Source organism: Aulonocara sp. 'chitande type north' Nkhata Bay, linkage group LG22, assembly GCF_057382095.1.
Source record: "Aulonocara sp. 'chitande type north' Nkhata Bay isolate Kocher_YH1m ecotype deep benthic linkage group LG22, A_spYH_male_GT1.1, whole genome shotgun sequence".
Taxonomy (NCBI): domain Eukaryota; kingdom Metazoa; phylum Chordata; class Actinopteri; order Cichliformes; family Cichlidae; genus Aulonocara; species Aulonocara sp. 'chitande type north' Nkhata Bay.
In genome coordinates, this window is record NC_141364.1 from 1805136 (window position 1) to 1931156 (window position 126021).

Below are 126021 nucleotides of genomic sequence, written 5' to 3' on the forward strand. Positions count from 1 at the left end.
TATGTTAGGCACAAATCCTATAAAAAGCAGAAATACTATAATTTAGCAGAAATACTATATTAGGCATAAATCCTATGAAAAGCAGAAATAGTATGATTTAGCAGAAATACTGTATTTAGCACAAGTACCGAAAAGTACCAGAAATACTATGATTTAGCAGAATAGTAATAACTTATTGAAACACAAATGCACAGAGGGACACACAAACACAGGCTCTAATCCAGTCAACCAGTCTAACTATATTCAATTTAAATCCTACAATGACATGCTGCCAAATAAGGGCAGGGTCCTCTCTCTCCCACTAAACACACACACACACACACACACACACACACACACACACACACACACACACACACAGAGGGAGAGAGCTGCCGAATTTAAATCCACCAATCAGAGTGGCTGTTTACGTTTTCCCGCCAAAACAGGTGCATCTTTTTACACACGCAGCAGCACAGAGAGGCACAGGATTATTGCAGCCTATTTCTCATAGTGAGGACTCCCCTCAAACAAATGACCATAATTTCCTAACCGTAGGGGCTAGAGCGGTCATTCTTACACTGTTTTGTTCAGAAGAGATGGGGGAATCTTCCAGTGTTAACAATTTATCATTAAAATGTGAATTTTTAGAGATATATGACATGGATGACTTGTTGACTTAGAAGCCACGAATTCCCCAATATGCAAATATGAATGCCTGAGACCACATATATGATTGGCTGGCTGGGAAGCCGTGCAGGCCCTGATTTGTGGATTTGAATTCCTCAGCCCTCAGATATGATTGGCTGGCTTAGAAGCCATGAAGGCCCCAATATGCAAATTTGAATGCCTCAGGACACATATATGATTGGCTGGGAAGCCGTGCAGGCCCTGATTTGAAAATTTGAATTTCTCAGTCCTCACAGAGGATTGGCTGCCTGGGGACCTGGCAGAAATATATAGAAATACTATGATTAAGCATAAATACTACATTTAGTAGAAATACTATGTTTTAGCACAAATACTATAAAAAGCAGAAATACTATAATTTAGCAGAAATACTATATTAAGCACAAATCCTATAAAAAGCAGAAATAGGATGATTAAGCATAAACACTACATTTAGTAGAAATACTATGTTTGAGCAAAAATCCTATAAAAAGCAGAAATACTATATTAGGCACAAATCCCATAAAAAGCAGAAATAGTATGATTAAGCATAAATACTACATTTAGTAGAAATACTATGTTTTAGCACAAATAGTATAAAAAGCAGAAATATTGTAATTTAGCAGAAATACTATATTAGGCACAAATCTTATAAAATAGCAGAAATAGTATTATTTAGCACAATAGTAATAAGTTAAACAGAAAAATTGGAAAAGCAAAATGGACAGCTGAAAAAATGCTGAACATGCTGAGGGTCCCTCAAATATACTTGTTAAATGAAAAAATCAGCAAAAAAATGCACAGGGAGAGAGAAGTAAGTTTCTAGGTCAGCCTGGGAGCTGCTGAATTTGAATCCACCAATCAGAGAGCCTGTGTACTTTTTCCCGCCAAAACATGTGCCTCTTTTTACACACGCAGCACAGAGAGGCACAGGATTATTGCAGCCTATTTCTCATAGTGAGGACTCCCCTCAAACAAATGACCATAATTTCCAAACCGTAGGGGCTAGAGCGGTCATTATTACACCGTTTTGTTCAGAAGAGATGGGGGAATCTTCCAGTGTTTACAATTTATCATTAAAATATGAATTATTAAAGATATTTGACTTGTAATGCAGCATAACTGAGTAGAGCGAAGCAAAAACTGCCTTGACTTGCCCTCAAACAACGCTTTCTAACTCGAAATCTATTTGGAGTATCGATATCATTCTTTCACCGTAAGAGACAGCAGGCTTTGGTGAACAATCATGGAAATTTTCAGGTCTCTGTGGAAATCCAAAAAAAAATTATGACGAGAGAAAAAAGTTGTTCATTTCCACAGTTTGAAATCTGAAGAAATCTGAGCGAAGGACGAATTTCCTACCCTCAAACAAGTCCAACTCATTTCAGAACGGTAATAGGTGAGAAAGAAATTCTTGAATTGTGAGCGTCAGGGGTGTCTGAAGATATTCGGGGACAAGCCTCATGTCTTAACTTTGCTTCGTTAAGGAGATATGACGATTCGAATATGCCTCTCATTACAGAAATCCAGCGGTGATTTTGAACAAACTCTCCATTCACTTTATATGGAGAGTTTTCTGACCTTGTGTTAGTCTGAGGAGATTTGCAAAAATTCTATAAATCCCACAACAATGATGGTGACATTTTCTGAAAGCCAGCAAAAATACCTACGTTTTGATGTATAATTTGTGGAAGTTGAGTGAAAATTGAGCAAGTAGCAGGAAGTTGTTCGGACATGAAGTGAAAATTGCAAAACCTTCAGTGGCACACTGGAAGCCAAGAGCATAGCAACCATAACAACACATGTATTTTGTGAAAAATCACAATTTTGCAACTCAAAACTTTAAGAGGCATAAAAGTAAACCAGTAAAAGATTTGAAAAAGCTGAATCATACCTGAATAGCCCAATAATTTGTGAACATTTTAAAGTTTGAATGGTTGTTCTAGGTGAAAATATGAGGAAGTAGTTAAGTTTCAAAAACAAGCAAATTTTAGCAGAATTGCTGAAGTTTCCCATTCATTTCAATGGGACAAATTAAAGGAAAAAAGTGGAATATTTTAAAAAGTATAATAGTTAAAAATAGCAAAAATCATAGCAGGAATTAGAAAAAATAGCTGAATAGTTTAAAATTTGAACGGTGAAAATCGGCTGAAAATTGTGGAAGTAGTTTAACGGCGAAAAGTGTACGGAAACACCCGGAATAATAATAATAAAGAATAAAGAGAAACAGGAACTCAATAGTGTGGATGCTTAAAGCATCCACACAATAATAAAGAATAAAGAGAAACAGGAACTCAATAGTGTGGATGCTTAAAGCATCCACACAATAAAGAGAAACAGGAACTCAATAGTGTGGATGCTTAAAGCATCCACACAATAAAGAGAAACAGGAACTCAATAGTGTGGATGCTTAAAGCATCCACACAATTACTGGTGGATTTGGATCAATCTTGGTTTTAAGAATATTAGACAGACAGGTGAAAATGTCACACCAAAAACCCTGAAGTGCATTTCCATAATGTGTCATACGTTTTTCACAGAGGGGGGAGCAGTCTGGGTACATTTTGTGAAGTCTTTCCCTTGAGTAATGTAACCTGTGTACAATGTTATACTGAATTAGGCAGTGACGGGAATTAATAAAAAGCCAAAAATCTTCCGATAGGGAAATCCCAAATTCCTTTTGGATGAATGAGTTGAAGGTGCACTCATCTCCTGTAGTGCGCCATAGAATAATGAGATTCTCTGTTCGGACCCCGGCTATCACTAAGGCTTCTATCCAAGGTGTCGGACGACGTGTGCAGATATTATTCCGTAGTTGAAGATATCTTAAAAGATGGCTGCGCTGTAGTCCAAATCTATCTATTAACTGTTGAAATGACATGAAGGCATCGTTTGAATACAAGCCTTTTAATTTACGAATTCCCAGTTCCTGCCACACGTTGAAAGCTCCGTCTGCACATGATGGAAGGAAAGAGTGGTTAGCTGTAACATACTCATCGATAGTGGTGGTATGGATCTCTGGTTATAGTTATAGTGTGCACTTGTCAAGGGAGTAGAAGTAATATTCCACCAACACAGTAAGGAAGGCAGTCCTGCAGACCGTGGGGGAGTAACGCTGTATCATCAAGTAAGAGGGAACTTATTCTTAAATTTGATGCCCAGTAATAATGCAGGCAGTGCAAGTCCTCCAAGGCCTTTACAAAGATGTTCTTTCTTTATTCTATGCGTTTTCCAGTTCCATATAAACGACATAATAATGGCATCCAACTTTTTGAAGAAAGATTTGGGCAAAAAAATCGGGATATTTCGGACCAAGTACAGATATTGCGGGAGAAAGACCTTACTGAGTTCACTCTTCCTATAAATGAGATAGGGAGCGTCCTCCAAAACTGGATGTTGTTTTCTAGCTTCTCCAGTAGAGGGAGACAGTTTTCTTTCACTAGTGAACTACATTTTCTTGTTATTGAGATGCCCAGATATGTAATTTTTTCACAAGTTATTTTAAATGGTAGAGATGTAAGCCACTCACTACTTTCAGATTTGATGGGCAATACTTCACTTTTTCCCCAGTTGATCCTGTAACCGGCGAAGGGGCCAAATCTTGTCCCAATTGAAATTTCTCTAAGACAGCAAAGAGATAGGGCCACTCCACATGATCAAATGCCTTTTCAGCATCTAAGCTGAGTATAAGTAGATCCTGTTGCACCTTAGAGGAGTAAATTATATTAAATAGATGCCTTAGATTATTAAGGGAACTCCTATCTGCTATAAAGCCTGTTTGATCTGAATGTACCAGTTTATCTATCACCATACTGAGTCTACTCGCTAGTGTTGTAGCCAGGACTTTCTGATCCAAATTTAATAAAGAGATAGGTTTGTATGATCCCACTTCCTCCAAGACTTTACCTTTTTTGGGGAGTACAGTAATAACTGCTTCATTCAATGTTGGTGGTAAGGTGCCCACATTGTATGCATGGTTGTACAGTTTAAACAGATATGGAGCAAGTTTGATCTTAAACTGTTTGTAAACCCATCTGGGTCTGGACTCTTACCATTTTTAATACACCGATAGATTTAGTAATTTCTTTTGTTGTAATCTCGGCATGTAATCTTTATGTAATCATGTAATCTTTAGTTGTAATGCCGAGATTTTTGTTTTTAATTCATGTCCTTATTTGCATACCATAGGTCAGAGAGGACACTGTGTGCTGTTGTGACAGCCTGTGGGCTGTAGCCTCGTTTTCTTATTGTTTCTGTGGCTGCTGTGGTCAATACAAATATGAAAGCATTAATTTATTTGATTATTGAATTTGTTTGTCTAGTTTCATGCCCCCTGTCAGCAGAATGAACTTAAAAAGTAAAGTAAGTTGACTCAAACAACATCTACACAAATAACTCAAATCAAAAATGGACTCACTCTATTTGCAAAACAGTGAATGTAACACATGTAAAATTAACTGAGCTTCTAACATGTTTTTAACGCCTGTTGACTAAATGCAGCACAGCTCCAGAAACAGCAAAGACAAAGAAATGAGACGTGACGGGACAGGAACTGTTGAGCTGCAGGACGTTGAGAGGGCAGAGCAGCAAATACTTTACATATAGGTCTGGATCACATGCTGAAGAATCTGTCGTCCCTCTGATGTTCAGACTGGCTGTTTGCTGTGTGACTGGATGACGATGAACTGATCCCAGTTCAGTCTGTACGGCTCTTGTTTCTGTGTGATGGAGGATCACAGGCCGCTTTCTGCTCCTCTGTCTCTCCTCTGTTTCTCTACCCGTCGAGCTGCAAGAGACAGAAATGAATATAAGATGTTGGATGATCACAAAGCAGAAAACCATCAAACATCTGCACTAAAGCTGAGTCATGTTAAACCTCAGTGAGTCTGAAAACAGTCATGATGAGAGCACAGAGGCTCTTTGAGCTCGTCCACCTTTCCTCCAGGTAACAGCAGTGATGCTGCTCATGATGATGAAGCAGAGCAGTCCAATCAGTGTGCGGACAGTCATGTGACACAGGTGATCAGCAGCTGGAAGACAAAGAAACATCTGGAATCAGAGCCTCATCCACCACACCAGGACTTATCTGCTGGAGCTGTCAGTGGTTTAATTCTTGTCATACCTGCGTTTTCCTCTGCTGGTGGTGGCAGTTCTGTTGTTGTTACCATTGTTACCACTGTTGCTGTCCATTCAGTTGGTAAGAGTGGTGGAGCTGGAGGTGGAGGTGGTGGAGATGGGCGTGGTGGAGGAGGGGCTGGTGGGGGTGGGGGCGGTTGGGGTGGTGGAGGTGCCTTTTTCCTTCCAGCTCCACAGTTTGTCAGGGGGCAGAAACAGCAGTTTGAGGTATCAAAGTGTTTTTGAATGGCCGTGGAACCAGGAGATAACAGCAGTCACAACATGAATTGTGTGATGTGCAACAAAAACATCTGGTATCACAACTGAATAGTAAAGTACACCCTCCCCCACTCGCCCCCAGCCATTCTTTGCACGTGTTCGTTTCTTTGTTTCCACGTCCTGTTTTATTTCGCTCGCTGCGCTTCTCTGCCACCTTGTGTATTTCCCTTTTTTGCCTCATGCTGAAGGATGTCTTATTTCCTAAAATGAATGAGGAGGAGCTACATCCAAGGATACATAGGTCTATCCTGTCAGAGATAAAGGAGGCATAACGCACAGCTGGAATATACAAACCACAACAAGGACTCTTTCCCCCTTCTCATTTTATAATTACACGTCCTCATTAAAAGAGCTTGATGTTACCTGATGGGATCACGGTCAGCTGTCCCCGAGTCTGAGACGGCAGCTCTCTGAATGTACAGGGACCCGCCTTCCAGCACTCTCTCTGCTCCACGTCACTTTGCCCCTTACAGAGCGACGGCAGCTCAGAATGACCTGCTGATTCTCCTGAACGGCTTCATGGATGAAACCTGCAAACACAGAATTCGTAACAAGACTCTGATCATTTACCTGCCCGATGCAGCGAGAGGACATAGAGTCCGCCAGTACAAACCAAGAGCTCACAGTTTAACACAGACCGTCATGAAAACAGTGAAACAAGGAGCAGATTAAACTGTTTGGTTTCAGTAAATGTGCAAAGTTCTTACCTTTAGTGACATTAGAGCCAAGAATGAAGACAAAAAGACTGCAGATGATGTTCACCTTCATGTCAGGATGGACATTATGATTCACCAAAGGCCGACAACAGGAACTCTGTGGTCACGTATGTAGGTCTCTGGTGTGAGCTCTTTTTATACATAGCATCTAAACCACAAGAAAACACAGTGTGCAGTGTTGGTGTGACACTAAAGGTGGACACACATATGTACGATTGTTTCTGTTGGTGTCACAGATCTCGGGGTTGGACACTGTCCTGATTCTTTGACTGAGTCTGGTTTTCCAGCAATTAACTGAAGAAACGCAAAGATTTCTACTCAACAAAGTGAAACAGAAAACCAAGTCACGTGACTCTGCATCCAGGTGCTTATTATGAATCATAACCTTACCAACTTTAATCTCAGTGATCAACAGGACATACTCGTATAAGCTGCATGTGTAGAATCATTTTAGTCCAAGTAGAGTTTTGAAACCTTGTTCCACTATGGAAGCATCTACCACCATGTTTTCAGACTCTTAAATTTAGGATTCTTTGATTATAATAATAGTTACATCGTTTCTGCTGCACCAGATTTCATTCATCAACAAAATTACAGTGATGTGACTGTCAGTCATTTGCACGTTTAAAGGTTTCAATAGTCAGAGCTGTGAAATAGAGCGTACACGTTCATTTGCTCTCAGAAAACCACATGAGCTCACTCACCACAGACCTTCAGTGCACAGCACAGGTTAGACCACTGGGTTAGTTTAGTGCGACAACAAAACCAGGTGCATGTGTTTGGTCTGTGCTGTCACACTGACCTTGGTCCTGTGAAAGTCTCTGTGTTTTAGTCCCATTTTCACCTTGAAACAGTCCCTTACAGGAAAATCCAGGAACAGAAAAACATGTTTTTGAAATTCCTGTTTGTCTGCAGCAGATCACAGCACACCTGTGATCACCTGACATGTCTGCTCACACACCATTTTATTTTACAGCTGGAAACTTTTATTTATTTTTATTAACGCTCCGAGTGCGTCACTAGGAGGCGCTGTGCTCCACCTTCCACATAAAAGCCACAGCAGTACACCGGAAAGCAGCTGCAGCTCTCCGAGTTCCTCATTAAAACTTCCCCCTGCAGCGCGCAGCACCTGCGCCATCCTCAGGTGTGCTCCCAGTGATTAATAAAAACAAAACCCTCGTGAGGGGCTGCAAGCTGCCGCTTTCGCTTTGTCCCCACTCACGCTGCACTGTTATGTAACGACTCCCACGCTTCATCCCCAAAACTAAAAATGAGAGCCCCATGCCAGCCCCGCTAGCATCGTTTACTACCACGCGGATTGTTTTGTTTATGTGTGCACACCGGCTTCTTCTTAAATTCGTCCACAAACTGGACATAACGCAGAAATCATATCTCTCTGCCTGGATCCACGTGAGTTCACCAAAACTGTTTTTCTACTTCTAACCCGTGATTGGCTCCCCTTGCCTGTCAAACCCTGACATTCCTAGCGTTCACTGGCTTGCTACACATGTCAATCAAAATACGACCATTCGATTGGACCGAATCACCTTTAAAGCCCTTCCTCACTTGTTCTTCTCAACGATAGGCTCCCTGGCAACCCAATAGTAGTCTCTGAATTCTCCTATTGGCCCAATATTTAGTCAATCACACATCCCTGTGCTGTGATTGGCTTCTCTAGCAGACGTGGGCGGTAGCTCTGCCCAAAAGAAGCGTTTCCTTGTGCTGTCATATGCGACGTAAAAGGCAAGGACCTACAGTTCAAGAGGATACAGAAAGTTGACATAAATAAGGGAATTTAGAGCAAATATATATTTGATTAGTTTGAATTATAAATGATATCTTTACATCACACCGCCCAGCTATCTTGATGCGGACGCTGGAGGCGGTAATCTGTCTGTTTGTTTAGCTAGCTGCTATCGAGCCTCCTGCTCTTCAAACACACCGCCTGCGGGGCGATGGGTACGGATCTGTTGTCGGACTTGGACAGCCGCTTCTTCGCGGATAACCTGCTGACGAGCGAAGACTGGGGTGAGGCAGCATTTTGAAGCATTAAGGGTGAGGCTGAAGCATTCAGAGGAGGCTGACGTGATAGCGGGGGTGTGGATGCATCGAGAAGGCGAGGCGATGCAAACGGGGTCGTCGGAGCGTCTTCGGCGCTCATTGTTCTCACCGTGACATCTGTGTTCACGACAGAACTGGTCAAATATATTCGTATATGATGATTTTTGGGTTGTGTTAGAGCGCACGCGACTGCAGGGCTGTCCTGTGCACGCACTTCCTCCTTCAGCCTGCTCGCCCGGACGCGCCGGTGTGTTCAACACGTTGGCTGGAAACGTGAGCTGCTTTAATTTAACCGCACACGTCGCCCTCTGCGTGTTGTTCCCCCATTTCCGCTAAAAACCCGCATTAAACCGCGTACTGTTGACATGTTTCAGGGCAAAGCTCGAGCCGCGGTCAGGGGGAGGAAGAGGGCTGTCACGACTGTCGTGATCAGCGCACGCTGTTATCGCGATATCTGCTGGAAACTGGTTAAAAAACCTCATCAGCCTTCTCTTATCTCCAGCTTCACAATAACCCCGAGAAAGGTGGTGTAGGCAGGTGGATGCAGGTGGAGGGTGTGCTGTTCCCTTTGTTAGAATAACATGTCATGGATAACCAGTCAGATAGAACAGCCGTGCTGTAGATGTAGCTCTCTCTGTTATGTTAACATTTTTAAATAAAAAAACACGTTTCCAGGATTTACCTGCCTGTTAAACAGTGAAGTAGGTTTACAACCCGTTTTATTGTAGTTGTTAGACCAGAGAATTTATAGCGCCCTGCCGCTGCGGTAAATACAGTTTCATCTAATCTCACCTGAGATTAGATGGAACTTTAATGATCCCCCTGAGAGAAGTGGGTCAGAGCAGCAGCAGGAAGAGTGAATACACCTGAGAACAAGAGACGCTTATAAAGGACAATAACGTGTAAAACACAGCTATTTCTGACCAAAGTGCATGCATGCTGTATGTATGCACACAGCAGCACAGGAGGCGGAGTCATCACATATAAACTTCTGTGTGTAAAAAGTTTAGGTTTTTTATTTTGTTGGTAAGAGAAACTCTGCTATTATTATCCACAGATCAGTGTGTATTTATCAGCTTCTAGAAAATAAAATGGTATCAGCATCTATAAACATGACAAAACAGTAAGAGGAGACATGAGAAACACCATTCAGCCCTGCTGTGTGTTAATGGTGCATAGTTTGTCCACAAGGGGGCACTCTGCAGCTTCCTCGTTGATAACAGCTATCGGCACATTTAATCTTTCTTAATCACAAAAATATCCTGTATTAGTCAGTAAATCATTTTAAAATCTGTGATCGTAGCGTCTCTGAGCTCGAGTTCTGGGATACTCGAATACTTTACGCCGTCTCCGGCTGAGCTGATGGACTCATTTCTAGTCCTGTCCATCTGCTCACACTTCAGCTCCGCCTCCCATCTCCAAACCATCACAGCAGGTCTCACCTCCATCTTTAAACCTGCTGCTGTCCTTCTGTCACAAATCCTGTGCAGAGATCTGGAGGATTCATAAAAAGTAAAGGTCACATGCAGATTTTTTGAGTGCTGCTCTGACAGCATGTGGCTTCAAACTCCAGAGGTGTGAGGAAAGCATGACGGGAGAAGCAGAGTTGACACCATCGCGGTGTGTGCGTGGTTGAAGCTGGTTTTGTTTTCTCTCATGTATGTGGACTCGTGTCCCCTGCAGATGCCTGCCTGTTCCAGTGTGAGAGCATGGAGGAGGGCGAGGACGGGGACTTCGGCCGAGGCTTGAAATACGACGCATCGGTACGTTCGACACACAAAGCTCACGCTCTGCTTTCTGTGCACGCCTCACATTGAACCCGACACCCTGCGACCAGCACTTTCACACGGTGATGAAATCCAGTGTGTAGCTCTGCTGCTACACTTACAGCTAATCCTAGATCATCAGCACCGTCAGATGATGTAAAACCAAAGTGTTCAGCCGCAACATTAAAACCACCTGCCTGATACTGAGCAGTGAAGACGGCTGTGAGCCTGCAGGGCTGTGTGGGCTCTGCCTCTGGGACCTGGCCTGCTGTGACTCGCTGGGCACATTTGCGTAGCCTCACAGAGCTGTGAGCTCATTATTTGACTGTCTGATATTTATGAAAATGACGACGCTGAGCCCAGCGATCGCTGCCTGATTGGGTCTTTCGAGTCGCTGCACTGCTTCCCTGATTCGTCACTCCACTATCACATGACCCACAAACACATCCTGGATAGCAGGAGATCAACATGTACAAGAATAAACGGACAAATAATTTCTGAAGTAGGGATCATTTGAGTTTTAACAGATAAATTGATTTTGCTCAACTACAGCAGCTTTGCATGAGTGATGGTTTAAAATAAGCCTTCTTATACTTCCACTGGACCTCACTGCAGCTGCTCAGTTCATAATCTGTCTGAAATGAACAGTTTGAGTTTGCCCCACAAACAGGTTTGAAGAGCAGGGGCGTGGTTTCTGTGGCCGAGACCTCCATATAAGGAATATTTCCCCTTTGTGGCTTCAGCTGCATCGAGAGTGGGAAACAGCTGAGACTTCTAGACATGTTTAATATCTACATCAGCCATCGTAGCTGCACAGTCAGGAAGACAAAGAAAAGCAGAAGAAGCTTTTTTAGCACCAGAATCTTTGTTTGCTTTGTTTGTTTGTTTGTTTGTTTTTTAAATAGAAAAACAAAACTTTCAAAGTAAAAGTTTGTTTTTCTGGATTTTGGTTCTTCAGATTAAAAGTCTCTGAAACAGACTGACACATGACTGTTTTGGTTAGCAAGCTGCTGTGAATGCAGTGTTTGCTAGTTTAGCTGTGAGCTTAAAGTGCTGCAGATGGTGATTAATAATTGTTATGACTTTAACGATCAGCGGTGACGTGGCGTGTGTTGCGGAGCTGCTTCCTGGTTGAAGCTGCAGGTTCAGCAGGATGTTTCCTGGTGTTTTGTTATCTGTGATCTGCAGGACGTGACCGACAAGTTTACTGAATTGCAAACAGTTTCTGCAAACGTCCCACCTTAAAATAACGATGGAAATATTTGGCGTGCTGCTTTGGCCCTCAATGAGGAGAAATGTTTGCTTCATGTTTATCACCTGCTTCCTGTGACCTTTGACCTGAATTGAGTTTCCACATCACAGCTCCTGATGCTTCATGCTTCAGCAGATTTACGTCCTCACAGAAACTCAAGTTTTTGTCTGAGTTGTTGTAGCTGCAGATCACAGCTCCGCCCACTTTGCTGCTTTGGTGACAGCGGTGTGATAATGAGACACACACACACTCTCGTTTTGGTATCTTAGTGAGGACATCTAATTGACATAGGCGTTCCCTATCTGCTAACCGTTAACTATGAATGCCTAACCCAACTGTGACCCTGACACTAACCCCACACTTTAAGTCTCAAACATGCAAACTCGTGAAGACGGGCACGTTTGGGCTGTTGGTCCCCACAAAGATATCTAAACAGGCGCATGCAGACACACACAGTTGCTGGGTCTGATTGTTTACTTTCTTTGCTCTCTCTCTCTCTCTCTCTCTCTCTCTCTCTCTCTCTCTCTCTCTCTCTCTCTCTCTCTCTCTCTCTCTCTCGTTCTGCCAGTTCGACAATGACCTCGTGCTCACCCTCGATCCTGACAACCCTACGTCGCCCTGGCGACACCTTGACGACAACCTTCTCACAGGTACATGGCGGTCAGCGGACCGTGGCGACCTTAAACCACCACCGTTTAGTGTGAGTTTGATGTAAATGAGCTGTTTCCTGTGTGTGTTTTCTTTGAAGCTGACGCTCCGGCCATTAAAAACGAAATGACAATAACGCAGCCGCTGCCGGTGGAGATGTGTAAGTCCCTGTCGGGTTTCTTTTCATCGGGTTTTGGATCGTTTGTACGTTTCCTGTGGTTTCACTGTTTGTCGTGTGCAGTGTTTCAGGTGAAAGCAGAGCCTCCCTCGCCCCCGTCCTCGCTCGAGTCCGAGTGCTCGGCCTCTCCACCTGACCCACAGGTGTGTCTCAGTCAGTGGGTATATTATAGAAAGCTAATGAACACAGACGGGTTTGTTATGGCGTTTAAAAAGATGTCCTCGTTTCTCTCTCCTGCTCAGATCACCGTTAAAGGCGAAAATCCTCCGACTCCTCCCTACATGTACGGAGACGTGCTGTCGCCTCCTCTAGGGTCCATGGAGGTTACCGTAGCAACAACAGCACCCCCAACACAAACCCAGATTGCTGCGGTGACACAGACGCAGCTCCAGACGCCGCTGACGACGCCGATCCCGGCGGTCATCGGCGGGCTACAGACGCAGGCTACAGGTACGACCGCTCGCCCGCTTATCCACTGAAAGCAGCCAATGGGAAAGCTGGGTGTGGTTTGGTTGCTTTGGTGATTGGTGCACGAGCGCAAGTTTTCCAGGTGTGGCTACAGAGGACCAGTGTTAGCTTAATGAGCAGCTTCCCTGGCTGGGAGTCATTCTCCACGTCAGGAAGCATCAGAAACATCAGGCCTGCTTCTCCAGCTTCGTGTAATCAAATGTAACCTTTGTCCAAGAATCACACAAAACAAGAAGAACGTCTCCGAGGCGCCTGGTTAGCTGCTGTGACACCGAGGTCAGACTTTAGCCTTTTGACACAGTGATGGACAATCTGAAGCTCAAAGTCAGATTCAGGGTTCTCAGTTTAATGAGCTGTGATCAGCTGATGGCCATGGAGTGATGTAACAGCCACGCGTTCAGAGTTCATCAACCTGCAGACTGATGACGAGCTGCTGATTCAAGCCTGATGTTCAGTAATGACAAATAACCAGCAGGCAGAAAGCGTCGCTGCAGGGAGGCTGTTAGAGGTGCGTGCGTGTGTGCGTGCGTGCGTGCGTGTGCGCGTGTGCGTGCGTGCGTGCGTGCGTGCGTGTGCGCGTGTGTGTGTGTGCATGTGTGTGTGTGTGTGTGCGTGCGTGCGTGCGTGCGTGTGTGCACTGATACACGTTTATAGGGGAGGTCGGGTCTCTCGGGGAAATGTAAGTTTGTTTTGCATAACTGCACTTTAAACATAAAAGTTGTTTTTAGGCAGGCGACGTCATACGAGCTGCAAAAATGAGCGAATGTCTGTGTGCAGATTGTATTCTGCTTGGTGTTGTTTGTTCGTGGCCGCTGCACACGTCGCTGCACACGTCGGTCTAAAAACAGGATGTTCCCGTGCTGGTTAACTTTGGCTCTGAGCTGCACTTCAGTGTGAAGCAGCTGTGGACGAGTCGGCGAGCACAGCACCGGCCCTTTGTGTGAGAGGTGAAAGAGTTCAGGTGTGTGAGCTCTGCCTCAGTGGCTCTCTGCTGTTTCCAGGTGTAAGCCTGCTCAGAGAGCCGGTGTGAATAAGGCAGCAGCTCAAAGCAGCTTTTATCTGAACTGTGGGGAAAACGGAGCGTCGGCGGGTCGCTCGAGCTTTCATGTTTGGGCTCTGCCTGAAGGGAAAGCTCTCAGTTTACTGGGCGACTGTGGAGGTGGAGCCTGAACATAATAGGTCAGTCCCAACAGACATGAATGTCTCATCTGCTGCAACCTGATCCTGGTTAAAGGCAGAGAAAAGGCGAGTGTATCATCATCATCATCATCACCACAGCGACTCACTCTGAGGCTCGCCGCTCACCTTAAAGTGTCTCTAATGAACATCAGAGGGTTTGGATTATAAATCCTGGCAGTGATGGCCGTATGAAAGCACACGCTGGTGTCACGTTAGCTTACAACAACAACAACAACAACAATCTTTATTTATAGAGCACATTAAAAGCCCGGGGCATGCCAAAGTGCTTTACATGAAACAATAAAACAATAAAACAATAAAACAATAAAGCTTACCTCTGTATGCGTGTGTGCGCTCTGCCAGCAGGATGTGGAGGAGTTTAAATCCTGCTCAGGGTCAGACGCGTCGGGTAACCATGACAGCGAGAGGACATCACTGAGTGAAATATGTTTCCAGAAGTTTCTGAGTGATTGAACTCAAACTGCTGTGTTTATCTTCTAAAATCAAGTTTGTCATTAAAAGTTTGGAGCATTTCCTGCTCTGTTGTGGACAGCACGCCTGCAGCGCTGCAGAGCTGCAGCGCCTCCACACCGGTTGTTCTGTGCGAGCATGCAAACGACGCACGCTAACAAACCTGTTTGTGTACTTTGGATTAACTACAGCGTGCGCGCTCCGTCCTGTTTGCATGCTGAGCCTTAGCGTCGGGTTTCACTTACGCTGTCGTTTAACCAAAGAGCCGCGAGGTTCCAGTCTGACCTGTGAGCGCCGCTGCAGCGTCTGTTAAACGGCACCGTTTTAACCTCTGACGCCGCCTCTTTGTCTCTTTCAGTCTCTCTCAGTCCGAGCTCGGCCACGTTAAAGGCCAACACCATCCTGAGCACCAAACCCCCCATCCAGCCCCGACCCGTGTGCGTCGCCACCCTCCCCGTCTCCCAGACCGCCACGCCGGCCAAGGCGCTCATACTGCAGGGCCTCCCCTCCATGGACCAGACCAGACCTGGTAACAACATCCTGTTTCTTCCTTTACTAATCCTTCTGTTTATTTCCTTTCCCATCACCGTTTCTTTTATACATATCTACTTTTATGTTTCACATCTAAATAATTTAATTTATTATTATAAGTTAATATATTAATTTATTTCTGCCTTTGCTTTTCGTGGCGTTTCACTTTGTGCAGCTGATTTAATAACGTAGTCGGGGAATGAGTGATGACGGAGGGATGCTGGAGTCCGACCTTTAACCTTCCTAAACAGTCATGTGTTCAGTTCTCGTGTGTCGAGGATGCTCTGAGCAGATTCGTCTTCATCTTCTCCTCTTCCTCCTCCAGTCGTCATCTCTCCGTCCGTCTGCCTCGGCTCCACGCCGGCCATCGTCAAAATGGAGCCCGTCTCTCCCAGCATCCCCCAGCACTGCTCCAGCCCCACGGCCCCGCCCACCAGCAAACCCATCGTCCCGGCGACCACGACTTTGCCCGGCAACAGCTCGAACGGCATCGATGTGAGTACAGCACTGACGTTACAGCCAGTACCCACAATTCCTCACTCTGAGCCTGTGAACGGATTACATCACACAACTTTCACACAGCTCCTCCTCTTCTTCCTGTCCTCTCTTTTTAACTTCCTCCTTCCTGTTTCCCTCACTGACCACCTCCTCCTCCTCAGATGAAAGTGCTGAAGCGGCAGCAGAGGATGATAAAGAACCGCGAGTCGGCCTGCCAGTCGAGGAAGAAGAAGAAGGAGTACCTGCAGAACCTGGAGGCTCAGCTGAGGGAGGCCCAGCAGGAGAACGAACGGCTCCGCAAGGAGAACCAGGCACTGAGGGAGAGACTGGCAGGGAAGGAGGTGAGACTCCAAGAAACATCACAACACACGAGTGAAAGGTTTGATGGAAACCGCGCGTGAACCGTTCTGCCTGCTGTTAAACTGTAAACGCCGGGAGCAGCAGGACAGCAGCGGACACACCGGTTGGTGGAGTCCTGCGAGCTGGACGTTCTGGTTGTTCGTGTTTTCCCTCTCAGCTCTTCAGCTTCACGCCATTCCTCAGCCTTGTGATAAGGATCTGATGCGTGACAGCAGCATCAGAGCGCCAAGCGTGGCGTTCAGCGTAATGTCGCTTAACCTGCTGCTGAGTGAGGAACGTTCTGTGAGACGCAGCGTCTCTGCGTAACGACACTGAATGATCTGCTGAGGGAGCCAAAACCACCAACAGGAAGTAACTGAGACAAAAGGGGAGGAGTCAGACGAATAAGAACAGAGTCAGATGGACCTGCTGCGTCAGCGTTCAGGGTCATTCTCTCATCGTGTTCGTGTCATTTCAGGGCGCCGAATCAGCGAGTAACAAGAGAGCCGTGTGCGTCATGGTCGTCCTCCTCTTCATGACCTTCAGCTTCGGACCCGTCAGGTATCGTTTGCGACTCGTCGTGAAAATATTTGCCGCCGCAGATGTCGGCGCCGCTTTTGATCAGCACGTTCTGTTCTGCATCACAGCATCACAGACAGGAAGCTGGCGACGGGTCTGCACGAAGACGTGGTGTCGTTTACAGGACGGCGGCTGCTGGAGATCGAACAGCACCAGCAGGCGCCGCCGCCGCTTACCAACAAGGTGGAGGACAAGACGGAGACGGAGGAGGACGGAGGAGACGAGCGATGGAAGAGAGCGGAGGCGAAATACGCCGCAGAGCCGTATCAGTTCAGGTGAGAGGAAGCTGATGTCGGCGTTTTGTGACATCACTGCGACTGTCGGCTTTGAGTGTTTGTGCTGCCATCACACCACAGGAGCAGCTCTGAATACAGAGCGCTTCGGCAGAGGCGGAGCTTTATCACACAGAGAGGTCAGGGGTCAAACACCCAGCCACAGCAGCACCAACACACACACACACACCCACTGATACACCAGTGGGTGTGTGTGAAAGTGTCCACGCTGTCACAGTTATCAGCTGACAGACACGTTTAACAGAAGCCCGCCTGCATCAGACCGTTTCTCCACACTGAAACAAACGTGTGTGCGTGCGTGTGCGTGCGTGTGCGTGCGTGTGTGCAGAAACCTGAGCGACGTGTTCAGTGATGTGAAGGACCTGGTTCTGCAGGACATCGACCGTTACTTCACCTCCTCTGACTGCCGGCAGTTCAACCGCTCCGAGTCTCTCAGGTGAGTCTGACTGTGTTAGGATCTCCACGCTGGCGCTGTGGCTCGCGCTGATGTGAGGAGCTGCAGCTGTATTTAAACCTTCCTGCTTCTGTTTCTTTGCTTCCTCTGAATCTTGCAGGCTGGCGGACGAGCTGAGAGGATGGGTCCATCGACACCAGATCGATCGCAAGAAGTCCGGAAAGCCGAAGATGGCCAAGAAGGCCAAAGTCGCCCAGGTGAGGAGTCGTCTTCATCTCCCAGAGTTTTAATCCTTTAATGGAGAACAGTAGTTGGTCTTCAGCTCACTGGGATCTGTGTTTTGTGTCACTTGTGTCTCGTTCTGCAGCAGAAAGCTCAGCAGAGGAAAACCAACTTCTCCAGATATCTGCCGATCCAGACTCACCGCTCCATAGAAAGGTACGACGCGCTCTTCATCGCCGAGCGCAGACCTGCTGATGGTGCAGCAGTCAGCCTCAGCAAGTCAGACAGGAAGTGACATACATGACCATCGTTTAAAGAGTCTTTAAAAACATCCAAAGCTTAAATCGCTGAATGTTTCTGTGCTGCTGAAACTCAGTTATAAAATATTTGTGCTGATTGTTTAAAAAAAAACAACTTTTATTATAACGTGAGCTCATGTTAGCTGAGAAACACTTTTGCTGTGTTGTTGCATTAATGTTGGTTACTGTCCAGCCTGATGAGTCTCTCCCTGCTGCAGTCAGCTGCAGGTGCTTCCTGGTCCTGAGGTCACCTACAGCGACTTCCTGGACGCCATCGACCGCAGAGAGGACACGTTCTACGTGGTCTCGTTCAGACGGGTATGACGCACACACACACGCACACACACGCACACACACACACACGCACACACACACACACAGCAGGCTCTCACAGCTGTGCGTGTTAAACGGCGTGTCTTCCTGCAGGATCACCTCCTGCTTCCAGCCATCAGCCACAACAAAACCAGCCGGCCCAAGATGTCCCTGGTGATGCCGGCCATGTCTGTAAACGGTGAGTGTGCACGCTGTGGCGCGACAGGCTGCAGTGCAGCTGTGAATCACTCGGCGAGCGCCGCCGTGCACAGCTGACTCGGTCACGGCGGCCCAGCGAGCGCCGCGCCCTCATGGTGAAGATAAAAGGCTGTCATTGGCTCAGCTGCTGTTCTTCTCCTTATTGATACAGCTGTCCTGATGATGATGATGATGGTGGTTACTGTTATTATCATTAACCAGCCGCTCTTCCTCCATCTCCCTCCTCTTCCTCAGAGAGCCTCTATAACTCATCTCAAGGCTACGAGATGATGATGCAGGTCGACTGCGAGGTCATGGACACTCGGATCGTCCCCATCAAGTCGTCCGCCGTCCCCCCCTCGCTTCGAGACCCACCCCCGCCTCCCCCCTCCTCCCACGGCAGCTCCAACCATCACCACAGCAACCACACCTCACTCCGAGGACGCCACCAGCACCACCCCTCCTCTTCCTCTCCGTCTCAGAGGCAGCCTTTACCCGCCCGCCGACGGACAGCTGAATACTTAATCAGCCAATCAGAAGGAGTCTGAAGGTCGGAGGTTAAAGGTTGGAGAAAGACTTGAAGTATAACCTCACTGTCCCTGCACCAGGTAACGGTTCCTCCTCCAGCAAACAGGAAGCTCCTCTCCGCACACAAGTCGAGTTTCCTGCCGTTTCCCAAAAGGTGAAAATTCAAGAAAACAAATTGAACTTGAGGACGTCCCACAAACGCCAGCATGTTTGTAAGAACGACAGCGGCGTGCATGCTGCGTTTTAATGTTTAACAGCGAGAACGCAGCGTGGAGAAGCTGCTCCATGAAGCGCCCACAGCCACACATCTGTCACCTAAGCTCCGCCTTCTGTACCTCATAATTCAGACAGAGGACGAGCTGAGCTTCTTCTTTCACGTACAAACAGGAAGTCTGTTCTAATGCTCTGAAAGATCCGAGTAAACGTCAGAAATAAACTTTACAGAATAAATTCAGCTCATTTACAGGATCAAGTGTAACGTTCATCCTTCAGAGACACCGAGCACAGCGCTGAGACGTTAACCGGCGCCAGCGTGTTTTTCACGTTTTAGTGAGTCGTAATTATGAGATACAGAAGCCCAGAGGAGCTGCAGCGCCTCTCAGCTGTCAGTCCGGCAGCTGCTGCATGAAGCAGGAGCCGCAAAGATGTGACGCCGTCCGTACGGCGCGAGGTGTGGCATCTAAAATATCGCCAGCAAAAAGCCAAACCAATGAAATTCCACTGAGAGTGAAACAAAAGCAGCTCGTTTGGTACTTCTCTGGATTTTCTGTGGTACAGCAGTGAAATCGTTTCTGCGTCGTGCGTCAGCCGTCGCCTTTATCAATGTTTTGTTTTTTATGCTTGTTTTGGAGCAGTTATTTAATAGTTGTAAATATGAGTGTAGATATTTTGTCACCTTTTTACTTTTTCTAATTTTTGTTTTTTCACAACAAAAAGTAAAAAAACAAAGAAAAATATTTTGTATTTGTCGGACGGTCCGGCGTGACTCTGTGCTGGTCGTTTGAACTCGGGATTATCTCCTGATCTAAAATATTTATGGATATATGCAGATTTTTGATCTTTATTATTGTACAGAATTAACGTGTAGAAAACTTCATACAGTTTGTTTTATTGTGAAAAATCTTGGCCTGTTCTGCTCACTTCCTGTCTTTTTTTTTTTTTTTTAAGTTTAGACTCTAACAGAGCAGCTTTGCATGATCCACAGTTCATAATAATCCTTCTTTATCTGATACGGGGCCAGTTTATCCTCTGTGTGGAAAAATAAAAAGCTGCTTTGGCCACTCCCCTTTAACCTTTCTTTTGAATTTTGGGTGGGGCTTCTGTGGCTGAGATGACCATATTAGGGATGCTTTCTTTGTGACATCATCCAGAGCCACAAGGAGAAAAAAACTGCTGAAATTTTCCATTTGAGCTCCTGGATCATAGGACGATTGTCCATTAGTGCACATATGCTTGTGTTTACCACGAGCACGGAGGGCGGGGCAAGAGACCTGGCGGATGAAAGCAACCCCCAAATGTACAGAATAGCTCCGGCCCGCTGAGCTGACGCTGTGACTTGTTTTTGAGTATGTACGAAATTTTCAATCGTTTAAAAAGTTTAAAGCGCCCAAGTTTCACCCATCAGGGTCACGTTTGCTCAGCATTATGGGAAATGTAGGATCTGCAGCCTTTCTTACAGTGAACATGTGGGAAAACCTCCTCCTGTGTTAATGTCGTTTCACTTCATGGTGTTTTCCTTTCATACTGATGTTACTCTTCATGTGTGCAGAGAGGAACGTGGAGGATATGAAGGTAAACTTTTCCTTTTAATGGTGGTTTGAGTTTTAAAACACAGATGGAGCAGAAAAACGAGATTTGTCAGCTGCTCGTTGGTTCTTTCACACACAGTCGGCTCATGTTTCACTTCCTGGTTTCTGTAATCTGAAAACGCACTGAAAGCTGTTACTGAACCTTTGGGGTGCTTGTTGATCAGCTGACATTATGACATCACGCATTTAGATAAATCCTCAGGAAATGTTCTGGTTTGTGTCTGTTCATCACAAGAATGATGTTTGCATTCTAAATGTGGTTCAGACGTAGTTTTATTCAAAACTCCGACCTTTGACCCGCTTTAAGAGCCACCGTCTGCTCTGCAGCCTGTTCTTGTACAAACCAGATTGTGAGCTCGCTGAAGCTGCACATATGAAAATGTAAACTGTCCTTTTTTATGTAAAGGGAATAAAATCATGAATGTGTAAATATTTCACAGGCTCCTGCTGATTGGTCGCTGCCTTCATGTTAGCAGGAAATGAATCGGAATCAGACGGCTGAAGGTTCAGAGCCGCGAGCTCCGAGGAAGCCGGAAGACTCACTGACCCCTCACTGACCCCTCACTCACTGACCTTTCACATCACAGACTCAAAGGGGACTTTTATTTTTCTCACTGCTCACACTGGATTTTTTTAAAAAAATTAATTGTTCACATTTAATTTCATAAGTCAGGGAGAAAAGAAAGCAGGTTGAGGAACAGACAGGAGAAAAGTCTGTCCATCCAGCAGAGGGCGCCAGAGTGCTGCAGACTGACACTTCATGAAAGAAGAACACTGACGGAGGCTTTACCTGTGCAGGTGAGGAAGCTCAACCTGAAGAGACGACCTGCCTGTAGCAGACTGAGTCACAGCGCAGACACGGAGCAGTGAGGTGGCGCTCCCTCAGGCATGAATACACGTGTAGTGAAAGGCGGGGCCGCCTCACCTGCTTAGATTACAAAAACAATCAAACACTTAAAGTCACCTGTCATAGGAGACAAAGACTGCAGCAGCATGGGGTCATCACTCAGTCACATGACCTGCTGTGATGTTTAGTTTCGCCTCAGTTTCAGAGATCAAAACTCAAAATGTGTCAGTTTGATGGTCCGTTAATGTGAAAAACTACAGATGGAAGAATCTGAAGACATAAAGATGAAATATTTTTAAGCTTCCCTCTAAATTCAGATCTAATACCTGGGTCGTGTTTGTGGTTTCCTCATGACGGCCGTTTCGTGCAGACTGAATAGATGCTGAGCACTTCAGCGTGCTGATGCTTCAGGCTTATCTGGCACGCAGTCCCAGCGTGGATGTTTATTTGCTCGTTCAGTGAGACGCTGTGTTTATAATGGAAAATCGTCCACATGCAGTGTTCGCATATACGGCTCCCTGTTACAGGATAATCAGGACAAACTAATTCTTTATTCTTTAAGACGTTTCCTGACTGGCTGTAAACAGATAATACTCGTAATTACCAGCCTGTTAAAAAAACAAACAGCAATTAAAGGAGTAAAAGGAGAATTTACTGGCTCGGGGTGACGTCAGCAGCCGGCCGCCTGTTTGTTAGCAGTGTTTGTGTGGGAGACAGTTGTGTGACGCGGTAGTCGTACACAGCTGAAGGAGAATCTGTTTTGGTGGAACTCTGCTGTGTGAGGTCGACTTTGGGCCAGAAGTCTTCACAAAACATCATCCAATCCTGAGCCACGCTCGGTCAGTGGACGTGACCGAGCGTAAAAGCAAAGAATCGAGCTCCCGATCAGCACGTGGAAGCATCCAGCCATGAACCAAACACCAGTCATGTTTATAACCACATTTTAAAGACGTTTCTGCAGGACTGAGGCTCAGTGAAAGCTGCTGGTGATGTCGCAGAGCTCTGTGTGCGCGCTGCTGTTAAACAGCTGTTTAGTTTTGTTTCTGACATTTGGGGCAGAGCTCTGTGAAGAGCCGAAGCTTTAGCACCACGTCCACAACGCAAATAAACAACTATCAGAGCCGCGGGCACAAAGTACGACTCTTTATACCAGCACAGCTGCTTTCTTCTCCAAACGTCTGAGAGGGAAGCGCCTGCATACGCATCAGGTAGGCTGTGAACACACCTGCGGCCACACCTGTCAGGCAGCAGTTTACACCTCCAGCAGAGCGTCCCGGGCTGCCAGCTCTGGACTCGACCCTCAAACAGAAGCTTTTGTCTGTAACTGAGACGTGCTGGCGTGAACGTAGACCGGGAGGAGCAGCAGTCCTGACATGAAACAGGCTGCAAAAATCATTAAGGCCAAAAACACATTGAGACTGTGAAGGTTTGAAGATGAGCCCCGACCTTCCCCCTCATTCAAAGTGCTGTTTGTAAAACTCTGTGCACCAGATTTCATTCAGTCTGATCCTTGTCTGCGCTCTGAGATCACGGGTCTACATCCCATCATAGCTGCCGGCCTCAGACGGAGCAGCTTAACAGTCGCTCGTATAAACCGCAAAGCACAGTTTGTCTCGTCCTGAGTGAAAGTCTTTTATAGACGGAGCGAGGCCGGAGACGCCAGGACAGACGTGTTTTAGTGTCGGCGCGAGTGACGTCTTCGTCCATCTCCGAGGCTTCAGATGAAAAACTCATCAGGCTACCAGACGCAAGACGACAGTTCGGTGTCCCGAGTTTCCGAGTCCATCGCGAGTGTTTCCAGCGAGCAATATTATGAAGGTCAGCGAGAGGAACGAAGCGAGGAGGGAATGAAAACACACGGCAGTTTGTTTTATGAGGGACTCCTGCAAACCTCAAGGACGTGCACACGGCGTCACGAGATGACATCGACCCCGTGGTGCTGACGGCCCGAGGCCCGGCGTTCTGCCCGTCGCAGCAGGTGTCTCACCTGCCAGAGACGCCAAAGACGAGCCGAGCTCACGGTCTCTGGCTGCGATTTAAAGGAGGGGAGGAAAGAGAGGTGCAGTGGAAACAAGGCAGCGAGTGTCTGGCAGCTGACGCGTGTAAATCGGTGCTAATCTGGTCCTGCGGCTTTAAAGAGGAAAGTCGTATTTTCTCTTTGCCTGCCTCGCAGAACAAAATCATCCGTCTGCAGGAGGCTGAACGTAACTGCACAGTAATCCAGACCAAACCTGGAAAAGTGTGCAGAAGCATCAGCATCGACCAAACACCAACCAGTCCACATAAAACACCATCAGATTAAAATAATAATGGTTTAGGGTACGTGGGGAGTCTTTTGATGCTTCCTGCATCGTGTCATGGTTCAGTCATCATGTTTCTCTGAACCTCACAAAGTGTTTTGTTGCCTAAACCTTTATAGAACCACTAGGATCTCTGAGTGTTTCCCGGGTGGGCGTGGCTCTCCTCCCGTCGGGGGGCCGGGCACACCTGTGCTCCATCAGCTCACAATCAGAGCCAGTATTTAAGGAGCAGCTGCAGCAGCCTCTCCTCACCAGACTGCCTGCTGCTTTCTGATGGTAGCGTTTGTGCGCCGTGTCGTTATCGCGATGTCTTGCCTCTCCTGTGCTGACCTTGTTGTCTGCAGGTTACCTTGGCCTGGGCTCAGAATCCACTATGTTACCTGTTTCGCTCACCTGGTCCCTCGTTGTCTTTTTCGTCCCTCGTCGTGGCTCGTGTCTGAACCTGACCTTCAGTTCTGCACGAGCCTGCCCTCCTGGACTCCCTGGACTCTCAGACCCTGGACGGATTCACGCCGAGCATCCTTCCCCTTGACAGGATCAGTGCTCCCCGTTCCCCAGTAAGTTATCACGTGTCACTCCCACTAATACACCTGCTCAATTATCAGCTGACCCCGGTGGATCCACAGAGGTGCCTGTTCTCTCTCTGCGATCACCTGATGCTCCAAACATTTGTGTTGTAAAGCTTTGAGTCCAGGTTTTACTACGGCCGGCGTGGACCTCGATGTTTGTAGCTGATGGTCACGCCGGCACGTGCGTGCATCCATGTGGGCAAACGCCATCGATGATTTCACAGCTTCTGTTTCCTGCCAGCAGTGACGACACTATGAAATCATCCAGCTGTTGTTGTTTTCTGGGTAATCTGAAGCCTGGGCCGGCGCTGGAAACTGTCGTTGTTTTGATCGCTCGGTTTAATCAGTGTGGACGTAACTCGATCTAATTTTCACCCACAGTGGATGTAAATCCAGATGTGGTTTGGTTTTCTGATGATGATGAAGTAGGAGGAAGGAGCAGCTCATCCTCTGGAAACGTCCTCCCAATTCTGGTGGCGATGCGTGAGGCGCTGCTGCTGATTGGAGCGTTTAATACGAGCAGATGAAAAGAGCGGAATCGTAGCGGGATGGGTCGAGTTTAGCCCGGAGCCGGGCCCACGGGATGGAGACGTTTATTCCAGCCTGAAATACGGCGTCATGATGGAAACGAGCAGCTGCTACACGATGACTCAGAGTGAAAGTCACAGTGAATCAGGGGTTCTGGGAGAAGCTGGCAAGCATTTGTCCTAAAGTAGAGACAGATGAGACAAACTGGGAATACTGGGAATATGAATCTGTGACATCAGCTTCCTCTGTGGGTTTTACTGTTGGAGCCAACCTGCACATTAAACACGTCAACAACAGTGAATGATAAATCTGTTAACTTTAATTTCAATACTAAACAGAACTGACGAGATGAACCGTGTGCTTCAACTTCCCAGTCTGAGTGTTTTCCTCCTCATATTCCAGCCGTACGCACACAGCACAGCTCTGCTACGGACACAGAGTCCCTGTCACAGCACGCCTCCACTCCTGTGGATATATTCACAGCACATCTGTATATAATCTGCTCTCTGCACTTCTGATTGGATGCAAACTGAAGCTAAAACTAAACCCTGTCTCAGACCTGGTGACTTGCTGGTCAGTGACAAAGCTCACGGGAACCTTTAGCTGAATAACTTTTACCTGGTGCATGTTGGGAGCAAAGCAATCCCAGCAGTCCCAGTGCTTCTTCCACTCAGGACGGCCTCACTGCACCGATCTCTGCACCTACGACTGCATGAGTTTGTGCTGGTGACAGATCCACTGTGTGCAGGTATGCACATCCCCACATTCGTAGTTGATATGAATGAGACTGGGACTTAGTCGTGTGTCAGGACTGCAGTAGATGCAGCAGCATGAATGTCAGAGTCCTTTCAGTCAAACTGATGCTGTGATGAGGCTGGTGGAGTCTGCGCCCATGTGGGACTAGTTTGTGTTTGTGGACCGACTGGTTCTTCGGGGTAAACTAACTGTGGCAGGATTAAGTGTTAACATGTACGTGCTGTGTGTGCGGGCTCTTTAATGACTCGCACGTTTCCCTGCTGCACTTTAAATAACCGAGGCCTGTGCGGCCATCGCTGGATTCCCGCCGCTCAGCTTTGATCAGCGTCGATGGGAATCTCTCATCTGGCCTCAAATGTGCTCGCCAGCATCGTTTTAAACATGTAGGGTTTGAAACAGAAGTAGTAAATGTATTTTTCCACCTGTTTCTGCTTTACCTGCTCCTCCACAGTCTCAGCTGTGCTGTGGTTTCCAGGCAGCAGTGGGCTCTGATGGGCTCAGAGGAGCCGTTAACAGCCGTGTTTCCTGTGGAGGTGCAGGGAGCTTTAGCTCAGCCAGATGTTTAGGTTGCACCGATGGCTTTTACAGCTGTGAGGGAAATATGCTAATGTGACCCAGCGTCCTGCTGACTTCTGTGTGTTTCTCTTTAGTTTAACATAACTCTGCTTTTTTCTCCCGGCACACACAACAGCTCAGCTCTTTCTGTTTCATGCTCTGCAGCTTCAAGTGAATCTGTCTGAGTTTCTGAGTCTGTGAAAATCAAACTGGCCTCTCCAGCTGGAGGCTCGTTGCTTTATTTTTATTATAAATATACAAGAAAGCTGAAGACGTGGAAGTTTGCGTTTCTTCATCACAGGCATGGATTTCTCTGTAATTCCTGGTTCCCTCTGCTGCACCTGTGATTCCCCGGCTGGGTCCACTCCCACTAACCAGCCCTGTGTGTATTTGTAGTGATGTCTTCACTGAGGTCACTGTCAGAGCATCTGTTTAGACCCACTGTGGACTGGGATGTGGTGACTGTGGAGTCTGATTACAGTGATGGCTGTGGTGTTTAAACAATGCTCAGTCGGTGCTGATGATGCAGAGTGGGTCTCCACACCATCAGCCTGACACACAGCAGGGCTGCTTCAAACGGACTCATCAGCTCAGGCAACATTTTCTCCAAACTCGACCAGTTTCCAGATGTTAGCTGCCAGGAGCAGCAGCTGGTGTGGTTTTGTCCCACCTGCTCCACAGTCTGACACGCTGCATGGTCAGACGTGTCCGTCTGCATGCCTCGGCTGTAACGCTGATTATCTGAGTTACTTTTACCTTCGCAGCCTGAATTTTTCCCCGTCAGCATATTTGGCAGCATCATAATACACTGTTTCTATAACATGATTGAAAACCATTAAATGTTCTTCCTGCTGGATGTAAATATTTGATCTTAGCACAGAGCACAAGGTGCCGTCTCAGAGCCTTACCTGGGGACTCCCGGTCAGCCGGAGCAAACAGAGCGCCGTGCTGAGCAGAAGAATTTATCACATCATAAATCCATGTTTATGAAACTGTCCAGGCAGGACGGAGAGCCAGTTGGCCGCCAGTCACCGTGCCTCGGAGCAGGAAGCAGATTCAGGAGTTGCAGCTGCAAAGCTGGAGCTTAGATTTAGTTCCACTGGGTCGACCCTCCAAACCAAACAACGGGGGAACCGAGTAAATACACACAAACAAACCGCCTTGTGTTAATCTGTCCACAGAACACGGGTCCAAAACAGCTGATTCACGTCCCACCTACAGGTTTTTACTTGTAAACTTTTATATTTTGATTTAAGTTAAGTGCAACACTGCTGTCATGATGCCATCTGAGATTTTACAGGAAATTACTGAGAGACAAAGTCAAGTATTAACTGGACCCTTCGTGTTTGTCAGCTGTCACAATGAATGAGGCCGACGAACGCAGCTCCCAGCACCGCCGACTGTTTGATATACTGATGACTCTGGATGTTAAAGGAATGATACGTCTGCAAATAAGGTGGGAATACCTGCTGTGACTCCACCCGCTGTGACTCCACCCGCTGTGATTCTGGACTCTGCATCTGTCTCAACGTCTTTATTTGAAGCCAGGTGTGACGATACGAGGACAACAGAGTGGGTTTATATGCTAATGTTAGCATGCTGCACCAATAACCTGTATGGATGAACCCACAGACACACACATGTGCTAAAGTATGCTAACGCTCACTACATTGTTATAATGTTATTATTACCTCACGTGACTCTGTGGGGCTCTGGATCAGGGCACAGCAGCTTCACACGACCTCGTTTCACACAACACGCATAAATGGGGAAAAACTCCAGGCTGAAAAGAATCAAATATTCTTGAAACAACAACAACAAAGCTCTTTTTGAGCCCAAAGATCTTTTTAGCTTTGACTGCATGGAGCTGTTTCCTCCTCACAGGCTGTTTAATGTTGTCTGCAGGGCTTCACCATTCGTGCAACAGATGAAGTAAATATTAGTCATCAGGCTGTTTCCTTTTCAACATTTACTCAGCCTCAGTTCATCCCCTTCAGTCAGCAGAGGTCCTGTTTGCTGCACCTTTGGATCAGGCTGCAGGCACGGCGGCACAGAGACTCGCTGTGATGAAGGAATGAAGCCGAGTTTGTCTACCTGAGACCGGCTCCTGAAACCACATCCCACAGACGCCGTGTTAGCGTGTGAAAGTAAGATGTTCACAGCCCGGAGCAGAAACAGGCCCCTCTGTGCGTGCAGATGCAGACTGATGAGGTTATGGAAGCAGCGTTCTACCTGAGACCCGGTTACCCGGCCGCTCAGCGCGCCGTCATCTGACTCCAGCACATCAACATGGGAGCAAACAGTGAAACGCTGAGGGTTCAGAAACAGCTGTTTCATGGTTCTGACTCAATGACGTTAAATACTTTTAAAGACGAGAATCAGAGGGAAGGAAGGGGCGTGACTTCCAGAGACATGATTACCCTCAAAGATGGGAGCTGTTATCAGCTGGTTGGTGATGGGTCAGCGCCTCAGGCGTGTGGTCGCGTGTATATTTTAAAGAAAACAAATCTTTTGTGTCATCTTTGACAAATCTGAGGAAAGTTTACACAAACAGAAACGTGACAGAGCTCCAGACGCTGTAACTGAATTATTCCCATAACAAACATTAACATGAAACATCCTGTTTGGATTCAAACGAGTGGCTTCACTGTGAATGTGAAGTACGGGGTGGGACTGTGGAGCGAGATGTTTACCTAGCCCGACAGAAAAGACTGACCTCAGAAAGAACGTGAGCTCCTCCACATTTTAGAAAGCTGCAGGCTGGAGCTCATATGAAGCCATATTTGTGCTCTGAGATTAAGTCGAACCACATGGACCTGCCGGGACTGACACACGAAGCCAGAGGCGTCCGAGTCAGACGCTCAGTGTCGGGTTAATGATGTTTGCTTAGCTCGTGGCTGCTGTTTGTTCTGGGCTCTCCGCGATGTGTTCGTGCGCAGTGAGACGATCCGTAAAACACATCCTCAAACACGCCGAGCATCATCCGACAGGCTGGGGGTCAAATCTGATTCGGCACATAACGTTGGTCTGTAACACAAACAGGAAGTCCTTACATCAGACAGCATTACTGTGAGCGCTCAGGCTTTATCCGTCTGTCCTGGGTTATGTTACAAATGAGACGCTAATCACTAAACGACTCTAACTGATCGTCTTTGACACAAGGTGAGGACATTCATAATAAAACTGGATATCAGAGCAGGAGTCGTTACACTCGTCACAGGATGAAGCTCTGCTGTAGTTTCTATGTATTCATGTAAGTCCATCAGATTTCCCTCCATCACCACACACAGCTGATCACATCCCGGAGAAAGAAAAAGCTCGGCTCCAGATGGGATTTCATTTGCAGGTGTAATTATTACTGTGGACATAAGGCTGAGAACGTGCCTGGGACTGGTACAGTCACAGGGCAGATGGAGTTCAAACCCCTCTGCTGTTCTTACACGAATGCTGCTAAACAGGCCGAGAGGAGAGAAACCAGGAAATTCTTTTGCCAAAATGCAATCTTGAAACCATCGGCTGACATCTGCTGACGATTTAGCTCTTTGTGACCTTTTCTCATCTGCATCAGCAAACAGTAACCAGCAAACATTAAAGGATTAAAGTCGGCCGGGCGTCTCCTGACTCTGGCTGAAACCTGCTCGCTGTCCTCAGAGGCTAACGCCATGTGGACAGGCTAACGTAGAAGATGGTCCAGCTTCAGGTGGACCACAACTGTCAGCCTCCCAGTGAAGCTCCAGAACATTGGAGAGAGTCCCGGATGGTCTGTGAGTTTGGACCGTCTGCAGGTGCTCTGTGAACTGAAAAAGGCGTAAGACTGCAGGCGTCCCCAACTGTAGGGTAGATGATGGGGGGCGAGACCTCAGTCCGTGCTGCAGACGATACATTAGAATAGCCGTTGGTGGACTCTGATCTCTGCCCAACATCATCGGCTCCTCATAATTTATATAGAAGGAATTTTGAGATTTTCTCTTCCTCTTTCGTTCCTCAAACCGTGACAGGAAGCAGCTAAAATGAGATTTAACACCTGGAGGCCTGAACTCAGCTGGAACAGGGTGGAGTCTGACGGGCGAGTCGGTGCAGCATCTGTGACGATGCTGAATCTGTTTCCTGCCTTCACCTCTGCTCATCAGCTGTGAGCAGTGAGTGAATAAGATCACCGGTAAACCAAATGATGTCCGAGCTCTTCATTAAGCTACATGTACTCTGCCAGCTGTGCAGCTGTGTGTCTGCTAAAGGTGATGAAGACGGATGCACGTACAAACTTTGTCAGCTTTTTAAAAATGGTGTTTGTTACAGGTCGCTGCTTTCTTGAGAAATGAAGACGAAGAAACGATGACATGATGAGAAGCAGTTTCTACACGTTAATGATGTTTGAACCAGGACAAACATCTGCAGCAGACTGAACCTATCAATGCATTTGTGTTTGTGGAGCAGTAAAGTGTTTATAGTGAACGATAAAATGACGTTTTACTTTTCCACACACAGAGCTGTTTAATGCAGAGTACGGTGCTACTTACTGCACACTCCTCTATTAAGCTGCTGCCTGAGTTGAAGCCTGTGGCCGCGGTTCAGCGACGTCTGCGTGTAACATCAGGAAGAGCTGCTGCAGAGGGACTTCAATGTGTGTCAGCACCGTTTCAGGTGCACCGGCGGCTGCAGCACATCTGCATACTCCTGATGTTTCACCTCAAACAGGACCAGAGCAAACATAAAGTGTCCCTGCAGGCTTCTGCACGGCATCGTGCAGAGAGGAGCCGAGTCCTGGGTGATGGCGAGGATGATGACGGTGCTGCTGGACCTGCATGACATCACTTCTCTCTACAGCGTGCCTCCAGTTAAAGATTCAGTTACCGAATCCCCCGATGATAAACGAAACCAGCATCACAGATGTGAGCTGAGGAGCTGCTGGCTGCAGCAAACAGAAGCACCGTTGTGTTTTTAACGAGCGCTCGTCACACGACGGCTGCGTTTCACGTTTGGATCGCACACTGGAAGCATTTGGGACGTCCGGCATCACTCTCACATGTTTTTATCCTTTTCCTTGCTGAGTCCGTGTCATAGTCAGAACGATAGATCAAGGATCACCACAGCAACGTTTTTCCATATCAGCGTGGAAAACGTTGATGTTCCTCACATGAATTTACCAAAGTGTGAAAGACTGAAGGGCATCTGTTTTGGTTTGTCGTGAAAACGACGGCAGGCTTTTGTTGTTTGCATGATGAGACTCATTTTTATTTTCTTAGCACGATATTGAGTTTAGTTATTATTTCTATTACGTCGATATTTGATTGTTCAGGTTAAATGTTTGGTTTTAAATATCAAATGTAAAAACGTCTCGATCACAGACAGTCAGGAAAACTGCACGTGTTCAAACATCCTGTTATTATAATAAATCTTTCTCTACAACAGAAACTTTATGATAAGTGTTATTCTCACTGTGACTGTAGCAGAGGTCAGAGGTCAAACATGCATAGGCTTTTATCAGTTTTGGACCGTTGACCTTGGCGAGCTCGGTGGATGCGAGCCAAATATTATTGGATGGTTGCCATGACTCCTCGCTGCACCGCTGCCAGACACGTAGAGTTATTACAGATGATAAGAAGCTGTTATTACTTTGTTATTGCTTTTCTCTCTGTCGCTCCTCGCTGCTCGGATGTTTGCGACTCTGCATAATTCAGATTCTCTTTCTCATTTACGTCGGAATACTTGGGATTTCACGGAGGACTTTCCTCCTCCACGCGGGCACAATGGCTGCTTTCAGCTTCCGTGGGAACACGTCTCCCAGACGTGACTTTTCATTTTTCCTGACAGTGACATGAATTTTCTTTGCTTGTCATATTTACATCTGCAAACACTTTAAACACCAGATGAAGCGTGTTTGGCTTCGTGTGTTTCTGTGGTTAATATCCATCGTTGTCTCGCTCGGAGGTCTTTGAGTTTCGTGTGGATTTGACTCCCTGTGGGTTATCTTCAGCCTCAGTGGGGTTACAGAGTGACATGTATCATGTCATGGTTTGCCTCGCTGTAGTTATTTTGTGTCTGTTCGATAGAGTTTTTAGAGCGACGTGTTCAGACCCTTTATAATGGAGGCTGGGGCCCTGGGCCCCCGGGGGCCTATAGAGCTGTAGTCGCCTGGATCGCGGTGTGAGGAGAATCGAACACTGCGTCACCGGCTTCGGACCGTACGGGGCGAATGGTCTGGAGGCTGCAGACGGCTGACAGCGCTCTGTGTGTCTGTGACATATGAGCAAGCTCGCAGGCATCTGTGTCGGCCTACAGCGAGGCTTTTCCCACGGCGTGACTCGGCCCAAACAAAGGCTGCCGCCGACGCTGGAGCGCGTCCAGCTCCACCATCTAACCTCATATTTCTGGGACACATTCAACCTTTCACAATGAAATATTTCCTCCACAGCAGCACGAGAGGCGGGTGAAGGCAGACGGAAAACCCCGAGCCTTTGAGTCACCCGCCTGTCCGTCTGCTTTTCAGTTATTTTAAGATAAAAGCAAAGATTTTTCATAAAGACATGAATGAAACTGTGGTTTTAAAGCTCCATCTGTCTGTCAGAGGTGGAGGCTTCCTCCACGTCTCTGTCCTTCAGCCTTTTTTTGAGATGAGATGATCGGGAGCTGCACATGCTGAAGGAACGATGGAGGGGAAATGAGACAGAGGGAGGCAGAAGCTCTTATAAAATCTGCCCCCACGCTCCCTCTCCGCCTCTCAGCGGGGCGATCGCTGCGACGTGTCTTGATGTTCTTCCAGCATCGCTCTGAGATGGAGAAACCAGAGGTCGGTGGCAAACGCACAGAAACACAAAGAAAACACATCAACAAGCAGGAGAAAAGCCGATTTTTCCCATGAAAGCTGATATTAGCGAAACCTCGGCGTGACCTGTGCTGCTGATTGTGTCGCACACGTGTGTGCGCACGTGCACGCGTGTAGATCAGTCTAAAGAACGTGCGTATTACGATGGCTTCATGACAACCTGACCTGTCGTCGCTCACTGCCAAACTGAACAAAGCTCACCTCAGACCTGCTTTGCTCGCATCATTCACTGTTCATGCTAAGCTGCTCAGCACAAACCAAACGCAGCACAGAAGCTGTTCACGGCTGCAAATGAAGGATTTCAGTTCATGTCAGTGTTTCAGAAGTGCTTTGGAAATATTTTGGATCACATGTGCAGATTTAATAAACCTCATTGGTTACAGGCTTAGCCAATAAGACTTACTGGATCCTTCAGAAACACGTAGCAGGAAGCATCAGAACCGAAGAAAAAAACTTTGAAGGTGGTTTCTCTTTGAGTTTGTAATCCGGTCATGCAACACAGTTTTTCTACCCTCGGATCTTTGTGATGTCATAAAGATGGGCTAACCCTAATATGGTCGTTTTTACGAAGTTGTCTTCAGCAGTTTGGATGAAGTGAGCGGGGTCTGTGAATAAGCAGCAGAGGTGCACTTTACCTCCGAGTCATCACAGCAGGTTGTTGTTGTTTGTTCTGGAGATTTCTGATCGATGTTTGGTGTGTGTGCACATTTTAGTGCACCAGTACTGTAACTAGTCTTGTATATTTTTGCATTGATTCTTTATTATTGGCCATCGCGGCACATATTTATAAACTAGAGCTCCACATCTGCCCGGCTGACAGGCAGCTGATTGGTGGAGACGCTGCTCTGGGTTTGTGTAGTAGGTGTGTGTGACTCGCGCTGAGGTGCTGAAGCTGCTTCGACTGGAAAATGTGAGTCAGCGCTCGCAGCGGCACATGCGCCCATCTTTTACCCGGCGTGCGTTGGCCTCCGTCACAGTCATGCACTGCAGAGGCTGCGTTTCTGCTATGCTCATCTGCTGCGACGGGAGCTTGAAACCTGCAGCCTATGAGGACCCGGGTCAAATACACAGGACTGTCACATAAATCAAGCTGTTCTATAAAAACCTCTCTCACCCTTTTTCAAATCCAGTGTGTATTTGAGGATTAAGCACATTATGTGAGGTTTGGGAGGCTTTAAGACTTATTTCAGGTTTAGCCCAACACCAATGACTGAGGGGAAGATTATTGAGCCTAATTATTTGGCAGGCAGCACTTTGTTCCACATCACCCACCACGGGGCAGCTCTGGGTTCTGCGTCTTTGACCTCTGCACGCCTCCGGCTTGTGGGCAACATGTGTGAGGCGGAGCTGCTGGTTTAAAGACTTCATTCATGTTAAAGCGGCCGTGTTTATTTTGTGCAGATGTTTAAATGCATGACCCTTAAATGTGACACGAGTCTGCTCCCTCTGGTTGTCAAACTGACGGTTTTACAGCGAGGCGACGGTTAATGACCCGTTAGCGCAGGGATCGCTTCCTTCCCGCGCTGCAGACCGCAGGTCAGCAGGTCAGATGCAGAGGACGTGTTTGGGCTTCAGACTCAACCGCCGCCCGTCCCAACACGCCGATTTTTTTCAGCTCAACTTTGTGCTTCTTGTCCGTGTTTGCTTTGCAGAGCAGAATCAGAGTTGGCAGGTTTTACTTTCAGTTTCTCACAACTGCTGCTTTGTTTGGCAGATGTGCAGCTGTGTTGTAGTTCAGGACGTTTGTGCTTCAAAAATCATAAAACTGTGGTCAGGTACCAGTGGCTACCATGAACATCCCTGATGACGGCGTGGTCTCTAACGAGTCAGGAAGGAGGATGAACCCGGTACGAACAAAGATGCGTCAAAAACAAGCCGACTTCCTGGTCAGCTGACGATCTGTGTCCAAATGTATGTAAGACTGATTATAACTCATCTGTGTGTGTGAGAGTGTGTCACTGATTTAGCTCTGTGACGATCAAAGCTACAAAACCATCATGCAGCTGAGCCTCGGGCAAACCCAGCGCTTTACAGCAAACTTCCAGAGAAACTCTTCAACAAAGCAAAGTCGAGTCCAGGATGCTGCCGAGAATAGAAACAAATAAACGAAACGAGTCCTCAGAGTCGCACGCAGACGTACCTTCATACCTGCTGCTGTGAAACACCAGTAAAACCAGAGGCTCTGTGGGTGACGTGGGCTCAGTGCCTGCTGGTGGCTGCAGCATGACATCAGCGCGGGTCAGATTTTCATTGGCGTGCACGGCTCGCGTTCAAACAGGCCCATCAGGACCCGTCCGTCTGTCTGGCTGCACGCCTGCTTCCTGCACGCGTGCAGAGGGAAAACCTGCACAATGAAATGCTCATAACTCATCTGTTTAACTCACCAAGCGTCTCTTACCTAACGGAGCGCTGCTCTACGCTGCGAGGGTCCCGCTCCGACGTTACAGGACACCAGGGGAAAATCGCACAGCTAACCAGGCGAAACATGCACTTTGGTCTTTGTTCGACTAATTCAACCCAGGCGGACGATTTATGACATAAACTATGTTACAACTTTCAACAGACTGTTTATGGACGAAGGATTTCCCAGAGTGCCGTTTGGATGTGGCAGCATCATCATTCTTCTTGCTGCCCGCTGAGGCCGGATGATGGAAACACCCACGGCTCCTGTGAACGATGTCTGCACGTCGGAGCAGGAAACACTGACGTCTGTTAGCTGCTCACAGTGCTGAAGCTCCTCAGCTCACCTGTACTGGGTTCTCACCAGTTTAGCACCAGTTTGAGAACTACAGGATAATCTCCCCTGTGGGTTTGTTGGTAGAGACTCATGCAGAACATGTGCAGACCTGGGCGTCCTTGTTGCACCGCTGTGCCATGTTCGACACGTCGCCAAAATCATCTCCAGAGACGATTATTAGGCAAGCGAGCCTCTTCATCATACCATCAGTCATCTGCATATGTCCCAACTCCAAGCTGTAAACACTTCAGTGCTTATTCAAGTGTTTACTCTGATTTTGTGGCAACTCAGCTTTTCTCTGAAACACAAAGAAACTGAGTTTTGTAACAAAGTCACATCTGCCCGTCGCAGCTGCTCGCGTGTGGTTTCGTGGTGGAGGTGAGAGCAGGAAGTCATCAGAGCACAAACGGTTAGCACGGTGGAAGCTCCGAGTGAGGCGGCACACAGGGAGCCAGTCATAAGGTCGACCGCAGAGCGGTTTTTCACTTCCACATGAATCAGGTTCAAACCGCCGTCGCGTTCTGTCTGACTCGGCTCGATCTCATCGTCACATATCCAACAACAGAACGTCAGCCTGATGCTGAGCTGCAGACGTCTGTTAGGACGGCCTCTTTCAGACCTGTCACATGATTATTATCCGGTCTTTAAGTGATGACGTGACGAATCCTACTTCCGGGTCTAAAGTAGTCTGCGTTTAATATGGCTTTTGTGTTGTTAACATGTTTAATGTTTTGTATTTTCTTCTATTTGATCTCAAAAAGCTCCTAAAACAGTCAGTGATCACTGTTGACCTCCCTCGGCTTTTATTACCGCTAATCATTTATTTAAGCTCAGTTTTTAAAACCTTAGGATGTAACTACAGCCCAGCCCATGCAGCAGTATATGAATGACTAACCTCGTATTGTGGATGGATTATCTCAGTTGTTCTCCTGGCTGAAGTTTGGTCCTTTTACAGCATCCTGCCATGCGATTACATTTGTTCCTGACCACCGAGAACACTCACGCTAACTTTTATCGAGTGGAAAAAAAGTTAGCTTGTTTATATTATGCTAACATAGCTGTGTCGCTAGCATCATTATATACCAGCTAGCCCAACTTCAGTAACCCTACAAACGTCACTGCTGTTTAGTTTTCTGTCTTCATTTATGCTGGAAGTGATAGCAGAGCTGTACGTTTTAATTTGTTTCCAAAACCCCGCAGTCAGGACATGCTATATTGTATTTAGGTAGAAGCTAGCGAGCTAACTCCCTGCTAACTTCTAACTCCGTTAAATGTCATAAATTCCGTTTTCATGGATGCCTGGATGTTAAACTCAATTGTTACACCTGGTAGAGCAGAACGCTGATCATTTTATTAAAGATGAAAGACTTTAGACAGTTTTTAACTCTCAGTGATCCTGCCGGGATCGTTTGATTTATGGACCTGCAGCGGAGTTTGAGCCCAGACACGACTGGTGACGTCAGACTGAACGACCAGATTGTGATTCTCAGAGTTAAGAGGAAGTTCTGGATGTTGTGCACGATTAATGGACCGTAAAATGTTTCGTTTCTCTTTCATCTTCTTGATTTATTTATTTTTAATGTTTGAAACATTCAGAGTGATTCACTGTTAAGTTATTTCAAACAAGCGTCCTCTCGTCTCCACGCCGACCTGCTGAGCGTGGGCGAGCGCAGTTTCTGAAGGCCGTCCAGGTTCAGACGCCGTACACGGGCCTCCTTCAGTACTGATGGAATATTGATTATTTATTTAGTCCTTTTAACTGGAGATATGAAATGAGTTCCAAACTTGCACCAGTGCAGACGAAGAAAAGCTCGTTCCTCCTCGTTGTCGTCTCGAAACTTTGGAGGAAACTGTATTTCCGGGCTGCTCCTGGTTTCCTGTATGAGCGTCTTCTTCCTGCTCCTCTTCCTTACTTTGGGTTTCTTGCTTGTTTCGTTCGTCGCCTCTGTTTCAGCCTGTGATGTCCTGGCTGTCAGACAGACTCTTCACCCTGCTAATGAGCCGTTCCCTCTGCTGTCATTATGACTTCACCTCCTCTCAGACTTAAATGGCTTCTTTCCTCATTTCTTCCTCCAACTTTCCCCTGAGGGAGTGACCTGCTCTGTTTCCACTAAACTTAAACTAAGTTAAACATCAGGAGCATCGAATCCGTCAATCAAACAACAGGATATGAAACATGTGCAGCAGCGGGAAAACCTCAGCGTCCGCCTGTTTCCTCGCGTTAGGACTAAAGTGTGACAGCAGCAGCTCCCTCTGAGGAGGTCCGCTCGCCACAGCGCTAAACTCTGTCTCCGCCCACTTTAACCACAGACTGCTTCATCAGCATGAAGAGCCTCAGCTTCTGAGCAGCTGATCAACAGTTTTTAACTTTATTTGTCATAATTAATAACCTTCAGTTACTGTGGTTTGGACTCATTAAGGTCAGACTGCTCTAAGTACAGTTTCATATGTATGATGTCACTGAATGGGTGTGGCATACGGGCATCTCCACCCCCACCTGCTGCTTGTAGGTGAAAGCCAGTCAGAAAAGGGTGACATTAGAATATGTGGAGCAGGTCAGGCGGTTCACTGTGTTCAGCATCTTCAGGTCAGATAAAACTCATTTCTCCACATTGTCACGATTTCTCTTTGATGAGTGCTTGTTGGAAGTTTGCTCCGACAGGAAACAGGCCTGAGCTTTACACTGCTGCTCGCAGAGCCCAGCTTTGCACAGCAGGTCACAGAAATGAAGACGTGCACGAGCAGCGGCGACGCCGTCATTCACGAGTACGACAAACCGTCAGCAACGCCGGCTGCATCGTGCACGACGGCATGACTGCGATGAGCAGGGTCAGGGGGTTGCAGGGGAAGCTTGAGTGGATTTAACCCCAGCAACACACGGTGAGTGATGCTTTAATGGGAATCGGGGCTCTGTGAACGCCCTGTTGTGTGAATGTTGCACATGTCTGGATCCCTGCAGCCAAGAGATTCTAACTCACGAGGTGTTCACGCATCACATCCTGTTTGGCAGCACATCTGGACAAAGAGCTGCAGTTTTTAGACTGAGCTGTGGTGGGACAGCAGCACTCAGAGCTCCACAGTCTCTGCAGGACTTTCCACTTTTCTTACTTTCATGTGTATAAAATTCACCAATTACGTTCTAACAAATATGGATCAGGTGGACAGAAACTCTGGACTCTATAACAGCGAACTCGATGCTCAGGCTGAGCTTTGACACAAACCAGAGTAGTTTGGGTCATTAGTGGGTCAGAAAGTGCCAGAAACCTCCATGGAAACCAAATAAATCAGTGACCTGCACCGGCTGTTTCCTCAGACTCGATCTGTCACAGTTATTGACGGGACAATCAAGACGTGGGCGTCAGCTTCAATCGCTCTTTTCCCACTTTTACAAGCTCCAGCTCTGGTTGCTGGCTTGGCTCGGCCCGCCGCACATGTGGTACAATTAGCCTTCGCTTCATCGCGCATGTGTTCCTGGTTTCTGTGGTATTTCAGTCATTTCTGAGCTCCCACAGGAACCGCAAAAGCACCGCCGACCAGCCGCGGGGGCAAACCGAAGACTTCTGAGGTCTGCAGTTAAAGGTGGCAGTAAAGACGGTGAGCTCTGTGAAGCACACGAGGGAGCACACAACACTGCATGCATGTGTACGAGCATTACAGATGCTTTAGCTACACAGAACAATCAAATATTAATACTCAGGTAAATGAACCGTTTTAGTTTGTTTGCAATTTAGAATTAGGATCATTCATTTGTAATAATTGTAATTATACAATAATGAGTTTGGTATTATGTTTCAAACTCTCAAATTTACATCATCTCAGTGTGAAGCTGCATCAGCTGACTGATCTTCTTCTTCTGTAGCTTAAAATCAAGTTTGACTCGTTCCTGTTTGAGGATGTATGAAGGTAAATATCTGTGTGGTTTCATTAGAAGCCTGGAAGTATTGTCCCCAGCATCAAATCTTATTTTGAAGGAATCACTGGGAAGTTGCTGACCTCTGCTAAACTTGTGTCGGTAGAACTGTGAGGTTTTCAGACTCTTTATGATCTGAGCAGGATTTAAAATTCAGACGAGGTCGCAGCCTGAGCGCACCACGCTGTGAGACTGCACTGCTGCTCTCTTCATGCACAAAGTGCAAATATTGCTGCAAAATCCTCAAACAAAAGCACGCCAGAAAGTCACGGAGCACCATGGTAATACAAAACAGGGCTCGTGGTGAGAGGGTGGAGGTCAGTGGGAGGTCATCGGGTCATGAAGCTGGTGATAAATTTGGACCATAAAGCCCTGAGTGTGCCTTCAGGTGTCGTCTCACACCACACGTCTAAACTAAAGGCAGCTTCAAAACTGAGTCACTCCCCAAAGACACTCACATCGCTAAGGTCTGCAGTTAGGGGCGTGGGCAGGTGGCTGCAGGTGTGCAGTCCGGCTCAGGTTGGACGTGACCTACCAACAAGGCTTGCAAACATCATCCAAACACATTCTTGCAGCAATAAAACAGCACGAGGGACTAAAAATGTCTCCCAGTCCCAGGAGTCCTTCCTCCATCTTTACTTACAGTCTATGCTTTGAATCAGCACACTGTAACTTTGTCCAAACCTGCAGTCACACATGAATGAAAACTCTGTCACGCACCTATTTTACATCCTCTCTGAGCAACACGAGCGCCCGCAGCCACACGCCTGTGTGGAGTCAGCTGGGTCCTTCAGCGCCCGCTAACCAGCAGAGCGTCCTGCAGCGGGGGACGCAGACCCCTCTGAAACACATGAGCCCCTGAAAACATCTAAAAATCAGATGTTTTCCATCTCCAGCCCTCCGCCCAGCGGGGACCTGTAAAGCCCACAGAATTACATCAGAGGGAAACAGAGGAGGAAGAGAGGAGAGAGGGAGGAAAAATTCTTCAAGTATGAGAAAATTTTACTGCACTCCTCCTCCCCTCCCCTCCTCTCTCGCTCCGTCCATCACCCTCCTCGTCCTCCTCCTGCCGGTCAGTCAGCGAGAGAGCCGGACTGAGACGAGACTTCAGCACCGCTGAGGGAAACTCCTCACCTCTCTGAGCAGGTAGGACGCTGCTGCAGGACCAAACTCTGCTGAGAGCGAGGTTCATAAACATTTAATATGAATGTAACGCAGAGCAGATTTCATTTGAAAATTCATCATTTAAACAGCAGAACTGTGCAGCCATGATTGCTGCTTTTCTTCATTCGAGGACGAGGGTGAAACGAGCAGCTGCTGTTTTACATTCAGTGCCGACGATGTTTCAAAAGGTTTTAGCTTCATGTTTCATTTATTTTAAATTGCTTAGATATTTATCTCTTTATTTTTTATGAGCTTTGCAAGAACACGAGTTTCATATTTTGGTCATTTTTATGACTTTTACAAATAAACTGAAAAGATTTCTTTTTATTTGTTGGTTGAAAAAAGATTTAATTGTTGGACTTTTGAACTTTTGTCTGTTTTCTGTCAGTTTAACGACCAAATTAATTTGATCTCATCAGCTGTAGCTTCACAGGGGAGGATTTGTGGGTTTTGGTGATAATAATTGGCAGCAAATGGAATAGATTCATGTTTTTCAGACATTCATTCATGTAAAAAATAAATCATAATTTCTTTTACATGATCCAACGATGTGAAAAGTGCCGACTGCTGCAGAGCTGTGACGGAAATCATAAAGCAAATATCCAAATCAGGATTTTACAGAGAACCAGGCAGTAATGATGCAGAAATACAGACAAAGTAAAATGTTTTCAGTTTTATGTATAAAGCCAAAGATCAGAGAGACTCGTGCATGTAATAACGCATCCTGCAGCAGAATCGATGCAGGCTTATGTTTGGACGTCGTCTCTGTGACACTGAAGTCTCCGTCCTCTGTGATGGACTGAATCAAATAACTGCTTTGATTAAAAAAAAAAATCTGCTATTTCACTCATCAGCAAGTCAATCAGCAACCTGCAGGACTAAAAACTTACAGCAGTTCATGACTGCCAATAACTGCAGTTCCTCTAATGTCCACTAGAGGCCACATGTTAGAACATCTGACTTCACAGCAGAATCAAACATTTACAGGTTTACAAGCTGCTAAACAGCTACTTTCCCCCCTTCATGGTAACTGTGTACTGCTGCTAGCTTCATCTCTGAACTGCTTCTTTTTAATGCACTTATCTGACCAATAGCATGGCTGCTGTGAGGGTACACACACAGTCCTTCCTAACATTTCATCACTTTGTTACTTTGCAAACATTAGCAGGAATCTCTGCACCCACTTTATGGAAGCAGCTTGCTAACTGGGCTAGCTAGTATTAGCATTTACCTTAGCGCGCCGCCCTGTTGTCCATATATGCTAACCGGGTTGCAAAAACACTGAGCCCTCAAAACACAGAATCCAGAAACCAGTGGCTGATGTCACAGTAACAACTTCCATTTTTTATGTACAGTCTGTGTTGTTGCACCCACAGCTGCCAGATTTCCTCACTGGACTCTTGCTGCTGTGATCCTCTGTGGTCTCGGGGAAGCTTTTGGCCAAAGCATGTAAATGTGCTTCCTGATGTTCCTGATCTTTCATCATTCTGTTAGCACAAATGTTAAAGTTTCACAAAGTCAAACCCGTTTCCTGTTTCTGAGACCTGAGATCGCTCATGTATGTCTGAAGGTTGTGACTGTGTTACTCGATATTAACTAGGTAATAGTAGTTTCTGGAGTTGCACCCCTGCTTGCTGGTTTGAAGCCAGAAGAACATTTATAGGGTTTATAAGATCTCCTCCTCCTGGTCATTACAGTGCTATCAAATGATTAACCTGAGTGTGGGCGTGGAGCGACACGTTTGTCACATAGTCTGGAAGCAGTGAGGGAACAGCCTCCAGCAGCACTGAGAGTAAAGGTGAAGAGCACATGAGAAGCCTTCATGGTGTATTTTGAGAATTTGTATTGCCCTCCTGAGGTTCTCCCGTAGCAGCTGGAACAGCTGTCACAGGCAGCTATTTACAAGGTAATCGTTCTCACTTAGACCCACTGAGCAGAAACTGGCCGAGGTCCAGACTGAGATCTAAATCAAACCGCACATGCAGAAGCCTCTGTGTGTCGGTCGAGTTAGCAGCAGAGAAACATGTGGACAGACGGAGAGGAAAGGTTCAGGGTTCAGGGTTCAGATCCAGAGCTGAGCTGAAGCAGAGACATGATGGACGAGTCCTGAGGACACCTGCATCAAAAGTTAAATTATTCTCATAGGAGGCTTTAAAACAGCCAAAGACAAATAACAGATAGAAGTCAGGCTGGTGCAAGCTGAAGCTGAAGAGGCATCAGGATCCACTCATCACAGCTTCACTGCAAACATGCTTGTTTCACTCCAGTGGACTGAGAGGACACACGGGTGGTTACTGAGGCCGACAGACCATTCACAGAGCTACTTGCTGCTCATAAATATGCTAACAATGTAAAGTAAAAGTCATGTAACCAGGAGGAGTTTGCAGTGTTTCCTCCTGCACATGAACAGGATTTAAGGTGTAAGTATCTAAAGAAGTCTTACAAACATTCACAGAGCTTCAATTTTGCCTCTTTTTTAAGTAAAGAAACTCTAAACTGGGATCTGTTTCCTCAGATGCTCCACACATAATCGGCTGTTTGGGGCCAAATTGCACTTGAAGTAATATTCGGCGTTGCCAGGCCCCGGCCTGATCCGCATGTCAGAAAATCGGCTGCAGGATAACAAGCTACTCTTTCAGACCAAGTTACTTTTTCCATCGGGTTTTTATTGGCCGCCATGCTCCGCTGACGGGCCCATAAACAGCTAATGGCCCCCTATTCCGGCTAATTGTGGCCAAAGTGGAGTCTGCTGCGCTAACATGAAATTTAAGGTGAGCTTAAATGTGTAATTCTGTGTCTCTTCCAGTGGGAAAACCCATGGAGAGCAAAGGCGAGAGGAAAAAATCCATCACCTCTGTGACTGAAGCGAAGTGAGAGCAGGTCCAGATCTGCAAACTCTTTCCAACTGAGTCCTGGAAGCAACCGGCTCCGCTGTTACCGGCAAACGTCCGTCAGCATCGATTTCCCGAGCGGTCCGGCATCTTTCTCCTCAAACACCCAGGGAAGTCTTCTCCTGGTGCCACCCTGGCGATGCTTCCTTTCATCCCCTGCCTCCTCCTCTTCCTCCTCCTGGCCGGCCCAGCCCTCCTGACCCCGTCAACCTCCAAAGAGCTACAGTTAAGGGGTCAACGGACACCAAGGGACACCAAGCAGGACTCCTTCAAGGTGATTAAGGGTTTAGCTGAGATAAATGGGCCGACTCACGGCAGTTCAGTGGTCATCTGGGTTAAACGAGGGTCAGTGTGGTTAAAAGGTTCAGGGAATTCTTCTTTATCTGCTTTTATTTGATGGCCCCTGTAACATCTGACTCCGCAATCACAGGAGTTTTAAGTTTTCATATCTGTCTGCAGATGATTCCTTATTGCAGGAAGAAGCCAGTGAAGGCCAGTAATGAACATACAGGCATCTCATTGTTAAGACGTTTGAATCCAGAAATCTGCTCAGGAGATGATGCAAAAGCCAACTGCACAGTCAGAGTTCAGTTCCAAGCCGTCTGCAGTCCAAGCAAAGAATAAATTGCAGAGACCTATCATCAACAAACTCTCGATGTGTTTTAACTGATGACTGACGTCTTTGCTGCCCTGCGCTCCAGCACATTTTAATGTTGGAAAAAGCAGAAAGTTAAAGCCATAAACCTCCTGCGCCTTCTGTAATATATCTACCCCGGCATCGCCGGACTAATGTGCAAATGTGAATTTGTCTGGAACCTTTTTGTTGAGCTCCAGTTTCCAGCGGGCACAGAGCAAACTCAACTAGATAGACGAACAGCCAATCAGAGGAGCTGCGATGAAGGATAATGCTAATGGACTCTTTCAGAAATGACACTTTGTGCTCCAGAGCAGCAGCGATTATTTCACCCCGAGCTCAGTAACATGAAAAAAGGTGGCTGCAAGAAATCCACAGTCCAAAAACCTGACAAAGTCCAAACACAGTCAGGAAGACGACTCAAAGGTTTAGACTCAAACACACTGATGGGAAGATGGACAATACGACACAGGAGGACTCAACCAGGACAACAGGAACGTAGAAACATGAGAAGCCATATGTGGAACAAACCAGCAGAACACAGCATTGAGAACATGAAAACTTAACATGAAACAAAGTGCAATGATTGGTGTTTTCTGCTGTTGCAGGTGGTCATCTCAGAGGGCTGTGCCACTCAGGGTGATGCATCTGATGGGAGTACAGGAGGTAAAGAGTCTGACCTGAAACAAGAACATCCAGAAACTGTAGTTTTTCACAGCAGTGGGGGGTGTTGTAGCTCAGCTCCTACTGCAGAATATAATCACAACCAAATGTCCTCGTTTGCAGGTAAAGAAATTGACCTGGCGCCTGGTTCTCCTCTGGTTCTGACCCATAAGATCAAACTGGTTCCCTCAGATTCGGCGTCTGGGTCTGGATCTTGTGGATGCGACGCCGACTTTGCTCCGCTGCGGGAGCGGCTGGAGAGGCTGGAGAGGGAGGTGTCAGCCCTCCGGGAGACGTGTGGAGGGGCTGAAGGAAACTGCTGCAGCTCAAACGAAAGCAAAGGTAAAACTGGATATTTCTATTAGATCGACCACGTTTCTTACCTTCAATATTTATCTGTAGAGCAGAAAGACGCGACTATCAGCGTTAAAGAGGGCACACTTTTATGTCAACAGCACTCTTACAGAGCGCTAACAAGCCTCCGTTACAGATCCCTGTTAGCATGAACTTGGCAACAGTGGGAAGGAAAAACTCACTTTTAACAGGAAAACTCCATCAGAACCAGGCTGAGGCAGGGACGATCATTTGTTCTCCAGATCATCCATCAGTGTGTGAATGTTGGACACAAAGCATAGAAACACGGCTTTAACCCTTTAAGTCCTACCATAGAACCAAGTCTGCCAGAGCTTATATTATATTTTTACATGCTGTGGAGCCATTTTTGGGAGCATTTCAAGTTGCTATACATCAATACAACCATTATAGCCCAGATTTTAATGATATGTCTGCATTAAGTGCATAGTAATTACACAAATTGCAAAAACTTGCAATAAACTACAAAAAAATTGAAAATCGTTTTTGTTTTTTTAACATATATTTCTAGTGAGAGAAATTTAAGAGGCTTATCCCTCAAAACTGTAAATACAAAAAAGTTTCACAAAATAGTTTCCCACCACAGGAAATTTATTTTGAGTGTCTTCATAGTTTTATTTTTGAAATACAGCAATTTTTATACACTGCAGGAAAAACTAAAATAAATATTATAGTGCAAATTTGCAAAAAAACAGCATGTGCATCAAAATAAACTATTTCCAGCTGTGCAATATGAGTCCTAAGCATCCCAGAAACGACACAGAAAGTCATAAAGTCAAACATAACTTTTAAAAACACCAGTATCCGATTATTAAGTGATGACGTGACGAATCCTGCTCCCGGGTCTAAAGTAGTCTGCGTTTAATATGGCTTTTGTGTTGTTAACATGTTTAATGTTTTGTATTTTCTTCTATTTGATCTCAAAAAGCTCCTAAAACAGTCAGTGATCACTGTTGACCTCCTTCAGCTTTTATTACCGCTAATCATTTATTTAAGCTCAGTTTTTAAAACCTTAGGATGTAACTACAGCCCAGCCCATGCAGCAGTATATGAATGACTAACCTCGTATTGTGGGTGGATTATCTCAGTTGTTCTCCTGGCTGAAGTTTGGTCCTTTTACAGCATCCTGCCATGCGATTACATTTGTTCCTGACCACCGAGAACACTCACGTTAACTTTTATCGAGTGGAAAAAAAGTTAGCTTGTTTATATTATGCTAACATAGCTGTGTCGCTAGCGGTCACGTAGCACATCATTATATACCAGCTAGCCAAACTTCAGTAACCCTACAAACATCACTGCTGTTTAGTTTTCTGTCTTCATTTATGTTGGAAGTGATAACAGAGCTGTACATTTTAATTTGTTTCCAAAACCCCGCAGTCAGGACATGCTATATTGTATTTAGATAGAAGCTAGCGAGCTAACTCCCTGCTAACTTTTAACTCCGTTAAATGTCATAAATTCTGTTTTCATGGATGCCTGGATGTTAAACTCAGTTGTTACACCTGGTAGAGCAGAACGCTGATCATTTTATTAAAGATGAAAGACTTTAGACAGTTTTTCAACTCTCAGTAATGCCACAGTGATCGTTTGATATATGGACCTGCAGCGGAGTTTAGACCCAGACACGGCTAGTGACGTCAGACTGAACAACCGGATAGGCTCATGAGGCCCTGATGGTAAAAAAAACTACATTTCCGCGAAAATGACGCCACTTCCGGTTTCGGGCAGGTCATGGCGGACATGCGATAGTTCGCGCTGACGTCTGTTCCAAGGTAGGAAGTGTTATGAACAGCTGATCGGATCGGCAAAGCGTGTTTCTGGAATATTATGTTTTTGTTGCTGCAAGTGCTTTTTATGCAGTTTTTGCAAAACTATATGTGGAAGGAAACCGTGACCGAGGACAAGCTGATGGCATAAGATGCAAGTACAACTCCTCCGGTTTCATATGCAAAAAAATTATTGCGCTAGCTTACGTGGTTGCAGAGCTACCGGGATTTAAAAATAGTTATGCAAAACAGAGCGTGCCGCTCCGACCGGCTTTAAAGGGTTAATGGGTGAATGTTGTATAAAGAGCTTGGCGTGAGTGGAAAAAGTCACCTGATCGAGCCCTACGATAAGCTTTCACAGCTTTATGAACTCTCACTTAGCACTTTTCCCTTCTTAGATCCCTGAAGCCAGTGAGGAGCCGATCTGATGCTTCATGGACGTTTATAATTTTAGCATCTTCATTTTAAATATTCTTAAAGTTCATCACATGCCGAAGCTTTAATGACCGGCTGCATTTCTGTCATTGTCATATAGAAAAGCCACATTTTCATGTCACGTCTAAACATTAAACGAAACGTGAAAAGTTTTTCATTCACGTGCAAAAAAATAAAAATTCAAACTGAATTTGAGACAGTGATCAAAATCATTCGTCATGCATGAACGAATTCTTTATACCAGGCTGGAAAAAATGATGTTTTTTCATACCAGAGGACTCAAAAGACTTAAAACAGCTGGAGGAGCAGGACCTGCATACAAACCTTTAACAGACACAAAGTCGAGGTCGTGTTTGTTCCACCTCAGTGCCAAAAATCCAAAAGTAATAAATGAAATAAAAATCAAATGTTTTCAAACTTTATCAGAAAGACGTGCAGCAGATCGTGAGTCATGTTTTCAAGGCCTCGAAGCTTCGAGAAGAAATAAGTTCGGGAGCTTTAGGAAAGCCGAGGTTTTCCATCACATGGCTCCAAAGTCACCCACAGTTGATTTCATCAGTGTGGAGCTGATGATGTCCTGCAGCAGCTCCACAGTATGAACCCCAACCAGCCAAAGATCCACTCTAAAAGCACCTGAAGCATGTTGGTGAGGTTAGCAAACAGAAACTCCAGACCAAATGGAGCAATCAGCTCACGCATGGATGAAAAAGTAAATATAAACCGAACTCTGGCACAACCAGCAATAATCCTATTTATGAAAATAAACACTGGGGATGTTTGGGAGGATTCTGTGGCTGCTGATCAAAGAGACGCAAACAGAAAAACATCGCAAGGAGAGGAGGAAACACGAGAGAACAGCGATTAATACGAGTCTGCATCAGCAGGCGCTAACCTCCCCGCCGCGCAGCACGGCGGCGCTCGGCATACAGAGCAGCAGTCGGTCTTACAGCGGCTGATCTTTAGCTCGTAATTACAGTGAAAATGACCCAAGATGTTGTTGGTCTGCAGCACAGTGTGTGTTCATAGCAACATATGTTTAACAAACACTGGACTCTATTGGATTTGTTAAAGAAACGGTCCCTGTGTGCGCTCCAGGTTTTTTTTACTGCCGAATTCTTGTTTTGTGAGGGCATCGCTTTGCAGCAAAGTCTGTGACAGCAGCGTCCAAACATCGACAACACCAAACGTGTACCCGATGCCAAAAATGACACGCCGGAGGAACGGGCCACGAGGAGATGGAGGTGCCGCTCTCTGTTTCCCAGGACGTCCCTTTTCAATCTTTGCTCCACGATGACACTCGGATTCATAAACCTTCCTTTTCACTCGCATTTAAAACACAACCAGAGTGTCAACAGCAGCGCAGGATCCATCGACTGCATTACTGTGTGAATCTGCCTCGCACCGTGACCTCGAGCAATAACAGACCAATGAGAGGCCACAGACATGTCTCTGCTGACGATTAGCTCTCTGAGCATGTGGTTTCTATTCTGTAGGTTTTTGTCTTTGTTTGTTTTTTAAGTTGATTTCTTGAAAAGGTTTCTCATCATTTCACATAGAAGTATACAAACATTTATCTGCGTGCAGGTTTTCTGCAGTTTGGTAACGAAACACAGGAAGTGTCGTCTGTGAAGGTTCTCAGTCATCCAGCTCATCGTGGTCTAAGAAGCTCGGAAAGAAAAGCATCTGGACTATTCTCTACTTAATCACATTAGCCAGGTGTGAATCGGTCGTAGGTCACGATCAGCCACGCTTCAGGTCAGCTCATTGTGAAACCCAGCCCCACCCTATCATGTGATGTCCTGAGGTCAGGTGGCCCAGGATGTGAGTGGGCGTTTAAATCTAAATCTTTCTCTTCATGTGTGGAAAGCTGACCTGACAGCTGAGCAGTCTCTGACAGGGTTACAGGGACCCACAGTGGGAGGCGTTATCTACACCTGGAGGAAACGTTAACACTGTGAATGAATGAAATATGAAACATCTAATACAGAGCAAAGCGAAATGAAAATGAAAGTTTTTTGACTTTATTTAACATTACTGGGCAGCTACCTGCTGTTTCCTACACCCTCCTTCATGCTCTCGCAGACGTGCATCAGACCTGTTGAATATTTCACCACCATCTGTTATTATGTGTTCTAATAGCTTTATGTTAATCTAATAAAAAAGTAAAGTAGACTAAAGCTGTATTCTACTAATAGAATATGTGTTTTTCTTTGAGTGTGTGATTGGATTAATTTCAGAGATGATCACATTACAAACTGGCAGAGATTAACCTGTGAGCTGTGTGTGTGTGTACTTGTATTACCTGAAACATGGGGACCCATAGATTGTGAGGATATGGGGGTCTGATTTGTGTTAGGGGGAATAAAGTAAGACTGTAATTTACTCCAAAATCATTACCCAAAACTGGATAAAAAGTTAATGTCCTGTTTTTAGTTTAGCTTCAGAAAAGTGAATGTTTTGTCTTCTGAAGTGATGGAAACGGGAGAGGACTGTTTGTGCGTCTCTGTCTTCAGCTCTGTGCCCAGTGTGATCTCAGCCCCCACCTCCGCCCAGTCCACCCTCTGCACCGCAACAACACACACACACACACACACACACACACACACACACACACACACACACACACACACACACACACACACACACACAGGGGATAATCAGTCACAACAAGGCTGTGTTACACTCTATTTAGAGAGGATTAGACGTCCACCCCCCTTCACTCTGCCCCCAAAACTGAGGCAGTGCAACAAAGGGTAACTATTTGGTTCTAACTCATTCAAGACGCTTCATTCATCCTCCAACAAACCACATTTATGACTGAAGTGATGCTGATGGCCGTCTTGTGTTTTGGATATCTAAGAATGCATTTGACCTAGTCATTACTATGATGCAGGATATCTGCATACCGTCAATTAATGCTTCAATCTTAAATATGATCAACCTATCTCTAATAATCGGCTATGTACCACAGGCCTTCAAGCTGGCTGTAGTTAAACCTTTACTCAAAAAGCATCTCTAGACCCAGCAGTCTTAGCTAATTATAGGCCAATCTCCAACCTTCCTTTATATCAAACATCCTTGAAAGAGTAGTTGTCAAACAGCTAACAGATCATCTGCAGAGGTTTATTTGAAGAGTTTCAGTCAGGTTTCAGAGCTCATCACAGCACAGAAACAGCTTTAGTGGAGGTTACAAATGATCTTCTTATGGCCTCTGACAGTGGACTCATCTCTGTGCTTGTCCTGCTAGACCTCAGTGCAGCGTTCGATACTGTCGACCATAATATCCTATTAGAGCGATTAGAACATGCTGTAGGTATTACAGGTACTGCGCTGCAGTGGTTTGTATCATATCTATCTGATAGACTCCAGTTTGTGCATGTAAATGGAGAGTCCTCTTCACACACTGAGGTTAATTATGGAGTTCCACAGGGTTCAGTGCTAGGACCAATTCTGTTTACATTATACATGCTTCCCTTAGGCAGCATCATTAGAAGACATAGCATACATTTTCACTGCTATGCAGATGACACCCAGCTCTATCTGTCCATGAAGCCAGATAACACACACTCGGGTTTCCAAAAAAGAAGTCAGGATTTCTTTTAGGATCTCTGAACTGATGTCACAGATACTGTAGCTTGGTTCAAAATGGTTTAAACTGAATTTAGCTTGTTGCCGTGGTGATCAGGAACCTGTTCTTGACCTCTTCCTGTCCATCAGGTGCAGGATGCTCCATCAAACCAGAGACCAAGGAGTGCCCCAGTGAGTGCAGTGATCAGGGTCGCTGCAAGGATGGCAAGTGTGTCTGCTTTCCTGGATTCAGCGGGCCGGACTGCAGCCAGTCCAACTGTCCCGGGGACTGCAGCAACAACGGGAAGTGCGTGAATGTTCAATGCGTGTGCGATCCTGGTTTCACCGGTCCTGACTGCTCCCTGAAAGCCTGCCCTGATAACTGCAACAATCACGGCAGGTGCGAGAAAGGCAAATGTGTGTGCAACAGTGGTTTCACAGGTCCCAGCTGCTCCGATGAATCCTGTCCCGGAAACTGCAAAAAAAGAGGGGTCTGTGTTAACGGACAGTGCGTGTGCAATCCTGGTTTCACCGGTCATGACTGCTCCCTGAGATCCTGCCCCGATAACTGCAACAATCAAGGCAGGTGTGTGAACGGCAAGTGTGTGTGCAACAGTGGCTTCACAGGTCCCAGCTGCCTCAACAAATCCTGCCCCAGCAACTGCAACAGGAGGGGGCGCTGCATTAACGGGCAGTGTGTGTGTAATCCTGGATTCGCTGGGCCAGACTGTTTAAAGAGGACATGCCCAGACAACTGCAATGACCGTGGGAGGTGTGTTAACGGTAAATGTGTCTGCAACAGTGGCTTCACCGGTGCGGATTGCTCTGAGGCAGTCTGTCCTGAAAACTGCAACAACAGGGGGCGCTGTGTGAATGGACAGTGTGTTTGTGATGATGGATTCACTGGCGAGGATTGCTCTGAAAGAACATGCCCAAATGACTGCAACGACCGTGGCAGGTGTGTTAATGGTAAATGCATATGTGACAGCGGATTCACAGGTGACGACTGCTCTGAAAACACCTGCCCCAACAACTGCAACAACAGGGGGCGCTGTGTTAACGGACAATGTGTCTGTGATGATGGATTCACTGGTGCAGACTGCAGTGCTAAAGGCTGCCCCAACAACTGCAACAACAGGGGGCACTGTGTTAACGGACAATGTGTCTGTGATGATGGATTCACTGGTGCAGACTGCAGTACTAAAGGCTGCCCCAACAACTGCAACAACAGGGGGCACTGTGTTAACGGACAATGTGTCTGTGATGATGGATTCACTGGCGAGGATTGCTCTGAAAGAACCTGTCTAAACAGCTGCAACAACAGGGGGCGCTGTGTGAATGGACAGTGTGTTTGTGATGATGGATTCACTGGTGCAGACTGCAGTGCTAAAGGCTGCCCCAACAACTGCAACAACAGGGGGCGCTGTGTTAACGGACAGTGTGTCTGTGATGATGGATTCACTGATGCAGACTGCAGTGCTAAAAGCTGCCCCAACAACTGCAACAACAGGGGGCACTGCTTCAGGGGGAGCTGCGCGTGTCGTCGGGGGTTCACAGGACCAGACTGCAGCCAGTGTCAGGAGGGGATGACTGGGCCCAACTGTGATGTCGGTGAGTCAAATCTTCCATTTATCTTCTCCATATCTATCTATCTATCTATCTATCTATCTATCTATCTATCTATCTATCGAGATATCGAGATATCGAGATATGTGTGCACGAACAGCACAAAGGAGCAAAGTTGCTCCCAGTGTAAATGCTATAATTCACTGTTTTAAGAAAGACAGCTTGTTTATTTCCCCACCAAGCCTCTTTAAATTTGACTTGGTAGGCTTGGCTTTAACCACAAATAGTCAAGAGTTGGTTACATTTATGGTGGGGGCATGGACGGAACCAGAAGCTGAACAGTAAGGTGGAAAATGAAGCCAGAGCACCAAAACTGCACTTCCTGTAATGTCCGGTTGAGTCAATCCTGACCGATTACTTTGCCCAACAATACAGCAGGGAAAATGTCAACAGTCTGGTAGACAAACATCTTGATGCATGCTCAATCAAACAGGTAAGTAAACCCCCAAGGTTTGATTCTGTTCATCTGGATGTAGAGCTTTCAGTGGGAGAAACGTTTCGTCACTCATCCAGGTGACTGAAGAAGTCACCTGGATGAGTGACGAAACGTTTCTCCCACATCTACGTCCAGATGAACAGAATCAAACCTTGGGGATCTGGTAAACAAACATAGTTTTTGTTCCTGTAGATAATAATCTCTTAACATCAACTACACCCAGGGTGAATTTCTTAAAAGTTGGAGTGTATAGTGGTGTGGGTTAAAGTTAGGGACATGGTTACATTGGTGTATGTCTTTCCTTTATTTTGTGTAAAATGCATGTTTGTGTCTCATTCTTATCTGAAGAACATTTGTTCACCATGACAGGATCACATTTAATTGCAGTGGGAATATCTGTTTGCAACAAATGTGCACAAACCACACATTTCTTCTAAAACTGTCATTCTGGGGTTGTTTAATTTGATACAGTTTTGCAGCATCAGCCGAGCTGCGTACTTCTTTCAGCCATGTTTTCTTGTTGTTGTTGTTGTTGTTGCCATTGTTGTTACCAGGGTGTGGTAGGCTATTAGCACGCCTGTTTGGAGGCTGTTCACGCTGCAGTGATCTGAGTGACGGAGCAGTTTCATTACCAGAGCGGTAGAGTCCAGACCACATAAAAACTCCCTCAGACAGCTGCACAGGACAGCCGCATGTGTGTGAGAGTTTTAAGTGTTTTCCCAAATGCAACTGACCACTTACTGGAGTGGAGGGAGGGATGTCCCACAGCCTGACAGCCCACTGAGTAAACTCAGAGTGGGCAGCAGAAAGTGTGAAGTATGTTTCCATCCACCTGCTGCAGAGACCCCAGTGATGACATAATCAGGAGAAACTGTTGGCATATTTAAATGATGCAAAAACGTTTGATTGGAAACAGATTTTTTGTGAACACTGATTTTCCTTCCTAGACATAGCTACAGATGCAAATACATAACACCGAGCCAACATCCAAATATTATGATTTCCTTTAGCCAACGTTGCCTTTTCACATTATTTTAGACAGTTGTCATTTATTTCTTTAAAACATGCAAGTTTTTGCTGTTATTATATTATTTGGGGGGAAAACTGCTCTAGTCACTCCTATACTGAAAAAACCTTCTTTAGATCCTAACACCTAAATGGTAAATGGCCTGTATTTATATAGCGCTTCACTTAGTCCCTAAGGACCCCAAAGCGCTTTACATATCCAGTCATCCACCCATTCACACACACATTCACACACTGGTGATGCAGCTACATTGTAGCCACAGCCACCCTGGGGCGCACTGACAGAGGCGAGGCTGCCGGACACTGGCGCCACCGGGCCCTCTGACCACCACCAGTAGGCAACGGGTGAAGTGTCTTGCCCAAGGACACAACGACCGAGACTGTCCAAGCCGGGGCTCGAACCGACAACCTTCCGATTACAAGGCGAACTCCCAACTCTTGAGCCACGATCGCCCCACCTTTAACAACCTCCGTCCAATTTCCAATCTACCCTTCATTTCTAAGATACTCAAAAAAGTGGCTCATTTACACCTGGTTAATAATAACATCTACGAGAGATTTCAATCTGGTTTTCGCTCATGTCACAGTACCGAAACTGCTCTACTTAAAGTCACTAACGATCTTCTAATCGGAGCTGTATCTGGTCTTCTCACCATTCTCGTCCTTTTAGATCTGAGCTCAGCCTTTGACACCATTTCTCACTCTGTCCTTCTAAGCAGACTTTCCTCTCTCGGCATCTGTGACACACCCCTCGCCTGGTTTCAATCATATCTCCTCGACCGCTCCCAGTTTATTCAACTAAGATCACTCCGCTCTCGTCTATTCCCCATCAGCTCTGGTGTACCTCAAGGCTCAGTTTTAGGCCCTCTTCTCTTTATAATATACATCCTCCCTCTAGGTACCATCTTCCGCAAATTTGATCTTCAGTTTCACTGTTTTGCTGATGACACCCAGTTATATCTCTCCTGCAGACCTGATTCCTCCCTCCCACCTTCTTCCCTTACAGAATGTCTATCCGAGTTAAAATCCTGGTTTAGCTCTAATTTTCTAAAGCTCAATGAGGATAAAACTGAGATCCTCCTTATTGGCACCAAATCCAACCTTTTGAAGGCAAACCATTTCTCACTCACCATCGATAACTCCACAGTTTTCCCTTCTCCTCAGGTTAAGAGCCTTGGTGTCATCCTAGACAGTTCACTTTCCTATAAATCTCACATCAATAACCTCACCCGTTCTGCCTACTTCCATCTAAGTAACATTAACAGATTGCTTCCTTCTCTTTCCACCCAGTCTACGTCCATTCTTGTACATAGTCTTGTTACCTCCCGTATTGACTACTGCAATTCTCTTCTGCATGGTCTCCCCCAAAAATCCCTCCATAAGCTTCAACTGGTTCAGAACTCTGCTGCTCGCATTATCACCAGAACCCCTCCTACCAGCACATCACCTGTTCTTCAGGAACTTCACTGGCTCCCTGTGAAATTCCGGATCATTTTAAAACTTCTTCTGCTCACCTTCAAGGCCCTTCATAACCTCGCTCCTCCTTACCTTTCTGACCTGTTAACCACCACCTGTTCTGCCCGTTCACTTCGTTCTTCTTCTTCTATCCAGCTTGCTGTACCTTCCTTCCGCCTCACCACCATGGGAAGCAGAGCTTTCAGCTGCTCTGCTCCCAGGCTGTGGAGCTCTCTGCCCCCAGAAATAAGAAACATTGGTTCTCTCCCCCAGTTTAAATCCCACCTCAAAACTCATCTGTTCAAATCTGCATATTCACTGTGAATCCACTGTTTGTTCATTTTATCTTGTGCTTTTATTTTATTGTTCTTATTCTGCCATTGTTTTACTAAATGTTTTATCCTATTGTAAAGTGTCCTTGGGTGACTTGAAAGCGCTCATAAATAAAATTTATTATTATTATTATTATTACTATTAACTGGATATTTCCCTCCAGTTTATGACCACGCGCTGGTCAGAGATGATGGTTGGTTTCCCAGTGCATCATGGGAATCCCCGGCAGCCTACACCTATTGCAGCATAACTAAGGGAGGATTCAGGGTCACCTGGTCCAGCCCTAACTATATGCTTTAGCAAAAAGGAAAGTTTGAAGCCTAATCTTGAAAGTAGAGATAGTGTCTGTCTCCTGAATCCAAACTGGAAGCTGGTTCCACAGAAGAGGGGCCTGAAAACTGAAGGCTCTGCCTCCCATTCTACTTTTAAATACTCTAGGAACAACAAGTAGGCCTGCAGAGCGAGAGCGAAGTGCTCTAATAGGGTGATATGGTACTACAAGGTCATTAAGATAAGATGTGGCCTGATTATTTAAGACCTTGTATGTGAGGAGCAGGATTTTGAATTCTGGATTTAACAGGAAGCCAAAACAGGAGAAATCTGCTCTCTCTTTCTAGTCCCTGTCAGGACTCTTGCTGCAGCATTTTGGATTAGCTGAAGGCTTTTCAGGGAGTTTTTTGGACTTCCTGATAATAATGAATTACAGTAGTCCAGCCTGGAAGTAATAAATGCATGAACTAGTTTTTCAGCGTCACTCTGAGACAGGATATTTCTAACTTTAGAGATGTTGCGCAAATGGAAGAAAGCAGTCTTACATATTTGTTTAATATGTGCATTGAAGGACATGTCCTGGTCAAAAATGACTCCAAGGTTCCTCACAGTGTTACTGGAGGCCAAGGTAATGCCATCCAGAGTAAGAATCTGATTAGATACCATATTTCTAAGCTTTTCAGGGCCGAGTACAATAACCTCAGTTTGATCTGAATTAAGAAGCAGAAAGTTAGCGGCCATCCAGGTCTTTATGTCTTTAAGACATTCCTGCAGTTTAACTCATTGGTGTGTGTTATCTGGCTTCATGGACAGATAGAGCTGGGTGTCATCAGCATAGCAGTGTAAATGTATGCTATGTCTTCTAATGATGCTGCCTAAGGGAAGCATGTATAATGTAAACAGAATTGGTCCTAGCACTGAACCCTGTGGAACTCCATAATTAACCTCAGTGTGTGAAGAGGACTCTCCATTTACATGCACAAACTGGAGTCTATTAGATAGATATGATACAAACCACTGCAGCACACTGTAAAAAAAATATTGTAATATAAAAGTATTTACTGTGTATTTTACAGTTTTGTATTGTTCTTCTAGAATATCATTAAATTTAAATAAATAGACTGATTTTACATTTCTAATGTAAATTAACGTAAAATCACTGTAATGTAATAAAACATAATTTTCTTGTTTTTTAAATGTATCTGTCTGTACATATGCATATTTACATTGTTAAAATAATTCACAAAGGTATCATAATTTCACAAATATTTGTCCGTTATTTGAAAGATTGAATTGTTAAATTCAAATGTGATGCTACAGAAAAATATATAAAATGATTCTTATAAACTTTTGTTACATCAAATAATAATAATTATTATTATTGTTATTTAGGGCGATCGTGGCTCAAGAGTTTGCAGTTCGCCTCGTAATCAGAAGGTTGCCGGTTCGAGCCCCGGCTCAGACAGTTTCGGTCGTTGTGTCTTTGGGCAAGACGCTTCACCTACTGGTGATGGGCAGAGGGGAATTGTAAAGCGCTTTGAGGGTCTCAAAAACGCTATATGAATGCAATCCATTATTATTTAAACCAACTGTATTATGATTCATATTGCCGCATTCATTGACCTTTTTATAGGTAATTTCATTGTTTAATCACATTAAAATGTTCCTAATTTAATGTTTAAAAGCACTTGAAAAAGGCAGAATCCCATGTAAAATTAGGGCAACAAACTTTATTGTCATTGCTGAAAATAACCATATTTTCATGAGGAAGTTCTTTTCTGTTATTTTATGGTATTATTTTGGCGCCCCAGCTGCCACAGTACCTGTAACACCTACAGCGTGCTCTAATCGCTGCACTGACATATTACCAGCTGTAAAAACAAAGTGCAGGTTCTTGACAGCGACTTGCTGCTTCCTCCAAATATCATATGTTCATTATTCTCCACTGTTGTTAAGCAGTCATAGCAGTGGGACATGCTAAGTACTGAAGAGACAGTCACAGCTTCATCATGTTGATGCCATTACTGGCCCAGTGTGAGACAAAGTGCTCTCAGAGAAAACAACTGAAATGTCTGCCTGAACATAGAATAGAACAGAATAGAACAGAATAGAATAGAATAATCCTTTAATTGTCCCACAAAAGGAAATTTGGTTGTAACAGCAGCCAGAAAGACACATGTACAAACAAACAGGACAGAAACATTTTTCTTACATATTTACATCGAGGACAGTGGTTCCTATAACCAGAGAACTGTACAGTTATTAAATTAAATAAAAGTAACTACAGATAAGAGGCAAACCTAAAAAGGCACGTCTAGGTTTCTTTAAAGTGTTTGATTGAAAACACTCAGACGTGCACATTTTGTTCTGATAAATGTTTCTTTTAGTTTTTGTGTCTTTAAATGTATGTTTGTGTTGATGTGCCTTCCACATGACGGCCGTTGGCTATAACTTTAATCAGTTGTTGACACACAAACCCAACAAACATCAAAACGTTGTGGCAGCTGAAATCGATAAAGCTTAAAGGAACCATCACGCAAAACAGAACAGTGAGAGTTGACGTAAAGCAGCGAATAAACCACCAAGGCCACAGTCTGATAGACGCAGACACAAAGCAGATGGGATCAAGCGGAGAAATATTTATCAGTCTGATGACGTTTATGTGCAAAAGAAACTGTTTGATGGAATAATGTTGCAGAATGGGGAAGCTTTTATTGTGAAGGCACTCAGCCAAATAATGCTTCTTTACATGTGTAACACGCACGCTGAACTTGAGTAGCTGCCTTCCACGAGCAGCGGATCTTCCAGTTTGACTGTTGGAGGCTGATGGAGGCTGATGGAGGCGGCCTCCGTGAGCCGGAGGTGTTGGTCTGTTTACTGCGCCTGTGTTTGTGCCGTGCTGCTGCGGTGTGAGCGATTTAAACCATCCCAGAGGAAGTTTGAAATAAAGTCACGACGTTCCCTCTGGGAGGAAATAAAGTTAATCCAGACGCAGCAGTGGCAGGAGAGGCGGGGTCATTGCCAAGTCCGTCGGGCTGTTCTCATGAGCTGACTAAAGAACACTGATGGGAGAAGAGCAGCAGAAGGTGGATGAGATAAGCTTCTTTGTATTTTTACTTTCTTTTCATTAAAGAACAAAGAAGAACAAACACCTGAAGCAAATGAAAATTCAGCTGCTGTATTTGAAACAGAGCCAACACAGCTGTGGTGCAGAGGTTACATACATGTGATGATTACTTCTATACAGTGCTGTAACAGTACAGTAAAAATAGTGTGCACCTTTAAAGGTAAGCTGATGTTTTCCAGTGTTCCAGTGGACACACAGCACTGCTGTGGGTTGCATCAAGCACACAGGAATATTAATGTAAGTTACATTAGAGTGCATAAGCAAATAAAGAGCTTTTCTGATGTATTATCGCCTCAGTAAACTTACAGTGAATGTGTTGGCCAGCAGCTTCTTTCACTTCCACATCACTGAGTCCTGTTTGTGGTCACCAGAAGATTCCTCGATCGGTCTCAGCCAGCTCCCGCTGCTTTTCAATTTTCCCCTCAAAGACTGAAATCTGCCTCTTCTTCCTCATCTGAGCTCATGCTGTGGCTCGGAAATCACAGACCTGGATATGAGCCTTAATGAGAAAACCACCCCTCATCACTGGAGCAGTGTCATTTTCAACCTGCACATCAGATCGAATGGTTTGTCCTGTTGTTGTGGTGCCAGGGAGCAGATGGTTTAAGGTTTCATTAAGGCTGATGCCAAACTCTGATAAATGCATCACTTTGGTTTGGGTAAGATGGAGGAGAAAAAGCCTCCTGCTGCAGGACAAACACTTTGCTTGTTCCACTGCATCAATCACAGGAGAGAGAAAACGAGGAGGAAGAAGACCTGCAGGGTTATTCAGCAGTGTCGACTGCACGGAGCATGGACAGGAACGTTTGTGATGAGGTGACTAAACTGTGGCGCCGATGATGTTCGTCTGTGTGTGATCCATCTGCAAGTCACTGAATACAGCCATTATTATTATTATTATTATTATTATTATTATTATTATTATTATTATTATTATTATCATGTTTGTTGTCACCTGATGAGTGGAAGAGCTTGAAACGTCACTCCTGGATTATACTGCCCCAAATATATTCCTTCTCTCACCCCAACCAATCACAGCAGATGGCCCCGCCCCTCCCTGAGCCTGGTTCTGCTGGAGGTTTCTTCCTGTTCAAAGGGAGTTTTTCCTTCCCACTGTCGCCAAAGTGCTGCTCATAGGGGGTCATATGCTTGTTGTTCTCTGTATCTAATAGCGTAGGGTCCACTGTACAATATAAAGCGCCTTGAGGCGACTGCTGTTGTGATTTGTTGCTGTATAAATAAACTTATTGCATATTTGCTCAGTAAACGTGCACTTGTCTTAAACAGTTGATAGCATGATCTGTCGATTGGCAGTCTGCTGTGCTCCACTTTCAGTGGTGGTCATGTAAAGGTGGAGAGGGCTGAGTGTGGTAGGCTGGCCCGCTCCAGCCACTGGGACAGGGTGGAGCTGCTGTAGGGCCTCCTTCCCAGATGCCATGGTGTTGGTGGATGAAGCCAGGTCATCTACCAGGTGAAGAGGTCGTGTTTGTTGTTGTGCTGCTAGCTGCTTCGCCTCTGTCCTATAACATGAGGTCAGCATAGCGCGGCGTCCGCTAAAGCAGGAATGTTGCTGAACAGGAGTTTTTGCCACACAAACACGTGGAGACAAACGCACACGGTGGTGTTAGCCTGAGTCTCATTGTGCAGCTAAGTCTGTGTTTCTCTCTTTCAGTCATGTCTGGTGTTTCCCGGCTGAGCACTCAGGACATCACAGACACGTCAGTCGCTTTGGTTTGGACTCCGCCTCCTGTCCAGTATGAGACCTACTACATCACCTTCAGCAGCCAGGTACGCGGCAGGTTAAGCTTTAAAGTCTTTGAGTTTCCCTTCTCTACCTCCTCAGTGGTTCTTTGGCAGACGTGCACAGACTCCAGCATCAGATCACCTGAACTGAATTTATCAGTTTAACTGAAAGCAGCAAAAAAGGGGAAAAATCAGAAGTTTCATTCTTAAAGAAACGTGTGTTGTTCCCGGAGAGGGGCCCACTTTCTCCTGTGAGACGTTTGACGTGTCGTGTTGATCTGAAACTCTGCCATGTTAGACAGAAGCATCCACCATTAACTGCATATACAACACATACAGTAATATACGTGTTGTGCTATGACTCAGACCAAAGTGTTTCCAGTATGGAAAAGCAGAAAGGCCCCATTTAAAACTGAATAATTTTAATAAAATGAATAAAATGTGAAGCCAGCTGCTGTTTTTCTCTCACACTGTGGAACCACACGGAGACAGTCCAGTAAAAACCTGTTCGGCTCACGCACATATTTCCATAATTCACATAACAGATCCACAGTCCTCACTGTCCCCTTATCCAGGACCTTCACCAGGTCATGTAGAGAGGGTGGAGCAGTGTGGAGGACACACGTTTCTTTACAAGATCCTCAGTGAAGTTTCCAAAGAGGTCTGCAGGTAGAAATATCAAACTGCGGTGCGTCGTTGTGAGCAGCGTTCACAGCCTGAAGCACAAAACTGCTGAGCTCAAAATGAACTTCAAACATTTGACACACACCATAAAAATCCTGCTTTATGTGACCGCAGTCATAACAGCAATCACAGTCTGCAAACCTTAGAGGATATCCAAAGTGTAAGTGATGGGGGTGTGTTGGTCTTTTATTTTGAAGGACACGAACAGTCTGTCACTTCCATGACAAACGCCTGTAAGAATGATCTGTGAGGTTGGGCTGCAGTGCCAGAGGAGATCTCTGGGCTCCATAAACACTAAATTACTGCAGATTTTATGGCGTTAAACTTCAGTGACTCCGTCGGCTGAGCGCAGGTTTGAGACCAAAGCGCCGCTTTCATGTTTCCGTGACTGGAAGTGAAACTCAGCGTCTCCAGATGGCGGCGAAAGTCACAATTTTGAAATTTCAAAGTCAATTAAACAAAGAAATGTAACCTACAATAGTTTTTTCTTCGGGGGGTCATTTTAGCTACCACTCAGAGGTTTGGGAGGTGGAGGTTCACACATCCGCTCAGTTGCTGGTTCACTTTCCAGGTGGAGACAGAGCTCTGCTTTGGGGTCATGTCAGTAGGTGGATGTGGAGGAAAGCTACCCACTGCAGTGACCCCTCGTGACAGGGGAGCTGAATGTGCCTGGAGATTTAGATGGAGCTGCTGTTTATGTCTTTTTCCAGCTAATATTTAATAAACATCAGTAACCGTGGTTACTAGAGTGGGTTTGATTTGGAAAGTGATGGGGACATAAATTTGTTGGAGTGTCAGGATCCTGCCGGGTTTGGACCGATCAGCGCTGTGTGGACTCTGGTGGTCCCACGTCCACCTGTAAAGTAACCACTAGTGATGGGATTTCTTTATAGAGAGCCGGTTCTTCAGGTTGTTTTGTTGCTTTAATTAATTTATTATTAACAATAATATAAAATTATGCACAAAAGGAATTACTAATGTAAAAAAAAAAAGTGGTTTTATTTATATATGTTTATATATAAATATATGCGGTGGCCCCTAGAGACAAAACACGTACAAACTCCAAAACACATTTCTAGCGTTAACTGAACTTCCAAAGCAGAGCTCCTAGATCACTTAAATTACACAATTGAAAGCATGTGTGTATTGTTTGTGTATTTATACACAAGCACTCATATATATTCAAATAATTTTAAAAAAAGTTCATTTACCTGTTACTACCACACACCAAATCCAGTCGTTGGTACTTGCCGGCTTGTGTAGCCACGAGGTAACAAAAGCTCAACACTGCCCCCTAGCATCCTGGAGCACTTCTGTTGTGTTTTGTACGTGTTTTGAGTTATTATGTGTTTTGTCTGTAGCAGCCACCGTAAATATACTTTTATTTATTCACTCCACATAAAATGTAATAAATAAATCATATGATACAAAAACCAACTATTCACATTTCAACTTTTAACTATTTAAATTTTCAGCTTTTTCCTTTTAAACAAATTTAAAGAGAAACAACACAAAACACTGCAAACCACAACACAATTAAATATAAATTAAAATATGAAAACAAAAAGAAGATGCACATTCTCTGTCATATGGACCTGCATGAATAAACTTTCTGAATCCTTTATCATCTGCAACTCTCTCTCTCCCTCCCGCTCTGTTCCTGTGCTACTGAGTGTAACTACCGCCCCTCCCCCCTCTGCCTCTAAAGCACAAGGCGGGAAAAAGTGTGAGAGAGAGGCTGAGAGAAAGAAAAGAAAAAAAATACGGCTCGCGTCGCTCACGTCAAAGACCCGGCTCTAAGAGCCGTTTCGTTCGCGGCCGACACATCACCAGTAACCACTCACTGTCTTTAAACACCCAGCATCCACCTTCATGCATAAACTCATCAGCCTGCTCTACAACACGCTCTGTATTCAGTGTTATTAATACACGACACCATGAAGCAAATACTCAGTTTTGTGAAGTTTTATGATTTTAAAAAATCATTAGCAGTGTTGCTAAGCAACTAATTTTACATGTTTGAACTTCATAAGATGCTAATATTTCTCAGAGGTGCCTTTGAATGGCTTTAATAAAAACTGCCTGATCCTGGTTCTGTTGGAGTTCTTCCTCCCGCCGTCACCAAGTTCTTGCTCATAGGACTTTTGGAGGTTTTCTCTCTAAAACAGCAAAAATCAGTCGTGAATGCGTCAGACTGAGTGAGTCTGAGCCGGGACACGGCACAGAGATGTGTGTTTTCAGATCAAAGTAACAACACATCTGCCCTTTCTCTTTAAACCTCGGGCATTGCAGAGGTATGATGAGTCATCTAAAAATTAATTTGGTTTAAAAAATATCCTCATGGATCCTGATGGCTTTAATTATGACAGGACAGATTGACAGTAGAAAAGAAAGATGGAGGAGACGTAACAGAATCAAACCTGGACTCGCCCCAGAGTGGCTGCTCAGCCCACCACGACCCTCCAGGCAGGGCAGGGACTTTCACCAAGCTTCATTCTGTTGACAAAGAGTTTAAAAACCATTCACTAAATATAGAAACACCGAATCTGCCTCTCCTGTGAAAACGAATAATAGTAATTATGTATCAGTTAATGTCGGGCTGATGTTTGCAGCAGAGCAGCAGGAGGACGGCCGGCTGATGGATTTCCTTTTTCATTTCGTCTGCTTTCCCTCCGCTCATTTTGGCTTTTCGTTTAGAGCCAAACTCGTTCCATCGCAGCCGGATGCGCTTGGCAGTCGGAGCCCATGTGGAAGACACTAACACCTCATCTCCTGCTTTAATCATGTGCTGCATTTCCTGCTGATTCTCCTCAAACCACATATGAGCACTTTTTTTTGCTTCCCTCACAGGAACCTTAAAGCGCTGGCAGTGAGTGTCGTTAGCGACAGTGTTAGCAACACAAACACAATCATATCATCGTGGACGAAAATAAACTGCAACATAGCAACAACGTCCTCGGTCCGCTCCTCTGATGTAACCGCCTGTAGGGGGCGCAGTAGCGTAGCTTTGTCTGATGAAGCTGTTCATCATTTGCTCGCTTGTAACAGCCGAGCGTGCAAGTTTGTGCAAATGAGTTCAAGGTGTTTCAGTTTGAAGCGTTAGACTGTTTAAAGTGATGTTTGCAGGACAGAGCAACAGCAGGACGTGCAAATATGTAAAAGTGAGCTGCAGTTTAGAGACTGTTTGACCATGAATGTGTATTTGCAGCCAGAAATAAGGATGTGATTGTTTCTGAGAGGACGTCATGCACAGAGACCTGCTGACCTGAAAAGCACCGAGTGGGTGTGGCTTATTTGGCAGCACAGCTTAGCTTTTCGTGATTGGATTAATGTCCTTTGGACAGACGAGACCAAAGTGGAGATGATGTCCACAATGCAGAGCAGCACCTCATACCAGCGCTCAGCACGGTGGAGGAAGGACAATCATTTGGGCCATTTGCCCGGACCTCTGTTCCCCAAAGTCGTCTGGAGTCAAACGTGAGCTAAAGCTCGGACAGGGTCATCAACAGGACAACGATCCAAGCACAGCAGCAGATCTCTGACAGAAGAGCTGAATCGAGCTGCTGTCAGAGTGCAGACGTCAACCTGACTGAGATGCTGTGCGTGAACGAGTGGAGTGGCCAAAGTTCCTCAGCGACGACGTCAGAGACCAAAGAAGTCACACAGGAAATCACCACTTCATTTCCTGCTGCTGACTGATGCAGTGTTGAGTTATGGTGCAGGTAGTTTTGCACAGGACTGCAGAGGATAATCATGTTTGTGAAAAACTAACTTCATTCAGCAGCCTTTTAGGCCATGTCCATGTTGGACATGTGGTCTTTCTTTAACGTGTTTATTTCTATGCAAATTTCCTGGAAACCTTTGACGACCTGAGTCAGGACTACAGCACGCTTCAGTCATGTGCTTTTAACTGAATTAATACCTGAAAATAACAGGTAACAATTCAGTCACATATGTCAAATATAGTGACTTATTGTGGCTCATACATGATTTCATTATCTAATAAGTGTAAACGTTTCTCTGTTTCCATTTCACCCATCTGGCACCAAACACTGAAACGGGAGAACATCATATAATTTTGATGAAATTACCAGTTTTTCTGGGATTATATGGAAACTGTTTGCAGGAAACCAGGAGTTCAAACTCCGTGTGCCAAACATGATAGAAAACAGCTTCCCTCCATCTATCTCAGTGTGTGGGTGGCGGGATGTCTGATGCCCTGCAGCCAGGCCTTCTACATATGGTCATTAGCTACGTGATGCATGATGGGGTCTGATCATTCTCCTGGTGTAAAAACACTAAATTGTCCTTTTAATCACAGAAGTATTGAGATGCTTCGTAACCTGGGCTTCACATGTTCATCAGTCTGTTCACAAACATGTGCGATCAATCGGCTGCAGAGGGCCTTACAGAAGGGAAAATTACTAATTGCGTTGGTATTTGTGAGTTTAGGAGCGGCAGGAGAGAGGGGGGGGCCTCGGCAAAACCAAAACACGTTTAAACTCGTTCTTTCTACATCACTTAAAATCAAAACTGTCACTGAGATGAAAGAAGTCGCTGCTTTACATTAAACACACACACACGTGCTGGCCTCCTCTCAGACATGTTTTCCCACACACACAGTTACAGTGATCGCCTCATACTGTAATTTTCTTCCCGCTCTGACATCATCGAGGGATTAAGACTTAGTAATGACTTTGTTTGGAACGACTAACAGCACCAGAGAGACAAAAGGAAGGATGGATGGGTGGATGGAGGTTAATAGGCGGAGGAAATGATGGAGACTTGGCCGAAGAGGGAACAAAACTGGAGCTGAACTTCAGATCGACATGTGTTCGTCTTTACGAACCCACCGAGGGGAGACGTTATCCTGAAGCAGTCCAAACACAGACGGAAAACAAAGAGAGACAAGCAAAGGAAGAGAAAACAGGAGTGGAATAGAAGGACAGAGGATGAGAGATCGGTGCTGATATGTGCAGTTACATGTGCTGTTTCTGGCACATTTCACTCGTCGTGTCTCCAAAGTTTGCATCATTTTATGGTGTTGGTGAAATGTTGGGCTCAGAGTCAGAGCTGTCCTCAGTAAGACGGCACCAGGCAGCTTAAAGTTCTCTCTGCTTTTTTTTCTTGTGAAAAAATGTCAAATATTTACAGGAGGTTTCATTTATTCATCGTTCAGAAGAAATGAAACTGATTTAAAAAATGTCCAGAATCCTAAAAATCACCTGTTTTCAACCAGTAAATGAAGGATGCGGTGCTTCTTTGCCTGCTACGCTTCATTTGAGCTAATTCGAGTCACCGGACCTCCTAACTCTATCTGTCCTGTTAAAGAAGCATTTTAAAGAAGTCCCCTGAAAAATAATAGAGCTTACTGTGCGGCTCATGGTGCTAGCATAACGTTCATAAAGCCTGCTAGCTCCCTCTGTGCTGATGCAGCCTGCTAACAAGCTTGGTCATATTAGCACTTTGACTCAGTTTAAGGCTTTCTTCTGCTTCCTGAGTATGAAGAAATAAATGTTGTGCACAGCAGGAGAGTACCACTTTCACTAGTTTGATGGGGGGGTTAGGTTAATGTGCTTATGTGCTGCCTAACAGGGATCATCGAGCTAGCTAGCATTAGCTGCTAACTTAGCACTTCAGCCTCTCATCCAAACATAGCTCCAAAACAACAAAGACAGCAGCGAGGTGGTGGCTGATTTACGTTCCAGCTTTGAAAAACAGACTTCCATCTTTTATTTACAGTCTCTGTGACAAACATGTTCACCAACAAAGAAACCATCAAAGGGTCAGAGGTCAAGGTTAGCTGGTTTTCTTGATGTCAGGAGTCGTAGAGGGCTGTTTCCTGATGTCTGACTGCTTGAAAGCCACATGTAAACCTCCCAGTAATAATTACAAGAATCTTTTTTGTGACGGTCGGGCCCATTAAGTCATTTGCTGGTTTGGGAATCCGATCAGAAAATGATCAGATGTGTCATCTTTGGAAAGGCAAAGAAAAGGTTTGGATGGCTCGCTGCGGCAGTCGCACTGTGAGAATTTGGCTCCGGCTTTCCGACTCTGGAGGTTTCCTGTTCCTGTCACGGCCGTCAGCTTTGAAGCGTTAAAGTCAGAGAAGCAGCGAAAAGTAGACAACAAGCCGAGTGGGCAGAGTGGGCTGACAGAGGTGGATGAAGTGAACTCCTCAAGGTCCAGAGAAAAAGATGCAGATGTGGGATGCTTGTTGCCGAGGAAACACGTAAACACTGTCAAAAACATGGCAACTGCCAGAGAGATGACATCACCGTGGACCTACAGCTGTGACACAGAGAGCGAGGGAGATGGGAAGAGAGCGAGGACGGATAAACACGAGACGGATAAACACGAGATAAACGTCACACAAATAACGGCGTGTCACAACAAGCAGCAGCGAGAACATCAGGAAACAGAGATCAGTGTCAGTCTGACGGCTGCTGGTTTCATTATTGTTTCCAGTTAAACGCACAGAAACAGCAGCAGCGATGTGGACGTCTCAGCGCTGCTTTCTCTGGAACCGTTTCTGCAGTAGGAAGAAATGAAAACTGAAAGCACGCTGCTGAGTGGGAGGCTTTGATGATGCATGAAGTCTGGAGTGATGTTTGCAAGGAAGCGTGGTCCCAAAGCTCGTCTCTAAACAGAGAAGTGACTAAACGGTCATACGGGTGCAAGTGCAGGTCAAAGAGCGGAGCCAGGGCCCCTTGTTTGGGACAAACACCACGTCTGAATCCCGCCTCTCCGATCATTCAGAGTCACTGAATTTTACCAGATTTGAAAGTTTCGTTTGGGATCTGTTGTTTCAAAGAAAAAGCTGAGACAGTGAGAGTATGTGATCTCACCGCAGACTGCTCCGTGATGTTCAGGTGCCTCGGCCAACACGAGCTGACGTTTGGCGTGTCTGCACGAGCCAACCTTTGATCCTCGCTGAAGCAGAGCAGGTGGGCCGAAGGTTGGGGAAGGTTCTGGTCAGGGTTTGCTTCCTGTCCTCCGGGCTGAGCAGCTCACAGTCATTCATTCTGCATCATAACAGAGTAGCTGAGAATAATGTGAGTCCATCTGTGGGAAAGCTGATGTTCAGCTGGAAGACGAGCGCTCGAAAACAACAACACAAAATTCAGCTTTAATAAAAAAAAATCCTCCAAACTGGGAAATCAAAGGGAACAGACTGGTGTTAATGGATTCACCTGTGCATGAATGAAACTGTTAGGCTGAGTTATGAACTCACTGCTCGCTGTTTCCTCTGGACTCAGAGTCGAGCATCTTTCTCCGTTTGCACGTCAGCGAGCAGCGGCGTTAGCTTTCACTGATCTTTAGGTTGATGAAGACTGTTTCGTGACCGCAGGCGAGTCGGTCGCTGCGTGCCTGAGAATGAGGAAACGCTTCCTCTGCACACTGCGGGCGGCGGCTCCTTCCAAGAAAATGTGATGTTATTAAAGTTGTCAAAGTTCTCACGAAAACACGGCAGCTTAATCCAGATCCGTTCCGGATCCAAGGATTCTGCTTGCACGCCGTCAGGCGGTGTAGCCTCCACATTCAGGCTGAACCATCGTCTCTGACAGCATTTCCAGAGCGTCAGACAGACGTCACTCCTCAGTCTGGATTTTCTCCTTGCTTCATTTCTGACTTCATAAACTCATTTTCAGTCACTGATTTCCTCTGTGGCAGCAAAACAAATCTGAACAGCCTCGAGGAAAATCCTGCAGCTCGCACCGAGCTAACCAACCAGTGTTAGTGCTGAAGATGGACACGAATCCAGGCCGGGGTGCAAAGCTTCAAGTTCCCCCTTTAACTCGTCGCTCAACGTGTTTTTTACAGTTTCGATATGAGACATACTCAGTAAATAAAGCAAACTCATATTTACTGAATGTGGGCTTGAAGCTTTAACGGTGTCTTTTATGTTGTTTGTGCGGATAAAACAGTCTGTGAGTCCAAGACGACCAAGTGACCTCACGTCCAAGGGAAGTATGAGTCAGTCACCAGTACAACCAGCAGCGCTGCCCAGCTGGGATCTCTGACTGCTTATCTGCATGAAGTTCAACTAGAGCCAAAATGCAGCTTCTGGTGTTTTAGGTTTCTGTGGATGAATCATAGAAACTGAAACTGAATAAATCAGTTCAAGCAGGTCACTCAGTTTCACAGGAACTCCCCAGCCCACAGCTCCAGAGTGTGTGTGTGTGTGTGTGTGTGTGTGTGTGTGTGTGTGTGTGTGTGTGTGTGTGTGTGTGTGTGTGTGTGTGTGTGTCAGTGCAGACATGTGTGACTTCATGAGAGCAGTTTTACTTTATCAAACATGTTAGAAAAATAGAAACAAGGATTGTTTTTAGAGTAGAAAACATAAACACGCTGTTCACACTCAAATCAGCTGATCCACCAGGCTGAACTTCCTGCCTGGAAGAACGTTTTAATATATGAGGAAAATATTTCTGACGGTTACTTTAAAAAAGCCGCACAGGGTTTAACACGAGCTCGCTTGACCTGCTGATTCTGCTTCCTGACCGATGCTGAGGTTTTTCTTATTCTGGGACTTAAACGGGAACAAAGTCCAGGCTTCGTCGACACACCCAGGCGGAGAAGAGGACGGCGCAAAGATGTATTTTTATATCGGAGAAAACCATGAAATCGTAAAGAAGCAGAGTCGCTGTGCGGCTGGTTTAGTCACCGTGGCGACGCCACGCAGCCTCGGCCTGGTTTTAGGCGTACCGTGAACTTGTTGGAGCCTCCATGTTAATGATGTCGTGTTTGGATCGAGGACGCAGATCCAGAATGACCTCTGGAGCTCCGTCGCCAGGAAGTCACCATAGAGACCAGCATGGCAACCAGCTGTGGTCCATTTACTTTACAACACAGTATCCAGGCATTAAAAGTGCAGCAGCCTTTAATTGGAGGGCAGTTTGAGGCTCCGACACACAAAGAGACTCGATTCTCTCTTAAGAGCCTGAATTAGAAAAGATGAAAGACGGAAATTATGGGAATGACGTCTTAATTGGGGTATTTTCCCTCTGAGCTGTGGACTGATGCATTTCTTATCACTGCGCTGACGTCACCTAAAGGTTTTCAAAGGGTCGTCTGAAATCCTGCAGCCGCTGAGACTGAGGCGTCTTTGTTAGACGAGCTTCAGCCAAGAAGGTGAAGCAGAAGCAGGAACTTTATCTGCCCCCAGTTACAACTCGTATTTACGACAACATGGTGTTAATGTTATGATCTATGGTCTGACTTTCATGAATGAAGTCCAGGCCTCACGCTGACTCTGCAGGTTCATTCAGTCGCTGCCCAGCACAGGGCGAGAGGCGGGGCAGGTCTGTCACAGGGTTTATCAACAACATTCAGGACAGAGTTACAAACACATGAAAACAATACAAACAACAACAAACAACAACAAACCTGAAGAGAAGCAGCTCCTGTGCACTCGCACACATCAAAGCAGAGACGGTTGGATGAGAAACGACCCTCAGAGAGGAAATATTCATGAATCTCTTTGAATTCCTTCATTTCCTGTAACTCCAAATCATAAACCTCATTTTCCTACTATGATAAGGTTGCACACGAGTGGGAGGGGCAGATATGTCCCCAGGTGACGGACGCCGCTGATCAAAGCGATGTGTTTCCTTCTGTGTTTTTCGTACATCAGAGACTTTATGTTGTGTCCTCCCACTAGTTTAGGTTAGGGGTTAACCTCAGGGTTAGTTTCCCCTGAATGAGCCTGACATGCTGCACAAACCAGAAACAGCCGTTTCCAGACGTGCGGCGATGTCACTGATTTGCTTCCTGATTGTTTCTCATTTGCTTCAGTAAAGTTTGATTGTGGAAGCCCCACAGACAGAGTGGTGTTTCCACTCAGGCTCTCTCTCACCATCATCATCATCATCATCACTCCAATAGCTTAAGCCACGTTGGGTTCAGTTACAGCCAAATGTTACGTGGGCCAGATGCCGCACGGCGTCCACCTACAGCAATAACTGAAACACAGCATCGTGGTTCTTTTGTGCCTTTGTTGTCATGCTGACCTTGCTTCAGTCAGGCCACTATTTTCAAAAGAAGATTATTTCCACTTGCATTGTTTGGGTCTTTTCGGGTACCTCCCTGCCTTCCATGTGCAGCAGACCTCTGACGAGTGATACGACACTAACTTGATCAAATACAACAACGATTTCAAAGGCTGGAGATGCCCAGAATCCATCTTATGATGCAAAGCTTTGTGTCTGCAGGAAGACGGGGATGACAGATGAACACCTGAAGCATCTGACAGCGTGTCTGTGGAAGTTCTGACAGACAGTGTCACCACCCAGAAACGGATCACCATGTACCCCAACCAGAAGCCTTGGATGAACCGGGATGTTCGTCTCCTCCTGAAGGCCCGCAACACTGCCTTTAGGTCAGGAGATGCACACGCCTACAGCACAGCCAGGGCTAATCTAAAGAAGGGCATCAAAAAAGCCAAACACCATTACAAAAAGAAGGTAGAAGAACACTTCTCCAACTCCAACCCCCGACGCATGTGGCAAGGACTCCAGACCATCACAGACTACAGGACCACCAAACCCTCCCCCGCATCCTCTGATGTCTCCTTCCTCAACGAGCTCAACAACTTTTATGCTCGTTTTGAGCGAGGGAACCCCACAACCACAACCAAAGCAGACATGACGCCAGACCACCAACCTATGACGACCAAGGAGCTCATCGTGGACTACAGGAGGAATGCTGACCCACATCCACCCATCCACATTAAGGGGACGGCTGTGGAGCGTGTGAGCAGCTTCAAGTTCCTGGGAGTCCACATCTCCGAGGATCTCACCTGGACGACCAACTGCTCCAAGCTGGTCAAGAAGGCTCACCAGCGCCTCTTCTTCTTGAGGACTCTGAGGAAGAACCACCTGTCCTCAGACATCCTGGTGAACTTCTATCGCTGCACCATCGAGAGCATCCTGTCCAACTGTATAACAGTCTGGTACGGGAACTGCTCTGCCTCGGACCGGAAGGCGTTGCAGAGGGTCGTGAAAACTGCCCAGCGCATCGCCGGAGCACCACTTCCTGCCATAAAAGACATCTACAGGAAGCGGTGTCTGAAAAGGGCTGGGAAAATCATCAGAGACCCCAGTCACCCATCACATGGACTCTTCACCCTCCTGCCCTCTGGGAGGCGCTACAGGAGCCTCCGGACTAAGACCACCAGGTACCGGAACAGCTTCTTCCCCACAGCTGTCAGACTCCTGAACTCTGCCTCCTGACATCTGACCCACGTTAACTCATGGACTGAACACACACACACACACAATGGACAACTGTACCCTCAAACACACAATAATAACATGGACTGAACCACCACTCACAACCACTAGCACTTTATATAGCCTCTGTAGAAACTATCTACACCCTCACTTATCTTAACTGCACTACTGTATAGCTCTGTGTAAATAATCATTCTGTACATTCGATAATCTTTAATCCTACAACTGTTTACAACTTGCATAGTTCCCATTTCTGTATAGCTGTATATCTCAGATTCTGTAAAGTTATTTATTTCATATTCTGTATAGTTTTTCATATTTATATCCTGTTCATATCCTGTACATAGCTTGTACTCACTACAGCCTGTACATACTTATAGTTATAGAATATTCACAACATACTTCACACCGTGTACATTATAACATACCATAATAGACCCATTTCTGTAATATACTCACATATCTATATTATTGCTAATATATATTGTAATATATCTATATCACTAAAGCACTTCTGGATGGATGCAAACTGCATTTCGTTGCCCTGTACCTGTGCATGTGCAATGACAATAAAGTTGAATTCTATTCTATTCTATTCTCTGTCTGTCCTGACCCGACAGAAGGAGAGCGACCAGCAGATAACTGCGCAGGTGGAAGGCGGCCTGACCACCTACACCCAGACGGGCCTGGCGGCCGGTCAGGATTACAGAGTCGGCATCGTGGGAGAGATCGACGGCAGGAGAGGACGCGAGAGCACCGCTGAATTCATGACACGTGAGGTTTTGTTTCCTTCTTTGTCAGAAACTCCTCTGCTTTTCTCTTCTTACTAAATCGAAGCCACAATCGCTTCCACCCTCCGCAGATGGAAATGATTTTAACACTTAGATAACCATTAAAAATGAGGAAAGTCATACAGACTACACTGACTTTGAATAACTTGTGTACATCTTAGTCACTCTGCACTGAATTATCCTCCTTAATAGTGTTAGTTCTTTGGCTGGTTTACAGGAGTTATACCGTGATGGTGTTTAGGAGGTGTGATGGGTGTAGCTACGTTTTATCACGTCAAGTTTTGTGTTGTAACCATTCTGAGAACACCAAGTATTCCCCAAATACACACTGTGTGCAGATGTCCTGACAAAAGGCATGTTCTTCAACTCTGATACCTGAACCAGAAAGTAACTGTGCGCTGGTCCTGCTTTATGAAAGAGCCTGAAGTTAGAGAAAGGAGCCTCTGACTAGCATACTGGCACTTGAGAGCAGCTCAAATCACCAAACTGGCAGCGGGAGCTTAAACATTTCACTCTCGCTGCCCTTCCTGTGGGAGATGTAATCTGTGGCAGCTGCAGAGAAGCTGCCCGGTGGCTGGCGATGAAGAGGACGATTCAGTCTGCAGGAGTTTAGAAAAGGCAAAAACCGAGTGGAAGTGTATCGATCCAAGTCAGGGGGGTAAACAGGAACAGGTAGACGGCTTCATGTTACCTGGAAGAAAACATTCACCTGGCGTGTGCTGGACTTTCTTCTCTGTTTTCTTCACCTTCAGTTATTTCTGGTCCCACCAACCTCAGAGTTGTCAAGATGTCGTCCACGTCTGCGGTAGTCCAATGGGAGCCGACAGTGGGGGAGATTGACAGGTACCGTCTCACCGTAACGCCAAATGATGGAGCGGGGAGGAGTCAAGAAATGACCATCCCAGCTGACCAGAACTCCGCACAGATCCAGCGGCTGGAGGCCGGGCGTTTGTATGACATCCTGCTCGTGGCAGAGAAAGACACGAGCAGGAGCGCTCCAGAGACCACCCAGGTAGTCCCCGGTGAGTAGAGGCAATCACAGCTTGCTTCCACTCAGGTTAACGTCCTGGAAATCATTTTTCTTAGCTCACGCCATTGACTGTATGTAGATAATGGAGATAGCCTCAACTTTATATGTCAGAAGTGACCTCATTTAAATCATATTTAGCTAATGCTCACTAGCTTTGTTTGTAAGCTGCATCCATAAACTGCCAGATACTTGCTAATTAGTGCTAAGGAGCTAAAAAATAACGTAAAAGGAATTAAATTCTTGGCTGGTCGACTACTACATTTAATAGCAATTCCAGTGTTTAGTACAGTTTGACAGTAAGCCAAAGATATTTATCAGATAATTGCATTAAAAATGCTCCACGAGTCTCCAACAGCAGTCGAGAGGTCCAGTTCACATGGATGTTAGAGGAACTGAAGGTTACTGCTTGTTAAGCATTTTATATGAAATTTGTGGTCAACAATGTTAGTTAGAACTATGAAGTGTATATAACGTTTCTGGTCTGAACAGTAAATGCAGAGCTACCTCACAGCTTTCTAAAGGACAGACGGAGGATTCTCCTATAGTTTAAGAAAAATAAGTCCGGTTAAAGTCTCAGAAAATGATGCTTTGGCCTGATTGATTAATTTAATAAAGTGCAGTATGATGTTTGCAACTTTACAGTCAAAAAACAAGCTAAAGCAGAACATGCATGACCACGTATGACTCTGTGCATCCATACGAGTGTTCACCGTTTCTGTTGTGCTGTATGTTCACAAAAACCCAAGATAAAATCCTCACCTTGAGGCTTCACAGCAGGACTTCACTAACCTTTGTTACGTCTGGCTTTGATAAGAGCCTCTGGTTAGTTATCACCCCAAAGTTAGTCTGAAATGACTCACTGCTGAGTAAAAAGTTAGAAATTTGATAAGAGAGAGAAATAAAAGGAAGGAATCCAGGTCGTTGTTGTTCAAACATTTCTTTTCCAGGCTATGCTCGGGCCATAACAGCTTTTGTTCGGCTAAGTGAGCCTTTGTGTCCCGACACCTCATCATTCAATGAATTACGTCATATACAACACGTTAGTCGATGTCCTCCCCCGACCCTCAAGAAGAAAACGTACTTTTATCTGCCTCTAACCTCAGTCGTTATGTTTCTTTCTCAACAGTGATACGAACAGGTTTGTCCGAGGAAAACAATAATGACATTATGATATTCTCCTTGCAGGTTGAACATGGATGCTGCTGACCTGAGTTATGGTTTGCTCGGGCTGGCAAACTGTTGTAAATCAGGTTTCCTTAAAGGAACAATAATGATTAACAACCCTGCTTTTCTTTCTTTGTTAGGTGTGACTTCTTCGGTATTAAGGGCATATTATGATGATCTTAACACTTAATCCAAATACTCACTGCCTTTACATCCTTAGGAACGATATTACCAAGATTTCCCACGGCAGCTTCCCCTCCATATATTTCCAAAGAGTCCACTTTGACTACCCAGGCCTCCCTAGCGCCTAACCAAGATGTTAGCAGCATACACCAAGACTTGAACCCATCAGCCGAGGGACAAATATTTGACCAGCGTGAGAAGACAGAAGATGTGAGCAAGGACAAAGACTCCTCAACTCCTATAATAATTGCCAGAACTAAACCTCTGGTCAATAAAATGTTTTCAATAAATGGCACCAGCCCCAAACCCATCGGAAAGTCCATATTGCCAAGGAAGCAACCGCATTTCAATGCAACAAGAGTTGTGCCCAGAAGGAGACCTTTTAAAAAAGTCTTGGAGAGTAAAAACCTTAAACCAGGTGTCCCCATCATCAGACAGTCTGTGTCAGACCCAAGTATAGAGGCATCCAGCTCTGACAGAGTTGATAAAAATAAAGCTATGCTGCCTGGAACAGATTCAGAAACAAAGATCCAAAGTAGCTCAGAGGAATCAGCGGCTGCTGCTGACTTAAAAGGGCCACCGCATGTTGGCATTGCAGGCCATGGAAATGACACTGGTCTCGTTTCTCCAGAACCAAGTGGGACCGTTCAAAGCCAAGAGAAGAAATGTCTAAATAAAATCAAAGTGACACATTCGAGACTCCCCTTAAAAGATAGAGGCAATGGGTGTAGGGGGGCTGAGCATGCTGGCATGGTAGAGAAAAGTCCAGACCTGGGTTCACCGCCTTCTGCAGAGCCAGACCTTGATTATAAACCAGATCCTTTACATAAACTTTTGAAAGACACTTTTGATAGTATGAACATCTCAACATTTTCTGTTCACCTGTCAAAATCATCAAACCTCTCAGTCAATGCAGACATAATTGGGAAACAGATTTTGAGAGGACTGAAGCCACTGCCATCGCTCTCATCCTCTTCAACATCCTCAGAGTCACAATCATCATCGCATTCATCAGCCTCAAGGACATCACACTCTCCAGCTGCACCACCATCACCTTTATCCTCACCATCCCCACCTTCACCTGGTTCCGATGGATCAACGGCAGGTTCATCGTCCTCGCAAATGTCTTTAATTCCATCATCACCTTCATCTTTACTGTCACCACCTCCATCCACATCATTGTCCCTTCCAACAACATCATCATCCCCTTCCAGATCTGATAAATTTGATTCACATTCAAGCAATGAGCTAAGTGAAAGCAGCAGAAGTAGCTCTGCGCCTGCACCACCCACAGATAGAAAACCACCACCAGAAGGTGGGGTACCTCGAATGAACACTCCTAAATATGGAATCAGACGCCGTCCATACGCAAAGTTTGGACCTTTTCAGAACAAAACCCATATAAATTCTAGATTCCGTCTCCCCTCCCATCGTATGAACCTTAGTCCTGAAATGACAGCAGAGAACAAACATCGGCCGACGAGCGAACTGTTGTCTTTACCATCTATATCTGCTTCTGAGGAATCATCCTCTGTTAAGGCAAGTGTACCAGTGAAGGATACAACTGGGTTAAAAAATGGGACAGGTACACCTGACTTATCTGGAGTCGAGCAAAACCAAAAAAATGTGCAGATAGAAAGACAAAGGATAGCAAATCGCTGTCCTCCATTCAAGAATTGCCGTTTTCTAAAAGGCGGACCTTTTCAGAATCAAACTCGTCGTATTGGACCTTTGAACCGTGAAACAGAGCCACGCAAAGAGCAGGTGGTTTCCAATGAGTTAACAGCTACGTCAGCCCCTTCTCTTTCCAAAGGGCCTGTGAGAGATGCAGATGATGGTGGACTTGGGACAAGAATCTCCTCCACAAGTTCAGCCACTGAGTTTAATCGGACACTCAGAGGAAGAGGAATGTCTTCCTTCCATCGCCAAAATACCAAACTGGGCTATATCTCTCGCCAACTATATGAAAGACGTTTAAAAAACGGAACCCAAAGAATACCTCAACGTCCGTATAACTATTCTCCTCACAAGTATTTCCCAAACAAAGAGGTAAATGCAGGCAGCACTGGAAATCAAACTGGCCAACTGGGAAGCATATTAACTCGCCAGAATGTCCAACACCCTATGCATCAAATTCCAATTAGAGAAGGAGATCAAGATACTGCAGCTGACCAGATAGATGGTCAAACCAATGTCCGATCACAGACTGAGAATCTAGGAACTGGAGACAGAGCTGTGGGGAGAGAAGAAGATATTAGCAGTACTGATTCAAAGCTGCAAGAAATAAATGACAGCGGAAATCCTGGCAAAAGCAATGGGACTGGAATTCAAGGCAGACCAACAAAACAACATTTCCCAAATTCAAGACCCTCCAGCTCAGTCACATTTCCAATAAGACAACCAGCAGCAAAAACTGTTCCAGCACAGCATCCCACCCACATTAGACACTACACCGGGGGTAGCCAAAAGAGTGAGAACCCACAAACATTTGAAAGTAAAACTAAGCAGACAAATCCTACGTCAGATCTTTCTTCGTCTGGAGTCTTAAGGGAACCTTTGGACTTTGTGGAAGTCATAAACCAGACCACTGATGGAGTCACATTGATATGGGACTCACCTGAAGGCAAGTACAAAAACTTTGTTGTGACGAGAAAAGACGGAAAAGAGGAGGACACAGAGCCAAAAGAAAAAGAGCATGACTACCACGATTCTGGCAAAGAGGGAGGCAGGGAAGAAGAGAAGACGAATCACACGCCTAACAGGGACACCATTTCCCAAAATGTAGGTAGTGAAGATGAGAACAGAGTGCCTGGAAGCCTTGTAACTCATGCCCCAAAAATCCAAAGCAAAACAATAGTAAAACCAACAGAAAATGAAAAAACCTTCAAAAAAGTCCTTCCTGGTTCAGCTCGGTCCTTCCGGTTTGAGGATCTGCCCCCACAGCCCGAGTACACCTTGACCTTACTGGGAAAGGGCCCTGGCGTTCTGTCAAGACTGCACAAGCTTGTCATCAGTACAGGTACAAGCTATTGTAACAGTAGAAAAGATGAATTTCTACTGTGTAAAGCTTCAAAATTACTGTCAGTGTTGTCAAGTCTCGTTCAGACGGCTCGATTCTTTCTTTTTGATCTTGTACCCGCGTCAGTCTTGGATCATTCAGAAGACTGTTCATTCAAGTGCTAATAACTAATAATCACTCGTCTTAAATGTGACTAGAAATGTGTGCTTACCCACTAAATGCTTCCTCCATCGTGGTTTCAAGAGCTCGGATGCTGTGGCGCTCTTGAAGACTGTAAGCTTGTGATTTACAGTTCCACATTCATCACTTTGTGTTTGTCATTCAAACAGTGGTTCAGTATAACTCACTTTCTTATTAACACATACTGATTTTGAAAAAACTCTCATGAACTTGTGTTTTCTGTTCATATTATATTTGTGCAGTCATTCTTCAGCTCTCGTGAATATGACAAATACTCATATTCATGACATTATAAAGATCAACACCCTCTCCACCATAAAAGACACATCCAGTTATTTGATGTCAACCCTCAGATGTGGGTTTACAAAGCTGTTTGCCAGATAGTCTTCTTAGTTTGTACTGGCCTAACTTGGTTAACAAACAACCTGCAGAACTTACCAGACTGCCACATGCAGAAAATTTACCAATTCTTTACAAAAAACAAAAAAAGAGGGAGAATCTTTGTTTTTTTCTCTTTGTACAAACATTAGGGAAGATTTTATGTACAAGAAACCAAACAGCATTCCAACTCTGTTGGGCATGATTAACAGAAGAGGACCCAGGATTGAGCCTAGGGGAACTCCACTCAGATGCACTGTTGATACAAACTAGTTGATCAACTAAGTTGACATCAAAGACATCAGTAACAACGTAACTCTCTTCATTCACTGCTACTCTGGTTTTTTCTCACTCAGGGTAAGCTAACAGCCATCTTCACTGACACCTCTTCACCTCTCTCCCAAACCAGGGTAAGACCACGGCTGGTCTCTCTACTTTCGGTCTGTTTTAACTTTTCGCATTTAAAAACGAAAAAGTAAATCAATTAGTAAATCTGTAAATGTGAACATTTTAAGGTAAATCAGCGCTGTACAGTACTGATGCGTACTATCAGTATTATACAGTACAGCATAGATTTTAATACAAAGAATAGTCTAATTCTCTTTTGTAATATACAGCTTAAGTCGTGCAAAAAATAAAAGAAATATCATTTATTGAGTGATACCGAGTCCTTCTGAGTTTTGGAAAATTATCTTAACTTCTCCCGATCGTTTCCTGGTTCTCACTTCCAGCTCTAAACAGTTAGATTAATATCTTAATGTGTTTGTGTTCATTCACTCTGAATAATCTTGTCAAGTGGTCTCTTTATCTTCCTTTGTTTTAACGTCCTTTATTCCTGCCATGCCTTTTATTTTCAGGTGAGACCGAGCAGCTAACTACTGTGTTAAAATGTCGTCACTCCCTCCTTTGCCCAGGAGCCATCTGCATTTAATTGTTACTTTATATGTCTGTATATGATTTGTATACTGTATATATGTTTGCATTGTACATATATACACAGAAACCCATTGAAGCACTAATAGCAAATGTGTGGATGAATAAATAATACTGTGCACACTGTTTTCACTCCTGACTCTTTTCACTCTACTTCAGTGTTTTTCACAAACCCAGTTATTATTTTTTCTTTCTCTTTGTGGAATTTTTGTATTTCTGCTGCTTGTTTTTGTCTTTTATTGATGTTTTTCCCTCCACTTCCCTTCCTGCCTTTCGTTTACCCCCCCTCTCTCGTTATATTCGATCTGCCCTCTAGGACCCGAGCCTCCCTCTAACATAGTCTTCAGTAAGGTGACGGAAAACTCTGTCACGGTGTCGTGGACCAAACCAAAGAGTCCCGTCAGCGGTTTCAAAGTCACATATACCCATGCAGAGGATGGTGAGAGCCTGGATTCCTATTGTGCTTCATTTCTTATTGGCTAGTGAATATTTACGTAAGCCAGGGGTGGGCAACTCCAGGCCTCGAGGGCCGGTGTCCCTGCAGGTTTTAGATGTGTCCCTGATCCATCACAGAATAGAATAGAATAGAATAGAATTCAACTTTATTGTCATTGCACATGCACAGGTACAGGGCAACGAAATGCAGTTTGCATCCATCCAGAAGTGCTTTAGTGATATAGATATATTACAATATATATTAGCAATAATATAGATATGTGAGTATATTACAGAAATGGGTCTATTATGGTATGTTATAATGTACACGGTGTGAAGTATGTTGTGAATATTCTATAACTATAAGTATGTACAGGCTGTAGTGAGTACAAGCTATGTACAGGATATGAACAGGATATAAATATGAAAAACTATACAGAATATGAAATAAATAACTTTACAGAATCTGGGATATACAGCTATACAGAAATGGGAACTATGCAAGTTGTAAACAGTTGTAGGATTAAAGATTATCGAATGTACAGAATGATTATTTACACAGGGCTATACAGTAGTGCAGTTAAGATAAGTGAGGGTGCAGATAGTTTCTACAGAGGCTATAAAGTGCTAGTGGTTGTGAGTGGTGGTTCAGTCCATGTTATTATTGTGTTTGAGGGTACAGTTGTCCATTGTGGGTGTGTGTATGTTCAGTCCATGAGTTAACGTGGGTCAGATGTCAGGAGGCAGAGTTCAGGAGTCTGACAGCTGTGGGGAAGAAGCTGTTCCGGTACCTGGTGGTCTTAGTCCGGAGGCTCCTGTGGCGCCTCCCAGAGGGCAGGAGGGTGAAGAGTCCATGTGATGGGTGACTGGGGTCTTTGATGATTTTCCCAGCCCTTTTCAGACACCGCTTCCTGTAGATGTCTTTTATGGCAGGAAGTGGTGCTCCGGCGATGCGCTGGGCAGTTTTCACGACCCTCTGCAACGCCTTCCGGTCCGAGGCAGAGCAGTTCCCGTACCAGACTGTTATACAGTTGGTCAGGATGCTCTCGATGGTGCAGCGATAGAAGTTCACCAGGATGTCTGAGGACAGGTGGTTCTTCCTCAGAGTCCTCAAGAAGAAGAGGCGCTGGTGAGCCTTCTTGACCAGCTTGGAGCAGTTGGTCGTCCAGGTGAGATCCTCGGAGATGTGGACTCCCAGGAACTTGAAGCTGCTCACACGCTCCACAGCCGTCCCCTTAATGTGGATGGGTGGGTGTGGGTCAGCATTCCTCCTGTAGTCCACGATGAGCTCCTTGGTCTTCTCGGTGTTAAGCAGCAGGTTGTTTGTGTCGCACCACTCAGCCAGACGATCCACCTCCTCCCTGTAGGCGGCCTCATCGTTGTCACTGATGAGGCCAATCACCGTGGTGTCATCTGCAAACTTAATGATGGTGTTGGAACCATCAGCAGGTCTGCAGTCGTGGGTGAAGAGGGAGTAGAGGAAAGGGCTCATCACACAGCCTTGTGGTACACCGGTGTTCATCGTGATTGTAGATGAGCAGCGGTTATCCAGCCGGACATGTTGGGGGCGGTTGGTCAGGAAGTCCAGTAACCATTTGCAGATGAGGGAACTGATGCCCAGGTCTGTCAGTTTCCTGATGAGTTGTGAGGGGTGGATTGTATTGAATGCTGAACTGAAGTCTATAAACAGCATTCTGGTGTAGGTGTTGTTGTTGTCCAGGTGTGAGAGGACAGAGTGCAGTGCGATGGAGACTGCATCCTCTGTGCTCCTGTTCCGGCGGTATGCGAATTGGTGGGGGTCCAGGGTGGGGGGGAGACAGGATTTGAAGTGTGCTAGGACCAGCTGCTCTAAGCACTTAGTGATGATGGGGGTGAGTGCTACTGGGCACAGCTGATTTAAGTGGCTAAATTAGCTCCTCAACATGTCCTGAAGTTCTCCAGAGGCCTGGTAACGAACTAATCATGTGATTCAGGTGTGTTGACCCAAGGTGAGATCTAAACCTGCAGGACACCGGCCCTCGTGGACTGAGATTGCCCACCCCTGACATAAGCAAAGGTCATGTCCAGTTTCTAGATCAGGGAGCGAGGTCACAGCTGATGAGTAAAGACATCTGTTCCATCAGAGGTTTGGTTCAGTTCAATAACATTGTTTTCTCTGTGTGATTGTTAGATCCTTGCCGTATAATTTAAAGCACTTTGAGGCGACTGATGATTTGGTGCAAGACTTTATGGAAAATAAAAAATATTGAATAATTTATGACTTTTTATTACATGCAAACGTCTATTAGGATTACATGAATAAATAACTAATCCTGTGTTTGTGCATGCAGGCGAGCCGGTGTCGGTGTCTCTGGACTCAAAGGACTCCACCGTGGGTTTATCCAAGCTCTCACCTGGTTCTTCTTACGAGGTCACCGTCATCTCCACCCTCGGACTGGACGAGAGCGATCCAGTGAAAGACTTTGTCATGACGCGTGAGTCACGCGCTGTTGTTCACTGTTTATCTCAGCCTGAGATGACACACTGTTGTAAAAGTTCATAATTGAATCCACACATGGTTTCTTTAAACAGTTTCATGTTTTCCATTTTTTGTGCTTTTTTTTACACTGAAGAACTAAAAACAATTAATTTTACATGTTTTTGCTTCTATATGAGAACTGGTAGCTTGGTAGTGTTTGCAGCAGGTGCTGACCTGGAAATGAGCTGCACGGTTTTTATGCTTCGTCTGAGGAGACTCGTGCTGGATTTATTCCAGTCGTCTGTGTTATTTCAAAGAGCAGAGAAGGCAGTTCAGATGATTCCCATCCTAGACACAGAGTCTCACGGGGAAACTGGATGCTTTTTCTCATCTTTGCATATTTCACTGGTGATCAGTCTACAAACTTCAGTGAGGTCAGGCAATGGCTCCTGGCAAATACTCTTATCCTCAATGATAAGAAAACTGAAATTGTGGTCTTTGGCAGTAACGTTCTCCGTGCCAAACTTCGTGATGCTTTTGGTTTTCTCACTAACTCCTTTTCCGACACTGTTAGGAATCTGGGCGTGTTACTTGACAGCTCCCTCAGGGCTCTATCCTGGCCATTTGTGGCCACTTTGCTTTTCGTTTTTCAACCATTTTTGTTCTGTTAATGCCAGTGGAATGAAACTTCCCAAAGGTGTGTATTTTTGTCAGATTTTTTAATTTTCAACATCAGCTCCATAATAATGTCAATAATATTCACTATACACTAAATAGTTCCTCTGGGTTCTATCGTGGCCATTTGTGGCCAATTGAAACCCATTATAACCACCTTTTTTGATTCCTTGTTACTGACAGTACTATATCATGCAATTTAGGTAAAATTGCTTTCATTCTAAAGTCAACACATGAAAATTGTAGTTTTTAATGTTTTTTACCAAATGACATCATTTACCCATTTTTGGCCAAGCAAGCAATTTCATGTAATATTCTGAGTTTCTAGTAGCAGCCTTTGATGGCCTACCACACTCCAATGGACCAAAATAATGAAACAATTTTGACATAGGTTTGATCTTAAGGATCTAATAGTTTGTGGTTATGCATGACATTGCAGTACAAACATGTATTTGCAAGATAGACTGGAATAAATTCAAACATTACATAGGCTGCAGTGAATTTCTGTGGATGCAGGATATTGAGCTTTGAGGTTCCCAGTCACTTAGCTTTGAAGCACATGCTAAAAGCACTTTTCCTCTTGTATTTTTCATCAAAAGATACCATACCCAAAATATTAACTCTAGAAATAAAAACAAAAACAAAAAAAACCCCCAATCACAGGACATTTTGCAGAGTTCAAACCTGCAGCTGCAGCTGGAGCGCAAACAACAACAAACACTGTTTGTAAACGTGTCCTGGAGTTTCTGCAGGTGCAGACAGAGCTACTGCTGTAAGTAAGCCTAACAGCTTCCAGATCATTTATTCTGGCAATATGGCAAGAAGGTCATCACTGCTTCAAGCACTGCCTATATGATCTGGTCAGAGAGCAAGGACAGCAGCAGTCATCTGTCCTTGAAGAAAATACATCTGCCCAAGATGAAGAAACCTCCTCTCCAGAAGATGAGGGGACAATCTTCAAAGAGGCTGACTGCATCACCACTGATGTTGAGTTCTAGCCAGTGCCCGAATCCTCTTCTTTGGGGGAGGATTGGGGTTGGGGGGCATGGAGGTGGAGCCCCCCCCAATGATTGGAGGGCTCCACTCACTCCACTCCAGACCACTGGAGGGCTCCACTCACACCCAGTTCTCAGGAAGTGTTGTTGTTGTGTTTTGGAGTGAAAGTGTTGAGTTCTGTGGTGATGAGCAATAAACGAGCAGTGTTTATCGACAGCTCTCGTGTCGTCTGTGTTTACCTCCACATTGGTGGCGCCGACTCCGCTCTGGATGCATCAGCAGCCGCCAGCCCTCTGCCTCCGGCTGCAGCTACGTTTGCTGTGGCGCTCGAGCTGTCGGACTTTTGGCTTCACGATCCCCCGTCGTGGTTCGTGCACGTGGAGGCCCAGTTCGCCCTTCGTGGCATCTCGGCTGACGACACGAAATATCACCATGTGGTGGCTTCTCTCGACCCGCTAGCCACCCGTCGTGCGTTGACGCTCCTCCGGGATCCACCCACCCGAGAGAAGTACGCCGCCCCTAAAGAGCTGCTTCTTCGGCGCTATGCCCTCACCGACGCAGAGCGAGCCGAGAAGCTCCTCTCCCTCTCAGGCCTGGGTGGTGGTACGGCTCTCGAACTGATGGAGCACATGCTATCCTTTCTCGGACCGGACGACGGGGGATTCCTCTTCGCCCACATTTTCCTCAGACAGCTGCCGGCGGCCGTCTCGTTGGCGCAGTAGGCAGTGTGTCAGTCTCATAATCTGAAGGTGAGAGCCGGCCTCGCCAACTCTCCGCTTCTGGGCACGAAGGATTATCGCTCCCTGGCTGAGGACGCGGATCGTATTCTCTGGCTCAATATTGAGCTCTTTTATTTGGTCACTAAATTGCCTCACTGGCCACTAACACACCATGTGTGACATTGCTTTTGGCCATTCATCCCCCCCCCCCCCCCCCCCCAAAAAAAAAGAAAGAAAGAAAGAATAAATAAATAAAGTAAAAATAAATCATTGTGACAGTTACTGTTACTGACCTGCAATGATGATAAGAAAACATATTAGGTTTCACCATTTATATGCTAAAACATGTGAACTTTATTACTATTTTTACTATAATAATACATAACCTGACTGGTATTCAAAGGGTATAATATCAGTATAATTTGAATTATATTTTGGTTTTTATGACTAGAAGCGGTGCTAATTTAAAAAATCAAGTCAATGAAAGTAGAAAAATGTTTTAATATATGAATTTTATAGCATTTTGTAAATGTAAACAGGGGGTGGCCACTTTTGGCCACGAACAAACTGAGAGGGATTTTTGTTTTTGTTTTTCTCTCACTGCACAAAAAAACAAAGATGCATAAAACTCATTGATACTTTTAATTATTGCTATGCATCTAACCTCCATCATGGTTAGAAAATAAATCAGTTTGCATGTATTATTTAGAAAAAAATGGGGATTTTATGCTTTTATCCCTATGTAAATCATTACAATTATGTGATTTAACTGGTATTTAAAGGGTTAAAATTATGAATTTGATTGAAATTTTGATTTTCATGAACAGCCCTGATGCTAATCTAAAAAATCATGTAAAAAAACTGGACATTTATAGCATTTTGTAAATGTAAACAAGGGGTGGCCACTTTTGGCCACGAACAGTCTGAAAGGGTTTTTTTTTATGTTTTTCTGCCACTGCAGAAAAAAACAATGTTGCACAAATGTCATTGATGGTGTTAATTATTACTATGCATCTAACCTTCATCATGGTTAGCAAATAAATCAGATGGCATGTATTATTTAGAAAAAAAACTGGGATTTTATGATTTTCTCTATTTATGAGTTGTTATGATTATGTGTTCTAACTGGTATTTAAAGGGTTAAATTTCAGAATTTTAATGAAATTTTGATTTTGATGAACAGCCCTGATGCTAGTCTAAAAAATCATGTAAAAAAAACTGGACATTTTTCTTAATATATAATAATTTTATAGCATTTTGTAAATGTAAACAAGGGGTGGCCACTTTTGGCCACGAACAAGCTGAAAGGGGTTTTTTATGTTTTTGGTCTCTCTGCACTAAAATAACAATGCATTATAATCAATGTTGATGTGAATCAATTACATGCCCCAGACTCTACTATTAATAATACAAGAAATTTCAGTAGCAATGCAATTATATAAAATTGCGAGATTTGAGGTTGTCGTCCAGCTGGTGCAGTGGACAAACAAACTGGTGTTTAAAGGGTTAAAAAATAAAAAAGTAATAATTATTTTATATTTATGGAAAGAACTGAAGTTACTTAAAAGCTTTATGCAAAAAAAAATGGCAAAAAAACAAAAATAATAAAAAATTACAGACCTAATCTGTAGGTGGCCACTTGTGGCCATGAACAAGCTGAAAGGGTGGTGTTTTTTTTTTTTGTTTTTTTTTTTTTTGTTTTTTGTTTTTTTTAAATGACATCAGAAACAGCAGTATGCGACATTACGTGATGGCAGAGCTTCAGTTCATCCTTTGTCATTTTTTTTTTTTTTTTTTTTTTTTTTTTTTTAATAAATAGGACAGGGGGAATGAATGAGAGAGAGAGGGGGAGAGAAAGAAAGAAAACCAAAGGGGAGAAGAGACGGTGAGAAGGGGGGGGAAGAGAGACAGGAAAAAAAAAAAAAAACTCCTGGGTCACCTGTATGGAGAAAAAAAAAACAAACAAACAAAAACAAACAGAGGAGACAGCAAACAACAAAGAGCAACATAATAATAGAGAAAACAAAGCACCATCACAATAAACTAGCTAGTCATAGATATCAATATTTACTAAATAATAAACGATATTGTGCAGCACGCAAGATAGACAGCACACAGTGTGCTTTGAGGCAGCAGCCAAGAAAGCTTTAGTCCGCGTCTGTGAATACCCATGTGTGCATACCTGTGTGGATCAGCATGCTTGTATTCCAAAGGTTTCTCCATGTAATGATCTGCTAGGGAGTGTGGGGGGGCCACAGCCCCGTCCTCCAGGGTGTGAAGCGGGTATGGAGGAGATCAAAACTCCAGACATCCAGAGGCCCCCAGAACACAAGAGACCATGGAAGACCAACAGAGGGGCAGCCGCGCCACTGTCCCAGTAAGAGCTGAGGAGAGTCCCAGATGAGGGCTCGCCCAGCAGCCGCGGAGCAGAAGTCAGGGGGAGTTGCAGTGACGCGCCCGTGAGCTCCGCTGGCCCCCAGCTGCGCCTGAGTGACCGAGCCCCAGGCCGAGAGGCCGGGGGCACCCCACCTCCAAAGGGGCCCGAGCGAGCCCCAGGCCCCAGGCCCCGACAAGCGGCCGCCAAGGAGTGAGCCGGTGTGTACCCGGACGCCCACCCCCAGACACAAAGAACCACCAACACACCGACACCTGAGGGAGTCCGCCACCGGCAGGGGAAGTGGTGGTGGGTGGAGATAGGCCTCCAAACCTTGGAGGGCCTGAGGTGTCCCCAGAGAGGTGGCGTCTGATACCCAACCTGACATATAGACACAGACATACAGGCACACACAGACACAAACATCCATTCCCCCCCTCATGCTCTCATATGCACTCACTCCACACTCAACCAACGTGGAGACAGACATAAAGAGACGCTGTACACACGATCACACTCCCCAAGCGTACTCTACAAACCGGGTCTAGGTACCCTTGCCCCTGGAGGGGGGAACTGCACCCAGACCCAGGTGGTGTTACCCTTTTCCCTGCGGTGGGGAGAGGCAGACCACCCCGACTCCGCAGCAGCAGGGAGGCCCCACACCCCAGACCGCAGTCGGACGGCCAACTCCTCCTCCTAGCCCCCCCGCTCCAGCAGGCCGCAGAGAACGGGGGTGGGAGAAGACTCCAAACCTCCCTCCACCCGCTCATTGTAGTGTTGATGCATATGTGTTCTAAGGTGCAATTAAAACCCAGGAGGGCATGGAGCTACCTGCCAGAGAGCAGCAGGTAAGCGCATAGTCCCTCCTGCTAGCCCTCAATGACTAAGTGTATTTAAAATTGAGAGGTGGGCAACGACGTCAGGGGTGAGGTATACACCCTGATGGTGATTTGGACTCCGTGATTGTGCCCACCCCCAAGATCCTATATGTATGTGTAATGAGAGTGTGAATAATGTGAATGTCTAAGTTGTGGGATAAAATTGAGGCAGAGGCAGCCAGAAGGGGACAGGGGGGGGGGGGGGGGGGGGGGGGGTAGCCTCCTCTGCACCCTGGTGACATACCCCCACTCCAAGGCCCTGCATGTGTGGGTGGTTGTGGAGGAGCGGGAAGAGGGAGGCAGCTGGAGATGGGGAGGGAAGGAAGGGAGGGGCAGGTAACCCCTCCCTGGGGCCAGCTCCCCCGCTGACCCCAGTAGGCACTCCCACCCTCCGCGACCCGCCAGGGAAGGGGGGCCCAGGCCCATCAGACCGGGGCCCAGTGCAGTAGCGCCCCCCGGCTCCACAGAGCCCTGGACAGTCCACCCAACCCCACCACAGAGAAAACTGCACCCACCCCACCAACCACACATCTTCCAGACTACATAAGACGGTAAACGCCCAGGCTGAGATCTTCCTCCTAAAAGGGGGGGGGGGGGGGGGGGGGTGTTTTTGAACAAGGCCTGAGGGTTAAACTTGATAAACAAGTGTCTGCTGTTGTTAGATCCAGTTTTTACCAACTCCGCCTTATTTCTAAGGCCAGGCAGTATATCCCGCATAAAGACCTGGAAAAGCTCATCCATGCCTTTGTAACTTCAAGACTGGATTACTGCAATTCACTCTATTTTGGTCTCCACTCTGCCCTCCTTCACAGATTACAGACAGTCCAAAATGCTGCTGCACGCATTCTAACCAAAACTAGGAAGTTTGCCCACATTACTCCCGTCCTGGCTGATTTGCACTGGTTGCCTGTGAAATATCCAATTTAAAATTCTGCTGTTTACTTTTAAAATCACTAACAACACAGCACCGAGCTATCTTAAGGAACTCCTAAGCTCATATGTTCCTGCTAGGGCTTTAAGATCATCCTCACAGTTACTGCTGGTGCAGCCTAGATCTCGGCTGAAGTCTAGAGGTGATCGAGCGTTTGCTCTGGCTGCACCAGAGTTGTGGAACAACCTTCCGATTGGCATCCGGGCGTCTGACTCTATTCAATCTTTTAAATCACGGCTTAAAGCGTATTTGTTTAATCTTGCTTTTTCTACCGGTTAAATGCTGGCCTTGTTTGCAGTGATTTATTCTATTAATTTTCCTATCATGCTTTTATTTCCGCTGTGCATGTCATATCGCCATTGTGTTTTGATGGCATAGTTATATTGTGCTATAGTTATACTTTTTTCTATTGGTGGCTTTTTCCTGTGAACATAATTTTACACTTTTATTTTTTGTTTTTATGACTTTGATTATACTTGTGTTAATTTGTTTTATGTTAAGCACTTTGGCATGCCGTTGGTTTTTAAATGTGCTCTATAAATAAAGATTGTTGTTGTTGTTGTTGTATGTATTTGGTGATTATCAGACTGGGGCGTGTGTCCTCTGGAGTGGAAAACTGAGAGAGAAACTTCAGGAGAATTATAGAAGTATTCATTTCACTTTTACTTTTAGGCTTTTAAATCATGAATATAGAGTAAAAACTTCAGCATTACAATACAGATTTATTTTAATCGTTAGTTGGTTAACTGGCATTTTACTTTCTTCACCGTGGCCGTGATGTTTACTGCACTAAACTTCAAGTTGAACCGATATAGCTGAAATGTTGCTGTTATAATTGTGGAGCGGGAGGTCAAGATGGGAGGTCAAGATGGGAGGTCAAGATGGGAGGTCAAGATGGGAGGTCAAGATGGGAGGTCAAGATGGGAGAAAGGTCATGATGGGAGGTCATGATGGGAGAAAGGTCATGATGGGAGGTCATGATGGGAGAAAGGTCATGATGGGAGGTCGTAATGGGAGAAAGGTCATGATGGGAGGTCATGATGGGAGAAAGGTCATGATGGGAGGTCATGATGGGAGAAAGGTCATGATGGGAGGTCATGATGGGAGAAAGGTCATGATGGGAGGTTGTTTTGGGAGGTCATGATTCTTTTCGTAACCATTATTACCTTTATGTGTCTCTCAGTGCCCGACCCGCCGACACACCTGCGTGCCGTAAACGTCACTGACTCCACCGCCTTGTTATTGTGGCGTCCAGCGCTGGCAGCCATTGATAAGTATTCCATCGTGTACGGCGCGGGCACAGGTGAGCAGGCTGTCTCATCTCACTGTTAATGCAAACTCATCATGTCTGCATCATGTCAGTTTCTCTTGCGTGTCTTAAATTCACCCACGGCTCCTCGTTGCTACTCCTACGTGTCTGACTAAAGCGTCCAGTCTGATCATCGTTTTGAATGAGGCAGTTTGCTTGTGTAGGTTCAGAGGTGAAGGTCACGGTGTCCGGAAACGCAGCCGAGCAGCAGCTCAGCGGCCTGGAGGGATCCACCACCTACACCGTCACTGTAACCAGCCAGCTGGGCAGCCGGGAGAGCTCGCCGGCCACCACCAGCTTCACCACCACCGGCGGTCAGCACCACCTTTGTCTGTAGTTTGGTTTGTGACCTGAACAAACACGAACCTCATCAGTGTTCCTCTCCAGGCTCGGGGAAAGTTGGGGAAGGCCCGCAAGACCTCCAGGCGAGCAACGTGACTCCACGCACTGCCACGTTGTCATGGAAACCTCCATCAAAGCCCGTTGGTAACTACAGACTGAGCTATCAGGCTAAAGACAAAGAAATGAAGGTGAGCAAGTTTTAAAAATGATTTCCTGATTAGTCAGTGACTCGAGTTCAAGTCACGACAGGAAGCGAGGCTGATGTTCTTTTTACGCCTCCTCCTATGATTTTTCTGTGTTTTAACTTCTGAGAACACAATCGTCCGGCTTAGCATCGCCTCTCTGGACCAAAGAAAATCGAATAACATATTTGTTAAATTTGCTGAGTCCTCTTGTCATCACCGTGTGCACATCTGGACTGTTTCCAGCACAGCTGCTTCTTTTGGGTCACTCTGTGGACGTTCACACTTGTACAGGTGTGGAGTGACGATTGTGTCGATGGCCAAAGAACTGCTGAATCTTCAGAGTCATATAAAGATCAATCATTAGAAGGAAAACACGAGTTATTGTTATTGCAGACTCCAGAATCGCAGCAGTGATAGGGATTAGCAGGACCCTGGAGTCTAGACGCTGGTGGTGGTGAACACCTGGGAAAACTCCCAGATGTGTGAACACTGAGCTTCCTTGTAGAGTTTAAACTTAAAGAGGTCCAGATGTGTACATGGCGACCACCTTAAAGAGAACCTCAGACTCATTTTATTATTTATTTATTCGTGAATATCAGCAGATGTTGAATTTGATGGTTGTTTTTCACCAACCGTCAAAGGAAAACGTGGCTGAGACGTTCCTGTTTATTTTGACCTGATGTTTATAATAGCGTGCGTATCTCAGACATTCGTGAGGCCTGATTTCCGTTTGTACCGGCGGCAGGAGGTCATTGTGGACGGCTCGTTAACGCAGTACAACCTGACTGGACTCCATCCTGGATCCACGTATACGCTGCAGCTCCAGGCCGAAGGAGGAGGACAGTACACGTCCGCCATCTCCACAGAATTCACCACCGGTACTTCTTCGAGCCTCCGTCAGTGCTGTTGTTGTTCGAGATTTCCTCCCACCCTCACCCTCCGTCTTGCTCCTCCTCAGGAACCCTGCGGTACCCGTTCCCCACTGACTGCTCTCAGGAGCTGCTGAACGGCATCGTGACTTCAGGCGAGGCAGAGATTTTCCCTCAAGGCAGACATGGGACGCCAGTGACAGTTTCCTGCGACATGGAGACAGACGGTGGCGGCTGGACGGTATAAACTCACACCACAGAGTCATCTTTACTTTACGTGTGTTTGACTAATCTAATTACTAATAAAACACTTCCAATATAGTCCAGCAGTATTTATAAAGCACGTTTACGGGACTCGATGGAGACCGGCTCGCTTTCAAAGGCAGCCTCGTGTCAGCGCCGCCTGCACTGAGCAGGTCTCGGGTGTTTGGCTTCCTGTGTGCAGGTCTTCCAGCGGAGGAAGGACGGCTCCGAGAATTTCTTCAGACGCTGGAACGAGTACGTGGAAGGATTCGGGGACGTGAATGGAGAGTTTTGGCTCGGTGAGAGATGCTTTTTAATATCTGAGTACAAATCTGCACAGGACCAGGCTCCGTGTGGTGAGGAAACATATTTGGAAACACGGATGGCAGATGCAGCTTCCACAGAGTGCAGTTAAAGCAGCAGATTTGAGCACAGCGCCAGTTTAACTGGAATGACAGACATTCTCATCCCAGCCTTTTCTCATTTTTCTGTTGTTTATTTTGTTTCCTGTAATAAAACCCGATAAACTCGCCCCTTCAGGACTCGCGAGTATCCACAACCTCACAGCGATGAGCAGGATGAGCCTGCGGGTCGACCTGCGAGATGGCGACGAGTCGGTGTTCGCTCAGTACTCGACGTTCGAGGTGGCCAAGAGGAACTACAAACTGACTGTGGGAGGATACAGCGGCACCGCAGGTAACACGGGAACCTGGAACAGGTGATCAAAGGTTTTCAGCACCGCCGAGCTCGATTCAGGTTCAGATGTTTGCTCTGAACATCCTGATCTGCCTGGGTCTCATTCAGTCAGAAAAAGCCATCACACCAAGGTCACCTCTGTCCTACTGTAATGTCCAGACTGGGGGGGCAAGGCCCCTAAAAGCATGCCCCTGCCTGCACTCCTGGCCTCCTTGGTCTGGGACACTTCAGACTGAAACCTGCTGGACGGTCGTGTATCATCAGAGGTCAGCCTGACTCATAGCTGGCTGCTGCTTCTCACGCACGTCCATGCCAACTGCACTTGTGCCCAACACAAACCTTTTCGATCGCACTTCCTGGTTACAGTTTCTTATTTTCTCTTGTTGTGGGAAACGAGTTTGAGGTTTTATTTCCACAAAGACTAAAATTCACAAACAGTTGAATTAAGTCATCTAAATAAAGCTCAAGGATCCGGAGATAATGAATCATTTAAGTAAATAAAATTATATTTGTTAATAAGGAAACTTCCTACCGTGCTATCCTTTCAGGTGACTCTCTCAGTTACCACAACCACCGGATCTTTTCCACCAAAGACCGGGACCTGGCGCCCTTCATCACCCGCTGCGCCATGTCTTATCGAGGAGGCTGGTGGTACAAGAACTGCCACGAGGCAAACCTCAACGGCCTCTACGGCATCAACACCAAACACCAGGTAACGTCATCGAGTCGCTCGGACGGATTTTACTTATTTTCAAGGACCTGCTACAACAATGGAGCTGGTTGAAGTATAAAAACAAACATGCGTGTGTGCGTGTGTGTGTGTGTGTGTGTGTGCGTGTGCGTGTGCGTGTGTGCGTGTGCGTGTGTGTGCGTGCGTGTGTGTGCGTGTGTGTGTGTGTGTGTGTGTTCAGGGTGTGATCTGGACCGCCTGGAAAGGAAAAGACTTTTCTGTCCCGTTCACTGAGATGAAGCTGAGACCGGCAGCCTTCCGGCCTCCGTCCCGAGGATGAGCGAGAGAGAGGCTGATGATGATGATGATGATGATGATGAACTGCTAAACACACATGCTCAGTGTGTTACATGTGTGAACGCACACATTGAAAGATTTGTATAGAGTCAGTTATCAGTATGTTACTGCAGATTGTACAGGTTCCTCCTTTTTGACAGTATTTTAAAGCGGGGCGTCTTCCTCCATACTTAAAGGCTCAGTTCACACAAATTATATCACGGCTGGGTCCAGTTAGACAGTTCTGGTTTCACATGCAGATGCTCTGAGAGATCAGAAGTCTCAAACTAGAGGCCCTCGTGGCTCCTGATCCAAAGCAGACTGTGGCTTTCAGACCAAATAAAAGTCACACAAGATAAAAAAACAACTCAAAACCCTCTTAGAAAGATTACCGGTACCAGTGAGTGCTCGGCTCAGTCAGATCTGATGGATATGAGCGACACACAGGCCAGAAACGCAGCCCACACGTCACTCCCTGGTTTTTCCATCACTGTGTGCCTCAAATTTGAAAAATAAATAAGAACAAAAACATTTTCAAGGACAAAATGATCCAAAAAACATTTTAGTGTTTCAGATCAGATCACAGTGAAATGTAATCAGGCACAGGTCCTGCTTAGAAGCTCGTTTAGCAGCAGCCCCACTTTAAAGCTCAGCAGCGCCCCCCGGTGTTCACTCTCTGTGAGGGTCCTCAGGTGCACTGTGGCCCCGCAGTAAATGGAGACGGGTCTGTGCTCTGTCGCCTTCTCGTTGTGTTAACAAATCTGTTTTATTCCCTGTGTTCTGTATGAAGCCTCCCAATGACTTCAATAATAAAACAAGTGAAACTAAACAGCTGCGCGGGTTCATCTGTTGGAGTCAAGGTTGCATTGTGACTAAACACTCTCTGTTTGCAGGATATGAATGAAATCATTCTTTCTTTTGTTTAATCTTTAAAATGTTGACTATATTAACAAAGAGCGTGTCAGTGCAGTTTGAGCAGTGTCGTTTACTCAAAGTTATTCTCTCTGTGATGCACACAAGGTGTCACTGAGCAAATGTCACAGAAACTGCACCTGGATCAGCAGGAGGAAGAGGAGGAAGAGGAGTATCAGCAGTGTTGGAAAGGTTACTATGAAAATGTATTCCACTACAGATTACAGATTACATGCCCCAAAATGTATTCTGTAACGTATTTCGTTACGTTACTCAATGAGAGTAACTATTCTGAATACTTTGGATTACTTAATATATGATCATGCTTTTTACAGCTACATGAATGTGATTTATTACTATTACTGAAGGCTACTCTCCACACCAACACCAGCTAGATTCAAATCATAATATAAATGGTAAATGGTCTGTATTTATATAGCGCCTTACTAGTCCCTAAGGACCCCAAAGCACTTTACACATCCAGTCATCCACCTATCCACACACACACACACACACACAGGTGATGGCAGCTACATTGTAGTCACCCTGGGGCGCACTGACAGAGGCGAGGCTGCCGGACACTGGCGCCACCGGGCCCTCTGACCACCACCAGTAGGCAACGGGTGAAGTGTCTTGCCCAAGGACACAACGACCAAGACTGTCCAAGCCGGGGCTCGAACCGGCAACCTTCCGATTACAAGACGAACTCCTAACTCTTGAGCCACGATCGCCCCCCATATAAATGAGTAACAGTAGGTGGACATTAGGTCAGGCTGCACTTTTTGCAGCGATCTCGTGTAGAAACTATTCGGCGTGTATATAAAACAGGTCCGCGGCTCTGAACCGTAGTAAAGGACCTCTGGCTGATACGTCGGGTTCGTGTCGGCTCGTAGCTGAAAACTAGCTTTACTTTGTTGTCTGTATATATATATATATATATATATATATATATATATATATATACACATATATATATACACATATATATATATATATACACATATATATATATATATATACACACATGTATTTATATATATACACACATATATATATGTGTATATATATATATATATATATATATGTGTATATATATATATATATATGTGTATATGTGTATATATATATATATATGTGTATATATATATATATATGTGTATATATATATGTGTATATATATATATATATATATATATATATATATACACATATATATATGTGTGTATATATATATATATATACACATATATATATATATATATACACATATATATATATATATATATGTGTATATATATATATATATATGTGTATATATATATATATATACACATATATATATATATATATATATGTGTATATATATATATATATGTGTATATGTGTATATATATATATATATGTGTATATATATATATATATGTGTATATATATATATATATATGTGTATATATATATATATATATACACACATATATATATGTGTATATATATATATATATATATACACATATATATATGTGTATATATATATACACATATATATATATATATACACATATATATATATATGTGTATATATATATATATGTGTGTATATATATATGTGTATATATATATATATATATATATATATATATATATATATATATATATATATACACATGTGTATATATATATATACACACATGTATTTATATATATATATATATACACATGTATTTATATATATATATATATATGTATATATATACATATATATATATACATACATATATATGTATGTATATATATATATATGTATATGAGATGAGCACTGTTATCTCCACTGTAGACCACTCCACACAAGCTGATATAAGCTGGTTGTTGCTCAAGTGTGCAGAAAGAAAAAAGTATGTAACAGCAGGTAACACTGTGACATTAGTGACATATGTAATGTCATTACAGTAACTGTGCATTGTAACTGTTATTATTACCACGTTATACCCAACAGTGAACATGAATTCTGTCCAAATGTTGCTAAATGTTGAGCTAACACTAGCTTGATGATATGAATGATGGCCTCAGGTCACCTCACCGCCTGTGTCCCATAAATGTTGTGTGTTGTTCACATTCTGGTGAAAGGTTCGGTGACTTTAGAAGCTTGATCTCTTTGTTAGCAACAAGTACACCCAATAAAATGACCCTTTCATAAGCCTTAGACCGTTCACGTGATGGAGCCCTGTGATTGTAGGGCAGTCTAAGATAAGCGTACGTTCATGTTTAGGACATGAATGATTCTTTCAACTGTGGAGAAAATGTCTCGTGTTTGTTGCCAGTTGAGTCCATGTTCAGCTGAAGCATTGAGGGAAAAGGTGTCTTTTCATTCTTCACCTCAGCTCCCAGATGTGCTTTTAAAAACCTTTTGTTTTTTAATTGGTCCCCAGGGTGCAGCTCCCACCCTCCCACCCTTCTGCTCACCAGGAAACCAATCACAGTGGATCTCACCTGTCCTCTGAGCCTGCTTGTTTACAGGTGTGTGTCCGGGGCGTCACTGGGGACAGACCAGTGATCAGAGGCGGGCAAAGCGATTGGCTGAGAACGAGGTGGAGGCAGGTCTCATGTGAAGGGAAACCAGTCCCAAAACCACGAGACAGGTGGCTGCAGAGACACCTGGAGGGCTGAGGGCGCTCAGGTGGTCCATTGCCTGGAGGAAGAGGCTGAGACTGAGGAGCGTTTTTGTTCAAGCAGAGCGGCGTTTGTGGCTTCAGCAGAACGAACCTGGTCCTTCTTCTTAAAGGGTTTGGAGAGGGTTCGCACAGAGCACGCTCAGTGGAAAACCAACCAGAAGCTTCTGAACAGCACAGGTAAGCTCGCTCCATCTCCTCCATCCACCTGCATCGCAAATAAGAGCTGCAGTAATGTTCGCATTTCCACCACTTTCTCATTGAATTCATATCTTCTATTGTCCTGTTGGTAACAAAAACTGTAAATGATGATGACATAAAGAACCCAAAGGACAAAATGAAGCCTTAAAAACATGTGATACATTTTTCAAAGAGACGTAAGGATGAGTAGAAACGAATAGAAACGAATAGAAACGGCTGACTCGATGTTTGGGACTCTGCTTGTTGGTCGCGACCTTCACTGAGGTTTTCATCGCTCTGATGACGCCTCCTCTGCTTCTCAGTCATGATGTCGCCAGATGACCGAGCCCTCGACGACCTGTTGTACGGCAGTGACCTTGGTGACGAGGTGGAGGGGGCGGAGCTGGGCGGCGGCGCAGAGGAGAGCGCTGCTGCAAATAACGTGAATATTATATTTAATTATTCAATTATATAAAAATAATATAATATTATTGATAGTAATATTTATTAGTATTATTATTGTATTATTATATTTTTATTCTTGTTTTATACAACATTAGTTTTTATATTTTACTTGTACTCGACTGTCTGTTGACACGTCGACTGTCATGTTGTTGCTGACGGCCGATCAGTCAAAAGTTATGATTTCCTTTTACACACATGGTCTGATTTCACTCATCTAACAGCTGTTTTCTGGATAAAAACACTCCCTGGTAGATAAAAACCAAAACACAGCATCTGTACTGCTCTGGTTCATTTAAAATAACATTAATCAGTGAATAAAGAACATTTTGTTGCTGAATCTGATACAAAAACAGTCATAATCTGCTTACAGTTAAAAGCAGTTGGGAGAATATTCAGGTGTTTGTCGGCCTCCTGCTCAGTAACTGTGCAATCACATTTTCTCTGATCCAGATGTGACATCACTGTTATCAGTAAATGTTCACTGACATTGAATCCGTCTGTCAGGCTCAGGCTCCAACAGCTGTGTCCATCCAGGAGCCAGTGATGTGTGCCGGATGTGGCGAGCAGCTGCTCGACCGCTTCTTCCTGTTGGCTGCGGGGAGGGTGTGGCACAACCCCTGTCTGCGCTGCAGCCAGTGTCAGTGCGAGCTGCAGACGCACCCGTCGCTGTACTGGAGGGACGGAAACATCTACTGCCAGCAGGACTACTGCAGGTCTGCGAGGTCTCGCCTTCCTTTGCTTCCTGTTTTTCACCTTTCTGACTCTGGTGTGCTTTCTCCTCCCGCTCAGGATGTTTGGAGGCGGTCAGTGTGCTCGCTGCTTCCAGCCAATCCCAGCTTCTGATTTGGTCATGAGGTCTGGTGAGCTGACTTTCCATCCTCACTGCTTCTCCTGCCAGGTCAGCCTCCACGCTTCGTCTTATTATTTTCAGGTTAAAGAACTCTGAATAGATGCAGACGGTCTGTCCGATGTGTTGCAGGAGTGTGACGTGAAATTAATGCCGGGGAACTTGTACTGCATGCAGGGCGCCAACCTCTACTGTCAGTCTCACTATCAGAGTGACGGGGGCGTGCAGCCCCCCCCCGACCTGCAGCCCAAACAGCATCTAGATGGTGAGTGTGAAGAACTTCTGGGGCCTTTGTGGGCATCTTATTTGTTTTATCTTGTCGAGCTCTCCCACTCTGTTTGGATTTAAATGTCAAATACAGGAAGTTCTGACCACTCGACTTTAATCACTTTAAATCAGCTCCGAGCAGCATTTGGAGATGTTGCTCCCAGCTGGGAAGTCCTCCACTCACTTCACACATGATGATGAGCCCGTTCTCACTCATGGAGCTTTAAGTATTGCAGTCACTCCCACTCCCACTGTGGGAGTGACGCTCCCGCTCTGATGAAACAATCCTGTCACTCATGGAGTCGTCACGTTTACTGCCAAACAGTGAGAGAAGGAGTGAAAACTGATGCAGTGTTTGTGTCACAGCCTGAGCACCGAACCACACTGTGTGCAGAGCAACACAACAGTCACCTGCTCACACCAGCAGCTTTTCCTCATCTAAGCCTTTCCTAACATTCACATCAGCGGGAAACCAGCCCGGGATCAAACTACCAACCTCCTGATAGATGACCTGCTCGTGATGCCGAGTTAACTGGAGCAGAAATATCATGAAAACACGGCGACGGAAGTTTCACGTCCATGGAGGAAAATGTTGGTGTGGAGTCAGCAACCTTCCAGCTCTCACTGTTGATTTTATGTTTGCAGTTTTACGCTCTGACCACCGAAACTAAGATGATGTTTCCAACTAAACGACATATTCAGTCACGTTTCAGGACAGGTTAGATTTGTACCTGGGACGACTTCAATCTGACCACTTACCTGCAGGTCCCACAAGCCTTTAACGTCCATTTAACCCCCCCCCCCGGATATTAAAGTCGGTCATCAAACAGCTTAAAGTACTAACGACGAGATCTGGACGAGTTGAGGATCAAACAGAGGTCAGAATAACAGATTCTTTATAAAAGCCGGCATTTACGCTTCGCTGCTCCGTAGTCCTGATACAGTCACTATGAGAGCGCTACGGAGGCCAGGGTGAAGACAGTTATTAATATTTATTATCATGAAACCATCAAACGTGATTTAAAATGCAGTTTAGTCATTATGTAATAAAATGTTCAAATCCTTTTCTCAGTCAAACTTCTCTAAAGTTCATTTTGAATGAAAGTTTTGTTCTGCTTTGTTGGTCGGGGCCGAATTCAGCCCAGGTGTCAGGTGAGGGGGAGGAGTCTGTCAGCAGTCCAGAGCCACGATCGGACGACAGGGCGGCAGGTGGGCGGATCCCCCGGAGGACCAAGCGAATCAGGACGTGCTTCCGCAGCGAGCAGCTCAGAGCGTTGGAGTCGTACTTTGCCCAGAAACACAACCCCGACGGTAAAGACTGGACCTGCCTCGCACACAAGACCGGCCTGCCCAAGAGAGTCCTGCAGGTACAAACGTCTGGAAGGACGGGCTCCTTCGAGGCCTCCGTTTAAAATGAAACGCCGCATTCTTATTGGCTCAGCAGTGTAAAAGTCAAAGATCCTCACACGCACAGGGTTGAAGATGAACACTGACTCACACAGTTCTGATAAACGATGAAGCTTTGCACCGTCTTTATTTCTGCTGTAGGTTTGAGCACAGGCTTCTGGAGCGGGCCGCCTGTGGTCATTAGAGGAAGTGCAGGTTTAGTCACTTCCTGTCTGGTTTCATTTCTCAGCCCCGACAGAGCCGTGGGGTTTTCTTCTGCTGCACACACATTTATCTCTTTCTGGTTGTTCTTCAGACCTTTTAGAGACATTTCATAGATTTGTGCCATCTTTGAGTTTTTGCATATTTTCATGCAATTTTCCTCCTTTTTGTTTGTTTGTTGTTATTTTGTGTGTCTGCAGCTGTTCTGTTTGCAGAGATGTAAAACAAGCACGGAGATGCAGATAGACTGTAATCATGTGCAGGTACACAGCTGTGGTGTGGGAGAGGTGGGATGCTTCCACTCACGTGGGCCCTTTGTCCTGAGATGAATGGAAACGGTGTGGTTTACTGTGGATTGTGGGCTGAGTGACAAACGTCTTCTTGTCCCTCTCGTTGTCCCTCAGGTGTGGTTTCAGAACGCTCGGGCCAAACTCCGCCGTTCCCTTCTCTCCGATGACTCTCAGGTCAACTCGCCCTCTGCTCTTCCGAGAGCTGCCACCATGGCAACCAGTCCCTCATCCCCGACCTGCTCCCCGCCGGACCGATCGCAGCCTTTTCCCACCAGCACCATCGACCAGCTGCAGCTGTCCCTGCTCACCTCCCCGCTCAGCGAGCAGGTCATCAGCCACCCCTCCCAGGAGCTGCTGCAAAGCCCCGACTTCTTCCCGGACTACGACTCCCAGAGCGCACCGGGGTGCATGTCCACCCTGGAGGTCCACGGTGACTTTGGGGAGGCAGGAGGTGGAGAAGTTAGCGCTGATGCTTTTGGTCCACATTACTGTTAGTCAGTGAAAACACAGTAAATACATGTAGACGGCGTTCAAACTGTGACGAGCTGTCGGATTTGTGAGGTTGATAATAAATATATTGTTAAAATCCAGCTTTCATGTTTTTCCTGTGACGTGTCGAGTTGTTTGTCTGTTTAGCATGAACCTAAGAGCTTGTTGAGTTTCATGCTCTGCTCTCACTGACGAGAGGCTCATGGTAGGAACAGGACACCACCATGACCTCGCCTGTATGATCTGAAACGGCATATTTCATTTTTACCATTCGTTGGCATCACATCCTGATCACATTCACTGTTTTTCTAATGAACGATCGACTTCCTCGTGTTCCTCGAACTACTTAACGAGTGCATGTGATGGAAACAGTGACAGACTTTCTCCTTTCAATCATTAAAAGGCCGGAGGTGAAGCATTTTTCTCAGAAATCAATTCTCAGCAGATCTGTGGTCACATAATTGGCAGTAATTTGAGCGCAGCATCATTCGGTCTGAGGTCTGGATCCGTCACAGAGACGATTCCTCATCATGAATGACATTCTTTCAGGTGTGTCTGTGTTTCCCCAGCGAGCTGACATTCATAACGAGCGGCGGTATAAGGAAGGAATCCCTCGCCGTCCTCAGAAATGTCCTAATGAGTCACCCTCAACAATCAAACGGCGATAATTGCCATGACTCGCTGGGCCTCTGTGATGAAGTGGGTCATCGTTTCTCAGAAGAAAGTATGAAGGTTATCGTGGTCGGCGCTCGCCTTCTCATGCGTCACAGGGCCGAGTGACCAATGGGCGACGGCGGGGCGGCAGAGGAGAGCGGGCAGTTTTTAAAAAGGTCAGATGTGGAGATTCTTCGAGGAGATAGAGCAGGTCATCGCACACGGAGCAAGGTAAGAGACGGCTGCAGGTTTCTGCTGTGTGTCTTCTTCGTTGGTGTTTTCAGTGAATTATTTCCAGATTAATTCGAGAAACAGCGTTTCAGTCAGTTTAGAACTTTTCATGCAGGTTACTGAAATATTAGAAATATATCAAAACTATTAAAACCAAAGGTTGGAGTTTATCTCAGACACAAACTGAGCTGTGAGCGAGATCTCTCTCTACAGTGAGCTCACCATGGTATGTTGAAGGCTTTTATTGTGAAAGACAAACAGGAAGAAGCCTTTTTCACATGTGCAAATATAGTTACTTTGTTACTGTACTTAAGTAGAATTTTCAGGTATCTGAACTTTAATTGAGTACTTTTTTCTGGCTACTTTTTACTTTTACTCCCTACGTTTTTTAAACAAAATGTATTTTCTACTGCTGATGTTTTACGTATCAAACTGAATTGAGCCTAAACAGAAACACATGAGAGGAAATCCTGTTTGTTTGTTAATCACCAGGTAAGATGAGATGAACGAGGAACAGCTGTGGGCCACAGTCAGGGGTTAAAGTTTTTATTTTTCCATATTTAACCACTGCTGGTACTTCAGCATCCAGCTCGCTCTACAGAAGGGGAGTGACGTTTTTAAAGTGTCAGGTAATTTGAAAGGCAGCGTTTCTATGAGCTCAACAAACATCAGCAAACACACAAACTGTGTGTTTGTCTCACAGTGTGCTGCAGCTGCTTATTTCAGGGGGAGAAAAGACAGGAAGCTTAGAGTTAAAGGAAGGATGCTCATGTTGCTAAATCTGTGTGACATGATGTTTTTCACAGGGTGAAAGCTGCTGCTGAACAAACTGAGTCACTTAAAACTGCAGGGTTAGTTTGCTGCACTGTGGTGGAGGTTACAGGCGGAGTCGGCGTCTACCATGTAAAACAGCTGCTGTTTTATCTTTTTCTCTGCTCGTGTTCTTTCATTACAATTAAAATTTAAACTGGTTTAAAGGTTTTATTTCCACTGATATTGTTTTTTTTACTTGAATAGAGAAGTATAATCAGTACTTTGACTTATACTGCAGTATTTTTAACACTGGTATCTGTACTTCTACTTAAGTACTGAATATGTGTCTGCTGAAAAAATAAAACTCGTCAGCTTGAAGAAGTTTCTCTAAACGTTGTTTATCTCCGTACAAATATTCATTATTCTATCTGGTTACTGACAGCACTTCCTGTTTACTGGGCGGAGGCAGATTCAGGGTTTGTGTGTGTGATGAGACAAACTCAATAATAATGTTCACAGTTTTTTTCTTTTGGTTTTTACTTCAAATGCAGTATTTTTACCCTTTGTTTAATAATATTTCAGTTCCTCTCTCGACCGTTATCATCAGCTGATCAAAGCTAATAAACACATCAGTAACCTGCTGATAAAAGTCTGTTTCTGTTTCCAGATGAGACTTTCTTTTCATCCTGGTGCCTCGCAGCTCGCCCTCCTCTCCTTCGCCCTCCTCTCCTCCATCCCACACCCCGTCACATCATACCCTTATCCTCCCACCGCCCTCCTGCCCACAGTGGGTGGATCTGAGCTGGAGTCCACCCTGCTGCACCTCCAGGCTGCTCTGGAAGAGCCGGGGGACGTCCGGAGTGAAGCCTGGGCCGAGTGGCCTCGAGACATCCAGCCAGGTGAGGAGGATGACCAGTCGTGGGAAGAAGCAGCTCTGCTGCAGGCCCAGAGAGGAGACCTGATGGCCCAGCCGTTGTCGCCCTTCCCTGGGGGTCACTCTCTGGAGAGAATGCACTACCAGGAGGGGGGAGAGGGGGAGGACGGGTGGAAGAGGAACGATGCTCTGACCTCCATTGCGGGAGGACTCCAAGCTGTCAGCCGTGAGAAGGGAGGGTTTGGTTTCCGCTTTGGGAGGAAAAGATGGACAGATGGGGAGTGGATGGAAGGAGGAGAGGGAGAACAGAGGAGGACAAGCGGAAGTGACGAGGACGGAGTCAACAGGGACAAGAGACGAGAGCGATGAAAGAAAGAAAGGCTGACACGCTTCAGAGGGGACTGCCAGATTACAGCACACATCATGAACTCTGTAAATGTGACACCTTTTAATTTCATTTTCAGAACAACATGGCACAAAAGTAAACACATAAACGTGGTAACCTGAGAAACGAGATTTTATCCTATGCTCTTGTTCTCCTTCTGAAACAATATGAAGGCTCATGTTACTGGATGTACAGAACAAGCGCGCAGCTCGTCGTGTCTAATCTGAAAGTGTAATATAAGCATGTGCACGGAGCTTCTGTCAGTGTGTGTGTTTGTTGGCTTGAACATGACTCATGAATAAAGAGCTGGGAGGTGCAGCTCTCGGCACAGCTGCAAAGGCTGGACGTTGTCTTGTTTTCACTCTATACTCTTCAGAAGCACCTTTACCTCAGGAACAACTGCACCAGCTCCTCCTGGGAGCAAAAAGGAAACAGCACCACAGAGTCCTCCTGCTCCAGCCACTCCCTCCAGGTGACATCAGCTGCGCTTCATCTCCCGACGTCACATTTTCAGCTCCCTCCTCTGCTCTGACAGAGCTGCATGTTTGTCCCTTATTGACTCGTTTTTATCTTTACGTGATGACGTATGAATCCTGCCTCCAGGTACAAACTACCCTCTGTTTATTAAGGCTGTTGTGTTTTTAACTTGTTTTAATGTTTTGTATCTTGTTCTATTTAATCTGAACAAGCCCCTAAAAACAGTCAGTGATCCCTGTCGGCCTCTCACGGTTTTTATCATCACTGTTCATTTTAAAGCTCAGTTTTTAAACCCTTACGATGTAACTACAGCCCAGCAGCAGTATATGAATGACTAACCTCGTATTGTGGATGGATTATCTCAGTTGTTCTCCTGACTGAAGTTTGGTCCGTTTACAGCATCCTGCCATGCGATTGCATTTGTTTCTAACCATCAGGAACCTTAACGTTAACTTTTAGTGGAAAAAAGTTAGCGTTCATCCTCCAGCTTCACTGTGCTAATGCTATGCTAACATAGCTGTGTCGCTAGCAATCACGTAGTACAGCGGTCCCCAACCCCCGGGCCTCGGACCGGTACCGGTCCGTGAGTCGTTTGGTACCGGGCCACGAGAGCTGAGGCTCAGGTGTGAAATGTGTGGTTTTCAGGGTTTTTATCGGTTTTCAGTGTTATTTTGTTATCGTTTTGATCGTTTACTCTGTTTTCCTGGGTCTTTTCACGTGTGTTATGAATAAATCTTCTGTTTTTAGGTACCGGTACTAGTTTTACTCTGTTGTATTTATCCGCGACACCTTAAAGGCCGGTCCGTGAAAATATTGTCAGGCATAAACCGGTCCGTGGCGCAAAAAAGGTTGGAGACCGCTGACGTAGCACATCATTATATAGCATTATATAGAAACTAAAGTAAAATCTAAATTTAAAGTTAAAACAGACACAAGTAAGACAGACGTTGTGCAAGAGAGCAGTGCAAAATGCATCCATAAATATTAAGTTCAATGAATGACTGCAAACACAGCCAGCTCTGACTTAAAAAAAGATTTATTATCACTTTAAGTCTTTATTCTAAAAAATATTTCCCAAAATAACTCCGTGTGTAAAATATCTGTACTAGGGTAAAAAGCAACGACTAGAATGAAGTAGTGTCAAAGAAACGCGCCATTAAAATACCTCAGAAGATGTTCAGGACAGAAACTCATCGATTTCACTTTATTAGTTATAGAAAATAAAAATACAGAAGCATTAAAACTCTGTAACATTTGTTTTATGCTTCCTAAAATATATCTAAATATTTAACAGTGGAACAAAAACACAACAGTAAAGTTATGTTTGTTTGTTTATTCATCATCACCTTTATTTATAAAGCACTTTAAAACAACCACAGCAGAATAACGAGTGACCTGCACACAGAACAAAAGTTGGTCCCAGAAATATTAACGTTCATTACATTTTTCAAATTAAAAGCATTAAATGTTAAACACCTGTCAGTCCTGCTTTTATTGACCTCGTCATTATTCATCATCACACAGTGAAAACACAAAGTCACAGAGTCATACAGCAGATATTCCACCGATTTATTAAAACATGAAATCAGTGTCATAGTTGTGTTTCCTGTACTCTAACTGCTCACCCTCATGATGGCGTGACGGTTAGCGTTAATGATACCACAGTGACGGTCTGTATGTTAGAAACAAAGATGATTAAACCTGTGCCGTCTTTAGTTACCAGTTTAGAAAATACTGGCGGCAACGTCCTACATCACCTCGTTCTCGAGTTCTCGCAGCCACGAGTGTGCGCACACCTCGCCCACCCAACCGTGTGATGACACCGCGTCATCAGAATTTTACCGCTGTGGGTCAAAATGTGTAAACTTAAAGCACATATATTTTGTAGCATCATGTCAGACCAAACATGTTCTCAGGCTCTGAGCTGCTTTAAAAAACACTGACGTGCGACTTAAACTCTGATACTGCCCTGAGACGTGACGCGCACCGCAGCTTTAAAAACACCCATCCATCCACTTCAGGGTCACTGGAGCCTCAGCTGCCATAGAGCGAAAGGCGGGGTAAACCCTGGACAGGTCACCAGCCTGTGGCAAGGCTGACACACAGAGACACACAACCATTCACACTCACGGGCAATGTAGGTTAATCAATTAAGCTATCCTTACAAACTGCATGTCCTTGGACGAACCCACACAAACACAGGGAGAACATGCAGACTTCATACAGAAACACTGCCTGAATTGAACTCAGGACCATTTTGTTGTGAGGCAACAGTGCCAAACACAATGCCACCGTGCCGCCAGCTTCAAAAACACACAAAACACAACAAAAGCAGAAAAATGCAGAAAAATCGCATTGAGGCTGTTGTTGTGATTTGGTGCCATATAAATAAAAATGAATTGAGTTGTATGACCTGCTCTGCCCCCCAACAGCAAACATGTGTTACAGGAATCATGTGATTAAAACACACATTATTATTACATTATTTTCACAGATTAACCCTTAAAGCTTTCTTTAAGCGTGTTTCAGTTCAACTCTTCACATCTTTTGGTTTCTGTCACTTCCTCAGCCGGTCCGTCACATTATTGCGTCCCCAGAAACACTGTGGTTGTGCTTGGTCTGCTTCTGCAGTGTTTTCTGTTTGCTTTTTTTGTTGTTGTTGTTGTTGTTGAAGTTGGACCTCTCAGGGCCACCGTAGATTTGGCTGCAAGGGGCATTAACAATTCTTTAAACCCATCCATTGAATTAAATGGAATCCCATTTAATGCTGATCCACCTGTAAAGTGCAACAAATGTTTGTGTTGTTTCGGTAAATCTGGTCCCACCGAGTCTCGATGTGCTTTTGTGGAAGCTCTGATCTCCATCTGCAGGGATGAACGCAGCAGCGTTATTTTACATGCTCAGTTACTCATAGCCAGCAAACCCCATTGATACAAACTTTAGCTCAATTTGAGCAGTGATGCGTCTCAGAGTCGGTTTGAGGTAAACAAAAAAAGGAAGTTTGAGTTAAAAGAAACAGCTGGAGGAACAGTTTGAAACTCATCAGGTTAACTGGTCAGTCTGGCGGCGTTCTCCTCCTCCTTTACAGGAGAGGTGAAGAAGAGCAGGGTGGAGTGGGTGGAGAAGAGTGTCACAGTGATGGCAGCACGAAGTTTAAAGACGGTGGTGAGACCTGCCACACCTCCAGGGGCATCAGTGCCTCTGGGTGTGGCAGCTGGCACATCTGGAAAAGCTCCATCAGTGCTGACAGGTAGGTAGCATTTGGAGCATCCACCCAGACGATGTTTTCATGTTTCAGCAGGACGATGCTAAACTGCAGACTGCATCTACTCTTAGGAGAAAGTCCACCTGCAGTCCAGACCTCTGACCAGCTGTGAACATCTGGAACATCATGCAAGCAACAACAGCAGGAAGCAGAGTCAGGACAGCTGCTGTCCTCAGCTCAGAGGAGGCGACAGAGACGGTGATGGTGCTATTACTCACTCTGAGCCTCATTCACTAACATGTGCACATGAAACATAAATACACTGTGCAGAAAACAAGCACACACAAAACTCCGTGAAACATGCACACCGCCTCATTGTGTGCTTCATCTTATGAGCCTTCACTGTGACTCGTGCACGCTCGGAGGCAGTTACACATCTGAGGGCAGAGAATCGACACGTGTAGGTAATAAAACATCTGAGAACGATGAGAGAGAAACTCACTGTTACTCCTGACGAACATCGTTCAACTCCTGCGACTCTGGTGTATCTGCGCTGCTCCTGCCTGCGAGCACAGACAGACAGCAAGCATTAAAACTCATCTGCTGTGTTTCTGCATGCATGCAGAGAAACACACACACACACACAGAGTGGGTAAAGTCAGATGCTTTTGTTTGATGGTCTGATTCTTGGTGCCATCGCCACACGTAAAATCACCCGGTGCTGACACACGGGCTGTTCGTTCTTACCATTATTGCGTCTTTTACGTAGGACCAGCAGAATCACGCCTACACCGATGAGCACGAGCAGGAGTGCTGCCACCAGACCAGTGACAGCAGATCCATCGTCATCAGGAACAGGTAACAGGCTGAGATCTAAACACACAAAACAAGAACATTACTTCACCTTTGGTTCATTTTCAGTTGTGCTGCTGTGAAAATCAGCTATGCAGGTGAGGAACATGTGACCCTTAAAGCTGAACACAGCAGCTTCTAAACAGACTAACAGCACTGCTCTCTCTGCTGATGACTACACTGAGGGAAACAGCGCCCCTGTGGATGTCAGGTAGCACACGGTATTACACTGCTGTGGTACTGATGCATAAACTGACCAATCAGATGACTGGACAGGAAGAAACCTACACAGTGAACAGCAGAGTCTGTTTGTGTCTCCAGTTAAAAGAACATTTTTACAACCATGACAGTTTCTTACCCCAGCTCTTAGAAATTCTCACACCAGTCGCTTCGTGAAAAACCTCGCAGCTGTATGTAGCCGGGTCAGACTTTAAAACCTCCACGTACTCTCTCCTCTGGAACGTGTCGTCGTTATTGGGGAGAAGTCCTGAGCTCTTCAGGCCGTCGTCTGCGGTCAGAACACGTTCGTTCCTCCTGATCGTCACTGTGACGTCTTTGGGGTAGAAGCCCGTGGCGAGGCAGGTGAGGACGATGTTTGTCTGCACTCTGGAGTTCTTTGCAAACACGTGCAGATCAGGTGGAGCTGGATGGAGGAAATGGAAAGTGATAAGTGCGTTGGTTTGATGTTTATGTGGCGTCTGGCACACTGTGTGAGACGAGGCAGACGTGGTGAGGCTCTAGTTTGATGGTTTTTGTGTGTTTTGGTTCAATTTGTCTCAAAGGTGCGTGAAAGAGACTCGGTGACAGTGGAATAATCCATCAGTGAAGGCGCTTCTATGAAACTGACCAAGAACACAATAATTATGTGAGGTCATATTACCACAACTAATTCTAAAAAGTCTATTAACAATGTTTAAAAATAAATAAATGATAATATTATTTTTATTTATGACAAACATACATTTCTGTTTGAGCTGCTGTTGTCCATAATTCACAAACTTGCTCAGCCAATCGATGCACTCGTTCTCCAGGTATCCCTTGGTGTACTCTTTCAGCACCTGGACGCCGTCCCACTTCCTCTTGGTGGCTTCTGCCTCGGGAGTCGGAGCGACCCAGACTCCGCTTCTATCATCGAAGGACAGGAAGTCGTCTCCATCGTAGCTGTACATGTCCACGCCTCGGACAAACCTGAGCGTGCCGTCAGGATTCGTTTCAGCCTCACAGCCGTGCATCCACTGAAGAACGTGAGGGTCTGAAGGACCAACAGTGACAGAAATGAACAAGATATCAGAAGAACAGAGATTCAGAGAGGACACCATGATGTGTGCGTCAGGATTAAAACGGAGCGACAACTTACTGGCTGAGTCATTCTGTCTCATTCGCTCCATCAGGATGCCGATGTTGACCTTGAACCACTGCTGCTTGCTCTTGCGGGACTGTGTGCCTTTATCCCAGTAATCAGCAGGTAAACGCTCTCTCATCCACTTCTGTTTGGGAACCTTTGCCTGAGTATCGCTGTCAAAGTAGTCGATCATCCTGTTGTCCAGCAAACCCATGGCTGTGAACTCGTGGATGCCCGGGAGGCCGACAGGTTTGGAGAGCGCCGTGTAGATGTAGGTGAGGGAGTGAGTCTCTGAAAGTCACAGAAGGAAATTTTATTAAACACAGGTGAGATGCATCAGCAGATCTCACTCATGTTTTTGAAATAGGCCTCTCTCTGGGTGCATTTTATGAAACATAAAAGACTTATCTGTTCACCTCAGCAGTAGGAACAGAAGCCTTACTGTGTTAAAAACAACCTTTCCCACATGCTACACTCCATCATTAACCTCAGTGTGTGAAGAGGACTCTCCATTTACATGCACAAACTGGAGTCTATTAGATAGATATGATACAAACCACTGCAGCACAGTACCTGTAATACCTACAGCATGTTCTAATCGCTCTAATAGGATATTATGGTCGACAGTATCGAACGCTGCACTGAGGTCTAGCAGGACAAGCACAGAGATGAGTCCACTGTCAGAGGCCATAAGAAGATCATTTGTAACCTTCACTAAAGCTGTTTCTGTGCTGTGATGAGCTCTGAAACCTGACTGAAACTCTTCAAATAAACCATTCCTCTGCAGATGATCTGTTAGCTGTTTGACAACTACTCTTTCAAGGATGTTTGATATAAAGGAAGGTTGGAGATTGGCCTATAATTAGCTAAGACTGCTGGGTCTAGAGATGCTTTTTGAGTAAAGGTTTAACTATCAGGTGATATGCAGGGTCAATGGTAAGTGGCCTGTATTTGTATCGCGCTTTACTAGTCCTAAGGACTACATCCAGTCATCCATCCACCCATTCACACACTGGTGATGGCAGCTACGTTGTAGCCACAGCCACCCTGGGGCGCACTGACAGAGGCGAGGCTGCCGGACACTGGCGCCACCGGGCCCTCCGACCACCACCAGTAGGCAACGGGTGAAGTGTCTTGCCCAAGGACACAACGACCGAGACTGTCCAAGCCGGGGATCGAACCGGCAACCTTCCAATTACAAGGCAAACTCCCAACTCTTGAGCAGAACTATGTATTTTATTTCTCTGTCACAGGCTGTAGCTTTGAAAGTTTACTCAATGTGGTTGAATTCGTTTTTTGTGTATATGCATGTCATCTGTTTGTGGTTAGACTGGCTCAGAGATGTGCATGGAGCTGCTGCTGGTTCAGCATGATTAGCACACTTGGAAGCAGAAAGAGATTTATTGATAGCAAATGATTGTTTATGTATTTAAGAGACAGAAAGCTTGTCGTTAATTCATTTTATTAAATGTAACATAAATTGTTTAAAAGCTATTGATTTATGTCAATGTCACGATTTGACTTCATCAAAATAATTTTCTACATAGTAAAATGTGAACATTTCTGCACTTTCTGCTTAAATGTTAGAATGGCATTTGTTTGTGCGTCTTTATAGTTTTCACGGCGCCATATTGTCACAAACTGGTTTAAAGAGGGGAGAATAAAGTCGCATCAGTCGAAGCTCTCTGCGTTATGAGTGTGGCCACTACCAGCTCCACCACCATCATCAAGTTTGCTGACGACACCGTCGTGGTGGGCCTGATCTCTGATAACAACGAGACGGCCTACCTGAAGGAGATTAGGAATCTGGAGAACTGGTGCCAGAGGAACAACCTCCTTCTAAACGTCAGTAAGACAAAGGAGCTGATAGTGGACTTCAGCACTAAGCAGGAGAGGAACTACCAGACCCCCGTCATCAACGAGTGCCCAGTGGAGAGAGTGGACAGCTTCAAATACCTCGGAGTTCACATCACGCAGGACCTGTCATGGTCCTGTCACATCAACACCGTGGTGAAAAAGGCCCGACAGCGTCTCTACCACCTCAGACGCTTGAGAGACTTCCAACTGCCCTCCAAGGTGCTCAGGAACTTTTACTCGTGCACCATAGAGAGCATCCTGACGGGAAACTAGGGCTGTTTGATATAACGATATATATCGGATGACGATATGAAAACGTCTATCGTTTCATTTTACGCTATCGTTTGTTTCATGGTGTAGCAAAATAAACTGTTTACGGCAATATTTTCTCATCGCTTTGATGGTCACTGTAGTGGCTGTATTAAATTCAAATTCAAATTTTATTTGTCACGTACACAGTCATACACAGTACGATATGTAGTGTACTTTCTTAAAGTTCTCTCTTCCTCTTATTTATTTATTTATTCTTTGAAAGAAAAACAGCAGAGAAGAGGGACGGGGCTAAAGGGCAAAAAAACAAAAACAACAAAATAAGCAGACAAAAAATCCATCTATCAATCACCTGGATCACCTGTTGAGAACATAATAAACAACATCACAATGATATATGTGAATATAACAGTAAATACTAAATGTTAAACATTATTGTGCAGCACATAAGATCAACAGAACACAGTGTGCTTTGAGGTAGGAGCCAAAAAGGGTGTAGTTTGTGGGTGTGACCACCCGTGTGTACACCTGTGAGCATGGACGCACTTGTTTTTAAAAGGTTCCGCCAAGGAGTGAGCCGGTGTGTACCTGGACGCCCATCCCCGGACACAAAGAACCACCAACGCACCGATGTCTGAGGGAGTCCGCCACTGGCAGGGGAAGTGGTGGTAGGGGGAGATAGGCCTCCAAACCTTGGAGGGCCTGAGGTGTCCCCAGAGAGGTGGCGCCTGACACCCAACCTGACATATAGACACAGAAATACAGGCACACACAGACACAAACATCCATTCCCACCCTCATGCTCTCATATGCACTCACTCCACACTCAACCAACGTGGAGACAGACATAAAGAGACGCTGTACACACGATCACACTCCCCAAGCGTACTCTACAAACCGGGTCTAGGTACCCTTGCCCCTGGAGGGGGGAAATGCACCCAGACCCAGGTGGTGTTACCCTTTTCCCTGCGGTGGGGGGAGGCAGACCGCCCTGACTCCGCAGCAGCAGGAAGGCTCCACACTCCAGACCGCAGTCGGACGGCCAACTCCTCCTCCTAGCCCCCCCGCTCCAGCAGGTCGCAGAGAATGGGGGTGTGAGAAGACTCCAAACCTCCCTCCACCCGCTCATAGTAGTGTTGATGCATGTGTGTTCTAAGGTGCAATTAAAACCCAGGAGGGCATGGAGCTACCTGCCAGAGAGCAGCAGGTAAGCGCATAGTCCCTCCTGCTAGCCCTCAATGTCTACGTGTATTTAAAATTGGCACCCTGGTGACACACGGTCTTTCTCTTATATTTAATATAACCACACTACGGACGGACAAGCGCCTGTTTTTATGTGTTATCAAAATAAACGGAATCACATGAAAGAGTATGCAGAGTTTACGGATGAGAAGCAAAAAAGAGCCGCCAGGTGCTAAAAAATAAACCTTAGACTCAAACGTTAGAACAGGCTTTTCCCCGCAGCACGCCGTGTAATAAATACTCACAAAGGAAACGGCGCCGTTACAACTTATGTGTAAAAATGTATCGTTTCATGCATCGTTAAAACACTCCAGGTACACGACGCCCAGCTGGAAACACTGCAGCAACACGAGATTCACAGAATTTACAGAAAATGTTACATTTTTGTGATTTATATCGTTATCGGACGATAGATGTTTTATATCGGGAGATGAGATTTTGGTCATATTGCACAGCCCTACGGGAAACATCTTAACCTGGTTCGGGAACAGCACCATGCAGGACAGACGAGCTCTACAGAGGGTTGTGCGGTCAGCTGAGCGCACCATCCGCTCCGAGCTCCCTGACCTGCACTCAATCTACAGCAGGCGGTGCTGGACCAAGGCCAGGAAGATGGTGAAGGACCTCAGCCATCCCAACAACAGACTGTTCTCTCTGTTGAGGTCAGGAAAGCGATTCCGCTCCCTGAAGACCAACACAGAGAGACTGAGGAGGAGCTTCTTCCCGCAGGCGATACGGTCTCTCAATCACACCACCACACAGCACTGACCCACACATGTGGTTCTTACACACACTGGACTTTCTGGACTTTGTTTACACCAGTAGCTGCTGCACAACTACACTGCGTGGTCATCTAATCGGATCACTTTATCACAAGTCGCTTAAATAAATCACTTTAAGCATATTTGCACTGCACAAGACACTTACACATGTGGATTACACAACCCTGCACATTATATTTATTCATACCATTTATTACTCGTACAGCTGCTCTTATTGTTTCTTATATTTCTTCATATATTCTTATATATTTCTATATTGTGTATTTTGTTGTACAGTTATTTTATTTTTAACTTTAATTTTTATATTTTATTTTATTCCTTCCTAGTTAAATTGACCCTTTATTTTAATTTTCATATTTATTTCCTCTCCTGTCGTCTTTTATTTTAGGTCACGAGCAGTTGTGTAAGCATTTCACTGCATATCGTACTGTGTATGACTGTGTATGTGACAAATAAAGTTTGAATTAGAATTTGAAATCTTCCTGCTCACTTCAATCCAAACTCTCATCGTCAAGCATTAGTTACCATGGTGACGGAGCAGGTCAAACGAGGCGCTTTAGTGAAAACTGTGACTGAGCTCAGCGTCAGTGGTTGATTATTAACCTTTATAGAGCAGCGCTCACACCACATCCTCACACTGATCACAGATCAGTTAGAAAAGTAGAGACAAACTAACAGCAGAGCATCGTCTCGGTGCTTTTAAAGCTTTAAACGTCACGTTTCTGTGAACCAGGATGTGTGAACCAGACCTTCAGACAGCTGCTTCAGGTGGAGCAGTGAGGTGGTGCCACCACACAGAGCGGTGTCTGAGGCAAAGCGGGTGTCATGTTACTGCTACACAAACTGACACCTCTCTGACCTGTGCACGATCCTGAGTCTGCTCTCTCTCTTTGTTTAAGCCTCTTTAGGAACCGACACTTCTCATTAAACCGTTGGTGATTTCCTTTTTCACGTTTCCTGCCAGCGAGGCGACAAAACTGCAGCTGTGAAGGTACCGATACTGATCAGCCTTCATCTGTATTTTACTCAGACTGTGTGTGTGTGTGTGTGTGTGTGTGTGTGTGTGTGTTCCTCTTGTAGAGAACAGATGTTGAATCCAGCAGTGACAGCTGTTCTTCAGAGTGTAGAAAGCTGACTGCGTGGGCTCGTTTTCTGTGCACATGATATTTTTCAGACTTCCTTATTTATTTTTATTTTGAGCTGCTAGTTTTCATGTTTTCTTGGGTAAAGTTGAATCAGTATCAAGTATCAATATCAAGTCACTCTGAGTTTGTATTTCAAAATAATTGCACTTTGAAATTGTACAGAATTTCAAGTGGCTCTTATTTTGAAATCCAAACTCAGGCTGAGCTGATATGGAGCCAAAAACTGTTTCTGTGTTTTCTGTGTAATGTTTTCACTTATGTTGGTAAAAAGACTCCATTTTAAAGGATATATGAAAGTCACTTTGCCAAAAGCTGACTGCAGCTTCGACTTTGTGACAGGAATGTTGTTTGTGGCTCACAGTGACCGGATATCATGATGAGGGAAACAGCTGACATGTTTACAGCAGTTTAAATAGGAGGGTCAGAACAGCGGTAGCACTGAGTCACTGTCGGTCTGTTTCATCTGTTTCTGCTTAACGTGGACTTTATGTGTTGCTCAGTATTTTGTAGTTTGCCACCTTTACCGTGACACAGTATAAACACGCAGGCTGTGCGCTGTGAAATAATCACGGGTTATTTCCGGGTTCGTGGACACTTGTTTCTACCTCACCGCTCAGAGGAACCGCGTGGGAGTGGGACCCCGCTTTGTTCACGACGCTCAGTCGGGAAATAACGTGAAAATTCAAGATGAACTGACGTCACGAGCGCGGCCGCCGTTACCGTGACGTCATTTGTAGATGTTGGCGTTAAAGTTTGAAGTTACTTCCTCGTCTCTGTATCGATGAGGATGAAAATTCATCTGATCCGGACTTTATCGATGAACAGATCGATAAAAGTAAATAAAATAAAGGCGCGAAACCAAACGGACGTGTCTGTGCGCGTGCAGCTGATGCTGAATGAGTTTCCGTTAACCACGTGTTACCACGCGCACAAAGACTAACCGCTGCTTCTCCACGGTAACCGTCACACGTGCGTAGACTCTGTCCGCCGCCCTCCGGCTCGGTGCCAGTATTTGTCAAAAACTGCTCGTATTTAAACTGCTATAAGTAAGTTGTTGGGCTATAATATGTGAAACATGTCAAATGCTTCCCTCATGGATGACACAAAGTCATCTTGAGCCACAAACAACATTCGTGTAACAAGCTAGATCAGTTTTTGGCAGCGACTTTAACATAACCTTTATTTATGCAGTTAAACAAATCTCATTAACATCAAACACGTCTTTTGTCAGAGTAAGCTGGCCAACAGCAGCAGAACTGGGAGCAAATATTACGATAGTTCTGTAAAAAGATTGTAAGTGGGGATAAAGGCCTGGTTGGTGTCAGTACAATAACACAGAGTTGTGAAGATACTTGAAAAACAGATATTTTTTAAATTCTATATTTAACCTCTTTGTAAAGGCTGTTCACCGAAGTCTGTTCACCAACATGCGTAAAGATATTACACATAAAAATACACAGAAACATTGGACATCCGGGCTCTCGTTGGCTGAGCACGTAACTCAGGCTCGTGCCCGGCTCAGGTTCACTCTCTTTGTTTCTCAATAAAAGAGCGACCCACAGACACGCGGGACTAACGGCACAGCCTGTGTTAGAAACGGGGACTCACCGGCGCTCTCCGTTAGTCCTGGAGCCCACAGCAGCAGAAAAGCCACGATGAACATTTTAAATCCCTTTAAAGCCTCGGCTCCCCGATCACACCGAGTTCACGCTGCGTGTCCGACAGAGAGATGCTCTGAATGAGGCAGCGCTCAGAGTCACACAGCCCACGGGGGAAAGTACCCTCTACACCACGTGAATATAACTGAAAGATGAGTTATGTGTGGAAGTTGCTGAGTAAAAGTAACCTTTGATGTGAAACCCTGTGTATTTATAGCACATTTAAAACAACAGAAGATTATTTTTTACGTAATTTAAATTAAATAACTGTGGTTCAAAGAAACTGTTTGTGAAATATCTTTTTATTATTGTTTATGACATTTTAAAATCTTCTGTCCAGGTCTGATCTCAGGTTGCTTCTATTTCTGTGGATTTCTGGTAGAGGTTTATTATATTTGATGCAAAGCCATCTGATGACTAAAGTATCATTTTAACCACACTCAGTAAGCCCGGGTCAGGATGGAGTGAGGGAGCCAGGCAGACCGGGTTGAACCCGTGGAGGTGGAGTCACACTTCCTGCTGTCAGGAGAGGAGGTGGAGGAGGGCCACGTGGCGAGAGCTGGGAGGACAACATCCGGGTTTGAGGAGCCTGAGAAGGAGCAAAGTCCCCCGTGGATGAACAGTGTCGTGCACGCCTGGACTCTGAAGTCGTGGCTTTGGTTTCCCAGCTGTGAAACACGACCTGTGAGGATCGTCCTCCCGTGACGGCCGTGGTGCAGAGGGCTTTATTACTTTGGCCTCCATCAGAGACATCCAGATCATTCCTTCCTCTGATGCTCTGCCTGATCTTGGAGAATCTGACTCGACTTATTTCTGACAGTGATCGCCCACTGTGCCATGCTGTAGCTTAGCATGTGAGCATCTCTCTGACCCCGGACGCGTGGATCATATAAGACTGTATGTAATTCTTAACTGTGTGTATTTTGTGCAACACCAAGAAAGAACAAATAAGAAAAACACTGACACAACATCTACAGTGTGCACGTGCTGAAGCTCGGCGCTCCAACAGCGACGCTTCAGAAAGAGCTCAGTGTTTGTAAATCTGCTGAGCTACACGTGTTTAAACAGGGTTTTAACAGGAAGCTGCGACGTTTGGTGCATAAGAACAAATCTTTATTTATAAAATACTTTAAAACAACCACAGCTGATACATTGGAACTAAATAAAAAAAGTTACATACGATATAAATAAAAGCCAAATCATAAAAAGAATAAAATAATTAATTTAATAATTAATTTAATCAATTATTTTCGTAAATGCAACGATAGAAAAGGCCCCGCCCCCTCTGAGCTTCCTCCTGATCTTCCAGGAGCTGCTGGTCAGCTGACCTGAGCGGCCAGCAGGGTGTGTGAGGATGAAGACGCTCAGAGAGGTGGGCGAGACTGAAGGCGTTTAAAAACAAACATGAGAATTTTAAAATGAGCTCTGAAGGACACAGGCAGCCGGTGAGGCCAGCACATGTGCTCAGCTGCAGGCGCCAGAGCAGCGACTGACTGACCCAAACACCGGGAGAGTTACAGTCGTCCACACGGAAGAAATAAAAGCATGGATCGCTGTTTCCAAGTGCTGCCAAAGAGAAGATTTCACTGCTGCCAGTCGCCTTACATTCTAAAAACTGGACCACTGCTCTGATTTTAGTCCAATTTAAAACCAAAGTCAGTAACAAAGGTCTAAAATAAACTTCCAGGAGTCCCAAATCTACAGAGGAGGACTCACAGGGACCACTGGGTCCAAACACCAGCACCTCTGTCTTCACTTAAATTTAAAAAGTTGAAAGCGAAACGAGCTTTAACGTCAGAGAGAGGTTTTATGGAGACGCCATCCTTCTGCTCTTCTAAGGAGGAACCCAGAGGCCGTAAATACAGTAAAACAGCAGTGGACACAGATCCTAACGGCTCCTGTGTTCTCGGGGATCATGGAAGTAACACATAAACCCAACAGGACTGTACACAACACATGCAAGCAGCTTTTACATAAAAGACTGTAACACATTTTAAACACAGCTGTCCTGTGTCACAGCCAGGATCATTTTCAACACTTTGAACAATGAAGGAAGAGATTTCAGGATGACCGATGTCTTACAGCAGATATTTCACTGATTGATCAAAAGATTGAATCAGTTTCATCACGAGGAGAGAAACACATTAAATATAAAGAAGATAATCTTATTACATAACAAATAAATTGTGTTAAGAATCAAATTATGATACAAAAAAGACTAAATTAAGGTGCATAAAGAAAGTTGATGAGCATTGCTGGTCCATGAACGCGTGTTCAGCTTGTGACGACTCGTCTGCTGCTCTTCAGCTGTTTGTCAGCTTCAGTCTGAACATTAGAAAAAACAATTTAACACAATTAAATGTGTTTAATTGGCAGCCTGTTACTGTGGCACACGGACGGACTGAATACACTTCATGACGAGCCTGTTGTGACCCTGCTGCTAGCATTAGCCGCTAACAGTTCTGCTGAGTTTCCAGGTGGGATTTAAATCTGGTTCTTGTGAGCGTCGTAGATTAAAAGTGCTCATTACTGTCTGAAAACAGAACTTTTTCAAATGTTTAATCATCATGTTTCTGCCCCAAACACCCAAACCAGCACTGACAGATATACTGACAGAGTACCACGCCTCCTTTTCACGATTCTTTATTTCTGATGGCAAATCCATTGTAATGAGGAAACAGTCCAGAGGCTACTGTGGCACATAAAATCTATTCTTAAATAATGAATTTAAAATAATAAATATTTTTAAAATACTTCCTCCCACCTGGTTTGACACTGAAACTTGATGAGTGATCAGGCTCTGAGCTGTGAACAGTTCCTCTGACCCATCTTCTTTAAAAGCATTTTGTCACATTTATATGACGATCGAGCAGATTTAGCATCTATTTTATTCCCGCTGCTGCACAAACCTGCTGTAAGAGTTTGCTTTGAGTCAACATGTATTTACAAAGCACCTTTAAAAATGATCCCACTTTCTTACCGTCTTAGAGCAGGCTCATTTAAATGTCCCTGTGATGGAGGTTCGGCTTAAAGGGGCAGGAACACTTTTTAAAAGCCATGTGTTGGATTCAGTGGAGTCACATGACTCTGGCTGTTAGCTCCAACAGCTGTGAGGATGAAAGAAAAATTAGTTTATATGCTCAGGTACTCAGAACACATCAGTGTCTGCCTGCTCTGGCATCTTCACGCAGTCTCTTTGATGAATCCTTTTACATCCAAGTTTAAAGTGTGAATACAATCAGAATGCAATGATTACAATGCAACACACTCCTGCTATAAACCAGGAGTCGATTTATACAAACACAACTTACTAACATGAGCTTTAGACCTGCTAATCATTTTCAAACCAAACTTTGGTGTCTAACAGAGATTTGAGTTGACAGCAGATAAACGTTGTCTTCAGACTGACAGATGAGGAAACTCTAAGGTTGCTCATCAGGCCCCTCTTCTGTGGAACCAGCTTCCAGTTTGGATTCAGGAGACAGACACTATCTCTACTTTCAAGATCAGGCTTCAAACTTTCCTTTTTGCTAAAGCATATAGTTAGGGCTGGACCAGGTGACCCTGAATCCTCAGTTATGCTGCAATAGACGTAGGCTGCCAGGGATTCCCATGATGCATTGAGTTTTTCATTCCAACTTTCGCCAAAGTGACGCTCCATAAATTATTGTAGAGTCTTTATTACAACATAAAGCACCTTGAGGCGACTGCTGTGATTTGCCAGTATATAAAAACTAACCTGAACTAAACTGTATTAAACACAGGCGTGTGAGTATGAACAGTTAGCAACGAGGTACAGTTGTTACCCAGTACACCAGGCCTTACCATTTGTCGTGTTTTTTATACAGAACCAGGAGAACCACAGCGACACCGACGACCACGAGCGGGACGACCACAGCAGCGACGGGGATGTGAACTGAGCTTCCTTCTGAGTCTGGGAGCAGACGATCGTCTGAAACACACAACACTGTGTTTGTTACTGTGACACAAATCATGAAATCAGCTGTGCAGGTGAGGAACATGTGACCCTTAAACTGAACGGAGCAGCTTCTAAACAGACTAACAGCACTACTCTCTCTGCTGATGACTACACTGAGGGAAACAGCGCCCCCTGTGGATGTCAGGTGGTACACGGTACTACACTGCTGTGGTACTGAGGCAGGCCAGGCTGCATAAACTGACCAATCAGATGACAGGATGGTAGTGCCCAGCCTGTGACACCTGCGCGTGTTTTGTGTGTTAGTAAAGGAAACCATGGCTATAACTGGCTGTGTTATATCCACGTACAGCAGAAGGTTTCTTACCCCAGTCCTTCACAGCATGCTCATTGGTTAAAACCTCCACGTACTCTCTCCTCTGGAAGGTTTCATGGTGATTTGGAAGAAGTCCTGAGCTCTTCAGGCCGTCATCTGCAGTCAGGACACGCCCACTCCTTCTGATCGTCAGGCACAGCTGGAGGAGAAGGATGTTATGTGTTTGTAGACTTTCTGCCCAGTTTGACCCATTTAGCAGACGTCAGCCTGTTTAAGGCTCTGATATCTATTCTGTGTGACTTACAGCAGTTATGACATGGTCTGATTTTCTCACCCAATAAAGGAATATTTCATATATCAGTCTGCTCTTCATTCTATCAGACACAGTTATCACAGCTCGTACATTTGCTTTTTACACATGTATGTAAGCATTGAGCCAAATTTAGTAATGCCAACATATTAAACGAACAATATTTGTCTCTTATATATGATACATCTGTATACACACTGTCAAAGGTACTCGTCTTTGAGTGAAGATTTAAGGTGATAGGACATATAAATAAATACAACTTGAATCTTTACTGAAGCTCAGTGTTTGACACAGAGTTCACTCACATGAATTTCACTCAAATGTGCTGCACCAGTGTACCTGCACATGTGATGTGACAATAAAAGTGATTTGATTTGCCTGCCCCCCTGGCAACACTTTGCTAGACCCGCCCCTGCACAGTTACCAGCTGTCAGCTGCTTAGAAAAGGATCCTGGTGTTATTTGTCTCTCAGAAACAGTTCATAACTTCAACTCATCCATGTCACCTAAAAGGTAAATCTGTTTCTCCATCACCTGTTCAGCTCTGATGGTTCAGTAAGGACATCTCCTGGTTTCATCTTCATGTTTCCCTCTCACCACATATCCAAACCGACATCATGACCAGCAGCTTTACAGCTGTGGCTCCAGCAAACATCAGCTGATACTAGAAATTAATATTAAATAAATTCTAACAACAGCTGATCAAGCTTAAACGTGCTGCTGTTGTTTAGCGCGACATCCGCTGGTTTCCTCTTTCTGGCGCAAAGTGGGCGATAAACAAACAAGAGAGCCGATCAGCTGATCATTGATCAGTTTCATGATTGAAGTAGAAACGGGAGAGAGAGAGGGGGGAGAATGAGAAGAGAAGAGGCAGCTGTGCAGCGTTACGACAGAATAACTCCAGCTTTGTGTCTTTTTCATTGTAGCTGAATTACGGGACAAACTGTTCCTTTTCACCTCAAAACGAAAATTTCTCTGAATACGAGACGATTCTGTCTTTTTACAGGATGGTTGGAAACTCTAATAATTAACCGTATGAACAAAATAAAGTTCAACATCAGTAACATAGCACCACCCAGCTGTATAGAAACTCCATCATGCTAGCTAGCACGCAGTATGAAAAAGTCAGCACAGCTAAAATAAACTCCACCTAAACCTGGTTCATATCTGACCCAGATGGACTGCAGGTCATAACTTCTTACCTGAAGTTCAGTTCACCTGACACTCTCGGACCGGCGGCCGCCTCGGGTCTCTCCTCCTGCCTCACCTTTTGAATCTGAATCTGTGGAAGCTCCGCGATGCCTCCACACGAAGTTCCAAGTCTATCTAAATCCCAGTAACGAGTAACGCGTTCCTGGTTTTGGCATAATGACTAGTTACCGTGCTCGTTACCACAATAATAATGTAGTTACTGTAACGCGTTACTTAATAACACGTTAGTCCCAACACTGTTAGGGACATTCCCAAATATACCACAGGAAACCAGACTTGAAACTTTCCTGTAAGACACTAAACACGGCTCCATAAAAAGCCTCACTTCCTGTGCTTTTAAAACACAAGAAGCGGATCTCATTTGGACTCTGATCCTAACATCTGGATGCTTCAGTACGGGGAAATTAACAGTCTGAACTGACATGGACTCCCCTTTTTGAATTTACTAACATGCCTGACCTTCAGGGACTGATCAGTACTACTGTCTTCTGGTTTGTCTACAGATTTTACTAACTTATTTTTATTCTACTTTACTTTGTTTCACCTCCTAAATGTTTGTGTTAAATGGAACTGTTGAAGTGAATTTAACCGTGTACATCGTGGGGCAGCGCTGGTTATGGTAGCTTTGTTTATCCTTTATTTACTGATTTTATCGTAAAATAGAACGAACAGCTGTGAAGCTTTACCAGATGTTAATGATCATATGTTCTTACTTTAAAACAGCGGTTCCCAAACTTTTTTTGCTACCCCCCCCCCTTTGTTTTACAAGAAAAATGTTTGCCCGCGTGAACACGCGCACACGCGCACACGCACTCACAAACACATCCTCCAACACACCCGTATTTTGCTCCATTGCGGTTTATTTCACACCTCAAACATTTAAGCAATTAAGTTTATTTTAATTATTTAATGTTAATTTTAATTTTAAAATTAAATTAATTAAAGTTAGTTTAACTAATTTAATTTAATTTAATTTTAAAATTAAATTAAATTTTAAAATTACATTAATTAAAGTTAGTTTAACTAATTAATTTAATTTAATTTAATTTAATTTTAAAATTAAATAAAATTTTAAAATTAAATTAATTAAAGTTAGTTTAACTAATTAATTTAATTTAATTTTAAAATTAAATTAAATTTTAAAATTACATTAATTAAAGTTAGTTTAACTAATTAATTTAATTTAATTTAATTTAATTTTAAAATTAAATAAAATTTTAAAATTACATTAATTAAAGTTAGTTTAACTAATTAATTTAATTTTAAAATTTAATTTAATGTGAATTTTAATTAAATTAACATTTAAACAATTAAGCAAATACAAGTAATCTGCAAAACATTACAGGTAAGGAAATAAACTACTAACTCTTTTAGGCTATACGTCCACACCTACACTAGTACTTTTGAAAACGCAGCTGTTTCGTCCAAACGTAAACGACGTTTCGAATCATCAAAAACGGTCGAAAACCTTCATCAACACCTGGCTTTAAACATCTGTAGAGCTCTAACAGTGTTTTCAGTGGTTATCATGAAGTAAACTTTATTAAAAAGTCCTTATTTGTTTATTCATTGCAGATTTTAGTAATTAGAGTGTTTGTGGGTGACAAACATACAGAAGTGAAGGTCAGCAGCAGGATTCATATTACAGGATAAAAATAAAACTTTGGCAGCAGCTGCAAATTTCTCCACGCTGTGACGTCACCCCACTCTTCGGCGGCTCTAACCTTGTATCGTGTAATCTGCCCAGCAACCGCAGACTAGTTATC

The 126021-nt window shown here is 45.1% G+C and overlaps 5 protein-coding genes across 8 annotated transcripts; 4 read left to right on the forward strand and 1 right to left on the reverse strand.

Moving 5' to 3' along the window:
• Window positions 1–8466: 8466 nt before the first annotated feature.
• atf6b (activating transcription factor 6 beta) lies at window positions 8467–21212 on the forward strand. 2 transcript variants are annotated; one of them, XM_086281451.1, is made up of 17 exons: window positions 8467–8786; window positions 10503–10582; window positions 12406–12487; window positions 12586–12645; window positions 12727–12806; window positions 12906–13113; window positions 15140–15310; window positions 15638–15807; window positions 15972–16151; window positions 16628–16710; window positions 16797–17003; window positions 17350–17457; window positions 17576–17672; window positions 17783–17853; window positions 18155–18254; window positions 18363–18447; window positions 18702–21212. In XM_086281451.1, exons 1-17 carry the CDS (start codon window positions 8714–8716, stop codon window positions 18992–18994), a joined length of 2148 nt encoding a protein of 715 aa, XP_086137577.1. In that variant the 5' UTR covers window positions 8467–8713; the 3' UTR covers window positions 18995–21212. The 2 variants fall into 2 exon arrangements, with proteins under 2 accessions (XP_086137577.1, XP_086137578.1); XM_086281452.1 differs by having other exon boundaries at window positions 17786–17853.
• A 14265-nt stretch (window positions 21213–35477) lies between these two features.
• On the forward strand, window positions 35478–96038 carry tnxbb (tenascin XBb). Its single transcript, XM_086279400.1, has 21 exons — window positions 35478–39491; window positions 39757–40953; window positions 43778–44136; window positions 45105–45162; window positions 45283–45501; window positions 51453–52913; window positions 61248–61363; window positions 73857–74010; window positions 74780–75049; window positions 76442–79423; window positions 81231–81353; window positions 83680–83823; window positions 91564–91683; window positions 91854–92003; window positions 92077–92219; window positions 92962–93094; window positions 93175–93326; window positions 93531–93627; window positions 93869–94024; window positions 94573–94736; window positions 94936–96038. The coding sequence occupies exons 3-21, from the start codon at window positions 44002–44004 to the stop codon at window positions 95032–95034; spliced, it is 6876 nt and encodes a 2291-aa protein (XP_086135526.1). The 5' UTR covers window positions 35478–39491; window positions 39757–40953; window positions 43778–44001; the 3' UTR covers window positions 95035–96038.
• A 1781-nt stretch (window positions 96039–97819) lies between these two features.
• Window positions 97820–103004, forward strand: LOC147303150 (LIM/homeobox protein Awh-like). The gene is made up of 7 exons (XM_086280300.1): window positions 97820–98788; window positions 99112–99230; window positions 99758–99966; window positions 100043–100151; window positions 100233–100365; window positions 101508–101734; window positions 102380–103004. Exons 2-7 carry the CDS (start codon window positions 99114–99116, stop codon window positions 102758–102760), a joined length of 1176 nt encoding a protein of 391 aa, XP_086136426.1. The 5' UTR covers window positions 97820–98788; window positions 99112–99113; the 3' UTR covers window positions 102761–103004.
• A 1157-nt stretch (window positions 103005–104161) lies between these two features.
• qrfp (pyroglutamylated RFamide peptide) lies at window positions 104162–105937 on the forward strand. The gene is made up of 2 exons (XM_086280962.1): window positions 104162–104268; window positions 105060–105937. The coding sequence occupies exon 2, from the start codon at window positions 105060–105062 to the stop codon at window positions 105633–105635; it is 576 nt and encodes a 191-aa protein (XP_086137088.1). The 5' UTR covers window positions 104162–104268; the 3' UTR covers window positions 105636–105937.
• Window positions 105938–107460: 1523 nt separating this feature from the next.
• Window positions 107461–118566, reverse strand: LOC147303152 (major histocompatibility complex class I-related protein 1-like). 3 transcript variants are annotated; one of them, XM_086280200.1, is made up of 7 exons: window positions 118432–118566; window positions 111543–111818; window positions 111147–111437; window positions 110544–110828; window positions 110081–110206; window positions 109836–109896; window positions 107461–109509 (listed from the first exon to the last, which is right to left on the reverse strand). In XM_086280200.1, the coding sequence occupies exons 1-6, from the start codon at window positions 118484–118486 to the stop codon at window positions 109838–109840; spliced, it is 1092 nt and encodes a 363-aa protein (XP_086136326.1). In that variant the 5' UTR covers window positions 118487–118566; the 3' UTR covers window positions 107461–109509; window positions 109836–109837. The 3 variants fall into 3 exon arrangements, with proteins under 3 accessions (XP_086136326.1, XP_086136325.1, XP_086136327.1); XM_086280199.1 differs by having other exon boundaries at window positions 107465–108992; XM_086280201.1 differs by lacking the exon at window positions 118432–118566 and adding an exon at window positions 117434–117616 and having other exon boundaries at window positions 107466–108992.
• Between the last annotated feature and the right edge of the window lie 7455 nt (window positions 118567–126021).

Excerpts from the sequence above, each read along its gene's own strand:
- atf6b (XM_086281451.1), top strand. The coding sequence starts at position 8,714 with ATGGGTACGGATCTGTTGTCGGACTTGGACAGCCGCTTCTTCGCGGAT. Across the intron at positions 15,311-15,637 it reads CATGGACCAGACCAGACCTG|TCGTCATCTCTCCGTCCGTC; the intron begins GTAACAACATCC and ends TTCCTCCTCCAG. Across the intron at positions 15,808-15,971 it reads ACAGCTCGAACGGCATCGAT|ATGAAAGTGCTGAAGCGGCA; the intron begins GTGAGTACAGCA and ends CCTCCTCCTCAG.
- tnxbb (XM_086279400.1), top strand. The coding sequence starts at position 44,002 with ATGCTTCCTTTCATCCCCTGCCTCCTCCTCTTCCTCCTCCTGGCCGGC. Across the intron at positions 92,004-92,076 it reads CAGCTTCACCACCACCGGCG|GCTCGGGGAAAGTTGGGGAA; the intron begins GTCAGCACCACC and ends GTTCCTCTCCAG. Across the intron at positions 92,220-92,961 it reads CTAAAGACAAAGAAATGAAG|GAGGTCATTGTGGACGGCTC; the intron begins GTGAGCAAGTTT and ends TACCGGCGGCAG.
- LOC147303150 (XM_086280300.1), top strand. The coding sequence starts at position 99,114 with ATGATGTCGCCAGATGACCGAGCCCTCGACGACCTGTTGTACGGCAGT. Across the intron at positions 99,967-100,042 it reads TGCCAGCAGGACTACTGCAG|GATGTTTGGAGGCGGTCAGT; the intron begins GTCTGCGAGGTC and ends CCTCCCGCTCAG. Across the intron at positions 100,366-101,507 it reads GCCCAAACAGCATCTAGATG|CCCAGGTGTCAGGTGAGGGG; the intron begins GTGAGTGTGAAG and ends GGCCGAATTCAG.
- qrfp (XM_086280962.1), top strand. The coding sequence starts at position 105,060 with ATGAGACTTTCTTTTCATCCTGGTGCCTCGCAGCTCGCCCTCCTCTCC.
- LOC147303152 (XM_086280200.1), bottom strand. The coding sequence starts at position 118,486 with ATGTTCATCGTGGCTTTTCTGCTGCTGTGGGCTCCAGGACTAACGGAG. Across the intron at positions 110,829-111,146 it reads ACAGCAGCTCAAACAGAAAT|CTCCACCTGATCTGCACGTG; the intron begins GTATGTTTGTCA and ends TCCTCCATCCAG. Across the intron at positions 109,897-110,080 it reads ACGTAAAAGACGCAATAATG|GCAGGAGCAGCGCAGATACA; the intron begins GTAAGAACGAAC and ends CTGTGCTCGCAG.